General features: G+C 43.0%; 1 protein-coding gene across 2 annotated transcripts; it reads left to right on the forward strand.

The window, feature by feature from the left end:
- Nucleotides 1–10,430: 10,430 nt before the first annotated feature.
- Nucleotides 10,431–93,357, forward strand: si:rp71-46j2.7 (uncharacterized). 2 transcript variants are annotated; one of them, XM_068047181.1, is made up of 16 exons: nt 10,431–10,641; nt 23,439–23,535; nt 28,083–28,299; nt 40,643–40,785; nt 42,069–42,219; nt 42,900–42,955; nt 44,921–45,147; nt 46,611–46,697; nt 53,339–53,467; nt 55,198–55,311; nt 58,119–58,238; nt 62,471–62,801; nt 68,594–68,657; nt 81,474–81,655; nt 87,649–87,740; nt 90,024–93,357. In XM_068047181.1, exons 1-16 carry the CDS (start codon nt 10,444–10,446, stop codon nt 90,132–90,134), a joined length of 2,319 nt encoding a protein of 772 aa, XP_067903282.1. In that variant the 5' UTR covers nt 10,431–10,443; the 3' UTR covers nt 90,135–93,357. The 2 variants fall into 2 exon arrangements, with proteins under 2 accessions (XP_067903282.1, XP_067903283.1); XM_068047182.1 differs by having other exon boundaries at nt 44,924–45,147.
- The last annotated feature ends 41,063 nt before the right edge of the window (nt 93,358–134,420 follow it).

Here is a 134,420-nt window from a genome sequence, read left to right on the forward strand (position 1 = left end):
GGAAATAAGGAGAAATATTTTTATTCAGAGAGCGGTTGGAGTGTGGAACCAGCTAACACAGGAAGTGGTTGAGGCAAAAAAAACGTAAATGCTTTCAAAAGGAAAATAGGTGAATGCCTGAGAGAAAAGGGAATAGAAAAATACGCCAAAAGGAGGTGGATGGAATTGGAGTTTTTTCATTCATTAACAGGACATGGGCATTGCAGGCTAAGCCAGCAATGATTTCCCATCTCTAATTGTCCTTGAGAAGGTAGTTGTGAGCCACCTTGTTCAATATAACTGAGAGACCTTTCCGAGGGTAGCTAAGATTCAACCACATTACTATGGGTCTGGAGTCACATGTAGACCAGGCCAGGAATGGACAGAAGATTTCCTTCCCTCAAGAATATTAGTGAACAAGATGAGTTTTTAATGGCAATCCAGTAGTTTCGTGGTATTTACTGATACGAGCTTTTTAATTCCAGATGTACTTAATTGCTATAACTTCCTCAACTGCTGTGGTGGAATTTGAACTCACATCTCAGGATCATTAGCCCAGGTCTCTGGATTACTAGTCCAGTAACATAACCACGATGTTAACGTACCCACCTGGTAGTACAGACTAGTTGGGCTGAATGTCCTCTTTCTGTGCTGTATATTTTATATAATTCTATGTAATGGGATGTCAATCATCTCAGTCTTTATTTTCTATGTTGATCCTTAAGCTTGCACAGAAAAGATAAGAATTCGAAGGATGAGGCGGAGTGAATTGTCAGTGATTTATTAATAATAATTCAACTGAGGCGGTAAAATGTTATGTAATTTCACTAATTCCTCTTGATAATTAATTGTTCACAACGAGTAACAGATATTGATGGTATGATTGTCGCACCATGGTTTGCTTAAGTTGCTGGAGACTATGTGCCATCAGTCATTCAATTGATTAACCTTTTAAACAACATTGGTGCTCCTTAGTTGATAACAGCACTAAAGTATTCCTAGGCCTAGTTCTGATGAAAGGTCACTGACCTGAAACATTAACTCTGCTTCTCTCTCCACAGATGCTGCCAGACCTGCTGAGTATTTCCAGCATTTCTTGTTTTTATTTCAGATTTCCAGCATCTGCAGTATTTTGCTTTTATTTCTAGGCCTTGCAGGCTTCTTTCTTGTTGTGTTCTTGCCCACTAGCGGTCATATCCCTCCATAGCAGCTGTTTGAGTTGTGAGAGCCTTGCTATGAGGGTGCCACCAGCTGGACACCGACCATCACGGCACCTGTTTTCTGTCAGGGTGGCAGCTTCTCCTCATTGATTATACAGAGCCCTCTTATGGAAGAGATGTTGCTTGCAATTTCTCTCCTGACCTTCCCAAGCGCTTAGCATCAAGCCTACAGCATAGAAACAGTCCTTCAGTCCAACTGGTCAGTGTTGATGCTGCACATGAGCCTCCTCTCACCCCTCTTCATCTAACCTCATCACCATATATCATTCCATTCCTTTCTCCCTCATGTTATCTAGCTTCCCCTGAAATGCATCCATGCTATTTGCCTCAATCACTCCCTGTAGTAGTATGTTTCACATTCTCACCACTCTTCTGGGTAAAGAGGTTTTTCGTGACTCCTCCATTGAATTTATTAGTTAGTCTCATATCTATGACCTCTAGTTTTGGTCTTTCCCACAACTGAAAACCTTTTCTCTCTGTCTACCCTATCAAATCCTTTCCTAATGTTAAAGACCTCTATCTGTGCTCCTCTAGAGAAAAAAACCCAGCCCGTTCAGCCTTTCCTGATTCCATTCCATTTCATTGTTGTTGTTCCTAGTCCTATTCTTTTTTATTTAATCGTAGCCAGAAAATCTCTTACTTCTTCTCATCTACATGTTGCCCCTCAGCGACATCATCAGAAAACATAGCGTTAATTTTCACATGTATGCTGATGACACGTAGCTCCACCTCCACTGTTGCTAAATTATCAGACTGCTTATCCGACATCCAGTATTGGATGAGCGGAAATTTCCTCCAACTAAATATTGGAAAGACTAAAGCCATTGTTTTCAATCCCTGCTCCAAACTCTGTTCCCTAGTTACCGACTACATCCCTCTCCCTGGCAACAGTCTGAGATTAGGCCAGTCTGTTCACAACCTTGGTGTCACATCTGACACTGAGATGAACTTCCGACCTCATATTCGTAGCATCACTAAGACCGCCTATTTCCAGCTCCGTAACATCGTCCGACTTTGCCCCTGTCTCAGCTCATCTATTGCTGAAACTCTCATTCATGCCTCCGTGACCTCTAGACTTGACTATTCTAACGCACTCCTGGCTGGTCTCCCACATTCTACTCTCTGTAAACTTGAAGTCATCCAAAACTCTGCTGCCCGTATCTTAACTTGCACCAAGTCCCATTTCCCTACCACCCCTGTGCTCGCTGACGTACATTGGCACCCAGTCAAGCAACTTTGTGCTTTTAAAATGATCATCCTTGTTTTCAAATCCCTCCATGGCCTCACCCCTCCCTATCTCTGTAATCTCCTCCAGTCCCACAACCCTCCAAGATATCTGTGCTCCTCTAATTCTGGCCTCTTGTACATCCCTGATTTTAATTGTCCACCATCGGTGGCTATGCCTTCAGTTGCCTAGGCCCTAGAATTTTACAATTCCCTACCAACACCTCTCCACCTCTCTACTTCATTTTCCTCCTTTAAGTCAGTCCTTAAAACTTACCTCTGGCCAAGCTTTTGGTCATATGGCCTAAGATTTCCTTTTATGGCTCAGTGTCATACCTTGTTTTCGAATGCTCCTGTGAAGCGCCTTGGGACATCTTATTACTTTAAAGGCGCTATATAAATACAAGTTGCTGTTGTTGTTGATAATTATATCAACTTAGCTCTGGTATCATCCTGGTGAATCTTTTTGCACCTTCTCCACTGCCTCTATATCCTTTTTATAGTATAGAGAACAGAACTGTGCCCAATACTCCAAATGTGGTCTAAGCAAGATCCAGTACAATTTAGTGCTTATTTTGTCTGCTCTGCCACTAATCTCTCTACCACAGCATTCAGGAGTCTTCTTCTTAGGCAGTCCCTCAGGAACGAGGATGACTTTCTTCCACTCCAGGGTTTTGGGTCCTTAGATAACTGACTAGTCCAATTCTGCCACAGGTGGGGCACGTGGTGTTTGGTGAGGTGAGTGAATGGGATGCTCGAAATTCCGAATGCTCCTTCTGCTGTTTGCCCTTAATCGCTGCCTGGGCAAGTTGACGTTGTTCGAACTGGCTAACACCGTCACGGATGCTTCTTCTCCATTTTGAGCAGTCTCGGGCAAGAGATTCCCATGAATCAGTGGAGATGTTGCATTTTTTCGGCGAGGCTTTAAGGACATCCTAGTAACATTTCCTCTGCCTTCCTGGTAGCTTCTAGCTGTGACGGAGCTTGGAGTAGAAAGCTTATTTTGGGAGCCTTGTGTCAGGCATGCAGACAATGTGGCCCGCCCAGCGTAACTGACTCGCCAATACCAGTGTCTCGATATTGGGGATGTTGGCCTGAGAGAGGACACTGATATTGGCGCGCCTCTCCTGCCCGTGAATTTGCAGGATTTTGCAAAGGCACAGCTGGTGCTATCTCTCCAGGGCTTTGAGATGTCTGCTGTACAGTGTCCATGTTTCTCACACATACAGGAGGGCAGATAACATTTGGCCTGTAGACCATGAGCTTGGTGCCAAGTTTGAAGTCTTTGTCGTCAAACATTCTTTTCCTCAGACAACCGAAGGCTGCGCTGACACACTGGAGGCGATGCTGAGTTTCATCGTCGATGTCTGCCCTTGCTGAGAGGAGGATCTCACGTTACGGGATCTTGATAGTCGGGGGGGCAGTGTTGCGCTGCGGGAGTAGGCTGGTAGAGGACCTTTGTCTCATGGATGTTTAGCTTAAGGCTCATTCTTTCATACGTCTCCGTGAATGCATCGACAAGGGTTTGAAGCTCGGCCTCTGAGTGTGCTCAAACGCAAGTGTCATCAGCATACTGCAGCTCGATGACAGAGGTTGGAGTGACCTTGGTTCTGGATTGGAGGCGATGTAGGTGAAATAGTTTCCCCCTCATCCAGTAGATCTACTCTGGTAGGAAGCTTCAAGGAGATGAGGTGGAGTGTTGCAGTGAGGAAGATGGAAAAGAGCGTTGGTGTGATCACACAGCCTTGCTTGACCCTGCTTTGCACTTGGGTTGGGCCAGTGGCAGATCCATTGGTAAGGATTACAGCTTGCTTGTCATCGTGCAGCAGGCGAATTTTTATGGGCAGCCAAATTTGAGGAGGATTTAGGAGTCTAACTGTAAGATGGCAGCAGAGAATAACCTGTGGATTGTGAAATACACTGATTGCCCCAATTAAAGGGGCAGCAAGGTAAATCTGTAGGATAAAAATAAATCCAATAAATCTGCAAAGGTTGGAAATCTGAAATAAAAACAGAAAATGCTGACATGCGCAGCAGGTCCATCAGTGTCTGTAAAGATAAAAGACAAGTTAATGGTTTCTCTCTTCTCCTTTTCTGCAGTGTTGACTGTTCAGGTACATTTCCATTGTCACTGATCACACTCCAGTACTATGCTGAAGTGGCCATTACTCATTCACAGGTTTTACAGCTACTGGATCTGATCCTGTGCTTGCTTAATGGAGACTTCGAGCAGGGGTTGTTCTTCCTCTTTCTAACGCAGAGCTTCCGAGCAGACAATTATCATACCCCTATCACCTCCCCAGTTGAGGACAGCTAAAGCAGCGGACCCCAGATATTGAAGGCCTGCTGGTCCATATGTGTCAGTTGTGGCTCAGTTGGTAGTTCTCGTTGGATCAACAGGTTGTAGGTTCGATTCCCACTCCAGATACCTGAGCTCAAAATCTAGTCTGATACTCCAACGCAGTATTGAGAGAATGCTGCACTGTTGGAGGTGCCACCTTTTGGATGAGACATTAAAGTGAGGCCCCATCTGCCCTCTCAGGTGGGCATAAAAGATCCCTATTTTAAGTTCTCCCTGGTGTCCTGGCCAATATTTATCCCACAGCCAATGAAAGAGAAACATTATCTCATTTCTATTTGTGGGAACTTCTTGTGTGCAATTTGGCTGCAGTGTTTCCTACAGTGACTGCAGTTCAAAAATACTTCATTGGCTGTGAAGTGCTTTGGGACATCCTGAGGTCCTGAAAGGTGCCATATGAATGCAAGTCTTTCTTGCTTTATATGGCTCAACTACTCCCTGGTTATCTCAGTGAACTATTGCGGCAACTGGAAGAATGTAAATGCCGATTTCCATTCGTTGGCCTTCCTCTGCAATCCCGAACATCAGTCTCCACCAAAACCACACACTCTTCCCAAACTTCCGTAACTTTGCACACAACAGTCTTAAAGCAACTCTTTAAGGCACTGAAAACAGCTGTAGCTATTTTCCCTGGGCCAGCTACCAGAAAACAGGTTCCAACTACAGCAGTTTTTTGGAAGAACTACAACTTCCTGCTCGATTCCACACTGCAGACTTGAAATTTGAACATTAATTAATCCTGGTCCTATTTTTCTAACATGACTCTGTGACCAGTGTTTCTAACATGACTCTGTGACCAGTGTTTTAAATTGGTTAGGACCAGTTTTGTCGTCCCAGAACTTTGGAGCTTTCAGTTTCTCTTTCCAGGAAATTACTGTCTCAGAAAAAATACAAGCTTTGAATCTTAAATTCAGGGCACCTAGCAGTACATTCAACAAGTCATCTGTTCAGTTAACAGTCTACGGATGCTCCTGCACCAGTCTCGCACCGCAGACTCCAGCATACTATACATAGACACCCAAATCCCTTTGTTCCTCCACACCCTTAACAATATTCCAATTTATCTTTCTCAGTCGCAAAGTGAATGGCCTCACACTTCCTCACATTGAATTCTATCCTCCACAGTTTTGCCCACTCACTTAATCTGTTTGTGTACCTTTGTAAATTCTTGCTCCCATCTCGACAACTTACTAGACCTCCTAACTTAGTGTATATCAAAGTTTGCAGGTGACAGCTCTCTATTTCTTCATCCAACTGATTAATATATGTGGTGAAAAGCTGTGGTCCCAGTACAGACTCTGGGGGACACCACTTGTCACATTTCAAAGACCAAACTATTAGAAATGTTACAGTTGTCGAGTTGCAAAATTGAATTTCAGTTTCAGTTTCCTGCCATAAACTATTTCTCTTTGTCAATTTCCTCTCGCTCTGCCTGAAAGCACTGATTCTTGTTGGGTTACGGTGCTCGGGGTGCTGGCATCAGCTGGTACTTTTAATGCATACTTTAGGCAGTGAGTGTTGGCAAGCTATGACACCACGGAATATATCACAGGTTTGGTTCGCAGCCAGGATTCACATGTACATTTTCCAGCTAACGTCTTTGGATAGCAATCAGGAATGGGAACTATGGATAACTTTTTTGCCCTTTCCTAGTTCAACAGCACTGAGGAAAGTTGTACTGCCCCAATTGCTGGCCAGGCTGAGATCAGCTAAAGGGGCATTCACACTGTGACTGCAGCCTGAATCTGGAGTCAGAGCCTAACATGTGAAAGATCCTAGAACAATACATTGTGGAACCAATTGGGGAGAAAGCTATTCTAGATCTAGTATTGTGTAATGAGGCATTGTTAATTAATAATCTCTTCGTAAAAGGTCCTCCGGGAAAAAGTAAGAACTTTTTTAAATGGCATGAAACTTTTAAATATTGATGGTCAGAGAGACTTGGGTGTACTCATTCAAGGAACATAAAAAGTTAGCATGCAGGCACAGAAAGCAATTAGAAAGGCAAATGGCATGTTAGCCTTTATTGCAAGGGGACTTGAGTACATGAATAAGGGAGTATTTTTACAATTGTACTGGGCTTTGGTAACTCCACACCTGGAGTACTGCATGCAGATTTGGTATCCATATGAAGGAAGGATATACTTGCCTTGGCTTGCTAATCTTGGATGCAGATCAAGGGTAGCTCGATTTGCATACAAGAAACTCAGCCTGTCCTTGAATGTTTCCAAAACAAAACGCGTTTCAGCCTGTCAGCCAAATATTCCACCTCCCATATATGTTGAAGAAGAGACTCTGGACAATGTCGAGAACTTCCCATACCTTGGCAGTTACCTCTCTCAAAAGGCCACCGTTGACGAGGAGATCCAACACAAGATCAGTTGCGGCAGTTCAGCATTCTACAAACTATGGCAGCGAGTGTTTGACAACTAACTCCACAAATCAACAAAAGTCCTAGTGTACAGAGCAGTTGTCATCTCCTGCAGTGAGACCTGGACTGTGTATCAGTGACACATAAGGGTGCTAGAGAAATTTCATCAGCAATACCTCCGCTGCATCCTCCAGATTAAATGGGAGGATCATCAAACAAACATGAGTGTCCTTCCTGGAGCCAGATCCACAAGCATTCAGGCAAAACTCTTTCAAAATCAAGTCCAATGGACTGGTCACTGTGTTTGCATGGCTGAAAATCGTCTCCCCTGCCAGGTCCTGTTTTCTCCACTCTCAAACGGCCAAAGTTCCAGGGGAGGACAAAGAAAACACTTCAAAGACATTCTGAACCTCTCCTTGAATCCTGGCTGCATTGACCATAATGACTGGGAGGAGCTTGCTGCAAATCTCTCACAATAGTGACACTTGTCCACCAAGCTTCATCGCACTTTGAATCCCAACATCTTAATGATGAGGCAGAATGACGGCAGAGAGGAAAAGCGAGTAAATGCTGCCCTCGGGATGCCACAACCTCATGGGAGTCCTGCCCCAGCTGCCCAAAGATCAATGGGTCGAAAATAGGCCTGCTCAGTCACATGACAGCCCATGGCAGAAACTTGTAACCCTGAGCAGATGTCGTCCTTGAAGCGAGGGACAGCCGATGGCAATACTTGCCTTGGAGGCAGTACAGTGAAGGTTCACTAGATTGGTTCCTGGGATGAGGGGATTGCCTTTGATGAGAGGCTGAGTAAATTAGGCCTGTATTAAGTGGAGTTTAGAAGAATGAGAGGTGATCTCATTGAAACATAGAAGATTCTAAAGGGGTTTAACAGAGTAGACACTGAAAGGTTGTTCCCCCTGGTCGGGGAACCTAGAACACAGGGGCACAGCCTCAGGACAAGCGGTTGATCATTTAGGACTGAAATGAGGAGAAATTTCTTCATTCAGAGGGTTGTGAATCTTTGGAATTCTCTACCCCAGTTCCCAGTTTGTGGATTCTCCATCGTTGAAAATTTCAAGGCTGAGATTGATCGATTTAGTTCTCTCAGGAAATCAAGGGATCTGGGGGAAAGTGGAGTTGAGGTCGAAGATGAGCCATGAACGTACAGAATTGCGGAGCAGGCTTGAGGGGATTTATGGTCTACTCCTGCTCCTATTTCTTATATTCTTATGAAAGGAATGAAGAGGAGTTAGACTTCCTGAAGGAGTTAGACTTTGTGAAGGAGGTAACCTCACAAGCCTTTGCTCCAGAGTCAGGTTGTGCCTCAATACCTCATTTACATGACACAAGTTTAGCATCAATGTGAAGCTGAGCATTGTCTCAAAGCTGAGACAGATTTATAGTGTGAATGCAGTCAGGAAATTTAATCTGTGACCTTCTGGTGTAATATATGGCTAATGCAAACCTGGATCTTTCATTTGGCTTTATTTATGGATTGATACACCAGACAACTGAGGCAGCTCACACTTTCCAGAATTGTGGCCTAATACATAAGAGCCTGTCAAAGGGCACAGATTTGGCAAACTTGTGGTGGAATCTGGTTTTGAAGCGCAAACCAATTCAAAAGAAAGACTTGCATTTATATAGTGGGCTGAAATTTATACTTGCCGCCAAAATCGGCGACGGCAAAAACAATGGCGGCCCACCAGTGCAGACCGCACATCGTGGAGGCGCCGCAATGTTCCGAGCGGCGGCTTATTAAAATAGTTGGGGCAGATTGCCCACCCCCCCACCCCAATGACGCGTCCGTCCCCAGCAATGATGCCAGCTGCCAGGCGCTGATGCCATTTTTAAAGTGCTTCATGCCCTACCCTTCAATTTAAATATTTAGAGAAACAATTAATAAAAAAATTAAATACATTTATTCTAGCCCTCTCCCATCCTCCAATAACAATTAAATTAATTACTTGCCTTCTCCCCCCCCCAAAACACCTTGTCCACCTGACCTTCCCTCCACAAAATACACAACCTTTAAACTATAACCCTTCCTACTCATCCCCGACACCAATGATATTAGTTTGATCACCACCCCCCCCCCCCACCCCCCGCACTGAAAATCTCACCTCCTACCCCCTCCCCACTGGTGTTCCACTTTGGTTCCCCGGAGGGGGATCCGAAAGCACGGAATTGCCGGCCAGCGGCATGAAGACCGCACCGGGACAGACGGCGGGAAAGTAGGTCTCATTAATTCATTGAATTTAATTAATTTAAATATATAAATGGCAGTCCCGTTGCCAAGCCATCGGGAGGGGGGGGGGGAGGGGGAATGGTGCCATAAAGCCTTGCCGCTGCCAGCAATATCGGGCCGGGCCTTCCTGGCATCGGACTGCATGGCGGCCCTCTCGCAGAGGCATTTTCCACCCCCACCCCCACTCCGACCCCAACATCAGGCCGTCTGTAAAATTCAGCCCAGTGTCTTTCATGACCTCAGAATGTCCCAACACACTTTACAGCCAATGAAGTACTCTTGAAGTGTAGTCACTATTGTAAATGTAGGAAACACAGCAGCCAATTTGTGCACAGCAAGCTCCCACAAACAGCAACCAGGTAATGACCAGATAATGTGTGTTTAAGTGATGCTAGTTAAGATAGTGGGGAGAACCCAGCATCTTCTGACATAGAGGTGAGAGTGTTACCCTCTGAGACAAAATGTGAAGAGGTTGAATAAAGCTTAGGTCTGAGAAAGAGTTATGCCCTGAAATGTCTGGACGTTTCCCCCCCACCCCCACAGACACTGAGAGTTGCCAGCAATGTGCCTTCTGTTTTGTTTTTGAATAAAATTGGAGGCCAGGATGTGAATAGATTTTCATGCTCTGGCTGGATGTATTCCTGGAGGTTTTACCACACAACCTCCAGCTTCCGACCTGCAAGACCAGTCCAGCCCAACACATTTTCCTGCATCTCCAGTATTTTTATAACTTGCACAGGTAAGTCTGCGTCCGCCTGTCCTGGGTGGCAGCAGAGGGACTGGAATGTGGAGTGGACACCAGCAATAACATTATGTTTTAATTTTATAAGCTTCTTATTGTTTTAGTTACAATTTGGAGTGTTTTAGTTGCTGCCCCTCTAAAAGGGAGGGGGGGGGCGTTTTAGTTATTTTTTTTTGATGACAACTGTCATTCTAATTGGCATTTTATAAGAGTCAGCCAATGGTGACTGTGGTTTTTCTTTCTGGGAGGAGGTGCCGATCTTTTCTCCTCCTCTTGTTCTCCACCTATTCTCTCGCAGTCATGTCCCTGATACAGCTGCTGTTCGGGATCCTCTTTGTGGCGCCTTTCATCTACTGGAACCCCAGCTTGTTAAATCTGCTGCTCCTGCTCCTTTCCTGGTGGTTCGTTGCTCCGGTGGGCGAGGGATGCAAGGACGAGCGGGACCACAGCCCCGATACCGGTAACCAGCAATTTTCGGAGAGAACAGCGGAGCGGATGGTGAGTCCAGACAGCGGCGGCACATTGCACAACAAGCCGAGCAGAGGAGCAAGCAAGTTTTATACCGAAAAACAACTAGTCCTATTTCCCCCTTCAAAACATGAGAACCGCAAGTCGCCCTCGTGTGGTCCAGCCAGTTTTGAGTAGCTCAGAATTGTCTCTAGTCTGTGCAGGCAGAGCGAATACTGGCCCCATTTAGCATTTAAATTCAAGGGTCAGGGTTAAAACCAGGGGTTCGTGGTTAGAGGGTTGGTGTTAGGATCAAGGCATTAGGGTTAGGAACTGAGAATAAGGATTCTGGTTAGGTTTTTGTGGTTAGGGTTAGAAACCAGTATAAAACCAGCACAGTTTTCCTTGGGGTTTTTTTTTTGTCCTCAATGAAGAGAAAAGGCTGGGATCAGAATTGAAAATTAAAAGCTAAGAGTTGGTATATTTTTTCCAACAAACACTTGCATTTATGTGACTGTACTCACCACCTTCCACCATTCACAAATTTCAGTTAATGCAGAATTCTGTGACTTGAATTCATTCTTGCCCATTCTCAATTCCCTCTGTAGCATCCATTTGCCTGAGTGATCATCTCCAGCTTATATCTCACCTGAGATATTTTTCCTGATCCTCTAACTCTGGATTGCTGATCATCTTCCTTTTCTCCCTCCTTTCACTCGCCCATCTGTAACTCCACTCCTGCTCTTTGGAGCTCCCCTAAATCTACTTCCTTGCCACCATTATCAATTCCTCTTTACAATCTGTCTCCAACCGTTTTCTGTCCCCATCCTTTATTGTTCCCATCTGCCAGTGTTAATGCTTTCCTGTGTTTCAAGCATTATGGGCTGTACTACTATGGGCTGGCTAAGTAAATACAAATTGTTCTAGTTTAAAGGTGTTGTCAATACTAGCCAGAGGTTAAATATTATGTCTGCACATGATTATACCCATCAATTTGTGCATTTTGACTTTTGTTTTCTATTTATGGGAATATTATACATCTGAGTTTGTTGGGAATTCCCATGCCCAAATTGGATTCAGTACTTCCACAATGCAGCTGTTTGTCTGGCAGAAATTTATTAGTTTACCCTATTTCCATAGCAAAATGTTTCTTTTTCTTTCTTTAAATCCTTTCCCTTTTAGTATTTTAAGTCTTTCAGTATGACTCGGTTTTGAGTGGCCAGAGTGGGCAGAAGCAATTGATTTAAACAGAAAATGTCCATGTCGCCAATTTTAATGACTGATGTGGTATGTATTAAGATAGCATTTGAGCTACCCAGCTTTGCTGCAAGCTATTTACACTGAGCAAAAGCCTCTTGCTTTATTTTGTTCCTTTGTCCTAAATAAATCATTTATTTAATCTGTGTTGACAAAATCATCAGCTCTTAGCCATCTAGTCAGCCTAACTCTCTTGATGTTATGAACTGGGTGAGAAAATTGTCAGCATTCTCGAGAGCATGCACAAACTTTGCAAGGGTAACTTCCACATAAGTGGAAAGCAACCAACTGGTTTAAAATAAGCAAAGGCATGAGGCAAGGCTGTGTTTTCCTCCAATATTGTTTAATGCAATTTTGAATGCAATTATCAAAATCTCAATCGATAACACAAGCACTAATTTTAAATAATGTCCTATTGTCAGGATTTAATTTTGAAGCCTTCCAAATTCACCACTTCCATACTGCATTGTTTACCAACTTCAGTGTCTCTAGGAAGTCCCCTCTGTGCTATTTCCTTTCAAGATTGAAAACTCCCAAGTATTTCCAGTCTTTCATTGTAAGTCAGCCCTCTGATATTAGGGATATGTCTTGTGATTTTTCTCTGCATCACCACCACTGTAAGTCTTTCCCTTGTACCTTGGGGGAGAAAAGTTGAACGTACTTCTCAAGATGCAACCTGAACAGAGCAGGACCTCCTCTGACTTGTACTGTCCTAAATTAAAATAAGAAAGGTTTGATTAGATTAGATTAGATTAGAGATACAGCACTGAAACAGGCCCTTCAGCCCACCGATCTCTAATCTAATCTGTGCCGAACATCAACCACCCATTTATACTAATCCTACACTAATCCCATATTCCTACCAAACATCCCCACCTGTCCCTATATTTCCCTACCACCTACCTATACTAGTGACAATTTATAATGGCCAATTTACCTATCAACCTGCAAGTCTTTTGGCTTGTGGGAGGAAACCGGAGCACCCGGAGAAAACCCACGCAGACACAGGGAGAACTTGCAAACTCCACACAGGCAGTACCCGGAATCGAACCCGGGTCCCTGGAGCTGTGAGGCTGCGGTGCTAACCACTGCGCCACTGTGCCGCCCATTTGCCAAGGCCCATTTGATACCCTCCTTCCAGAATACCAACCCCTCACAGCTTTTAACAGTAATGTAGCTGTTTCTCAGTTCAGTACTGGAATGTCAGATTAGCTTATGCACTTCAGCCTTAGTGTCCATTTTGATGTCCTAACCTTCTGATCTGGAGATGAGAGTTTAGCAATTTCGTCCAGCTAGGTCATTCTTCTACTTGCTGTGTGGATTGCTGTTCCACAGTGTCTGGTCATGTTAATAACACTAATAACTAACAACTCTTAGATCTGTTTTGACTTCATACATAATGGTGAAATGTTTGGTCTGAATGGTAGTCAATATGATCCAGTAAAGCAGGGTTATATGACCTGTGGGCCATTTGCAGTTTGTAAGATCTAACAATACCACTCATAAATTCAAGGTGACTCCGTTCAGTTTGCACCTACTACTACAACTTTTGTATGACAAGAAAAGCTTATAATGGGATGTCTAGTTTGGCTATCCATTCGATAGCATCTCAGGAGGCCAAGTGGAGAAATGAGGTGCTTCCCGCAACAGATCAACAGGTTGATGTGATGTGTTCCATGGTCGGAGACTGGCGGCCACTATCACACGTCAGGCTGTCCCTCATCTTCCACTTATGGAGCAAGTGGCGGCATCATCCATGCCCTGTGCAGATTCAGTTGAGCACTGTCCACTGTCTTCGAGTTGTTGGGTCAGTAATGAGTCCTTCATGCTGCTTGTGTCTTGTGAATCTGTCCATCTGGATAGTGGGTTGATATCAGCTGCTTGAGTATTAACTGCTGTTTACCAGACTGGCCCACGTGTGGTCTCCCTGTGTGTGAGTTCGAGAACTTGCCAGTTAATGTCATCAAGAAGACAACCAAACGGGTGAAAGTAGTCTCCTGGTCTGAAAAACATAAAAATATTGAACAATTTGCAGCTGTATTTCTGTTTTCGAAATTCATGTGCCCGGTGGCCTGGAAAAATTTGTTCTTAATTCCTTTAAATCCTTAATCAGAACACCAAACCAATATCTATTAGTATCAGCACCCTGAGATATATACAAAGTGATGGCTATGGGGATTTAGTCTTTCTGTGATCCCTGAGACCGTGTGACATGTGCTAAGTGACCAATGAGGAAAGCACTCTAGGACACCCTTGCCCGAGGACATAAGATGAACAAAGATCGTTAGTGGCAGAAATGGCTTACTAGCGATGCATTGCTAGGAACCACAGAGTTAGAAATTACACACTCCAAAAGGAATTTGGGCTGAGCAAAAATGGTAGTCGACTGAATCGGTTATCCTTCATTATGCTTGTATGTCAGGGGCTTCAAATATGTAAGCCGAGAGATAGATTGTGTTAAGATTGTTGTGGCACCCGTAAGTATAAGCATAAGGAGCAAGACAGACTAAAAATGTTGATTAAATTGTGTTGGGCAAAGTAATTTAACTTAATGGATACAGTACATACCCCATTTGATAGGATTTAGCATAGTTGTATTCATTTTTTTGACCTGGTGTTTAAAGTTTTGCATTTTCTTTTCTGAAGAATGAAAGCAAAATTTAACTTCTGTTATCTTTCCATTGGTTGTAAAATAGTATCCATCAGTTCTCAGGGCCTGTGCTAGCACTTTTGAGTATCAGAATGAGTGGGCATTGTGTAACAGTTGCATAATCTAGTCACTTCTTTTACTCCATGTAATTCCTGTTGAGACTGACAATTTAACGTAACGTATGTCAGTTACCATCATTCTAAGTAGTAATTCTGTGTGCTTTTTCAAAATGGATTTCACAAATGGTATCTTACCGATCAAAAATCTGGCAGCAGCCGAAGCTAGGATAAAGGTGCATAACCCCCTCAAGGGAGAAGCAACATGTTGCACTACAACTAATTCACATTAGGGATGACCTTTATGTACTTTACAATTTGCCCTATTTCTGTCCCTTCACCACAGTTGTACTTGAGTGTTGAGATGCTCCTATAACACTGTATCATACTCTAATTTCTTGACTTTAAATGCAGTGATTTGACTGGATGTTTTACACCATGTTTAATGCATCACATGAAAAGGCCATTGCTGATGGATTTTTAAAATTTATTTTAGAGATACAGCACTGAAACAGGCCCTTCAGCCCACCAAGTCTGTGCCGACCAACAACCACCCATTTATACTAACCCTGCAGTAATCCCATATTCCCTATCACCTACCTACACTAGGGGTAATTTACAACAGCCAATTTACCTGTCAACCTGCAAGTCTTTGGCTGTGGGAGGAAACAGGAGCACCCGGTGAAAACCCACGCGGTCACAGGGAGAACTTGCAAACTCCACACAGGCAGTACCCAGAATTGAACCCGGGTCCCTGGAGCTGTGAGGCTGCGGTGCTAACCACTGCGCCACTCCAATTGCAGAGAGGGGGAGGGGGGGGGGTGCCAAATGCAAACATTCTTGTAAAATATTTTTGAAATTTGTATCAGATCAAGATAGTTGTTGAAAGCCTTACTCGGACAAGATCTTGAGAAATATTAGCCCAGAGTTTGAGGGTAGCAGCCAAGTGACAGTGCTCGCTGCTGTCCTTCAAGAAAGCTGCCTGCAAAGATCTAGTGATCTCTGTGGTGTGGATTTCCCTTTTCCCGACAGTTGTTTAAATTTGGTACCAAGTCAAGGGAACCTCCAGGTGCCCAGCAACAGTGAAGTCAACGAGCAGGGTAAACAACCAATCACATTGAAGTATTCTCACAGACAGCAAACCAGGAAGTAAAATGATTCTTCACTTTTTAAAAAGAAATTTACAAAGAGCAAAATAATTAATTGGGATATACACATGAGATTAAAGTAGAATCGGAAATATAAACAAACTTCAAAAACATTTTGAAAATATGTGGATTTTTAAAATCATGATACATAAACTTGACATTCCACAAATAGAAAATCAGTTTTTCAAGGCCAGACTGGTTTTTCAGCAGTAATTATGAACTTATTACCCCGGTAAGAATGCAAGTATAACTTTTTCAAGGGTTTTTATAGTGTGAAAAGGCAGGTTTTCATCAGTTCAGTAATTGATTGCAGTCAGGGAGGATTTCAACAGTGCACCCCATGAAGAAGCATCGAATCGCTGACAGCAACTTCTGGATTTCTGCGTTTAACTGCATGTGCAGACTCCAGAAGTTGCTGTCAGTTTCAGAGGAGGAATGACAGTGAATGCTAATCTGCATCTTAAATGGACACAACACAGAGCAAAAAAAAAGAGACTGTTTTTCATGCAAATAATGGGGAAGAAGTTTTGGAGGCGGCATTTTGAACACATCTTGAAAATTGGTGGGTAAGCAATATATCTGTGAGATCCTGCATTTTTGTATGATGTCTTTACTTTGTGTCAATCGTGTGAGAGGTTGCATTAGCAAATTTGCTTCAAAAATGTCAAACACTGCACGACAGAAGCTGGGAGCAATGTCACCGGTGTAATACTGAAACATTATGTAATGTTCAGAATGCTGCAAAAATCGGGCAGTCTTCAGCTTTGGCCAGTCCTTGCTGAGAAAGACAGCTGCATAATGTACTTTGCTCTCTTGGTGTTCTTTTCAATTTTATATTAAACCGGAGGCCTTGTCATCAGGAACTGCTATCTCATTTATTCAAATGAAAACAAAAGTTAAGATCAACTTCAACATTCATCTCCTTACTCTGCCTTATCTGCGAAGGGAATGATTTGAGGATAATATGTCCGTGCATGAATGCGATTGAAGCAGCCTGGACTGCTAATGGCAATGCCCCTTGTATATTATTGAGCTCCTGCTGTTGGATCAGTTCAGTTTGGGCTTCACCTTCTGCTGTACCTAACCTGTCCCATTTATATTGTGGCAGGATTTGGAAACTATAGAAAACTGTACATTTGTGCTTGTCACAAAATTGCATATGTGACATTAACACCGCAATTCATATGCACATGCTGTTAGTGGACAATTTGTCTGGCGTATGATGCCTGCTATGGACGGCTAGTTGTTGATTGTTGTTGCTCAGAATCTCATATCCCAATATCAGTCACTGCCCTTGGGGGGGAAAAGTAGGGGTAGGAAACTGGAGGAGCTACAGGAGGAGAAAACCAGACTGCTATTGAATCTCACTTTCTGTACTGCACTGTTTGTTTTGACAATGCATTCTGAGCATTACATAATGTTTCAATATACCACCTGTAACATTGTTCCCAGCTGCTGTAGTGCAGTGTCTGACATTTACTGTTGCTATCTTATAGCAAATTTGCTGATGCAACCTATCACACGATTGACACCAAGTAAAGACCTACACCTAACAATATCTGAAATCCTGCATCTTTTGGTATACTACTTACCTACCAATTTTCAAGATTTGTTAAAAATGCTGAGCCCAACCACCACCTTCCCAGTTATTTACATCAGAAAGTCATTTTTATTGTTCTATGTAGTGTTCACTTAAGATGCAGATTGTTTATTATTCTCCCCCATTCCTCTGCAGAACCATCTTTTTTTTTTCTCAAGTTATTTACATGATGAGAAACTGTTTTCTCTTGCTTTTCTCACTGCAGATTTGTAGTTCTTGTTGAACTGTCAGTATTGCATTACTGGGATTAATGGATCTTTTTCAGATTGGAAAAACATAACAAGTGGAGTGCCGCAAGGATCAGTCCGAGGGCCTCAATTATTTACTATCTATATTAATGACTTGGAGGAGGGGACAGAGTGTAATATATCCAAATTTGCTGATGATACAAAAATAGGTGGGAGGGCATGTTGTGATGAGGACATAGGAATCTGCAAAGGGATATAGATAGTTTGAGTCTTCTTTGGCCTCCTTGTCTCGAGAGACAATGGGTAAGCGCCTGGAGGTGGTCAGTAGTGTGTGGAGCAGCGCCTGGAGTGGCTATAAAGGCCAATTCTAGAGTGACAGACTCTTCCACAGGTGCTGCAGAAAGATTTGTTTGTCGGGGCTGTTTCACAGTTGGCTCTCTCCTTGCGCCTCTGTCTTTTTTCCTGCCAACTGCTAAGTCTCTTCGACTCGCCACACTTTAGCCCCACCTTTATGGCTGCCCTTCAGCTCTGGCGAACGCTGGCAACTGACTCCCACGACTTGTGATCAATGTCACAGGACTTCATGTCGCGTTTGCAGACGTCTTTAAAGCAGAGACATGGACGGCTGGTGGGTCTGATACCAATGGCGAGCTCGCTGTACAATGTGTCTTTGGGGATCCTGCCATCTTCCATGCGGCTCACATGGCCAAGCCATCTCAAGCGCCGCTGACTCAGTAGTGTGTATAAGCTGGGGATGTTGGCCGCCTCGAGGACTTCTGTGTTGGAGATACGGTCCTGCCACCTGATGCCAAGTATTCTCCGGAGGCAGCGAAGATGGAATGAATTGAGACGTCGCTCTTGGCTGACATACGTTGTCCAGGCCTCGCTGCCATAGAGCAAGGTACTGAGGACACAGGCCTGATACACTTGGACTTTTGTGTTCTGTGTCAGTGCGCCATTTTCCCACACTCTCTTGGCCAGTCTGGACATAGCAGTGGAAGCCTTTCCCATGCGCTTGTTGATTTCTGCATCTAGAGACAGGTTACTGGTGATAGTTGAGCCTAGGTAGGTGAACTCTTGAACCACTTCCAGAGCGTGGTCGCCAATATTGATGGATGGAGCATTTCTGACGTCCTGCCCCATGATGTTCGTTTTCTTGAGGCTGATAGTTAGGCCAAATTCATTGCAGGCAGCCGCAAACCTGTCGATGTGACTCTGCAGGCACTCTTCAGTGTGAGATGTTAAAGCAGCATTGTCAGCAAAGAGGAGTTCCCTGATGAGGACTTTCCGTACTTTGGACTTCGCTCTTAGACGGGCAAGGTTGAACAACCTGCTCCCTGATCTTGTGGGGAGGAAAATTCCTTCTTCAGCGGGCTTGAACGCATGTGAAAGCAGTAGGGAGAAGAAAATCCCAAAAAGTGTGGGTGCGAGAACACAGCCCTGTTTCACGCCACTCAGGATAGGAAAGGGGTCTGATGAGGAGCCACCATGTTGAATTGTGCCTTTCATATTGTCATGGAATGAGGTGATGATACTTAGTAGCTTTGGTGGACATCCAATCTTTTCTAGTAGACTGAAGAGACCACGTCTGCTGACGAGGTCAAAGGCTTTGGTGAGATCAATGAAAGCAATGTAGAGGGGCATCTGTTGTTCGCGGCATTTCTCCTGTATCTGACGAAGGGAGAACAGCATGTCGACGGTCGATCTCTCTGCACGAAAGCCACACTGTGCCTCAGGGTAGACGCGCTCGGCCAGCTTCTGGAGCCTGTTTAGAGCGACTCGAGCAAAGACTTCCCCCACTATGCTGAGCAGGGAGATTCCACGGTAGTTGTTGCAGTCACCGCGGTCACCTTTGTTTTTATAGAGGGTGATGATATTGGCATCGCGCATGTCCTGAGGTACTGCTCCCTCGTCCCAGCACAGGCATAGCAGTTCATGTAGTGCTGAGAGTATAGCAGGCTTGGCACTCTTGATTATTTCAGGGGTAATGCTGTCCTTCCCAGGGGCTTTTCCGCTGGCTAGAGAATCAATGGCATCACTGAGTTCCGATTTTGTTGGCTGTACGTCCAGCTCATCCATGACTGGTAGAGGCTGGGCTGCGTTGAGGGCAGTCTCAGTGACAACATTCTCCGTGGAGTACAGTTCTAGGTAGTGCTCAACCCAGCGGTCCATTTGTTTGCGTTGGTCAGTGATTATGTCCCCTGATTTAGATTTGAGCGGGGCGATCTTCTTGATGGTTGGCCCAAGGGCTCTCTTAATGCCATCACACATTCCTCTGATGTTTCCGGTGTCTGAGGCCAGCTGAATATGACTGCATAGGTGTTGCCAGTAGTCGTTTGCGCAGCACCTGGCTGTTCTTTGTGCAGTGCTTCTGGCTGCTTTAAGAGCTACGGATGTTAACTCGCTGGGGGCTTTCTTGTAGTTCAACAGTGCAATGCGCTTCGCGGCTATGACAGGTTCCAGCTTTTCATTATGAGATTGAAACCAGTCTGCATTTCTCTTCGCACTTTTGCCGTAGGTGGTCAAAGCTGACTCATAGATGGCGTCTCTGATGTGGGCCCACTTGGTCTCAGCATCCCCTGTGGGAGTGTTTTGAAGGGCTGTTACAAGTGAATTTAGAAATTTTTGTAACAGCTGTGGGTGAGAAATAGTTTGAGTGAGTGGGCAAAAACTTGGTAAATGGAGTTTAATGTAGGAAAGTGTGAGGTCATGCACTTTGGTAGGAAGAATCAAAAGGCAGACTATTATTTAAATAGAGAGAAACTCCAAAAAAGTGCAGCACAGAGGGATCTGGGTATTCTTGTGCATGAAATAAAAGGTTAGCATGCAAGTGCAGCAAGTAATTAAGAACACAAATGGAATTTTGGCCTTTATTGCCAGGGGGTTGGAGTTTAAAAATAGGGAAGTCTTGTTACAACTGTACATGGTGTTGGTAAGGCCACACCTGGAGTACTGTGTACAGTTTTGGTCCCCGTATTTAAGAAAGGATATACTGGTATTGGAGACAGTTCAAAAGAGATTCACTAGGCTGATTCCTGGGATGAAGAGGTTGACTTATCAAGAATGGCTAAACAGGTTAAGCATTTATTCATTAAAGTTTAGAAGAATGAGAGGTGATCTTATTGAAGCGTACAAGATTCTGATGGGGCTTGATAGGGTAGATGTTGAGAAGATGTTTCCACTAGTGGGGGATTCTCGAACTAGGGGACATAGTTACAGAATAAGGGGACACTCATTTAAAACTGAGATGAGAAGGAATTTCTTCTCTCAGAGGGTAGTGAATGTCTGGAATTCTCTACCCCCAGAGAGTTGTGGAGGCTAGATCACTGAAAGTGTTTAAAGAGGAGGTGGATGGATTTTCGAAATATCGGCGAGTTGAGGATTATGAGGAGCTGGCATGAAAGAGGAGTTGAGGTCTGGGGCTGATCAGCCCTGATCTTATGGAATGGCAGGGCAGGCTTGAGGGGCTGAATGGCCTACTCCTGCTCCTATTTCTTATGTACTGCAGGAGCTCCCCCGCCCCCTCCCGACCAATGACCAGTTTCAAGCACATGATTTGCCATGACCTGCTCTGGTCCAGACTTGCATTAGTACTCCAGCTATTATGTCCAAGGTCAATATGAGGGTGACACAGTGGCGCAGTGGTTAGCACCGCAGCCTCACAGCTCCAGTGACTTGGGTTCAGTTCTGGGTACTGCCTGTGCGGAGTTTGCAAGTTCTCCCTGTGACCGTGTGGGTTTCCGTCGGGTGCTGTGGTTCCCTCCCACAGCCAAAGACTTGCAGGTTGGTAGGTAAATTGGCCATTATAAATTGCCCCTAGTATAGGTAGATGGTAGGAGAATGGTGGGGATGTGGTAGGCAATATGGGATTAATGTAGGATTAGTATAAATGGGTGGTTGTTGGTCGGCACAGACACAATGGGCAGAAGGGCCTGTTTCAGTGCTGTATCTCTCTACGACTATGACTCTAATATCAAAGAACCATGAATGTCCCTCTCTACGACAAAAAACCCCCCCCCAAACACCAGGCAAATTTCCAATCTAGCAAAAGTTCATCGACCTGAGACGTTAACTCTGTTCTCTGCACAGATGCTGCCAGAGCTGCGGAGCATTTCCATCAGATTTTCAGCATCTGCAGTATTTTGCTTTTATCTTAGCATTTTTAATGGTTTAAACAGACTGAAATGTTAAAAAATATATATTTTGTTTGCTGTTGTAGATTTTCTGCCTCTTCGTGTGGCATGGCTTGTCTTAGTATACTCTGACTATAGTACCACAGGGGCTTGGCAAACACTATAAACTCCTCTGATGCAATCACAGAATTTGCCCATTGCTGTTGGAAATCACCAATAACCAAGATCCAGGTGAAATGTTCAACTCCAGCTCCAGGCAGAAGGAGAGGAGGGCATTTTTAATAGTGAATAATGAAGTTTACAGTTAAACTAATTAAGTTTTTTTTCAGGTTGTTGCAGAATTATTTGGTATTTCTAGTTAAAATGAAGAAGTGAAATGGCAACAATTCAGTTAATTTTATGGTACTTGCTGGTTCCTGAATGGTAGCTTTGGGGATAAAAAGACTGAGGAATTTGCTTAGTTTTCTGCTGTTACTCATTCCACCTTTTTGACTTGTTCATATTCAACTAATTGGGTATTTGGTTGACTCATATAAAGTTACCAATCATCCTGGAAGGTGACACTTTGAACCTACTGTCATGGTCCTGTAATTTTTCCCCTGGGGAATATGTGGTGTGTCTTTAAGGCTGGAAAAGGAGCCGTACTGCTTTAAGAACCAGCAAGCCTCAGGAGTTGGAGAAAGTGCATTTTTGGTTGCTGTTGGATACAGCCATTCGGAGACTGCGATTCAAAGAGTGCATTCTCATTACCTTGGATACAGCCACTTGGACTGAGCATCAAATGATACGTTTGTTACAATTCAATTTTGAACTGGCTTTTTAGTTGAAGACAGTCTGTTCTAAAAGAACACAGACAGACAGTTGGTGTTATCACCTGAAAGAAGAGCTCTCAGCCATTTAAACTGAAGGAAGAGAATTTAGTCTGTTTAATTATTAATTCTCAAAATTCTGAAAAGTCAAGCCAAAACAGAGATCTCTGATAATTTAAACTGAAGGAAGGAAAGCATCACTCACTGCTGGAATTAGACTACAGACTGTTATACTGTGGAAGGACCTTTTTTCCCCATCAGACGGCTGTGAGGATGTCAAGCAACATTGGACTGTAAATTTGCAAGGACTCTTTTTTTTCTATTTTAAATGTTGTTTATATCTTCATAGTGTAAGAATTTAGTTTTTCTAATTAAACAGTTAATTTGTTGAATTTTAAAGACACCTGGTTTGGTTAGCCTCATTCGGGGGTGATAGATGGTACAATTTGGCTGGGTTTTTTCTTTAATTTGGAACGTTTAAAATGATATGTTAGGCGATCTGTGGAGGGACGGGATTGAATTAACAGTGCATTTCTCCCACCACAATTAGAATTGTATATTTTAGTTGGGGGGCTTTGAAAGGAACAGTCAGTCGTGACACTACATTTTCAGGTATGCTGCCTTTGAAAGGTGTAGATGAGGCTCAAGACTTTTAAATATACAGATAGATTTATTTTTTAATCTAAAAAGAGATTTTTGGTGAACTTATCACACTTTTCCTATTTAAAATATGCAGTGTCTTTTATTTAAAAGAAAAAGTGAATTAATTTTGGTTCTTAATTTTCCAAAAGGTTATTGGCTGGATACAACAAGCAATTCACAAAATACTGAAATATTTTGGTAGTTAACAGCAGTTCCCAAGTTGCTAAGCCATTTTGGAGTTATTCTTTAAAATTTCTGTGCTTATGCAAAGTATAACTTTTCAAAGTACCCTGCACATGTTAATCACCCCTAATCAAATAACTTGCAATATTAGGATTCTAAACTCATAACAAATCTCTTCCTAGAAAACAAACCAACCTGACAATCATGTGGATGTCACCGATGGAGAAGTGCGGAGTTCAACGGTACTTGATCCGTCCCTTCGTCAGTCCCTAAGGAACGGTAAATATTCAAAGTACCGATTTCATTAGTTACATTCTTGCATGCTTGGTGACTTGCAACACACTGTAGACTTGGATATATATCACCATTCCTTCGCTTGCTGGGTCAAGATCCTGGAACTCCATCCCTAACAGCACCTACACCACACGGACTGCAGCAGGTCAAAAGAAGGCAGCTCACCACTACCTTCTCAAGGGCACTAAGGGATTGACAATAAATACTGGCCTTGCCAGTGATGTCCACATCCCACGAACACATAATAAAAAAAAAAGAAAAACTTCCTTTTATTTATACGATGGGGATTGTGAAAATCAACAGCCCTTGAAGTTTTTGTGCTGTGGTTAAAAGTTTCTTTTCAAAATGACCTATTTGTATACAGTGGAAGACTGCAAAACAACTCACTTGTGGGTTGAGTTTTTTCCATTTCTGTGGCCAGCAGCTTGTGATTTTCTGCCCATGAATGTGAATGGGCAGAAATCAGGAAGTGAAAAATGCAGAAGCGGATGTTTCTGGTGCTGATGTGCAGGATTCTGTAAGTCCAAGGGTGCCAGACACTGGAATGGATTGTGAGCTTATCAATGTCAAAATCTCAATTAGCTGTAATGCATTGCTCAACTTTGTTATTTGTAGACAATCAGATACATCACAAATACTTTTCAAACCAATATGGGGAGGTCTGCTACTTGCAGGTCCCATTTACTGACTACTTTTCTCCAACAGTGCAGCACTGGCAATATATTTAGATTTAAATGCACACAGTATATTTTTTGCAATGTCCAAACTCTTACAACAGATTTTTTTTTTTAATGTCTACTAGTGGCTCTCCCATGCCACTTCTCACACTAAGCCTGGGGATTTGTTGTTTTGTGATATGTCTCTGTCAAGCCCCCATGACAACTCCCTCTCCCTACCAGGAAAGCCTTTGCCACTTTTCAGACAGCAGGAATAGTGATTCTTCTGATGCAGGAATTCCACGAAAATTGCATGTTTAAACTTTAAAGATGGCACTTTATGAAAACTCTCTAGAAATTTGAACCATGAATTAAAAGAGAAGTAGGCAGTTTTCTTTTCTGTTGCTTAGTTCTCATTCTTTAACCAGAATTGACAGAGGCACAGATTGTGTCTTTACAGGCCTTTCCGATTCTGGCTTTGCCAAATTATCTGTTGCCCAAGTTTGTTTTGTATTCACTGCACAGGCTTCATGCATGTACAAGACTCTGCAGGCTTGATTGTACATTAGCAATTCACACTGAGAAATCTTGTGTACGTTTTTAGGTAGCGAGTGGTTAGGATCTGGAATGCACTGCTTGGGTGTGGTGAAGGCTGATTCAATCCTGGCTTTCAAAAAGGAATTGGATTATTATCTGAAGGGAAAAAATTTCAGGGCTACAGGGAAAGGGTGGGGGAGTGGGCCTAGCTGAGTTGTTCTTGCAGACAGTCGGATCTTGCAGAATCGGATAGGCCTGTAAAGATCTGTGCCTCTGTCAAAACAGATCGCTGGTAGTTTAAAAAGAACAAGAGCCAGCATTTTTTTTTAAAAAGATCTTTGACGCTGAATGATTTTTTTTTTAAAGGGATGAGTTAGCTCTTCTAATTATTTAAGCGTATGGCAATCATAGAATCATAGAGTGGTTACAGCACAGGAGGCCATTCGTCTCTTGGTGTCCGTGCCAACTTTCTGCAAGAACAACTCAGCTAGGCCCACTCCCCCGCCCTTTTCCTGTGGCCCTGCAAATTTTTTCCCTTCAGGTAATAATCCCTTTTGAAAGCCAAGATTGAATCTGTCTTCACCACACCCAAGCAGTGCACCAGATCCTAACCAATCGCTACGTAAAAATGTTTTCCTCATGTTGCCTCTGGTTCTTTTGCCATTCACCTTAAATTGGTGTCCCCTGGTTCTTGACCCTTCCACCAATGGGAACAGTTTTGCTCTATCTACTCTGCCTACACACCTCATGATTTTGAACACCTCTATCAAATCTCCTCTCACCCTTCCTTCTCTTCTCTAAGGAGAACAGCCCCAGCTTCTGCAAACAATCCACATAACTGAAGCCCCTCATCCCTGGAACCATTCTCATAAATTTTTTCTGCACCCTCTCTAATGTCTTCACATCCTTCCTAAAGTGTGATGCCCAGAATTGGATACAGTACTCCAATTGAGACTGGACCAGTGTTTTATAAAGGTTCACTATAACTTCCTTGTTCTTGTACTCTATGCCACTATTTTTATAAAGCCCAGGATTCCATATGCTTTATTAACCACTTTCTCGACTTGCCCTGCCACCTTCAACGATTTTTGCACTTACAGCCCCAGGGCCCTCTGCTCCTGCACCCCCTTTAGAATTGTATCCTTTATTTTATATTGCCTTCCCTTATTCTTCCTACCAAAATGTATCACTTCACACATACCTGCATTAAATTTCATCTGTCACGTGTCGACCCATTCCACCAGTCTGTCGATTTCTGCCGATCCTGACAGTTCATCTGCAAATTTTAAAATTGTTCTCTTTACACCCAGATCTAGTTTATTAGTATAGATCAAGAAAAGCAGTGGTCCTCATACCATCCCATGGGGAACCCTACTATATACCTTCCTCCATCCAAAAAACAACCATTCACCACTACTCTGTTTCCTGACACTCAGCCAACTTTGTATTCATACTGCCACTGTCCCTTTTATTCCCTGGGCTTTGACTTTGCTGACAAGCCTGTTATGTAACACTATCAAACACCTTTCGGAAGTCCATGCACATCACATCAACTGCATTACTGTCATCAGCCCTCTCTGTTACTTCATCAAAAAACTCAAGAAAGTTAGTTAAACATGATATGCCTTTTAAAAAATCTGTGCTGGCTAAGTGACTGCTAATTTTATTCCGGATTATCATTTCTAAAAACTTTCCCCTGTATTTGCTGGGCTTATCCTTACAACCTTTTTTGAACATGGTTGTAGGAGTTGCAATTCTCCAGTCCTCTGGCACCATTCCTTTATCTAAGAGGATTGGAAGATTATTGCTCGTGCTTCTGCATTTTCCATCCTTACTTCGCTCTGTAGTACATGCATCTCATCGGGTCCTGGTGACTTATCAACTCTAAGTACAGCCAGACTTTCGAATACCTCCTCTTTTATAAATTTTTAGCCTATCTGGAGTGTCAATTACCTCCTCTTTCATTATGACTTGGCAGTATCACCTTCCTTGGTAAAGACAGATGCAAAATACTGATTTACTACTTCAGCCTCCATGCGTAAATCCCCTTTTTGGTTCTTAATCAGCCCCACCGCTCCTTTTACTATTTATATGCCTAAGAAGACTTCTGGATTCCCTCTTATGTTAGCAGGATCAGCTTTTATATGTTGTTTTACTCAGTAATTTGCCAACCGTTATATTTTTAAAAAGATGAATTGTATGACCATTTCCGCTAATACCATGTCTTAGTGCGGGGGTCAGCAGCCTATGACTCGGGAGCTGCATGCGGCTCTTTAACATCTGTGTCTCCCCACCTTTTCCAGTTGGATCACGTTAACATGAAAAAGCCTTAAAAAATTACGTCAAGAAAAGTAATAGCCATGCATTTTATATGGGGATAAAAAGCTAATCATTATGCTGCACCTTTCAGTTTCAAATGATTATTTTAATAAAAACTATCCTGGTGCTCTAAACAAACTTTGACTGGTGTAGCTACACCATGGTTATAGATAATGCCTTTGGTTCAAGGAACAGCTTTTATGGTTGCAACCATTATTGTTTCTAATATAGCTAACATCATAAATTATTCTGGATGTGTTATTAAAAGCTTTTTTTTGATCATGAGAATCAATAGCTGAAAGAATTGTCTCAATTTTTAAAAATTCTTTCATGGAATGTGGGTGTCACTGGCATGGTCAGCACTTATTACCCTTGACAACAGAGTGGCAGTTAAGAGTCAACCACATTGCTGTGGGTCTGGACCAGGTAAGGACAGCAGATTTCCTTCCCTAAAAGACATTTAATGAACCAGATGGGTTTTTACAACAATCAATGATAGTCTCAGTAATGGTGCCATGAAACTCGCTTTCAGTTCCAGGTTTTTAATTTATTAATTGAATTCTATTAATTAATTGAAGTTAAATTCCACCAGCTGCCATAGCAGGATTTGAACCCATGTCCCCAGGGCATTAGCCTGGGCCTCTAGATTACTAGTTCTGTGACATTACCACTATGCCACCATCTCCCTTGTAATTCTATGCAGCTTAAGTTACAGTTTGTTTTAAAGATGACTTTCCTGACAAGATTATAGTTACAAAAAGTTTTTAAAATAATAATAATTCAGAGTTAGGTCTATTTTGTTTCATTTTTTTTCTCCATTGATGCATAAATTCAATACATGTAATTTATTTATTACGTATTAAACTTATGCATTCTACTAGAAATATTTGGTTTAGAAATGCCAAAATTTCATTTTTTGGCTCCCAATGGTTTTTTTTATTTTCGGCAGATTTTTAAATAAAGGCTCCTCAGGTACAACAATTTTTGACCCTGTCTTAGTGTATTCTTTATGTCTTCTAGTGTTTGATTGCAGTTACTCACAGTTCATCTTGTTGTGGTACAATCCACCTGAGCCCACAGAAAATCAGCCACTATACCAGGTCCTGCTTAATGAGTTTAACGTGGCAGTGGATTATGCCGTCGGGAAAATCAGGCGTCTGGACCTTACCAGAATAGAACTCGGGTTCATTCGAATCCTTACTGACCATTTGCGAACTGCCAAGAAGGGAAAGAAGAGGTATGATATGTTTTTTACGTTTTAAAAAAAAAAAATCCATTGGTTACAAATGGAATTCTAGCTAAAATAAATCCAACATCACCTAGAATTGCATCCCTTCTAACCACTTGCGTTCGAAATCCTGAACTCTGTGTTCTTCAGTGATTGGTGCTTGTTAGGATTCAGATGCTCTCCCAACATTTCTAACTCGTGTTCACAGGAAAATGGTCATTTCCATTGACGCACAGAATGTCCTATGACTTAAAACATGCACCTTCTGTGTGAGGGCTAGAGTGCCACAGAATTAACAATTATCCCCTAATTACAGTATAATGCACTGGAGACTATGTTGGTTACTGATACAAGTTTAGGGTCTTGCTTTCGATATTCTCTTTGGTACAGTGGTCGCATACCCAAGGACCTTCTGTATGGTGAGGTAGCTGGGGCCAGACGATCAGTGGGCGCCCAAAGCTCTGCTTCAAGGATGCTCACAAGTGTGACATGAAGGCCCAAACGTACCTGGGAGTCACTAGCTGGTGAAAGAGAGAAATGGCGACACATTCTGTGGACTGGTGTGCACTACCAGTCACCAGTGACTACAGCAGCTTAGCAACAGGTGCCAAAGCCGAAAAAAAAACAACTCAGTGATACTTGGCAGCTTCACGTGTAGCGCTTGTGGCAGAACCTGCCTCTTAAGGATTGGCTTTCACAACCATCAGCAAAGGTACACCAAGAGAAGACACTCCACCTGAATGGATTGTTTGCTATGTAGCCATCATCTTTTGCAGTTGGAAGGATGCAAACCACCACAGTGGTACTAGGCATTTCTGTAAGCAGTCTGAGAATCTTGTGTATCCAAGCACCCAGTATCTAACCATACATTAACATAAACCAGAGCCGTAGCCCCCTTGTGATCAATACCTGATATCTGTGCCATTCACGTGTCCCTCAAACCTCTCCAGATTCTTTGAAGGTGGACTGAGAAGACACTTAGTAAGATAAGGCCAGATAAGAATCATTAGTCCACTACATTTCACAACAAGTGAAGATATGGACCAATAGTTATGATTGAACTCACTTAATCCAATCAGTACAAATTGTCTTTGTGTAATAATACATGCTACATTTCTCCCACATTCACGGGTCATCGTGCTTGACTAAAATAAACTAATTCCTAATTACTGTTTTGCTTCTGATTACTGGCCTGTATACTCATTCTGAGCCAAAGCATGCCTCCACAGTTTCTGTTTTAAAAACCTGCCCAAGTTACTGTCGCTGTTTTTATCATTCCTATCCTCACAGGCAGAAGGGGAAGTCTTTTCTTGACACTCCTGCCAAGTATGTTACTACGACCGTTGACTTCCCACTCCACTGGGTGTGAGGTGTTTACAGATTACCAAGACACTCTAGCGTATTGCTTATTGTGTAGTCTTAGGGGAAGCAGCATCAAAGCTTAACTTATTAGCATTTTAACTGCCTTTTAAAATGTGTATAAATACACTTTGCTTTAAACCCCGATCATTTAACTGTAATTTTTTTCAAATCCAAATGACCAAACATTCCAAAAGGTTATAATTATCCTTCGTGTTCTTTTGTCGACTCGGGCAGTAAATACTACACTATCGGGTGCTTGCCTTTATTAGCCGAGGCATAGAATGTAAGAGCAGGAAAGTTATGTTGCAGCTGTATAAAACGCTGGTTAGGCCACGGCTGGAGTACTATGTACAGTTCTGGTCACAACACTATAGGAAGGATGTGATTGCACTGGAGAGGGTGCAGAGGAGATTCACCAGGATGTTGCCTGGGCTGGAACATTTCAGCTATGAAGAGAAACTGAAAGGCTAGGGTTGTTTTCCTTGGAGCAGAGAAGATTGAGCGGGGACATGATTGAGATCTACAAAATTATGAGGGGCATTGATAGGTTAGATAGGAAGAAACTTTTTCCATTAGCGGAGGGGTCAATAACTAAGGGGCAGGAGGATTTGAGGAAAAAATTTTTCACCCAGAGGGTGTTTGGAATGTGGAACGCACTGCCTGAAGTGGTGGTAGAGGCAAGAACCCTCAAAACAATTAAGAAGTATTTAGATGAGCACTTGAAACGCCATAGCATACAAGGCTACGGGCCAAGTGTGGGAAAATGGGACTAGAATAGTTAGGTGCTTGATGGCCAGCACAGACACAATGGGCCAAAGGGCCTGTTTCTGTGCTGTATCTATGACTCTATGACATCGACATCGCCACTTTGAGTGAGACCCAGTGAGCTGGAGAAGGGCAGCTCAAGGAACACCATGGCAGCTATACTTACTTTTGGAAGGGAAAATCAGAAGATGAAGACTGAATTCAGGGAGTTGGATTTGCCATCGAGAATGAACTTGTCAACCAACTTTATTACTCCCTCTTGGAAGCAATGAGCGCCTCGTGACTCTTAGGGATGTTTTGGCTCGTTGCCAGTTTGAAACTGTGATCTGTGCACATGCCCCAACTCTAGACGCCGATTACGAAACCAAGAAAGATTTCTACGGTGAAGTTGACCAAGCACTCAGTGGGGTTCCGAAGGAGGACAGACTTATTCTTCTTGGAGACTTCAATGCCAGAGTTGGAAGAGATTCCAATCTCTGGAATGGAATCATTGGCAGGGAAGGTTTTGGAAAAGTTAGCTCCAAAGGCATTCTTCTCTTTACCAAATGTGCAGAACATGGTTTCTTCATCACCAATATCCTGTTCCACCAGAAGAACAAGTACAAAGCGTCATGCCAACACCCATGATCCAAACACTGGCACCTGCTCGATTACATCATCGTCTGTGTCCGGAATCGCAAAGATGTTTACACTACCAGAGCAATGACAGGAGCTGATGACTGCTGAACCGGTCATTAAATCATGTCCATCGAACATTGTGTGCAACAGAAGAGATGTCCACAAAAGATCAACATCCAAGCTCTGAAGGATCCAATCAAAAGAGACCGATTCAACAATGCCTTTGGGGAAAAGTTTCAAACTTCAATCAAGAACAGAAGAAGAGTGTCCACAGCACTTGGGATGTCCTTAAGTCCAATATCATCAATGCCTGCAAATATACACTTGGATTTTCTGTCTCTATCACGAGGGACAAAGTATTTAACAAACTAATGGGACTAAAGGCAGATAAGTTGCCAGGACCTGAAGCCTACATCCAAGGGTTTTAAAAGAAGTGGCTGCAGAGATAATAGAGGCATTGGTCGACATATTCCAGGAGGGTAGCTAATGTAACCCCACTATTTAAAAAGGGAGGTAGAGAGAAAGCAGGGAATTATAGACCAGTCAACCTGACTTCGGTAGTGGGGAAAATTCTAGAGTCCATTATCAAAGATTTTATAGCAGAGCGCTTAGAGAACAGTGGTAGAATCGAGCAGAGTCAGCATGGATTTACGAAAGGGAAATCATGCTTGACAAATCTACTAGAATTCTTCGAGGATGTAACTAGTAGAGTAACTACTGAGGGGTGATCTTATTGAAGCGTACAAGATTCTGACAGGGCTTGATAGGGTAGATGTTGAGAAGATGTTTCCACTAGTGGGGGATTCTCGAACTAGGGGACATAGTTACAGAATAAGGGGACACTCATTTTAAAACTGAGATGCGAAGGAATTTCTTCTCGGAGGGTAGTGAATGTTTGGAATTCTGCACCCCAGAGAGTTGTGGAGGCTACATCACTGAAAGTATTTAAAGAGGAGGTGGATAGATTTTTGAAATATCAGGGAGTTGAGGGCTATGAGGAACTGGCACGAAAGAGGAGTTGAGGTCTGGGGCAGATCAGCCATGATCTTATTGAATGACAGGGCAGGCTTGAGGGGCCAAATGGCCTACTCCTACTCCTGTTTCTAGTGTTCTTATGACTCATTTCACTTGCTGAAGAGCAACTCCCCAAATCTCAATGTGGGTTTAGGCCATTAAGAGGCACTACTGACATGGTTTTCACAGCTCACCAACTACAAAAAAAAATGCCATTAACAACATCAAAACCTCTACATAGCACTTTTTGACTTGACAAAGGCCTTCGACTCTGTAAAATATGAGACACTCTGGAAGATTCTGTCGAAGTATGGATGTCCTCCAAAATTCATCACGATCCTTTGCCTGCTGCATGATAGGCGAGCGATGATCCTCAGCAACGGATCCATTACAGACCCCTTTGAGGTTAAAACAAGAATCGAACAGGGTTGTGTCATCGCCCCAACTCTTTTTTTTTTTTCAATCTTCCGAGTTGCCAGGCTTCGTGTGACTAGAGACAAGCTCCCTGCTGGAGTGCAGCCTATTTATCGAATGGACTGTCAACTATTTAATCTCTCGGCAACTCCAAGCAAAAACTGAGACCACTCCAACTTCAGTCATTGAGCTCCAATACGCTGATGATGCTGCAGTAAGTTCTGTGTCGGAAACGGATCTTCAGAGAATCATCACCATATTCACTGAGGCATATGAGAAGATGGGACTTACACTGACTTCCATCAGCAAGCTCAGAATGCACACTCCCCAGCCCCATTGATTCAGATTCATGACGTGCCTGGAAGATGTGGAACACTTGCATTATCTTGGAAGTTCTCTTTCACAAAAGGCTGATATTGACGAAGAAATCCAGCATTGCCTGAAATCTGCTGGTGCAGCCTTTGGCCACCTGAGGAAGTGAGTGTTTGAAGATCACAACATCAAAACTGAAACCAAGCTCATGATCTACCTTCTGGTCGTGATCCCTACCTTACAGTACGGGGCTGAAACATGGACAATATACAGGAGGCACCTCAAAGCACTGGAGTCATTTCATCAACGCTCCTGTGGAAGATCCTACATATCAAGTGGGAGGACAGGCGCATCAACACCTTTTGGTCAGCTATGTGACCTTGTCCAATCTACACCTTCTCCTTTGTTATCTCTTGCCCCACCCCCACCTCACTTGCTTATAACCTGTGACTTTTCTAATATTTGTCAGTTCCGAAGAAGGGTCACTGACCCGAAACGTTAACTCTGCTTCTCTTTTCACAAATGCTGCCAGACCTGCTGAGTGGTTCCAGCATTTCTTGTTTTTGCATCAGCATCAGTGTCCTCTCAAGTGGCACCACAAGCATCAAGGCTGTGATTATCCATCATCAGCTTCATTGGGTTGGTCATATAGTTCGGATGTCAGATACCAGGCTCCCAAAGCGGGTCATCTTCTCCCAGCTGAGGCAGGGCAGACGCACCAGAGGAGGACAAAAGAAACACTTCAAGGATGTGCTGAAAACCAACATGAAGAAATGCAACATTGACATCAACTCCTGGGAGATCATTGCCCTGGACCAAACCAGACGGAGGCAGAGTCTGTGGGAAGGAGCCCAGCATTTTGAGGCCCAACGACAACAAAATGAGGAGGAAAAGCGAGAGTGGCAACAAGAACAAGCCATGACCCGAACTAGTAATACACGACCAGACATCCCACGTACCATAAAGCCTGTAGTTCCCGAATCGGTCTCATCAGCTATCTTCAGACTCACGGAAGACAATCATTCTTGCCTGCAAGGGATAGCCAATGATAAAATACTATAAAAAGGGATTTAGAGCTGGGAAAGATGCAAAAAAGATTTACAAGGATGATCCCAGAACTGGGAGATTATACCTATGAGGAAAGATTGAACAGACTGGTGCTCTTTTCTCTAGAAAAGAGATGGTTAACTAGTGTACCGATAGAGGTCTTTAAGATTATGACAGGGTTTGATAGGGTAGACGTAGCGAAAATATTTCTGCTTGTGGGGGAGACCAAAACTAGGGGCCATAAATATAAAATAATCCAATGGAGAATTCATGAGGGTTCTCTTTAACCAGATCATGGTTATAATGTAGAACTTGCTACCACTAAGAATAATTGAGGCAAATAGCATAAATGCATTTACAGCGAAGCACAATAAACACATGAGCAAGAAAGCAATCGAAAGTTATGCTGATGGGGATCGATGAAGAGGAGTGGGAGGAGGCTCGTATGGAGCATAAACACCAGCTGGCTAAATGGTCTGTTTCCATGTTGTAAATTCTGTGTAATCTTGTGGAATGCACTGTCTTTGGGGAGTTTACTGAAATGTCTACCTGGAACTGGTTTTATAATGCACTTAATGGTGCACTAGGTCTGCTAGCTCTGATGTGCAAAGTCTTCTGAAACCAGCAGCAAACTCAAGGTAACTTTTTGGATTCATGAATGCTGGTCACTGGGAAGAATTTTTTTTAACCAGATCAGCAATTCCATTGGTGCCCTACCTGTGCTGAAGTGAGCTGCAGTCATGGTGTCCATCCCTAAGACCACTTCCTTCCATCCCGACCTCACTTGCACTGCTATTGAAGCCTCATTCATGTCATTGTTACCTCAAGGTTTGATTTTTTTTCTCCCCCCACTCCCCTCAGTACTGCTACCCTCACCTGCCTCAGTCAGTAGCACTCTTGCCTCTGAGTCAGAAGGTTGTGGGTTCAACTCCCACTCCAGGACTTGAGCACAAAAATCTAGGTTGACACTCCAGTGTAGTACTGAGAGAGTGCTGCACTGTCAGACATGCAGGCTTTTGGATGAGATGTTAAACTGAGGCCCCGTCTGTCTTCTCAGATGGACATGAAAGATTCCATGCACTATTTCAAGGAAGAACATGGGAGTTTTCCCCAGTGCCCTGATCAATATTTATCCTTCAATCAATAAATCAACAAACAGATTATTTGGTCATTGTCACATTGCTGTTTGTGGGAGCTTGCTGTGTGCAAATTGGCTTCTGTGTTTCCTACACTACAACGGTGACTACACTTCAAAAGTACTTCATTGGCTGTAAAGCACTTTGGGATTTCCTGAAATTGTGAATGATGCTATATAAGTGCAAGTCTTTTTATGTAGTAATCCAGCAATTCTTTCTTCTCTATTTACTTTACAGGGTTGCTTCCAATGGTGGAATTAGCATCATAAAGTAAACTGGTGAAGCCAATACTATTGAAAGCACCAAGGCTTCCCTTGGGTGGTGACTTTCCAGGGTACTTCTGATTGCTGTGCACTGTTGGCAATAAATATAAAAATCCATCAGCAGTAGCATGTAGATCATGCTTGTGGATGGACTGAGCATTCAGTTACTATAGACCAATAATGCTGTATATGGGCCTTCCCCTGACTATTGGGATGTGCTGATGAAAGTTCTAAATATGACTTGATCTTGTTTTTATTTCTTTACTTTGTTCTTATCCATGATTTCTCATCCTCCTTCATGCTTGCCAAGCACTGACCACTTGCTTGTTGAGGTATGGGTCCTTGAGTGCCCATTGCCCTTGGTATCTTACCCAGTTGGCAATTATTCATGTGTGAGCAATAAAGGCAAATACCCTTCTGCAGGCTATTTTCCTGCAGGGGGCAACACAACTCACAGGTGTAGTTGTGTAGCACTAGAGGAGGAACCCTGGTTGAATTTCCCTTCCCTTCCTTACCCAAGGGGAATTAAGGCCTGTTTTACTTTGTTCTGTTATAGTATTACAATGACTGCTTTTCCGTCAATGCATTCTGAACCTCAGCAAGTTGTTAGCTCCGGTAGGATACTCATTCTGCAATGAACTTCACCATGTGATTTTTACAAATGACCTATTCCTGTAACGCAACCTGCATTAGTGGGTTAAAATCCACTCTGCTTCCTAGTAAGATCCTCTGATCAACTAAAACTGGCACATTTTCTTTCTGCATTACTTTCCCACTCCATCATCTCTAAGCTCCTTCTGTGTGCATTAACGCCTCAAACCCTAGCTCCCTCCCCCATTTCAATGTTGGGAATTCTTTTAGTATCTTTGGTCTGCATATCTGAAGTGCTGCCAATAGTCATGATGAGATATTTAACCCGAGGTGGTATTTCCTAATCCTGAGAAGTGAAGTGGCTCAAAAAAAGAGATCTAATTGCTTAAGGAACAAAGGCGTTTCACTTCCCTGAGTTCGTACCTTGGCTATTATATAAAGTGCTGCCTTCATGACTACTAATGTAAGTTACCCCTTATTGCCAATGATTTCAAGAACTGAGGTTCTTGCTTTGTTTCCAGCCCAGTTTTACTCCAAGAAATATTGCCTTTTACAAGAGATATATGCAAGTTCTGACTGGACTGAACTGCAATACTCTACAGTTCCACGTTCAGAAATTGGTTTTTATTTCTCCTTATTCATGTACTGTACCACAAAACACCTGAATAGATGAGAAAAGCTGAAAAGAAGTTATAACTTTTCAATTGAAATTGAGCCCAGTTGTATGGATCTCGAATTTCTCGAGCAGAAAGTTGCATGCAGGCAGGAAAGGTACCAACACTCAAGTAACTTGTTCCTCCAGCCCATCTGATTGATAATTCCATTTGTTGCCATTCGGTTCCGTGTGTCCCTGATTGGATCATTTGGTGCTACTGGATCAGTAGGTTGTGAGTGCAAGCCGCGCTCCAGGACTGAAGAATATAATCTGAACTGACATTTCAGTGTGGTACTGAAGAAACGGAGGACTGTCTAAGGTGCCAGTATTTGAATAAGATATTAAACTGAGGCTCCGGTGTGGATGGGTGTTAATAGATCCTTTGGCACTATTTGAAGAAGAGTGGAGAATCCTCCTAATGTTTCTGTCTTCTCATAGAATCATGCAGCACAGAAGTAGGTCATTCGGCCCATCATGTCTGTGCCAGCTCTTTGTATGAGCTATCCATTTAGTCCCACTCACATGCTCTTTCACTGTAGCCTTACAAATGTTTCCTTTTCAGGTTGTGTTCTGGATTACACTGCTTGAAGGGGTGGTGGAAGGGGTTTCATTAGAGACTTTCCAAATGGTAGTGGATATATACTTAAAAAGGAAAGATTTATAGGGCAATGGCGGAAAGAACAGAGGATTGAGAATAATTGGATAGCTCTTTCAAAGAGCCGGCACAGGCACAAATCGTCTCCTTGCGTGCTGTATGATCCTGTAAGTATATATCCAATTCTCTTTTGAAAGTTACTACTGATTCCACTACCCTTCCAGGCAGTGCAATCCAGATCATAACAACTCACTGTGTCTTTAAAAAAAAATTCTCCTCGTCTCCCCCCTTTAGCCACAAAATGACTGCCACATTTGTCTATATCACAGTGTCAACTTTGAATTACCTGGTTACTAGGCAGGGAGCTTTTCCAGTCTCCCTAGTACGTGGAGAGGGGCTTTGTCTCTGATATACTGAATGCACTCACTTGCTTTTTGGAGCTTTTTGAATGACAGCTAAACATAATTTGTAATGCAAAGTATGTATACACAGAGTTTAATTCTCACTCATCTGTGTGTTTTTTGTTGTATAATTCACATCCATACAGAAAGCTGAGAGGAGTTTAGAAAGTGGATGGAGTAAAATCAAAAAGGAAATTAGGAAAGCAAAGAGAGGGCATGAAAGAATATGAGCAAGCAAAATCAAGGTGAACCCAATGATGTTTTAGCAATACATTGTGAGTAAGAGGATAACTAAGGAGAGAGTAGGGCCCATAAAAGACCAAAAAGGTAACCTGTGTGTAGGAGCGAAGATATTGGTATAGTTCTTAATGAATACTTTGTGCCTGTCTTCACAAAAGAGGGGGACCATGCAAATATTATAGTTAAGGAGGAGGAGTATGAAATACTGGATGTGATAAACATAGGGAGAGAGGAAGTATTAATGGGATTCGCCTCCTTCAAAGTTGATAAATCACCAGGGCCAGATGAAATGTATCCTAGGCTGTTAAAAGAAGCAAGAGAGGAAATAGCAGAGGGTCTGACTATCATTTTCCAGTCCTTACTGGATACTGGTGTGGTGCCGGAGGATTGGAGAATTGCTAACGTTGTACTTCTGTTTAAAAAGGGAGCAAAGGATAGACTGAATAATTGCAGACTAGTCAGTCTAACCTCAGTAGTGGGCAGATTATTGGAATCTATTCTGCGAGGCAGGATAAACTGTCACTTAGAATGGCGCAGGTTAATCAAGGATAGTCAGCATGGATTTTTTTTTTAATTCATTCATGGGATGTGGGCGTCGCTGGCCAGGCCAGCATTTATTGCCCATCCCTAATTGCCCTTGAGCTGCCTTCTTGAACTGCTGCGGTCCATGTGGGGTAGGTACACCCACAGTGCTGTTAGGAAGGGAGTTCCAGGATTTTGACCCAGCAACTATGAAGGAACGGCGATATAGTTCCAAGTCAGGATGGTGTGTGACTTAGAGGGGAACTTGCAGGTGGTGGTGTTCCCATGTATTTGCTGCCCTTGCCCTTCTAGTTGGTAGAGGTCGCGGGTTTGGAAGGTGCTGTCTAAGGAGATAAGAGGGAGATCTTGTTTGACCAACTTGATCGAATTTTTTGAAGAAGTAACAAGGAAGGTAGATGAGGGTAGTGCAGTTGATGTGGTCTACATGGATTTTAGCAAGGCTTTTGACAAGGTCCCACATGGCAGGCTGGTTTAAAAAAAAAAAATCCCATGGGATCCAGGGAAATGCAACAAGATGGATACAAAATTGGCTCAATGGCAGGAAACAAAGGGTAATTGTTGATGGCTGTTTAGCGACTGGAGGGCTGTTTCCAGTAGCATTCCGCAGGGCTCAGTACTGGTTCCCCTGCTTTTTGTGGTGTATATTAATGATTTGTACTTAAATGTACGGGGCATGATCAAGAGGTTTGCGGACGACACAAAGATTGCCCGTGTGGTAAATAGCGAGGAGGATAGCTGTAGGCTGCAGGAAGATATTGATGGTCTGGTCAGATGGGCAGAAAGTGACAAATGGAATTCAACTTGGAGAAGTGTGCGGTGATGCATTTGGGGCGGTCAAACAAGGCAAAGGAATACACAATTAATGGGAAAATACTGAAAGGTGTAGAGGAAGTGAGGGATCTTGGAGTGAATGTCCACAGATCCCTGAAGGTAGCAGTAGAGGTCGATAAGGTGGTTAAAAAGGAATATGGAATCCTTTCCTTTATTAGCCGCGGTACAGGATACAAGTGCAGGGAGGTTATGCTGGAACTGTATAACTCATTGGTTAGGCCACAACTTGAGTACTGTGTGTAGTTCTGGTCACCTCATTAAAGAAAGGATGTAACTGCACTAGAGAGGGTACAGAGGAGATTTACGAGGATGTTGCCAGGACTGGAAAAATGCAGCTATGAGGAAAGATTGGGTAGGTTGGGGTTGTTCTCCTTGGAACAGAGAAGGCTGAGGGAGATCTGATTGAAATGTACAAGTTTTTATGGGGCCTGGATAGAGTGGAGGTGAAGGGTCTATTCACCTTAGCAGAGACGTCCGTGACGAGGGGGCATAGATTTAAAGTGATTAGTAGGAAGATTAGAGGGGAGATGAGGAAAAACCTTTTCACCCAGAAGGTGGTGATGGTCTGGAACTCACTGCCTGAAAGGGTAGTTGAGGCAGAAACCCTCAACTAATTCAAAAGGAGTCTGGATATGCACCTCAAGTGCCGTAAACTGCAAGGCTACAGACCAAATGCTGGAAGGTGGGATTAGAATAGGTGGATCATTTTTTGGCCGGCAGAGACATGATGGGCCAAGTGGCCTCTTTCTGTGCCTTAAACGTCCAATGATTCTATTCTATATACAATCCTCATTGCCACCACATACCATGCTTAATCCTAATCATGTATTATGAAAATAAGAAATGCACCATATTTTTCTCCTTCACAACCATCATTAGCTCAGGCTGATCAAAAATCCCATCTTACTATTAAATGGATAACTATGAATGGTTTGTGGCCCATAAATTGATTTTATTATCATCTTTTGCATGAACTAGGCATCAAATGAATGATTTGGTTCATTTTGTCCTAAACTGCCTCAATGCTGCTTGTAAGGTGGAAAGTGGCATCTAGCATGAGTGCAGTTCCACAGGTGGTTGTAGTAACTTGTCCCAGTGGTTATATTTGATTGGTCAGCCGCTCAACAGGCTGTGTGATGGAGAGCCCACACAACCTATCCTCATCCAAAATCAACAGTCCTAGACTTCCAATCGTGTTTGCTGGATAGTTAACTTGAACAGAAGTCCTGGATGACTTTTTTTAAACTACCCACGAGCTCAAGGGCACTGAATCCAATTGAGTTTCTGCCAGCTTGTGGCTGAGAGCAGCTGAGTTAACAGAGGCCAGAGTTGGAAGTGGGAGTTTGTTGGGTTTGTTCAGAGCAATACCACAGAATTTAATGCATCCAGCCACTGAAGCCTCAATGGAGGAATTCTAAGACATGCCGTAGACTGAATGCTAGTTTTTCCTTCAGGTATTAGTTACTTGTAACTCACTAAAGATAAATAATTTTAAAGATCTATTTTGAAATGTTACAAAATAAAACAATTTTTTAAAAAAACCTCTTAAATGTGTGTTGTTGTAGAAAGAAGATTTTCCAGACTCGACAAAAGGAGGTGTGTTTTCTGAGGAGGACCTCCGAAGCCCTGATATGCAATCTACTTCCGGATTCAGTTTGGAAATTAAACTGTTACCAACACTTCCTGAAGGAAGTTGTTGCACTGAAAGGCAAGTACCAGCACTGGCTAAACTAAAGTCTGAAAGAAACTGAAGATCAGGTTATTGTCGGTGTGCTTTGTGAAAATGTACATTGCTGTACTATCTTCTGCTCTCTGTAAACCTCAGCTCATCGAAAGCTCTGTTGTCCATCTCCTAATGCTTGTTTATCCATTATCCATGTGTTCAATGACCTACATTGGTACCTTGGATCTTTTACTACGTTAAAGATGGTAAATCGATGCAAGTTGTTGTTGTCCTTCAACTAAAAATCTGCAATTAAGTCGAAGTCAGAAAACATTACTATAATTGTCAATCACCTTAAATGAAAAGCTCACAAAACTCTTTAGCTGTCACCAGAATGCTGTAAAATTGTAATTGTCCTTTTGGTTTATCCAAAATGAAGTGTTTTTTTTCTATAGCTACTTTTATATTATACTGAATTAACCCTGATGTACTGAATGCAGAACCTGCTGAGTATTTCCAGCATTTTCTGTTTTTCTTTTAGATTTCCAGCATCTGCAGTATTTTGCTTTAGTAAACCTGCCAGTTGGCTGCTTGAAGGACCGTTATTTCAGGCTAGATCTTCTCTGCAGTCAGCCTTTGTGAATGTAGAGGTTGAGTCTGAGGTTGTTGCTGGCTGGAACAGGTCCATGTGTCAGAAGCTGGAGACTTTACCATCCCATTAAGTCCAATGCACTGCCTTTAGTGGAGTGTTATATGCTATAGGATGGAACAGACCAACTATTAATAACCACATTAGCTCATAATGGAAATTGTTATGCATATTTTAACTTGGGGTTTTTTAGCAAAACCCATTTATAATGGGTTGAAGTGTTTGGGAGAGGTGGAGGGGTAAATATTTGCTGATTTCAATTCCCTACCAAGTGAGCTCCCTAACTTGTGCTGTGTGCTTTGTGGTACTATAATGCAACAGGCAAGGAATGTCCTGTGGGAAGAATGCATCAGTAACTGGACACAGAAATGAGGGAAGACTGGGTTTGGTTGTGGGGAGCCTCTATGGTTGAACAGCCAAGCACATTTCACTCTGTAGGCTCCATTGTGCACAACAGGCAAGATAACAGAGGGCAGACAGTTCCATGGAACTACATTCAACCATGAATCAGCCTGCTCGGGACAGGAGGGTGAGGAAAATATTGGTATTAATATTGTATATGAGGCACTATTAATTTTAAAATATATTAATATTGCTACAATACACTCAAAATAGTGAGGTAAGAAACATTCATTGTCAAATCAATTTTTTTTCCTAACGTTTTTCCCGTCTCTGACAGTTTTGGAGGAAGTGATAAATACAGTGTGTGACGCGGACTTTATCAATCAGGCGTTGATCAAATTTTTGGATAAAGACTCGTCCGCAACTAAAGAAGAGGAAATCATTCTAGATGATTTTGCTAAAGCTGAGACGAATGATGAAATCAATATGTGAGTACAGATTTTGCAATAAAACTAAAATTATTTGTTTTTAGTGAGGCTTCATTGAACTCTGACCCCATTTGCGAGGCTCTGTTCCCGCCCAGGGCTTAAAGCCAGACCCCCTGAAAGTCAACAGACTCAACAACTGAGGAAGTCACCACAGCTCAGTCCAAACCTATCTTTACTTGAGGTTACAACACACCCACCCAGCAGAGTTACTGGATAGTAATCAGAAGGAGGGATCCTTGGCAGATTTTTTTTTTCTTCTTCCTTAATTCAGGAGCAGCTAGGCTAGTTGTAGCCAACTGGATCAGACCATTCCCTGCAGACTAGGGATTGAGCCTTATGCATTTGACTCCGATACTCAATAGATAAACTAGATGGAGCTGGATGGTGAAAAGAAAGAACTTACTTTCATATGGTGCCTATCATAACCTCAGGCTTTGCAAAGTGCCTTACAGCCACTTTTGAAGTGTAGTCACTGTTGTAATGTTGTAAACCTGACAGCCAGCTTTTAGTGATGTTGGTTGAAGGATAAATACTGGTCGAGGCACTGGAGAGAACTCCCCTGCTCTTCGAAATAGTGCCATGGGATCTTTGTACGTCTCATGTGAAAGACATATTTGATCATTATTGTGTTGGTGATTATTGTGTTGCAAATTTGAGATTTTATTGTTCTGTTCTTGCAGTAAATGTAATATTCCCAAGGGGCAAGAGAAAAAGAAAAAGAAATCAAACAAAAAAAGTGAGTGATTCTCCTAAGAAACTGCTTTGTGAACTTTGTCCTACTGTGTATCTTGAATGATCTATTTTGGCTTGGTATTTCAATTCTCCACTGCTTTCTGGAGTTATGGAAGTCACTGGTAAAAGCCCAGCACACACGTGACCGCATGTTATAAAATTCTATGCTTCTATTGTTAACTGTCAAATTATCCATTACTTGATGAGGAGAAGAGGTGGTTGTACCCAAGTTCAGCGATCTGTCCACAGAATAGTCAAGCAAAAGCCTTACAAAATCATATGTATCAGCCAACATCCCAGACTCTCCCTTCATCCTCTCTGGGGTTGAGCTTTTCCACTGGCAGGGCAGAGGTGGGATCACAGTAGAATACAATCGAGTGAGAGTGGCCCTGAAAATCCTCAAAATTAATTCCAGACCCAATGGAATTCTCAAGCTCAAACAGGGTCAAGCAAGCCTCCTGCTGATCACCGCCTACTTCTCCCCACCCCACACCCCTCAACAGATGAATGCATGTTGAACATCATTTGGAAAAAGTCAAGGAAGCAAGGGCACAGAATGAGTGTCTAGCACTGACCAAACTGGTTAAATCATGAAGGACATAGCTGCCAGGCTGGTGCTATGTCAGGTGGTGAGGCATCAACACAGAGTAACCTACTTGACCTCATCCATGCCAACCTACCTATTGCAGATATGTCTATCCATGATAGCATTGGGAGAAGTGACCACTGCGCAACCTTGTGAAGACAAAGTTCCATGTCCATCATGAGGATGCCCCCCCCATTGTGTAGTGTGGTACTACCATTGTGCTAAGTGAAACAGCTTAAAGACAGATCTAGCTGCCTAAAACTGGGCATCATGTGGCACTGTGGGCCATCAGCAGCAGCAGAATTATATGCCACCACAATCTGCAGCAGCAACAACAATAACAACAACTTACTTTTGTATGACATCTTGGATATAGACAAAGTCCCAAGGCACTAAAGCAATCGAATCAGGTAAAAGTCAACTCCGAGTCAGAGAAGGAGGGGTGATCAAAAGCCTGGACAAAGAGCTGGTTTTTAAGGAGAGCCTTAAAGGAGGTGGGAAAGCTGGAGAGATGGAAGGGTTTATAGAGGGAATTCCAAGCATGGGGCCTAGACAACTTGAAGACACAGCCACCTGGTAATCTCACTGTCTAGCGCATCTCCCATTCCTTGATCACTGTCAAACAAGGAGAGCAACCTTTTTTCAATGCAGGCATGTCGGAGGCAGCTCCAACTTAGTGAAGCTACTACATAGGTACACCTGCCTGGTAAACACCAAAAGCAGCAGGCCATAGTCAGAGATAGATGGTTCCATAATGAGTGAATCAGAGTAAATCTCTAACCGTATCACATCCCAAGCAACTAACAGAAAGGGGAAGAGACTCCATAAATATCCACACCCTCAACTGTGTTTAAGGCTGAAGCGTTTGCAAGTATTTTCAGCCAAAGGTACCAAGTAGATGATCTTACATGGTCTCCTTCCAAGTTCATATATTCATGGTTATTTAGTTTACACTCACATTGCCCTATGTATGCTAGAGTGGGTTGATCCTCTAACTTTGCCATTAATTCAAGGGTTTTCCTGGTCTCTGTTCTCTCCCACTCTTCTCTACATCAGTGAGCTTCTCTGCTCCTTTTTCAACCCTATACACTCTTTTGCTGATGGTTCCATTGTACATTCATCAATTTCCTTCAAGTTTTATGCTCTCAGTGCGCACCAGCTTTACTTTTCTTACTATATCTTGATCTTCCTCATGCCCTTTGGGACAATGGAAGTCTTGTTTGTTGCAACCCAGTTTTTTTGTGTCTCTTGCGAGTGAATTCAACTCCAGTTGCACTGTACGCTTCTCCTCCGATGATGATGCCAATGTTCTTGTTGTAATGTGGAATTGTTCAGTAGTTTTAATGTTGTTTTATTTTGATTGGAGTATTTGTTCTGTTCAAGTAGCCAAGCTTCAAAACTTTTTTAAAAAGTTCTCCAAGAAATCCAAAAAGGTGTATGTTGAAACTGGTTCAACATTAGACAACATGGATGAAGTTGATGGACAGTTTAGTTCTGAATTTGGAAATTTTGGCCAGAAATTTAGATCACTTGCTTCTTCCAATGGGCTGTATTTGGACAACAGAATTGACGATTCTGCTGAAGAAGAGGATGACAATTCTTCCCATGAGGTCTGTTTCAAATTCCTTTAAAAGTAACTGATAGTTGTAGAGTCAATGTCTATTTTAACATTGGCTGTATACATTTCCTTTGACTAGATTTTTATAGTATTTTTAAATTAACTGTAAAACCTTTGTCTTCCAAGATGTTCCTATTGGGGTATATTTGTGTCAAAAGGTAAATGTATTACAAGGTTATATCCTGTGTTCCTTTGGAAAGAAAGACTCTTTGACCCCTTTTTAGCTCAGATTATTTTATTTTGAGTGACCATTCTTCACATTGCAGTCCAATTGTGTTCCAGTTCTGGGGGGAAATCATTCAAGAAAGCCTAGCTCTATTTTCTACCACCAACAACTTCATTGTTCTACAAAGCTTTAAAGTGATCAGTGATGGAATATTTCAGCCTTTGTTGCATCCAAGGTGCAGAAATCCCACCGATTACTGCTGGACTCAGTACAGTCCTAAAACTGTACAAAACAATGAACATCATGAGATTGGCTTTATCCAATATTAGAGAAGGTGTCAGCCCAATGCTACCATCAAAACAATGGTTGCTGCCACTTATCCTCAATCTATACTAGAAAGACATTGATTTGAAATATGAGCTTCATGCTACTTCCACAGACTTTTCCAGAGAGTGTTGTGATCTGGAACTCTGTCTCTAGGTGCCTGGAAGTTTAAATGCAGAGTTAATTACCAGCTGCATCAAGGTTGTAAAAACATGAATTCATTTATGAGAAATCTCTGATATTCCAAGAGAATTTCCAATTCATTCTGTGATCCTGAGCAACCACCAAGGTGTGGTTCATGAAGCATCTATAGTTATGGTTATATTTGGTTGTATCTTTTTATGTTTTTCAATATCAAAGCAAATTCAGTTTGGCTGCTGGATGAAAGTTTGCTGATGAGTCATGGTGTGTGCTTCACATAATGGCTAGTCCCAATCATTTTATTGGGAGATATTCAGGAAATTCCATTGCTGGTTTTAACATGCCCATGATTCCTAATTAAGATGAATTCTGTTATATTTCTCTGTTTACTCACCAACTACCAACTTTGGCTGAGAGGATAGTCTTTAGCTTTCTGGACTTGCTGAAAGTAACCCAGAAAAACCTATGTGTTCACTGCCTTCCTGTGGTGAGGTGCATGACCTCTGTTCAGTCCTCCTCATGATGGTGTTGCACGGGCCACTAACGGCGGTAGCGAAATTATGTTCAGCAACACTTCGCCAGGCTGTGATTCTAGGTCGTCCACACCTATTTATGGCGAATAGCCCCACCCATGTTACAATGATTACATTTATTTCAGCCACTATCAGTGTGACGAGTTTCCTTCCCATTAATAAAATAGTAACTTTTTTATCTATCTCAGCACAAACCAAAGGATCCCACCATCAATAAATTCAAAAGACAAATACTGCTTATGGTGATATCTTAACATAAATGTTTTACTGTGCTGTATATTTTCATTCCAGATGCTTAAATGGCTGACTGAAAATATTCTTATCCCAATTGAAAATGAAAAGTCATCACTAAGAAATTGTACGATCACTATTTCAGAGGTATGTTGTTAATTGTTTTCTTGAAACACATAGTTCATGAAGACTTTGCCTGTGGTGGTTTGGCAGCCTCATTCTTCCTTGAATGCTCTTTGATGTTCCTGCTGATATTGTAATATTATAGAATCACGGTCATTTTCTAAAGTTCTTTATCCTGACACTGTAGAATAGAGCAATCTCCCACATTAGGCACCTAATATGAGGAACAATTATTGCACAGTCAGATACAGATGCTCTGCTCTTGATAATCCAGACCTCAATGCATTAACTTGTCCCCTACACCATCAGTGCAAATTTTAATATTTCTCTCCTCTGCCATCTTTAAGGCCCATCTCCATGAGATTGTGAATTTGTGATGTTTTGATCCACAGAGTTGTACCTATTAGGAACAAAGAACAAAAGAACAAAGAACAGTACAGCACAGGAACAGGCCATTCGGCCCTCCAAGCCTGCGCCGATCTTGATGCCTGCCTAAACTAAAACCTTCTGCACTTCCAGGGACCGTATCCCTCTATTCCCATCCTATTCATGTATTTGTCAAGATGCCTCTTAAACGTGCTATCGTACCTGCTTCCACTACCTCCCCCGGCAGCAAGTTCCAGGCACTCACCACCCTCTGTGTAAAGGACTTGCCTCGCACATCCCCTCTAAACTTTGCCCCTCGCACCTTAAACCTATGTCCCCTAGTAACTGACTCTTCCACCCTGGGAAAAAACTTCTGACTATCCACTCTGTCCATGCCACTCATAACTTTGTAAACCTCTATCATGTCGCCCCTCCACCTCCATCGTTGCAGTGAAAACAATCCGAGTCTATCCAACCTCTCCTCATAGCTAATGCCCTCCAGACCAGGCAACATCCTGGTAAACCTCTTCTGTACCCTCTCCAAAGCCTCCACGTCCTTCTGGTAGTGTGGCGACCAGAATTGCACGCAATATTCTAAGTGTGGCCTAACTAAGGTTCTGTACAGCTGCAACATGACTTGCCAATTTTTACACTCTATGCCCCGACCGATGAAGGCAAGCATGCCGAATGCCTTCTTGACTACCTTATCCACCTGCGTTGCCACTTTCAGTGACCTGTGGACCTGTACGCCCAGATCTCTCTGCCTGTCAATACTCCTAAGGGTTCTGCCATTTACTGTATACCTCCCACCTGCATTAGACCTTCCAAAATGCATTACCTCACATTTGTCCGGATTAAACTCCATCTGCCATTTCTCCGCCCAAGTCTCCAACCGATCTATATCCTGCTGTATCCTTTGACAATCCTCATCACTATCCGCAACTCCACCAACCTTTGTGTCGTCCACAAACTTACTAATCAGACCAGCCAAGTTGATTGGATTGTCAAAATTCACTTTTTTTACGGAGTAATGTTAAATTAAAGCCTTATAGAGCTAGATTTTTGAATCCCTCCATTTAGGTTTTGATCACTGCCACAATACCGAAACAGCTCTTAACAAAGTCACAAATGATGTCCTATTCACTCCCTCCACCACCAACGCACAGTGGCAACAGTGTGTACCATCTACAAGATTTACCACAGCAACAGCGAGAGCGGCGGCAGTGAGAGCGGGAACAGGCGAGAGGAGCCGGGAGATAAAAGGAGCCGAAGCCAGAGACCAGAAGCAGCAGTGAGAGTGCTCTGTTCCGTTCTGTTCTGTGGACCTGCTTGACCAGCAAAAATTGATGTGTGACGTCACAGGAGAGCTGGTAAGTGATTGGTGGGTATTTCTTTCTTCCATTTGAGCAGCGGGAGCGGTGAGAGCGTGAGCCAGGGGGCAGCCGGGAAGGTAAGTTGTGCAAAAAAGTACTTACCTTGTGATTCGGCGGATGCGGACACGGGGACTGCTGGTTAAGTGAACTTATGTATTCGGGCAGTGGCAAAACCCGAAACACTACACGTGTAGTGTCTCCCACCCATCCTCCTCCTCTAACCAAAAAAAAAGGACTCTTGTGTGGAGGGTTTGGTAAGGTAAGGTTTTCCTTTATTATTTTTTTAAATCTCTGTTGTCAATTTAGAGCAGAGGGGATGGAAGCTAGAGCAGTTGCATGCTCCTCTTGCAGGATGTGGGAGGTAAGGGTCACCACTTGTGTCCCTGCTGACTTCACCTGTGAGAAGTGCACCCAACTCCAGCTCCTCACAGATCGCGTTAGGGAACTGGAGCTGGATGAACTTTGGATCATTCAGGAGGCTGAGGGGGTGATAGAGAGCAGTTATAGGCAAGTAGTGGCACCTAAGTTACAGGATAAAGGTAGCAGGGTAACCGTCAGGGGAGGGAAAGGGAATAGGCGCACAGTGCAGGGATCCCCTGTCGCCGTTCCCCTCAATAATAAGTATACCATTTTGGATACGGTTGGGGGGGGGGACCTACCAGGGGAAAGCCACAGCGGCCAGGTCTCTGGCATTGAGCCTGGCTCTGTGGCTCAGAGGGATAGGGGGGAGAATAGGAGAGTGATAGTGATAGGAGATTCAATGGTTAGAGGAACAGACAGGAGATTCTGTGGTCACGAACGAGACTCCCGGATGGTATGTTGCCTCCCAGGTGCCAGCGTCAGGGATGTCTCGGATCGAGTCTACAGGATTCTTAAGGGGGAGGGGGAGCAGCCAGAAGTCGTGGTACACATCGGTACCAATGACATAGCTAGGAAAAGGGATGAGGACCTGAAAAGCGAATATAGGGAGTTAGGTTGGAAGCTAAAAGGCAGGACGAGCAGAGTAGTAATCTCAGGATTGATACCGGTGCCACGTGTTAGTGAGGCTAGAAATAGAGAGCGAGTGCAGCTGAACACGTGGTTACAGAGCTGGTGTAGGAGGGAGGGCTTCAGATATGTGGATCATTGGGATACCCTCTGGGGAAGGTGGGACCTGTACAAGAAGGACGGGTTGCATCTGAACTGTAGGGGCACCAATATCCTGGGCGGGAGGTTTGCTAGAGCTCTTTGGGAGGGTTTAAACTAGTTTGGAAGGGGGATGGGAACGGGAGCTACGGATCAGTGGATGGGGCAGCTGTTGAACAGGCAGATACAGAGTGCAGAGAGTCTGTGAGGAAGGTGAGACAGTTGACAGGGCAAAGTTGCAGCCAGTATGATGGGTTGAAGTGTGTCTATTTTAACGCAAGAAGTGTCAGGAATAAAGGTGATGAACTTAGAGCATGGATCAGTACTTGGAGCTACGATGTTGTGGCCATTACGGAGACTTGGATATCACAGGGGCAGGAATGGATGTTGGATGTTCCGGGGTTTAGATGTTTCAAAAGGAATAGGGAGGGAGGTAAAAGAGGTGGGGGAGTGGCATTGCTAATCAGGGATAGTATCACAGCTGCAGAAAGGGAGGTCGTCGAGGAGGGTTTGTCTACTGAGTCATTATGGGTGGAAGTCAGAAACAGGAAAGGAGCAGTCACTTTATTGGGAGTTTTCTATAGACCCCCCAATAGCAACAGAGACACGGAGGAACAGATCGGGAGGCAGATTTTGGAAAGGGGCAGAAGTAACAGGGTTGTTGTCATGGGTGACTTCAGCTTCCCTAATATTGATTGGAACCTCCTTAGTGCAAATAGTTTGGATGGAGCAGTTTTTGTCAGGTGTGTCCAGGAAGGTTTCCTGACTCAATATGTAGATAGGCCGACTAGAGGGGAGGCTATGTTGGATTTGGTGCTTGGCAACGAACCAGGCCAGGTGGCAGATCTTTCAGTGGGAGAGCATTTCGGTGATAGTGATCACAACGCCCTGACCTTTACTATACTCATGGAGAGGGATAGGAGCAGACAGGATGGGAAAATATTTAATTGGGGGAGGGGGAATTACAATGCTATTAGGCAGGAACTGGGGAGCTTAAATTGGGAACAGATGTTCTCAGGGAAATGCACGACAGAAATGTGGAGGTTGTTTAGGGAGCACTCACTGCGACTGCTGGATAGGTTTGTCCCGATGAGGCAAGGAAGGGATGGTAGGGTGAAGGAACCTTGGATGACAAGAGATGTGGAACAGCTAGTCAAGAGGAAGAAGGAAGCTTACTTAAGGTTGAGGAAGCAAGGATCAGACAGGGCTCTAGAGGGTTACAAGGTAGCCAGGAAGGAACTGAAGAATGGACTTAGGAGAGCTAGAAGGGGACAGGAAAAAGTCTTGGCGGGTAGGATTAAGGAAAATCCCAAGGCGTTCTACACTTATGTGAGGAACAAGAGGATGGCCAGAGTGAGGGTAGGGCCGATCAGGGATAGTGGAGGCAACTTGTGCCTGGAGTCGGAGGAGGTAGGGGAGGTCCTTAATGAATACTTTGCTTCAGTATTCACTAGTGAGAGGGACCTTGTCGTTTGTGAGGACAGCGTGAAACAGGCTGATATGCTCGAACAGGTTGATGTTAAGAAGGAGGATGTGCTGGAAATTTTGAAAGACATGAGGACAGATAAGTCCCCGGGGCCAGACGGGATATACCCAAGGTTATTACGGGAAGCGAGGGAAGAGATTGCCGTGCCTTTGGCGATGATCTTTGCATCCCCACTGTCCACTGGAGTAATACCAGATGATTGGAGGGTGGCAAATGTTATTCCCTTGTTCAAGAAAGGGAATAGGGATAACCCTGGGAATTACAGACCAGTCAGTCTTACGTCGGTGGTGGGCAAATTATTGGAGAGGATTCTGAGATACAGGATTTATGTTTATTTGGAAAAGCATAGTTTGATTAGAGACAGTCAGCATGGCTTTGTGAGGGGCAGGTCATGCCTCAAGCCTTATTGAATTCTTTGAAGATGTGACAAAACACGTTGGTGAAGGAAGAGCAGTGGATGTGGTGTATATGGATTTTAGCAAGGCGTTTGATAAGGTGTTCCTCATGGTAGGCTCATTCAGAAAGTAAGGAGGCATGGGATACAGGGAAATTTGGCTGTCTGGATACAGAATTGGCTGGCCCATAGAAGACAGAGGGTGGTAGTAGATGGAAAGTATTCAGCCTGGAGCTCGGTAACCAGTGGTGTTCCGCAGGGATCTGTTCTGGGACCTCTGCTCTTTGTGATTTTTATAAATGACTTGGATGAGGAAGTGGAAGGTTGGGTTAGCAAGTTTGCCGATGACACGAAGATTGCTGGAGTTGTGGATAGTGTGGAGGGCTGTTGTAGGTTGCAACGGGACATTGACAGGATGCAGAGCTGAGCTGAGAAGTGGCAGATGGAGTTCAACCTGGAAAAGTGTGAAGTGATTCATTTTGGAAGGTCGAATTTGAATGCAGAATACAGGCTTAAAGACAGGATTCTTGGCAGTGTGGAGGAACAGAGTGATCTTGGGGTCCACGTCCATAGATCCCTCAAAGTTGCCACCCAAGTTGATAGGGTTGTTAAGAAGGCGTATGGTGTGTTGGCTTTCATTAACAGGGGGATTGGGTTTAAGAGCTGCGAGGTTATGCTGCAGCTCTATAAAACCCTGGTTAGACCACACTTGGAATATTGTGTTCAGTTCTGGTCGCCTCATTATAGGAAGGATGTGGAAGCTTTAGAGAGGGTGCAGAGGAGATTTACCAGGATGCTGCCTGGACTGGAGGGCATGTCTTACTAAGAAAGATTGAGGGAGCTAGGGCTTTTCTCATTGGAGCGAAGAAGGATGAGAGGTGACTTGATAGAGGTGTACAAGATGATGAGAGGCATAGATAGAGTGGATAGCCAGAGACTTTTTCCCAGGGTGGAAAGGGCTATTACCAGGGGGCACAATTTTAAGGTGATTGGAGGAAGGTTTAGGGGAGATGTCAGAGGTAGGTTCTTTGCACAGAGAGTGGTGGGTGCGTGGAATGCGCTGCCAGCGGTGGTAGTAGAAGCAGATACATTAGGGACATTTAAGCGACTCTTGGATAGGTACATGGATGATAGTAGAGTGAAGGGTATGTAGGTAGATTGATCTTAGAGTAGGTTAAAGGGTCGGCACAACATCGTGGGCCGAAGGGCCTGTACTGTGCTGTACTGTTCTATGTTCTATATTCTATAACTTGCCACGGTTCCTTCGACAGCACCTTCCAAACCTGCGACCTCTCCCACCTTGAAGGACAAAGGCAGCAGATGCATGGTAACACCATCACCTGTAAGTTCCCCTCCAAGCCACACTCCATCCTGACTTGGAACTATATCACCATTCCTTCACTGTCACTGGGTCAAAATCCTGGAACTCCCTTCCTAGCAACACTGTTGGTGTACCTATACCCCAAGAACTACAGTGGTTCAAGAAAACAGCTCACCACCACCTTCTGAAGAGCAATTAGGGATGGGCAATAAATGCTGTCCTAGCCAGCGATGCCACATCCCCCGAACAAATAAAAAAAAAAATCAATGCAAATTGTTGTTGTATTGAAAATCTGCCTTGGAAGTACTGTATAATTTCACTGCATGACTCCTTACTTTTTAAAGGGCTGCAGGGAAGTGCTGTCTAACACATGTTGGGTAAGGATTTAACAGGTCTCAGTAGCAGTTTGTACTTCACTTAAGTGGTTATTCTTCACATGTGGGCCTAGCCATTGCATATCTGCAGGTTATTTTTTGTGTGGAGATACCTGAGCCAAACCTGTCCTTAACCAATATTCCCATGAAGAGTGGGAGCCCTGGCTGATTTCTTTTTGGCATGGGTGAGGGAATTTTTGAGATGATATTCTTTCACCTTTTGCAGGTATCTTGGGATGAAATAGAGAATCCATCTTGTACAATAGACATAGAAAGCCTTGAAGCGGCAGAGGATTGCTGGTCTGTTCAGAGAAAATACCATGAATTTGTGGACCTTCACAAAGAGCTTTGTAAGGTAACCAGCTTGTTGCATACAAAAGCCAAGGAGATCATTTAATTTTCAGAAAAGTTCTGTGAATGAAAATCAAGTTTAAAAAGTAGAAATTTTGTAATATTGGTAAATAAAGCTTCACAACTCTGCAGCTAGTCTAGAAATTTCAACTCATCCAGGTATTGAATGAGTTGCTTGTTGTTTTGGAGTGGAGAACCAAAGCAGTTTTCAGCTTCACTGTATCCATGTGTTACATTCTCTGATCGTTGCTCTGCTTTTTTTTATTTAATTTTTCCCCCTTCCCCCATTTTTCCCGTTTTCTCCTGAGGGCGCTGATTTCATGCATAGTTACAGGTCCATGAATACTGGTCGTCTCCTCTGATAATCAGCCCATTATGCATGTGCCAGGTCCTTGTTAGAACTATCCAATTAGTCCCACTCCCCTGCTCTTTCCCCATAGCCATATACAATTTTTTCCCCTTCATGTATTCAGTTCCCTTTTGAAAGTTGCTATTGAAGGTGAGGCCTAGTTAGTGTTTTATGTGTAATGATCCAGATGTGGGTAATTGCATTTCTCTTTAGTAAATAAAAAGTGAGTAATGGACACCAATCATCCTTGTGTTTTGCACTCGTGTGCTGGAATCCTTCAGGATAGAAGAGGGGGATCTTCAAGGAACCATTTCCTCCTGTCAGTTGCCTAGCTGTCCACCATTTTTAACTGGCCACGATCAGATTAGAGTTGCCTCCATTCCTTTCGTTTGAGGACCCAACCCAAAACAACACAAGAAAAATTGGGATAGACCTTGCTTGATATACCACTACTATATCCGGGGAAAAAACAATGTGATTTTTCTTTCTCTTTTGTGAAATACTTTGAAATGTTAAATTTAAATTGTTTATCAGTGGAAATTGTTAAATGTTTTCCTGTTGTCCTACTTGTGTGTAATGTTTGAATGGTTAAACTAGAGTGTTCTTTTTTTTAAAAAAAAAAACAGCTTCTTTAGGAATTCAGGAATCATTTGCGATCATTCTGCCCTAAATTGTGGTCTTTCTCCATAATTATAATCTTTGTGCTCATCAATGTGAAGCTTGTTCTAAGGCTCTCCATGCCAGGACAGCATCATAGTCCAGGTGAAGATAGGTGGGTGCATCCACACTACAGTTGGAAAGTGGCTTCAGTAGTTCTCTGGCTATAATGTGACTGTAACCTGAATCTGGTGTTGGGACATGATCTGTCAGTGGAGTGGGATTCCCTGGAGAATGAGGTCTCATCAGTCAGTTTGGCTCAAATTGTCCTCCAACTTCAGTGCCAGTCAACACAGTTCCAGCTTCACCCTGGCATTAAACTGATGGGGATAAACCTTTCTCTTCAGCACATGAGTGATAATTTGGTGGACCTGATTGCCCACACATGTGGAATGGAATGTGGACAGGTCCTATAATGGGCGCTAATCCTTTTGACCAGATTACCGTCTAATATAGTGAATATATAGCCCATGCAGTGCAATTGGAATCCCAATATACTAACATTGTGGTTTGACTCCAGATTCAGAAGAGCTCCCCTGTTGTGGCAGCGTAAATTTACTTACCACACCAGCTCACTCGGAATTCTTAAACTGAATCCTTGGTATTCTTGCAGCTGTCGGAGACTTTCATTTCATCTGTTTCGACTGCAGTTTGAATCCATTTTGCAGAACTGAACAGAAGATGATCTGATCCATTGTCCCACCAAATCCATTGTTCTTACTTTTCAGACATTCAGCTCTTTTGTTGAAACAAATCTCCCACCAGTCAATTGTATGTCATCTGACAAGATCAACAATGAATTCAAGGAAGACGTTAAATGTCAACTGAATGGGTTTTTAAAGGTTAGAGAACAGAATATGTTCAGCGATACTTTAATTCTGTATGACCATATCATTTAAATGAATACCTGATATGAACAGCCTGACTATAAGAATTGTTTTGGAGCACAAATGCGTTTTTTTTATATTATTCACAATTTTCCAGATTGTGTTAGATGGATCATAGTTATCATTACTATCTGAAGCTGAGCTCAGTCATATATAGCTTATTTGATGTAAAAATATATTGAAATAACTGTATGATTAATGTTAGTTGAAGTACAACAGAGTCTAATGTTGTGAGATGTTTTCACATTTTAAATCTTCAGCTGATGCCATTCACAGTCTTTTTTTGCCTCTGGCCTCAGTTAACAATGTAAAGCTGCTTTTATATTGCTGCCATTTTAATTTCGATTCCAGGAAACTGGTGTCGTGAAGTCAGTGCGTTTATCCTGGTGGTAGGCCTGTAGACCCACAACAACTGGGATAACACAACCAGATTCAGTAGTGTGAATGCTGGGCATTTACTAATGGATGGCAGTCTCCGGAATCTGAATTACAACAGTGACGATGTTTAAAAACGGCTTACATTGCTTTTACGTTTGACGCTTCTGTAGTTTTGATCATTGGCATCTGTGTGCTCACTTCTAGTGCATGCATTTCTAAATCAAGCTCCCTTATCTCAAAAGCAGGATCATTGACCTATTAATAGGTGGATTGTTCTCTCCCTGATTGCTTCCCTTTGTTGGTCCTAGCTTCTACCTGCAGGGTGTTGCTTTAAGATGCTCCTTAAAACCTAGCTCTTTGACCAAGCTTTTGATCACCTATCCTAATATTTCCCCTTATGTAGCTCAGTGTCAAAGTTTGTCTGTTTATGCTCCTGTGAAATGCCTTGAGTCATTTTACTCACTATAGGTGCTATATAAGTGCAAGTTGTTCCAGGAGTAGGCAGTCTGTCTGTCTGCTGGGTGCAGTCATTCCTGATCTGGCAATAACTGGAACTCATGAGCATTGCATATTGACAGAGTCCGAGAGTTCACTCCTCCTTAAATGGAATAACAGCTTTGAATGAAGTAGGAGCAGTCTCCCAATGACAAGTTTTCATGGAGTTAGGAAGAGCAGTGCCGAGCATCTCGGGGAGTAGAGTGGCAAAGTCCACAGAGGGGTTTGAAGCCACACACTCAATCACAGAATTGTTACAGTGCAGGAGGAGGCCATTCGGCCCATCCATCCACACTGGCTCTCTGAAAGAGCAACTCCCTCAGTTCCATTCCCCTGCCTTCTCACCGTAACCCTGCACATTCTTCCTTTTCATACAACTGTCTAATTCCCTTTTGAATTCTTCAGTTGAACCTGCCGCCACCACATTCTCAGGCAGTGCATTCCAGACCTTAACCACTCGCTGCGTGAAAATGTTTTTCCTCAGGTCACTTTTGCTTCTTTACCAAATACTTTAAATCTGTGCCCTCTCGTTCTCAATCCTTTCACAAGTGGGAACAGTTTCTCTCTATCTACTCTGTCCAGACCCCTCATGATTTTGAATATCAAATCACCTCTCAGCCTTCTCTTCTCCATGGAAAACAGTCCTAACTTCTCCAATCTATCTTCATAACTGAAATTCCTCATCCCTGGAACCATTCTCGTGAATCTTTTCTGCACTCTCTCCAATGTCCTCACATCTTTCCTAAAGTGCGGCGCACAGAATTGGACGTAGTACTCCTGTTGAGGCCGAACTAGTGTCTTATATAAGTGCAACATAATTTCCTTGCTCTTATACACTATACTCCTATTAATAAAGTCCAGGATACTGTATGCTTTACTAACCTCTCTCTCTGCCTGTCCTGCCACCTTCATTGACTTGTGCACATATGCACCCAAATTCCTCTGCTCCTGCACCCCCTTTAGAATTGTACCGTTTATTTTATATTGTCTCTCCATGTTCTTCCTACCAAAATGAATCCCTTCACATTTCTCTGCATTGAACCTCATCTGCCACCTGTCTGCCCATTCCACCAACTTGTCTATGCCATCTATGAACTATCACAGTTCACAATGCTTCCAAGTTTCGTATCATCTGCAAACTTGAAATTGTGTCCTGTACACCAAGGTGTAGGTCATTAATATAGATCAGGAAAAGCAAGGATTCCAACACTGATCCCTGGGGAACTCCACTACAAACCTTCCTCCAGCCCAAAAAACATTCATTAAGCGTTACTCTTTGTTTCCTGTCACTCAGCCAATTCCGTATCCATGTTGCTACTGTCCCTTTTATTCCATGAGCTACAAGTTTGCTCACAAGTCTGTTATGTGGCATTGTATCAAATGCCTTTTGAAAGTCCATGTACACCACATCAACAGCATTGCCCTCATCAACCCTCTCAATTACCTCCTCAAAAAAACTCCAGCAAGTTAGTTAAACATGACTTTCCCTTAAGAAATCCATGCTGGCTTTCCTTAATTAACTTGTGTTTGTCCACGTGACTGTTGATTTTGTCCCGAATTATTTTTTCTGTAAGTTTCCCACCACCGAAGTTAAACTGACTGTCCTGTAGTTGCTGGGCTTATCTTTTGTGTAATCCTCTGGGTTGGAACTGGACTATGTGGTACAGTTGCCTTATGGCAGCCCAGTAACAGAACTTCTCTTTTTCCTTTTCCTCCTTTGCACATGAATGTTGCCCTTTAGGAACAAGTCAGTTGCAGTATTGTGATCTGCTTCTACATGGCCACTTAAGTTCTACAGTGTGGAAGGCAATCCGTCTTAAGAACCCTCCTACAAATTAAAAAAAAATCTTAAAGTATATGATTAAAACCTGGTGCTTTTTCTGTTGCAGAAGCTGGTGTCTGAAGAGTCTATTTTGTGTAATGAGAGTATACTTAACTTCTTCTCAGCCAATGATCAATTTCGAGACTACTGGGGGCTGTTAACATCTCTGTTCACCGAGGAAGATGAGGTAAGACCATATTTGTTTCAGTTTATGGTCCGAGCCATGTTTTACTATGCAAACAAGCAAAAGATTTTAAAAAACAACTGCAGCTGTAGTTCTTTTTTGTGTGCCGTGAAAATCTATAGACCCGACTTTGTTTATCATCGTCACTGTTACGATCAATGTTTTTTTGCGTGCGAAAACAAAACAGGGCAGTAAGGATACCAATATACCTAGGGAAAGCTTCTATCCCACTCACTGCATTGATAACAGTCTGGCCAAAATTGCAGATAAAGTTGTTTAGCTTACAGCCAGTGTGTTTTCCCTTTTTGTGAGCCTCAACCTTTTCCCGCACTGTTTGACATGGCTGTCCATGCCATCCTCCCCCATTATCTCACCATTGTTGCCTGGCTCTGTGGCAATTCCCTTGTGCTGTGCTATCAATAAAAAGTACTTTATGTTTTAAATTAGTATCAATATAATACCAGCATATCACTGAAGTCTCATGCACTTGCAAGGTAATTACAAGTGAAGAAGGTCATTTGATCCATCTTCATTCATTCATTGAGAAAGACCCTCTAGTCCACTCATTGCAGCATTCAGGTGAATCTTTAATTATCTCAAGTATTTGCCTCTATCACTGTATCCAGAGATCTGTTGTATCTATTGATCGCTTGATTTAAAAAATTTGCATCCTTGTTTTTAAACACTTCCTCCAGCCCTACAACACTCCCCCAAAATCTCCAATTCTGGCCTCTTGGGCATCCCCAATTTCAATCACTCCAAAGTTTGTGGCGGTGCCTTCAGCTGCCGAGTATCTAAGCTCTGGAATTCCCTCCCTAAACTTCGTTTCCACTATGTCATCCTTTACGACATTCCTTAAAGCCTATCTGTGATCAAGCTTTTGATCACCTGTCCTAATATTTCCTTATGCGACATGGAGACAAATTCTGTTTGGCGCTCCTGTGAAGCATTTTGGGATGTTTCACGAAATTGAAGCTATATAAATGAAAGTTGCTTTTGTTGTTGTATGAAGTAAAGCTCCCTGATATTAATCCTAAATTGCTCTTTTACTAGTTTGAAATATTCTACTCCCACAATTATATTAAGTTTCCAGATTAAGTTCTTTTTTAAAAATTCATTCATGGGATGTGGGTGTCGCTGGCCAGGCCAGCATTTATTGCCCATCCCTAATTGCCCTTGAGAAGGTGGCAGTGAGCTGCCAACTGAGTGGCTTGCTAGGCCATTTCAGAGGGTGAGTAAGAGTCAACCACATTGCTGTGGATCTGGAGTCACATGTAGGCCAGCCAGGTAAGGACAGCAGATTTCCTTCCCTAAAGGACATTAGTGAACCAGATGGGCTTTTACAACAATCGACAATGGTTTCATGGCCATCATTAGACTAGCTTTTTAATTCCAGATTTATTAATTGAATTAAAATTCCACCTTCTGTTGTAGTGGGATTTGAACCCATGTCCCCAGAGCAATACCCTGGGTCTCTGGGTTACTAGTCCAGTGACAATACCACTACGCCACCGCCTACCATTGACTATCTTTTTTTTATAGTCAGAGTTATCTGATCATATCTTGGATGCCTTCTAATAAAAATAAAGAGCTTGTTTTTCCAGTCATTCTATATAACAAAGACCTTTGACATTGGCATCCTGCCTTTTGGCTTTTCTCTGCACTGATTCCAGTGCTAGAATACTTTCTATATGTCTCAGTGACCAGAATTGACTCCATTCAGCTTAATCATTTACCCAAATGCAAAACAATATGGCAACTTCAGCATATAAAAGTGCCCCAAAATGGGGTCTGGTAGCACTTATGTTAATGGGCTAGTAATCTAGAGGGTGGGACTAATGATCCAGTAACATGAGTTAAGTCCCACCACAGCAGCTGGGGAATTTAAATTCAATTAATTAAATAAAACTAGAATTAAAAAGCCAGTATCACTGATGAAACTACCAGATTGTTGTAAAATCCCATCTGGTTCACTAATGTCCTTTTTAGGGAAGTAAATCTGGTATTAATCCTAAATTGCTCTTTTACTAGTTTGAAATATCCTACTCCCACAATTATATTAAGTTTCCAGATTAAGTTCTTCCATACCATTGACTATCTTTTTATAGTCAAGAGTTATCTGCTCATATCTTGGATGCCTTCTAGTAAAAATGAAGCTCATAAAAATGGGTTCACACTACCCATGTGTTTAAATGTAGCTCACTGTTCGTGAGATCAGCACATGATGGGTTAAAACAGCTTTCAGTTCTGTTGAACAGGGATGCTTTGTAAAAGGATGAGAAGATGAAAAAAATGGGAAAGTCACTCATCCATGTCTTAAGGGTTTGGGGCACTGTTTATAGTAGTAAAATCATTAAAGTGCTTGGAATAGAATCATTTAAGAGATTGAAAAACATGAGTGTATCTTATTGGCTGTGTGTTATCTGAAGTCTGCATTGTGTGTCTTTTAATGTATTGTAGTTTAGTGTTAGTATGTAGAGATCAAGTAGAATTGCTATAAGTGTTTAGAGCAAATCACTGTTTGCTGTAGTCATGCTGGAAGTTTGGTGTCTGAGTTCTTGCAGTGAATTGTGAACTCAGTAATAAAAAATCATATAAATAGAATTGTGTTGTACGATTTGACTGAGTACTCATGTTGGATTGTGTAACATGAGCTCGTTAAAGCCAAAGATCTGATTCTGCAGTTGTTACTTTAAACAAAGCCATTAGTTGTAACAAAAGGAAATAGAGCAGGAACCAGTCCAACACTTAGCAGTTCTGGCCTATATGTGACTCCAGACGCACAGCAATGTGTTTGAATCTTAATTGCCCTCTAAATGGCCTAGTAAGCCACTCAGTTGTATTCGAGAAGGTGGCTCAACACCACCTTCTCAAGGGTAATGAATGCTGGCCTTGCCAATGACACCCACATCCTGTGAACAGATTATAAAAAGTCAGACAAAAAAGGACACCGAGCCAAAAAAGATTTTAGGAAGCATCTCCAGAAGCTTTGGCAAAGAGTTGGGTCATGGAGAAGGTCATAAAGGAGGGGAGGGAAATGAAGAGGTGGAGGGATTTTGGTAGGGAATTCTAGAGCATGAGGGCCTAGCTGATTGAAGGTACAGCTGCTAATGTTGCGGGAATGCAGAAGAGATCAAAATCAAAGGATCGGAGAGTTTTGGGGATTGGAGAAGGTCATTTTAATATAGTAAAGCAGGTCAGAGACTGGGAATTCTGTGGCAAGTAACACACCTCCTGTCTGCTCAATGCCTGTCCACTATCTACAAGGCACAAGTCAGCAGTGTGATAGAATACTCCCCACTTGCCTGGATGGATGCAGCTCAACAACACTCAAGAAGCTCAACACCATCCAAGACAAAGCAGCCTGCTTGATTGGCACCCCATCTACCACCTTTAACATTCACTCCCTTCATCACCGAAGCACAGTGGCAGCAGTATGTACCATCCACAAGGTGCACTGCAGCAACTCACTGAGGCTCCTTCAACAGCACCTCCCAAACCCGCGACCTCTACCACCTAGAAGGACAAGGGCCACAGATGCATGGGAACACCACCAGCTACAAGTTCCCCTCGAAGCCACACACCATCCTGAATATCGCTGTTCCTTCGTTGTCGCTGGGTCAAAATCCTGGAACTCCCTTCCTAACAGCATTGTGGATGTACCTACAACTCGAGGACTGTAACAGTTCAAGAAGGCAGTTATCTACCACCTTCTCGAGGGCAATTAGGGATGGGCAATAAATGTTGACCTTGCCAGCAACGCCCACATCCCATGAATGAATTTTTTTAAAATCCCAAGGCGCTTCACTTGACATTATCAGATAAAATTTGGCAATGAGCCACATAAGGAGATATTAGGGCAGGGGACCAATAGCTTGGTCAAGGAGGTAGATTTTACAGATTTCCTTAAACAAAGAGAGATTTGGAGAAGTGGAGAGGTTTAATGAGGGAATTCCAGAGTTCGGGGCTTAAGCAGCTGAAGGCACTGCCACCTGTGTTGGAGTGATGAATATTAGGGTGATGCAAGAGGCCAGAATCAGAGGAAAGCAGAGATCTTAGGTGGGTTGTAGGACTGGAGCAAGATAGATAGATAGATAAAATCAAAGTAAAGCCTTTGATGCTGCAGCGCTAGATAGATCTGCTTAATTTACTATTCAAGATTTCTGTAAAAGGAAATGTAAAACCTTCATTGTTCGTGATAATTTCAGATTTTTCACATACTGTATGTGTCATAGGAAACTGATGCAGACAGTGGTACTTCAGAAGGCCCATGTGACACGGTTGTAGGAGAAGTTGAACCTATGGAAATAAATCCAGAAAACAGGGAGACCCAGATCCGGGGCTGTGCAGAATCGCGACCTTCTGAAATATTTTGTGAAAGCTCAGAGTCAGATTTCAGCTTCAGATCTATGTCAGCCATATCTGAAACTAAAGATACAGATGCAGCTGGATTTGGCCGTAGGAAGAGGAAAAAGTGGGCTTTACATAAGATTGAAAGACCTGCAGAACAGCCAGAATGCATCATAAACCAACTTCATGAACTCTTGGAAGAATTATTTTGTACAGGTGAGCTCTTCTTTTTTTTTTCTTTTGTAGCAGAATTGCGCTAATTTTCTAAATAAGACAACTGTTGTCACAATTCAGGGTTTTCTGGGTTTTTTAAATGCCTCTTTTGATGAGCTTCTTAAATAAGGTCTCTGAAGACACATTTTATGTCTTTCTGCAGTTTCTCTAAAATTCAATAGAACTGAATTAACTGAAGACACTGTGGTAATTACATCTGTCTCCGGGAACTCCTTGTACTCTTTTACTCAGTAAGCCAGTTTCTTTTGAAGAAACCTATTTTTTTTTTCTCAATCAATATTATTACTCAGGATGATTGGAAGGGAGGAGACAGCTCCTCTGGCTTTCAGATGTCAATGGTCAGTTGTGGCTCAATGGGTTCCACACTCACCTTTGAGTTAGTAAGTCTGGATTCAAGTCCCACAACAGAAACTTGAACACAAAATCTAGGCTGATGCTTCATTGCAGTAATGCTACGCTGTCAGAGGTGTGGGCTTTTGGTTGAAATGTTAAAGTGAAAGCCCCATCTGCCCTCTTAGGTGCATATAAAAAGAATCCCACAGCACTATATCAAAGAAGAGCAAGGGCAGTCCTGGCCAATATTTAATCCCTCAATCAGCATCAAAAATGGATTCTGTGATCATTATCACATTGCTGCTTGTGGGACCTTGCTGTGCAAAATTGTCTGCCATGTTTTCCTACATTACAACAGTGACTACACTTCGAAAGCTCAAATTGGCTGTAAAGTGCTTTGGAAAATCCTGAGGTCATTAGAGGCGCTGTATAAATTTAATTTATCAGGCTAAAGGTAAATCCCATTAGAAATTTATGTCAGGCTTGCACCTTCCTTTAAGGTCTGTAGCAGTCACAGCCAATTAGCTCATTTCCAACCCACTCTGATTTTTATTTCTGTTCCACCCACAACGGTTCAATGAAAGAACAAAGGTAAACATCAGATAAGGATAGCAATTTAAAAAATACTAGTGCTAAAATTCATATGGAAAAATGTAACACACATTTTAAGATATGGTGTAAGATGGAGCCTGTATCTGTCACAATGGATATCACTGTTACATATTAAGTTTTTAAGTAGGAGAGCTGACCTTTGGATTGACTAAAAATACCGCACTGTTACAGGAATAATATGGTACCTTTTTACTGTTTGGATATTTGGCAATCCATGTGCAATACGAGCAGAAGTTTGTATAGTGAGTTAAAAGGTAGCACTCGTGTGCTTTCAGTATTAAGTCTATAGTCTGGATGACGGTAATATGATGACGTGTAAACCTCTTGGGCCAGTTGGCTGCTGTATCAAAATTAAGTCCTCCTCTGGTGCTCAGGTCCCAGCGTCTGGGTTGTGTCTGCAGAGAGTCACCTCCAGGCTGTGTTCTCCACCTGATAATGTCAGCGGTTGTCTTTCTGTAACATCCAACTAATGCCTTACATATGCTAATGTTCCACTATTAAACTGATTTAGAATATGCATTAACTTGGATTTCCCTGACTATAGAAATGAAGTATTTTTAATTATTGTATAATTATTAAGTTTAGAATACAATACATTGTTTAAACAAGGACTGGACTACTACCTTAACCACATACTTTTACAATTCACCTTAACATTTGAATATACTCAAAACATTATTCACATGTCTAATACACGCCCCAATCATTTATAAATTGGAACAGAACAACCTCCCAATTAAATCCCTCAATTGATGAGGATTAAATCCTGACTTTATGGAGCCTAACCAATCAAATACATTCAATAAAGTTAGCGTTTCATTTAGACCTGTAGAACCTGTCAATTTTATTTATCTGACTAATTCTATCTATGCAGTTTCTACATGTCTGTATTTAATTAAAATTTAACAGAGTGTATCTTGTTGAGAGAGCTTTTCCCTAAGATTTGGATGGTCCTGCTCATTAGGGACCCAGTGAGCATGTGCAAAGATAGGGTTCTTGCTTTCTTCGTTGTTGACCACTCTGTCATTGACTACTTTGTACTGTTGGTATCGTCTTCCGTCAGGTGAGACATTAAACTGAGGCTCCATGTGCCCTCTCAGGTGAATGCAAAAGATTCCATGGCACCATTAGAGGAAGAGTAGGGGAGTTCTCCCTGGTGTGCTGGCCAATATTTAATCCCTTAACTAACATCACTAAAACAGATGATCTGATCATTATCTAATTGCTGTTTTTAGGAGCTTTCTGTATACAAATTGGCTTCCGCGTTTTCAACGTTACAACAGTGACTACACATCAAAGGTAGTTCATTGGCTGTAAGTAACTTTGGAATGTCCTGAGATCGAGAAAGGCACTATATAAATGCAGTTAATAACAGCTATGTAGAGAACAACCTGGAGAAGTTTTAACAAAGGAGCTAATGCCAGGGAATCATATTAGCACAACTATAATAAAAGCAAAATACTGCGGATGCTGGATATTTTAAATAAAAACAAGAAATGCAGGAAATACTCGGCAGGTCTGGCAGCACCTGTGGAGAGAGAAGCAGAGTTAACGTTTCAGGTCAGTGATCCTTCTTCAGAACTGGCAAATATTAGAAATGTAAAAGGTTATAAGCAAGTAAAGTGGAGTGGGGCAAGAGATAACAAAGGAGAAGGTGTAGATAGGACAAGGTCACAGAATAGCTGACCAGAAAGTCATGGAGCAAAGGCAAACAATATGTTAATGGTGTGTTGAAAGACAAAGCATTAGTACAGATAGGGTGTTAACGGACTGAAAATTGAACAGCCGCAAGTACAAACAAGAAAAAAAAACCATGGTTAAGCAAACTGAACAAACTGATTAGGCACACTACAGCTTGCCGGACTGAACATTGAGTTCAATAATTTCAGAGCATGATGGGGCCCCCCCATTTTACTTTTATTTTTAGTAAATGTTTTTCTTTTTTGTGTGTTTATTTTATTTTATTTCATCTTAGTTTGTTCAGTTTGCTTAACCATGGTTTTTTTTCATGTTTGTACTTGCAGCTGTTCAATTTTCAGTCCGTTAACACCCTATCTGTACTAATGCTTTGTCTTTCAACACACCATTAACATATTGTTTGCCTTTGCTCCACAACCTTCTGGTCAGCTATTCTGTGACCTTGTCCTATCTACACCTTCTCCTTTGTTATCTCTTGCCCCACTCCACTTTACTTGCTTATAACCTTTTACATTTCTAATATTTGCCAGTTCTGAAGAAGGGTCACTGACCTGAAACGTTAACTTTGCTTCTGTCTCCACAGGTCCTGCCAGACCTGCTGAGTATTTCCAGCATTTCTTGTTTTTATTTCATATTAGCACAAGTGCCCAACTTTAAAAACTTGTGTATGACCCCATGAATCTTGAGCTAATAACTGGGCCCTATACTTGAAAAACTATTTTTAATGTTTGATTGTAATGGTAAAACTAGCTCTACAACTAGGATGAGGAATCAAAGAATAGCTGTGTTTACATTGTAACATCTCAGTGTTGCAGGTCCTATGCTGAGAGAAAGAAACACGTCCTGCAGTTTGCTCATTGTATGTCTCTGCAACAAAATCTGAGACGAGAACTAGGCAAGTGGCCTTCTTTTCTCTCCCAAAGACAGTGTCTGGAGCTGGAGTGGTTTTTTTTCTCCAAAAATATACTTTATTCATAAAATTTTTCAAAAATACATTAAAAAAACAAGTCAGAACAGTTCAAATTTCACATTCCGGAAAGTACAATAGAGGTCAGATTTCTTCAATATGGAAAAATATGAAGTGCCTCACAATTTTTGCCATTCCATTTTAAATGCAATGTACATTGGCATGACCTGGTGCATACAACCCGAGGGGTTTTACACAGGTTCCAGCCGCTCGGTTCATTATGGTTGGAGGACCTTACACAGTGGCCTTTCCCTATTGAGCCTTTATGGTGGCTGCCCCAAGCTTTAGTGCGTCCCTCAGCAGGTAGTCCTGGACCTTGGAATGTACCAGTCTGCAACACTCAGTCGTGGACAACTCTTTGCACTGGAACGCCAGCAGGTTCCGGGCAGACCAAAGAGCATCTTTCACCGAGTTGATGGACCTCCAGCAGCAGTTGATGTTTATCTGTGTACGTCTCTGGGAACAGACCATAGAGCACTGACTCCAGTGTTACCAAGCTGCTCGGGATGAACCTCGACAAAAACCACTGGTATTCAGGCAGCAGTGACCCTCCTGTATCAAGATGCTGTTCTGCGCATGAGTGGAGATAGTGTGTGTTGACTGTCTTCACAACTGTTAGGGGCTTTATAGCCACACCTGATCCTGCCCTTGTCTGATGCCCACACATGCATTTTCCAGTGGAGATTAATAGTGATCTGGAATTCTCATTTGATCCTTACCAAGGTGTCTTTTCTTAGAGAATTATTCCAGGATAAGGCCCTACCTTGGAGTATCCCAGAATGCCACATTTAGTTGACTGCCATTTTAATCAGCTCTTCTTTACATGTAAATTGCATGTTTATTTATTTAGAGATACAGCACTGAAACAGGCCCTTCGGCCCACTGAGTCTGTGCCGACCAACAACCGCCCACTTATACTAATCCTACATTAACTCCATATTCTCTACCACATCCTCACCATTCTCCAATCACCTACCTACACTAGGGGCAATTTACAATGGCCAATTTACCTATCAACCTGCAAGTTTTTGGCTGTGGGAGGAAACCGGAGCACCCGGCAGAAACCGACACAGACACAGGGAGAACTTGCAAACTCTGCACAGGCAGTACCCAGAACTGAACCCGGTTCGCTGGAGCTGTGAGGCTGCGGTGCTACCCACTGCACCACTGTGCTGCCCTTAATATGTGTTTCTCACATTAAGATTAAAGCAACTGTATCTATGGAGGGCAAACTCTACAGTTTTGTCAATTTGCAATAGTTGGTTTTATCTAGTTAAAGGTATACAAACACATTCTCTTCTCTGTAATGGTCTCACTAGGCTCCTGTAGCTTTGGCTGTGGATGGCTGTTCTCACTCAAGCCCCCTTTGGTGCTATTGTTCAGATAGACAATGTCAGCCACTGATGGCTACTCTTTCTCTGTGGGCCACTCCCACCAACAGCATCTTTTAGATGAAATTGGGAAGTTGACAGTGCAGTTAAACTTAACTGTTACATTTCAGATAGCCAGGTGGTGAAAGATAGAACTGGTGCCTAGACTTTACACACTTATAAGTTTTTATTTACAAAGCCACACAGTATACGTGTGCACCACCAAACCTAACGACCACTGTTTCAGTCTGCTCCTACTTATAGGAGCACAAGTGAATCCCAGTTAATGCCCACTCTCTGAATACAATTAAACACTCAATTAATATACAATTAACATCTTCGATCATGTTGCATTTTGATGCTCTGCTATGGCATGTTTTACATTACATATTGGGGATCCACATGAACCTCCTCCCACCCTACTTCATCTAACCCTAGCAGAAAATCCTGTAATAAAAACAAGTAATGCTGGAAATAATCAGCAGGTCTGGCAGCATCTGTGGAGAGAGAAGCAGAGTTAACGTTACAGGTCAGTGACCCTTCATCAGAACTGGCAGAGGCCAGAAATGTAATAGGTTTTAAGCAAATAGAAACATAGGAAGATAGGAACAGGTGTGGGGGAGTGACTAATTTGATAGCTTTTTCAAAGAGCTAGCACCACTCACTGGGCCAAATGGCCTCCTTCTGTGTTATACAATTCTATAAATAACTGTACTTAATACATCAGCCTATTTGTGATGTTGCATGAAGTTAATCCTCAGTCATTTAGTGATAAGTGTATCTTTTTGTTGCAGAGTGCTTCAGTTCCAACAAAATATATCTACAACTAGCAAAATGTATCCTGCCATTCATAAAGACGTAAGTAGTTTACAATTAATGTATTGAAAAGTTGACCAACAGAATATTCTAAATAATACTGATTCAAACAAAATATCTCAATGCAGACGCCTAGGACTGGATATTCGATCGCCTGTGGGGATGAGGTTGGGTGTGGGGGTGCAAAGAAAGTAGCGCACTTGGATGGCATGTCAGTCTTATGTTTCCGTGACACACTGGGATTTTTAAAGGGAGGGCCAGGTGCCAAAGGGAGCTAACAACCAGCATACCTCCAATTAACTTGCTGTAAAGTCATAGAATTTTACAGCACAGAAACGGGCCCTTTGGCGCATCGTGTCTGTGCCGGCCATCAAGCACCTATCTATTCTAATCCCATTTTCAGCACTTGGCCCATAGCCTTGTATGCTATGGCGTTTCAAGTGCTCATCTAAATACTTCTTAAATGTTGTGAGGTTCCTGCCTCTACCACCCCTTCAGATTCCAACCACCCTCTGGATGAAAAAGATTTTCCTCACATCTCCTCTAAACCTCCTGCTCCTTACCTTAAATCTATGGTTGGTACCTGGGATCCTGATGTTGTGGCCATTTCAGAGACATGGGTAGAGCAGGGGCAGGAATGGATGTTGCAGGTTCCGGGATTTAGATGTTTCAGTAAGAACAGAGAAGAGGGTAAAAGAGGGGGGGGTGTGGCATTGTTAATCAAGGAAAGTATTACAGCGGCAGAAAGGACGTTTGAGGACTCGTCTACTGAGGTAGTATGGGCCGAGGTTAGAAACAGGAGAGGAGAGGTCACCCTGTTGGGAGTTTTCTATAGACCTCCGAATAGTTCCAGAGATGTAGAGGAAAGGATAGCGAAGATGATTCTCGACAGGAGCGAGAGTAACAGGGTAGTGGTTATGGGGGACTTTAACTTTCCAAATATTGACTGGAAATACTATAGTTCGAGTACTTTAGATGGGTCTGTTTTTGTCCAGTGTGTGCAGGAGGGTTTTCTGACACAGTATGTGGACAGGCCAACCAGGGGCGAGGCCACATTGGATTTGGTACTGGGTAATGAACCCGGCCAGGTGTTCGATTTAGATGTAGGTGAGCACTTTGGCGATAGTGATCACAATTCGGTTAGGTTTACCTTAGCGATGGGCAGGGACAGGTATATACCGCAGGGCAAGAATTATAGCTGGGGGAAAGGAAATTATGACGCGATTAGGCAAGATTTAGGATGTGTAGGATGGGGAAGGAAACTGCAGGGGATGGGAACAATCGAAATGTGGAGCTTATTCAAGGAGCAGCTAATGCGTGTCCTTGATAAGTATGTACCTGTCAGGCAGGGAGGAAGTTGTCGAGCGAGGGAGCCGTGGTTTACTCAAGAAGTTGAAGCGCTTGTCAAGAGGAAGAGGGCGGCTTATGTTAGGATGAGACGTGAAGGCTCAGTTAGGGCGCTTGAGAGTTACAAGCTAGCCAGGAAGGATCTAAAGGGAGGGCTAAGAAGAGCAAGGAGAGGACACGAGAAGTCATTGGCGGATAGGATCAAAGAAAACCCTAAGGCTTTCTATAGGTATATCAGGAATAAAAGAATGATAAGAGTTAGAACAGGGCCAATCAAGGATAGTAGTGGGAAGTTGTGTGCGGAATCAGAGGAGATAGGGGAAGCGTTAAATGAATATTTTTCGTCAGTATTTACAGTAGAAAAAGAAAATGTTGCCGAGGAGATTACTGAGATACAGCCTACTAGGCTAGATGGGATTGAGATTCACAAGGAGGAGGTGTTAGCAATTTTGGAAAGAGTGAAAATAGATAAGTCCCCTGGGCCAGATGGGATTTATCCTAGGATTCTCTGGGAAGCCAGGGAGGAGATTGCAGAGCCGTTGTTGTTGATCTTTATGTCGTCATTGTCGACAGGAGTAGTGCCGGAGGACTGGAGGATAGCAAATGTTGTCCCCTTGTTCAAGAAGGGGAGTAGAGACAGCCCTGGTAATTATAGACCTGTGAGCCTTACTTCGGTTGTGGGTAAAATGTTGGAAAAGGTTATAAGAGACAGGATTTATAATCATCTTGAAAAGAATAAGTTCATTTGCGATAGTCAGCACGGTTTTGTGAAAGGTAGGTCGTGCCTCACAAACCTTATTGAGTTTTTCGAGAAGGTGACCAAACAGGTGGATGAGGGTAAAGCCGTGGATGTGGTGTATATGGATTTCAGTAAGGTGTTTGATAAGGTTCCCCACGGTAGGCTATTGCAGAAAATACGGAAGTATGGGGTTGAAGGTGATTTAGAGCTTTGGATCAGAAATTGGCTAGCTGAAAGAAGACAGAGGGTGGTGGTTGATGGCAAATGTTCATCCTGGAGTTTAGTTACTAGTGGTGTACCGCAAGGTTCTGTTTTGGGGCCACTGCTGTTTGTCATTTTTATAAACGACCTGGATGAGGGTGTAGAAGGGTGGGTTAGTAAATTTGCGGATGACACGAAGGTCGGTGGAGTTGTGGATAGTGTCGAAGGGTGTTGTAGGGTACAGAGGGACATAGATAGGCTGCAGAGCTGGGCTGAGAGATGGCAAATGGAGTTTAATGCGGAGAAGTGTGAGGTGATTCACTTTGGAAGGAGTAACAGCTATGCAGAGTACTGGGCTAATGGGAAGATTCTTGGTAGTGTAGATGAGCAGAGAGATCTTGGTATCCAGGTACATAAATCCCTGAAAGTTGCTACCCAGGTTAATAGGGCTGTTAAGAAGGCATATGGTGTGTTAGCTTTTATTAGTAGGGGGATCGAGTTTCGGAGCCACGAGGTCATGATGCAGCTGTACAAAACTCTGGTGAGGCCGCACCTTGAGTATTGCGTGCAGTTCTGGTCACCACATTATAGGAAGGATGTGGAAGCTTTGGAAAGGGTGCAGAGGAGATTTACTAGGATGTTGCCTGGTATGGAAGGAAGGTCTTACGAGGAAAGGCTGAGGGACTTGGGGTTGTTTTCGTTAGAGAGAAGGAGGAGGAGAGGTGACTTAATAGAGACATACAAGATAATCAGACGGTTAGATAGGGTGGATAGTGAGAGTCTTTTTCCTCGGATGAGGATGGCAAACACGAGGGGACATAGCTTTAAGTTGAGGGGTGAAAGATATAGGACAGATATCAGAGGTAGTTTCTTTACGCAGAGAGTAGTAGGGGCGTGGAACGCCCTGCCTGCAACAGTAGTAGACTCGCCAACTTTAAGGGCATTTAAGTGGTCATTGGATAGACATATGGATGTAAATGGAATAGTGTAGGTCAGATGATCGGCGCAACATCGAGGGCCGAAGGGCCTGTACTGCGCTGTAATATTCTAATTCTAATATACCCCCTGGTTATTGACACCTCTGCTAAGGGAAAAAGTTTCTTTGTTTCTAATCTATCAATGCCCCTCATAATTTTGTATACCTCAATCAGGTCCCCCCTCAGCCTTCTCTACTCTAAGGAAAACAACCCTAGCCTATCCAGTCTCTCTTCATAGCTGAAATGCTCCAGTCCAGGCAACATTCTGGTGAATAAAAGCAAAATACTGCAGATGCTGGAAATCTGAAATAAAAACAAGAAATGCTGGAAATACTCAGCATGTCTGGCAGCATCAGTGGCCCTTCTTCAGAACATTCTGGTGAATCTCCTCTGTACCCTTTCCAGTGCAATCACATCCTTCCTATAGTGTGGTGACCAGAACTGTGCACAGTACTTCAGCTGTGGCCTAACTAGTGGCCACATCTCCATCATAACCTCCCTGCTCTTACATTCTATGCCTCGGCTAATAAAGGCAAATATCCCATATGCCATCCTAACCACCTTATCTACCTGTGCTGCTGCCTTCAGTGATCTATGGACAAGTACACCAAGGTCCCTCTGACCCTCTGTACTTCCTAAGGTCCTACCATCCCTTGCCTTGTTAGTCCTCCAAAAATAACAGGATATTTAGAAAGTCAAAACGCAATCCATCAGAGTCAGCATGGTTTTATGAAGGGTAAATCATGTTTGACTAATTTGCTGGAGTTCTTTGAAGATGTAACAAGTAAAGTAGATAATGGGGATCCTGTAGATGTAGTATATCTGGACTTCCAGAAAGCATTTGATAAGGTGCCACACAAAAGGTTAATACACAAGGTAAGATCACATGGGGTTAGGGGCAATTTATTAGCTTGGAGGATTGGCTAACCAACAGAAAACAGAGAGTCGGGATAAATGGGTCTTTTTCTGGCTGGCAAGTTGTAACTAGTGGGGTGTCACAGGGTTCGGTCCTCGGGCCCCAACTATTTACAATCTATATTAATGACTTGGATGCAGGGATAGAAGGTACTATAGCCATATTTGCAGATGACACTAAAATAGGTGGGATAGTAAGTTGCAATAAAGAAATAAGAAATTTACAAATGGATATGGATAGGTTAGGTGAATGGGCCAAAATTTGGCAGATGGAGTTTAACGTGGATAAGTGTGAGGTTATCCATTTTGGTCAGAAGAATAGAAAGGCAAATTATTATCTAAATGGAGAGAAACTTCAGAGTGCGTCAGTGCAGAGGGATCTGGGTGTCCTTGTGCATGAATCGCAGAAAACTAGTATGCAGGTACAGCAGGTAATAAGGAAGGCAAATGGAATTTTGGCCTTTATTGCTAAAGGAATAGAGTATAAAAGTAGGGATGTGTTGCTACAACTGTACAAGGCATTAGTGAGACCGCACCTGGCCTATTGTATACAGTTTTGGTCCCCTTACTTGAGGAGGGATGGTAGTTGCATTGGAGGCAGTTGGAGGTTTGCTAGATTGATTCCAGTGATGAGGGGTTTGTCTTATGAAGAGAGATTGAGCAGCTTATGCCTTTACTCTCTAGAGTTTAGAAGAATGAGAGGAAATCTAATTGAGGTATATAAGATGATTAAGGGGGTTGACAAAGTAGACATAGAGAGGATGTTTCCTCTGGTGGGGTAATCTAGAACAAGAAATCATAGTTTTAGATAAGGGGTAGCAGATTTAAAACAGAGATGAGGAGAAATCACTTCTCTCAAAGGGTTGTGAGTCTGTGGAATTCACTACCCCAGAGTGCGGTGGATGCCGGGACATTGAGTAAATTTAAGGAGGAGATAGACAGATTTTTAATTAGTAAAGGGTTGAAGGGTTATGGAGAACAGGCAGTAAAGTGGAGTTGAGGCCAAGATGAGATCAGCCATGATCGTATTGAATGGCGGAGCAGGCTCGAGGAGCTGAATTGCCTACTCTTGCTCCTAGTTCCTATGTTCTTATGTTTTAATGCATCACCTCAAATTTCTCAGGATTAAATTCCATTTGCCACTGCTCCGTCCATCTTACCAGCCCAACTATATTGTCCTGTAATCTAAGGCTTTCCTCCTCACTATTTACAACATCACCAATTTTCATCATCTGCAAACTTACTTATCATACCTCCTATATTCACGTCTAAATCATTAATGTACGCTACAAACAGCAAGGGTCCCAGCACCGATCCCTGCGGTACACCACTGGTCACAGGCTTCCACTCGCAAAAACAACCCTCGACCATCACCCTCTGCCTCCTACCACTAAGCCAGTTTTGGGTCCAATTTTCCACATTGCCCTGGATCCCATGGGCTCTTACCTTCTTAACCAATCTCCCATACGGGACCTTATCAAAAGCCTTACTGAAGTCCATGTAGACTACATCAACTGCTTTGCCCTCATCTACACATCTATTCACCTCCTCGAAAAATTTCAATCAAATTTGATAGATACAATCTCCCCCTGACAAAGCCATGCTGACTATCCCTGATTAATCTCTGCCTCCCCAAGTGGAGATTAATCCTGTCCCTCAGAATTTTTTCTAGTAGTTTCCCTACCACTGATGTTAGACTCACTGGCCTGTAATTACCTGGTTTATCCCTGCTACCCTTCATGAATAATGTTACCACATTCGCTGTCCTCCAGTCCTCTGGTACCTCTCCTGTGGCCAGAGAGGATTTGAAAATTTATGTCAGAGCCCCTGCAATCTCCTCCCTTGCCTCATATAACAGCCTGGGATACATCTCATCTGGGCCTGGAGATTTATCCACTTTTAAGCCTGCTAAAACAGCTAATACTTCCTCCCTTTCAATGCTAATTTGTTCAAGTATATCACAGTCCCCCTCCCTGATCTCTGCATCTACATCATCCTACTCCATAGTGAACACAGATGAAAAGTAATCATTTAAAACTTCACCTATGTCCTCTGGCTCCACACACATATTGCCACTTTGGTCCCTAATGGGCCCTACTGTTTCCCTGGTTTATCCTCTTGCCCTTAATATAATTATAAAATGCCTTGGGATTTTCCTTTATCTTGCCTGCCAGTGTCCCCTCTTCGCTCTCCTAATTACTTTTTTAAGTACCCCCCTACACTTTCTATACTCCTCTAGGGCCTCCGCTGTTTTCAGAGCTTTGAATCTGCCATAAGCCTCCTTTTTTTTCCCCTTATCCAATCCTCTTTATCCCTTGACATTCAGGGTTCCCTGGACTTGTTGGTCCTACCCTTCACCTTTACAGTAACATGTTGGCCCTGAACTCTCTCTCTCTTTCCTTTTTGAATGACTCCCACTGGTCTGATGTGGACTTTACTATAAGTAGCTGCTACCAGTCCACTTTGGCCAGATCCTTTTTTATCATATTGAAATCGGCCTTCCCCCAATTCAGTACTTTTATTTCTGGTCCCTCTTTGTCCTTTTCCATATCTACCTTAAATCTTAGAGTTATGGTTACTATCCCCGAAATGCTCCCCCACTGACACTTCTACCACTTGTCTGGCTTCATTCCCTAGGATTAGGTCCAGTACTGCCCCTTCTCTCCTAGGACTTTCTACGTACTGGCTCAAAAAGCTCTCCTGTATGCATTTTAAGAATTCTGCCCCCTTTAAGCTTTTTGCACTAAGACGATCCCAGTTGATATTGGGGAAGTTGAAATCCCCTACTATTATTATCCAATTATTTTTTTTACACCTCTCTGAGATTTGCTACACATCTGCTCCTCTATCTCTCCCTGACTGTTTTTTTGGAGGCCTGTAGTACACTCCCAGCAAAGTGATTGTCCCCTTTTTGTTTTTAAGTTCTAGCCATATGGCCTCATTTGAGGAACCTTCTAAGATATCATCCTCCTTACTGCAGTAATTGACTCCTCGATCAACAGTGCAATGCCACCTCTTCTTTTACACCCTCCCCTGTCTCGCCTGAAGATTCTGTACCCTGGAATATTGAGCTGCCAGTCCTGCCCCTCCCTGAACCATGTCTCTGTGATAGCAATAATATCATATTCCCATGTTTTAATCAATGCCCTCAATTCATCTGCCTTACTAGTAAGACTCCTTGTGATAAAATATGTGCAATCCAGCCTTGCATTATTCGCTTGTGCCTTAAAGATCTATATTTGCTCTGCCTTCCAGACTGACTCAGTTTCTCTTCTATATTTGGTTATGCCTCACCCCCTACTGTACCTCCACTCTGTATCCCATCCCCCTGCCAAATTAATTTAAACCCCCCACCAACAGCACAAGCAAACCTCCCAGCAAGGATGTTGGTCCCGTTCCGGTTCAGCTGCAACCCGTCCAACTTGTACAGATCCCACCTTCACCAGAAACAGACCCAGTGATCCAGAAAACTAAAGCCCTGCCTCCTGCACCATCTCTTCAGCCACGCATTCATCTGCTCTATCCTCCTATTCCTATACTCACTAGCATATGGCACCGTGAGTAATCCAGAGATTACAACCTTTGAGGTCCTGCTTTTTAATCTGCTACCTAGCTCCCTAAATTCTTGTTGCAGGACCTCATCCCTCTTTCCAACTATGTCGTTGGTACCAGTGTGTACCACGACCTCTGACTGTTCATCCTCCCCTTCAGAATGTCCTGCAGCTGCTCCGTGATATCCTTTACCCTAGCACCAGAGAGGCAACATAACATCCTGGAGTCAAGTTTGCAGCCACAGAAATGCCTATCTGTACCCCTTATGATAGAATTTCCTATCACTATCCACAACTCTTTTTTTTTTCCTGCCCTCCGGTGCAGCTGAGCCACCCATGGTGCCACAGACTTGGCTCTTGCTGCATTCCCCTGAGAAGCTATCTCCCCCAACAGTATCCAAAACTCATTGATGAGCTTGTTAACAGGCTGGAGAGGGACAGAATCAAATTTTCAAAAGTAATAATGGGAATAACAAATGGTCTGGGATATGTTATGGCACAGTTGGGGAGCAGTTATTAACTGTGGCTGCTGATTGACTATCCTTTTTTATACAAGATTTCTCATACTGAGGTGCTGATGCAGTGGCACAAAGTTGCCATTGCTTGAGCAGAGCGGCTTGAGGAGTGAGCGTTTGGGCACTTTTGTGGACCGTGAGTCAGCGAGCCCCCTGCCTTCCTGCCTGCTCCATTCCTCCAGGCAACGGCAAGCCCAGTAATGACTGCATTTTAATAGTGCCATCCAGAATTAGTTGCCACCACCTCCCTGTGCCAGGGGCACTGAATAAGCTTCCGTGGCCTTTCCCTTTCAAAATCACGTCATGTCACTGAAACTGATGGCAGTGTGGGGTCGGGACCCAGAAATAATCCAGCCATCGGGTCCTAACCCTGGATTGAAAATACAGTCCCCTCGTTCACTGAGTTCTGGTGCACAGAGTAGTCTTAACTTGAAAACAGCTTATCCCTACTTTCCATTAATTGTTGAGTAATTTATTTGCTTCACCAAGTTTACCATTCCTCATCAGTGGCACTACTTTGGGTTCTCTTTTAACTAGGGGGAGGAGGGAGTGGATGGTGGAGAATGTCTAAGATTAATTCAGGCTAGACTTTCCACCTACTGAGCTGGTATTGAGAGAAAGCCACATTATAGCCAGTAGCAATGATGAGCTACATTATAACTGGCGCTAAGGGTGAGCCCAAGTATAACTGATAGGGTTAGATGAAGAGGGCTGGGAAGAGATGCATGTGGAGCATAAACATCTGCATGGACTAGGTGGGCCGAATGGCCTGTTACTGTGCTGTACATTCTATGTAAAATCTAGCGTCTTAGTGGGCCTCTATGTTTTCTGACTCAGTGACTCACTGGCTGGTATTTTATTTGGGCAATGGGGGTTTCGGCATCTGCCAAAAGCAATGCCGAGAACCCCGTGTGACATCTTCTGTGGGAGGCCTGCTGAATCAAATGCCAATTAGGCATTTAACTGGGCAGCAGCGGGCCTTCCACGGGATCAAGCACCCCGGCGATGGAAGTCCTGCCCTCAGAGCTGCCAGCCAATCAGAGGTTGGCAGCTCTTTAACTGAGCAGTGCCACCGCAAAGGCAGTGGCTGCTGCCAGTGGATCACCCACCTGAGGCCCAGGAGCAGCACTGGACCCAGGCCACAGGTAGGTCAGGGCGGGGTGGAGGGGGGGGGGGGTGTGTTGGGGGGGGTCTGCAGAAAGGGCAGGGGTGTGGCTGTCAGTAGGTACCCCGCTTCCTGATTCTGAGTCCCTCATTCAGGCACTAAGTAAGTGCCTTTTAACAAGGGACCCGCCCCCCTGAAGCCATGCTTCCCAACTGGTGATGGGGCCGCCCGCCAATCGACTAATTGCAGTGGCAGTGAGATGAGGCCCAATTGGGCTCTAATTGCCCAATTAAGGGCCTCAATTGTTGGAGGAGCGAGAAGGCCGTTCACAGGCCTCCCCACCCCGGACTTAATTTTGGTGGTGGCGGGGACCTCCGCCCACGCCACCATCCCACCTGATTATATGCTGTCCCCACCTCCAAACCCGCCGCGGGAGAGAGCATAAAATTCCCCCCACTGTGTCAAAGCTCCAATGTGTAGTGCCAGATATAGGGCCATAATTTGCTGTAGCAGGGCAATGAACAGCATCTGCCATTAGTTACATTTTCCCCTTGCCTGTCTAGTTGCAATGATATTTTATGCTGCAAGTTGCTGCAAGTGCTCGCTGATATTGTCACAGTGAGGGAAACAGGAAATCTGAGACCTGAGTGAACAGGGCAAGTAGCTGTCTCTTTAATCAGTCAGATTGTAAGATTGTGAAATTAACTGCAGGGACTGAGTAGGAAATGTAAATTAGAGTGGGTGAATTCAATGTCATATCAGGTACAGAAGAGAAATAGAGAGAGGGAAAGAAAGAATGAGAAGGGAAACAGAAAAGGTTTTAATTTTTTTTTTTAATTTAAAATTTTACATTTTTAAAATCTCTAATAATTGAAACCTAAAGGAATGAGTCTCCACGCTTGTAATCGTTAATTTTCAGGAGGTTCATTGGCAGTAATCAGCATTTAGCACCTCATTAGAAGAATTTCTGACAGCTAATCCAGGCATAATAAATACACTTGGCCCTTAAAAAGCTCCGAGACAGGCTATTTGCATCACTTCAGACCAGCTGTAACTTTCTGCGATGAGTTTCGTTTGCACAAATACAGTAACTTCATATCGCTTAATGGACCTCAATGGGGAGGCAGACAGCGAGATGCTGTTTTCTCAAAGCTAATGGTGGAATATTGCATCATGGCCACCAACTTTTGGACTTCTCCGTTTAACTGCACATCTGCCTATGCCTGAAGTTACTGTAGCATTTGCACATAAATAACAGCGAGTGCCATTAGCCTCACTGTTATTTTGACAGCAAATTATGGCCCGTAAGGACTGTGCTTGCAAATATTGTGTGTCCACTGTCAGTCACAGGAGGCTTCCTAACAGAAGGAGAAAGGAATATCAAAAGGCCATTCACTAACTCATTCTCCACATACCTTGCAGGCGGATAAAATGAAAACGTTCTTCGAAAATGCAAAAAAGGTGTCTGACTTCAAAATACAATACAACTATTTAATTCTATTATCAAATGCAATTTCACGGTGGAAGTAGATTGTACGATAAAATGAAATTGATGATTTGAATTCAGTGTTCCAATAACTGGAATAGAGGTTGGAACAGTGAAATTGAAATTCTACTCTAGTTTTCGTGGTCTATATTTAATTAAATGTGGCATTCTAACATAACTTTAGTATTCTTGTCAATTTCTTCACAACAAAAATCTGAAATAATCAAGCTTAATATTTTCACTTAGTTCAAAGTAAAAATAAAAATAAAAACCTGCATGTTTAGTTTACAAAACCCACTTCTGTTATGTAGCTTTAAATACAAGTCGGAAATTAATTTTGGAGGGTTCTTGAATTAAACAAATAAAACTCTAATTGTGGGTGGTGCATTTTAACAGTGAATGCTAGGTTTGATGATGATAGTTATACTAGTTGTACAAAATTAACTATTCCATAATTAGTGGAAGCTAATTGAAGGCTTTCAAAATATAGCTAATTAAAACTCTGTATCCTAAATAAAATTACATGTTGAGGGAAAAGTTAACTAAAATGTTCAAAGTGTGCAAACTCCTGTTTGTTTAGGAAAACTGAAATGATGTGCTATACACAACAGACTGGATGTTCAGCCCCGGCCAGGGCCTGGAATTTAGGGGAGGCGGTGGCGTAGTGGTAATGTCACTGGACTAGTAATCCAGCACCTAGGTTAATGCTCTGGGGACATGGGTTCAATCCCACCATGGCAGATGTTGAAACTTGAATTCAATTAATAAATCTGGAATTGAAAAACTAGTCTAATGATGACCATGAAACCATTGTTGAATGTTGTAAAAACCCATCTGGTTTGCTAATATCCTTTAGGGAAGGAAATCTGCCATCCTTACCTGGTCTGGCCTACATGTGATGCCAGACTCACAGCAATGTGGTTGACTCTTTAAAAAAAAAAAATGGCCTCTGAAATGGCCTAGCAAGGGCAATTAGGGATGAGCAGTAAATGCTGACCTAGCCAGAGATGCCCACATCCCACAAAAACAAATTTTTAAAAAAACGGAGGCATTTAGGAGCTTAAAAATAGTCCCGCCAGCCTGGGTGCCAGTTCCCCAGCTCCAACATGCCATCAGGCCATTTTCCTGGAGTGGAATAGGGGCCTGCCTGGGTGTAGCAGCTGCAGGCCGCCATGTCGAGGGGATTTCCCCCCCACACCCACTCCACAGTGGTGGCCTGCCTGCAAAAGCCATATTTTATTTAAACTTTAAAAATGTTGGAGCGAGGGCATGTCCATTTTGATGCGCTCCCTCCCATACTTTCTGTTACAGCCTGTTGCTGCTTTCAAGCTGGAAAGCCTCTGATTGGCCCTCCAGTTTTGAGAGCACACCCACTGTCCCTAATTGGATGGCAAACCTGCCCTCTGGCCATTAATTGACTGCTCCAGGGAAATCACATCGACTCTTTCCCACAACACGCAGTCTTCTAACCCCCATTTGAGCCTGAAGGCAGAGTTCAGTGGCCCACAGGGAAAATCCTGCCCAATGTATCTGTAATGTCGACTTAATGGCACAGTTTAAAGAGTGTGCAGGAATAGAGGGATCTGGGGGTGCATGGGCATTGATCTTTGAAGGTGGCAGGACATACTGAAAGAGTGGTTAGTAAAGCATGTGGGATCTTGGACTTCATAAACAGCGGTATAGAGTACAAAAGCAGGGAGGTTATGCCAAACCTTTGTAAAGCTCTGGTTAGCCCTCAACTAGTGTATTGCGTCCAGTTCTGGTCACCACACTTTAGAAAGGATATGAGGGTCTGGAAGTAGAAACTTGTGAAATGGCTTCAGGGGTCTGATGGAGGGCTGCGGCAGGGTCTGCACCCCACCCCCCTACCTTCTGACTCGCCGCCAGGACCCCTGTTGCCAGAACAAAATACGGCCCTATGATTCTTTCGTTGATTGAACTATAGTGGTGATGTATTCTTTTATCTCTAACTCCTTGTGGGTGAGTTATTGTTTGAAGCATCGAATTATATTTCTTTCATAGACGCCTTCAGAAAAAACTAGACCAGTTCTTCAGTAAAGAACAGATGACTGTGTACATAGACTGTCTAAGGGAGACTTTGTGGCCCAATGGGAAACCTGCAGAACCACCTCCTGAAAGATCAAACAAAGAAAAAGCCTTTGCTAAAGAAAGAGCTGAAGAGTTACTACAGGAAAAAGTTGCAGGTAAAGGTTTGTGATCCAGACGTTTATTTTTTTTTTCTTTGCCCCTCCTCTCCTCTTCCCATACTGCACCTCTTCCTTGGCCAAGCAAGCAGGCCCATGACTTTCTCCCAAGACTCAACCAATCTTCATGTTCAATCAAATCACAACATTATATCCTCTTGTTATTTCTGGTTAATGTGATCTCTTGGACTGGTTTTGAACAACTGGGGAGGGTGAGTTGAAGAGGAATTTTCCAAGATATTTATTCCTGTATTGGCCTGAGATATTTCAGTGTGTTTTTTTTACCTCTTCCAGGCAATGACACAGCCCGCTGAAGTGAGATGGAGTAGATAGTGTCTACTCATTAGGCTGCAGCCATCATGAGTGTGGAGCAATCTTGATGGACCAGCTGGCCTTTTCCTGCATGTCATTTTCATATGATCCTATGATTGAATGCAAAAAAAAAAGCTACAGCTTTTCTTAATCTGATTATTTGTCACTTTCCTTCTGAACGTTAGGAGCTGGATACATTATTTAAACAATAAGCATTGAAGAGAGTCAATATAAGATCACTGGTCTTCGAGTCAGTAATTCTTGCTTCATGCACCAAGGACACGATCAGAATATGGGCCAGTTTCCATTTGATCAAAATTGTCTCTTTATACTGCGGGGCTGATTTATTAGTGTTGGAAATTGAATCATTGCTGCAACTTTACAAACCTGCCAGGGAGCTTTCAATGTCGGGGGAAGGGGTCAATAACAGCAGTTGCAAAATTGAATCACTGGCTTGTACCGACAGGCTGAGAGATCAAAGCAGCCACAGTCAGATGCATACCAAGTGTTGTTAGTGCATACTGATTATATTTGAAACCACGAGTAATTTCCATCAGAGGTAGCAAGTAAAATTGCCATTCCTGGAAGAAGGTGAGCATGTGTCTGACCAGAAAAGATCATTGCAGTCCATCTAATTGGTTTTACTGTCTAGGGAATATCATGTCCCACAACACCTCTCAAACCTATCTATCAAATTTTCACCAGGTTGCCACTAGCTTCAAGATCTGCATGTCAAGGGCACTAGGGCGGCACTTAACTTACCTATAAAAGCAGCAATTTAAGTGGTGAAGTGCTGTATTGTAACGGGAAAGCTCAGATCTGATGGATTGTAGAATGTCACGGCCTCCAGAGAAGAGCAGTTGGAAGTTGGACCTGCAGTTGCCCATATAAGCAGCAATTAATGACTACATGTAATATAGCCCCAATGACTTGGAAGCTCACATCCTAATCCTTTTTCTATACATTGGTCTCCATTGATTGCAGACAGTCCAGTAAAGTGGACAGACTTCATCCACCTGGAATAACCACGTCGCCATATGGTGACTTGTTCCTCTGATTAGAGAGGATTATCATTTAGTTTGGAAAGGCTGTCCTAGTGCAAAGCTGCCTAGGGCCTACTTCTAACTTCTTTTCTCTGGAGGCCGTGATATTCTGCAATCGATCAGATCAGATTTTTCCCCATAACAAAGCCCTATTTTTTAATCTTAGCCATTTAAATTATACTTCACACTCTAAGCTTCAGCAGCTTAAATTGAATCACTAGTAATTTCCCCACAGTTTCTCATTAATTCGCCCTAAATGTAAATCTGGAAATATGGCCATTTACGCTGTTAGTCCAGGATTTCTACTGAAGTTACCAAAGGAAAGTGGGGAATCCCCACAGAAATTCTACCCCATTTGTCCCCTCAGATGGACATAACAGATCCAATGGCACAATTTGAAGAAGAGCGGTGAATTCTTCCTGGTGTCCTGGCCAATATTTGCCCTTCAACCAGCATCACTGAAACCGATTATGTGGTCATTTATTTTATTGCTGTTTGTGGGAGTTTGCTGTACACCAGTTGCCTGCCACATTGCAACAGTGACTACACTTCAAAAAAAGTACTTCATTGGCTCCAAAGTGCTTTATGATGTCCTGAGTTCATGAAAGACTCTATATAAATGCAGGTCTTTCCAGTTTTCAATCAAGGATAAGAGAACTGTCAGCTTGCCCCAGTTGCCTTTGCATTAGAATCACTATCTAGGCTGACACTGCAATGCAATACTGAGGAAGTGCTACACTGCCCTCCATTGACTGAAATATTAGACACAGTTTGCCTCTGATTATGTGTTCTTCACCTTCGCAACTCCATAATCATTCTGCTGAAGTTGTTTGCTTTTCCCCATGTTGTCAGCCAAATTCAAAATGGGCTTTTTCTGAATGCTAGGGTAAAAATGTATGAACAGTGAATGCAGCTGTACTGAGAAAATGGATCTCGAGTTCTATGCAGGCGTACAAAAATGGGACATATCTTTCAATTCCGCAAAAAAATTGAACGCTGAATCATGAATCTGCGCATTCCTTTTATCAATATTAAATGCAAAGTCAATATCCGATAGCACACAAAACAATGGCTCAATTTTAAAATTCTTATCCTTGTTTTTAAATTATTCCATGACCTCATCCCCTCATTATCTCTGTAACCTTCTCCAGCCATATAAAACTCTCAGGTCTCTGCACTCCTCCAATTCTGGCCTCATGTGCAGCCCCAATTTTTATTTGCTTCATCATTGGTGGCCATGCCTTCAGTGGACGAGGCCCTAAGCTCTGGAATTCCCTCCCTAAACATTTCTAGTTCTCTTTCCTCCTTTTAGATGCTCCTTAATACCTACCTGTTTGACCAAGCTTTTGGTTATCTGCCCTAATATCCCTTTATGTGGCTCAGTGTCAACATTTGTTTGATAACGCTCCTGTGAGATGCTTGGAATGTTTTGCAACTTTAAAGGTGGTTGTTGTTATTGTTGTTTTGCAACATGATATCTGTGGTGATATGCTCTAATTAGCATCTTGGACTGCCTAAGGCATTTTTCCTTAAGTATAACACTTTGTGAAAGCAACCTATTTGCTCTCTGTACTCATGGCTTTTCCCTAGAGCAATATGCTGTGTGACCTTGGGTTTTACACCCTCGCATTCTGTTTGCAGCAATTCCAGAGCAAAGAAGTGAAAAACTCAGCATGGCACATTCGTGACACATGCTTGCTGACTTAACCTACTACACCGTTGGTGCAGTCCCAATAGTAGCTTCTAGTTCTGATGAATGGTCACAGACCTGAAACGTTAACTCTGCTTCTCTCTATAGATGCTGCCAGACCTGCTGAGCATTTCCAGCATTTTCTGTTTTTATTATAGCAGTTTTTAGTGTAGCTGCACAACTGATTCATTTTAACTGTTAAAATTCTTAAATCATTGGCGCAGCACAGTGGCGCCTGATTGTTAGATGGATCCGTTGCGTTGCTGAGTGGTAGGATTCAAATTCTTCCCTCAGTCTTCTCCATATTGCTCTCTCTGTCTAGGAAGAATTGAAGGTATAGGGACAGTCGAGCATTGACAGAAGGCTGAGAACTGCTCTTCAGTGAGTTATTGTAAGGTTGATCAGTTTACCACCTCCCTGTCTTTTTGGACCTGGAATTAATGTGTTGCCTGGATGGCCTGCATGGGTGTAATTAAAAGTCTCAGTGCTGCTATGTTTTTATTCGACTAATCCTGGGAAGTAAATGGCAGAGAACACTGGCTTATCACTTCTGCAGCCTCGGTTCAAATCTAGCCCAGACAAATTAGACAGAAGTCTCTTGACTGTAAGGGATTGAAAGTGTAATGAGTTCCTAGTTAGTTCTGGGCTGTGAGCCCACACCATCTGTGCATTTACAGCACAGAAACAGGCCATTCGGCCCGACTGGTCTGTGTTGGTCATTAATGGGTGCAGAAGTTGCAGTCTCATTTGGAATGGTCAGGGTTACATTCTCCTGAAGATTGGAGCTGAGACACATTAGTCAGGGCGGTGTGAAGGAAACTTTTACTGTACAGTTGGCCTACCCGACCAGAGAGGATTGGATGCTGTGGAAGAGGAATATTCTATAACATCGGACAAAATTCCCAACCACTCCCCACCACAAGCTCAACCCCCCCCCCAAAAAAATTACCCATTATTATGACACCTTTGAGATCACGGATTTACATAAAATACGATGAAGATGGCACTGTGTGACACAAATCTGGAAGAGAGAATATTCTTGGAGAGTTAAATTATTCCTGAATATTTCAAGTGAAGCATCATTGTCAGAGAGACTGGGCTAAATCCTGATGGGAGCGGGTAACTTGTGGTGGGGTGGGTGGAGTTTGTGTGATTCCTTCAGGAAACATGGAAGTTCGGATTGTGACTCCGCAGCATCTGTAGTTCTGCTTTGACAGATTTCCTACCCAGAGGTCAGCCTGATTGACAGGATTGGCTTCCAGCTGGGCAGGGAGCACCTTGGAGGGGGCCATACCCCAGGTAAAAGTCACCTGCTGCTGATAGTGGGAGGATGGGGAGGGGGGGGGTGGCGGTGCGGGGGAGTCCAATCCCTGACTCATGGAGACTTCCTGTGTAAACTGAGTTCTTTACAGCTTGTGCTTGTGTTTTTGAGGTGGTCCCTGATTTGAGGCTAGGAGGCTTCCCGATTCTGGGAATCAAGCCCAGGTTAGACAAACAAACAGTCCTGTGATTGAGAACAAACAAGCAGGACATGACTAGATGTTTTAGTTTCACTTTTGTCAAAAAAAACTCAACAGAGTGTTAAGCCAGCTAAAAGGCTGTGTGTGGTTTGTAAAAAGATGATTTTTTAGGAAATTGTGAAGGACTCCACAGTGAATTGTTTTAAAGAGACAGACTGAGAGCTGCATGTTTCTGGGCTTCCAGTGAATCAGATTACAAATCAGCTGGTTGAAACAATTTGACTGCTGGCAAAGAAGCTGGACTGAGGGCTGACCATTGGTAAATGGCTTATAGTAGTTGTCTTCGGTGACTGAAAAGGTATCAGTGATACCATGCATTCAGGACAGTAGTGGGCAAGGCCGAGGTGGTTCGAGAGGTGACAAGACTGCACGGTTGAAAGGAAGATTCCATTGCTCACTATCAAAGGAACCTCATTACTTCCGTATTTTCATCCTGGAGGACAGAACTTGAAGAAATACCTGAGGAAGATCCTGATTTTGTTGTACCTTGGGACTGTTTAGCACCACCTTGTTGATGAGACTATTCTGAAGACCTGTAAAGACTACCTCCGTTGCTTCTGCAAATTAACGTGTAACATTTACGATATATAAATCAAGTGGCATTTAACTGTTAGTTCATATTTAATTTATGTTAGTTTTGGTTTGAGTGTTACAGTAAAATTAATAAGTGAAATTTTGTCCATTTTGGTTTATGGTTTTCTAAATTGGGGTTAGTCAGTGGATTCCATTCTTTTCAGTTGTTGGTGGTCTCCATTGGAATTATAACACCAACACAGGAGGATTTCAAGATCCCTGATCCGAGGTGGTGGGAATTGAATTTATGTGGGGATCTTGTGGGGCTAGAGGAAAGCATTTACCTAGACCCCGAAGCTGTCTTTGCCTTCCTTCAGCTGCTGGGTTTCCTCAGGCCTGGGCAAGCTCACCAGCCAGGGTTACATCTGCAAAGCAGGTTAAATCAGAGGCTACCAGTCTCATTAAAATAATTAATTGGCCAACCAGTTCCCTGGGAGTGGGTTGGTTGCCCACTCCATGTCCCGCCTGCGTAAACCCAGAAGTGGGTGGGTTGGAGGCAGTTTGAGGTCGGGTTTGGGATTTTTAAAGTTTTAGCATCTCACCTAATCTATTTTTTTAGGGGTTAAGATTCAGCCCACTCTTTCAATTTACAGTGATCATTACTGTGGGCTCAATCTGTTTACTATTCTTCTTATTAGTGCTCTGTCTCTCTCTCTCTCTCTCTCTTTCAGAAATGGTCTTGTTGAATGGCCTTATTTGGTCTACCACATTGCTAAAGTGTGTTTTTTTTTTTAAAAAATGCTCAGTTAATTCTGCATTATCTTAATCAAAATGAAAATTTGATGCAGTTGTGACTTTTTTCTGACTGAGTTTAGAATAATGGGTAGAAATTGACCATGTTTTGTTTTATTTCAGCTATATACCATTTTCTTTTATGTGGTAAGGAAATTGTCCAAATTTTGTTAACCGTATTTCAAGATGCAGAAACCAATAAGAGACTTGTATATGTAAGTATCACAAAATGTTCTATAGTTTCTTTTAAAACACACCAGTTTCTGACTGGACAGTTTCAAAATGTTATTCCACACAAAATTTGATTCTCCGCTGTGGCTCATTTGAGGGTTTAAGCCCTACTCCAGAGACAGAATAATTCTAGGCTGACACTTCAGTGCGGCACTGAAGGAGTGCTGCACTGTCAAAGGTGCCGTCCTTTGGATGAAACCCTCAGGTGGATGTAAAAGTAGCTAAGGTGCTGTTTCAAAGAAATGCAGGAGCGTTCTCCTTGGTGCCCTGGCCAATGTTTGTCATTCAGCCAACATCACTTAAACAGGTTATCTGGTTATTATCTCATTGCTGTTTGTCGGATCTTGCTTTGTACAAATTAGCTGCTGCATTTTGTCAACAATGATTAGATTTCTAAAGTAATAAATGAATTGGCTGTGAAGCGCTTTCAGACATTTTCGTCATGAAATGTGCATAAGAATGCACGCCCTTCCTTCAAATGACACCATCTAATGCATTCTCCTTTGTGATCATTTTTTTTCTTTCCATTCAAAAACCTGCTGCAATCTTGAATTGAAAATCAATACCCCAGTGATATGGGGAATATTGTAAAGTATAAGCAGAGATTAATTCAGCAATCTCTCAGTCCTTTACAACATAGCTCAAATAAAGAGTGATGTAGGTTGAAAGGAGCGACAAGTGCTGCTTAGGTGGGGGAGGAGATTGGGAATACTGTAAGGAACACAGTAGCCCAAAGCTGAAATGTAGAGTGTAAGGATGGATGAGTGTTGCTTAAGTTTAACATGATTACCTGTGTGGATTGGGAGGTACTTGTACAGAACTTTCTCTCAGGAGATTAATGGCTGACTGCTATCTGTAACAATGCGGACTGGTTATGGTCTTCAGAATTGAACATTTAAAATTTCTTTTGTTCATATAAAAATGTTGAGAAACCAAAGACTGTTGGATCCCCACATATCTATCCTGTTCTCAACCCTCACCCTATCCCTCAAATGTTCCAACCACAGGAAGCCATCTGTCGAATAGGAGAAGATTTTTATCTTTAATTTTTTTTCACTCAGTTGAGATTCCAGGAAAGTTTATTTTATGTTAATCTGCTGTCTCCCTGTTGATTCTCGTTTAACTATTGGGTTTCATCGGCTATCAGCTCCCCGAGATGGATTCATTTATAGCATCGCACTAACATTTATTTCCTTGAAAACAAATCTTATAAAATTGCTTTATTAAAAGTGCTATTGATCAGTCTCGGGGAACAGTCTCCGTTAACTTGCTTTAATTAGGACATTCCAATAAAATAAAGCGACATTCATTCCTTTGTATTTCTATTGTTATGACCAGGTGAGAGAGATTTCTAAGGTCGCCTTTCAGCCTTCACCGGTCTTACTGTAACAGGGTTTAATTTTAAACACACCGTGGTTTTAGCTCCCCCTTGGTGAATCCTTGTTCACCGCTTTCCAATTATAAGGCAAAGAAACCTGCACAAACAGGCTTTCTTAGGTTTAAAGAAGAAAAGTTGAAATTTATTAAACTTAAACTCTAATTTGGTTAATACCTATGGATACGCAACGCGCCCTACGCTAGCATGCATTCGCAATACACGTGCAAATAGAGACAGAAAAGAGCAGAAGAAAAATAAAGTGGAAAAGTTTGAGGCAATATTTGAAGAGTTTTTATTACGGTTCTTTGAGCTCACTGTAGAGTCCTTGATTGTAGGTAGATCTTGCTTTTTGTTGGGGCCCAGTATTCTACTTAAACCTTGTTCGCTGTAGGAGACTTTTCTCTCTCGGGGTTCATGTGTCTTCAGTGGATTCAGAGGCTTGTGCGAAAGAGATGGGAGCAGGCAGGAGAGATCTTCTCAGTCCAGGAGCAAACCGCTTTCTGCCCAAAACTGTTTGTACAAATTTTAAAAACTCAGGTTGCCCAGCAGGTTAGTCATGTGACTAGCTGGTTTGACCATGTCTGTTTGTGTATTCGGCCATCTTAGCAGTCAACCTGGAATGCGAGCTCCCCCACCTTCAACGTCTGGTGATCAAAAACCCATTGTGGGTTGAATGTCAGGGAAGGGCTGCTTTGTCCTTCCAAACACGGTCTATTAATATGCAAATGACTTTTCCAGCCATGGCTGATCTGTTTAACAAGTCCTTTCCTCACTTCAGTAACAGTTTAAAATCAACGTGCCTCATTCTTGGCAGGTGGGGGCCTAGCATGACACTATTCTGCTGTAAAGATGGAAGTTAATCTGATTTTTTTTGTGTGTTTTTCTGCAGAATGTGCTGGTGTTTCTGTTGTTTGAAATCATCCCTGGGATAAAGGATTCTTGGAGCGCCGATACAATGCCTTGTTTGGATGTTGATGAGTTAAACGATAAACCATTATGAGAACAAAGGAATTGGAAAAACACCTGATCAAATGATATTCATAAACAATGGCAAAAATTAGGACTGTCCTTGGCACGTGAACTGCAGCGGTTCAAGAAGGCAGCTCGCCACCACCTTCTTGAGGGCGATTAGGGATGGGCAATAAATGGTGGCATAGCCAGCAATGCCCACATCCCAGGAATGAATAATTAGTAATAATAAGAAGAAAGCTAGTCTGCAGACTGCGAAATTTCCCCCTGGCCCATCTCCCCATCTGACCACTAAATGACGAAGAAGGTGAAATTCATCTCCGGCTTGTGGGAGCAGCAGTGATTATTGTAGACCTTAACCATCAATGAAACGACTTCTGTGACATTGCCAGATATTGATTGTTGAACCTTGTATCTCAGAGGTCTGTTATATTTCAGGATTACCTGCGTCTTGCTCCTGTTTCACTGACATTGGCAGACTATCCACAAATGCTTTAAAGTTAGTGTTTACACAAGGGTTTACACAGTTATTGCAGTAGGACAAGGCAGTGAACTTGCCTCATCCACTCATCTCCACCATGTAGATAGAGAATACTGTGTGCCTCTGATTTTTGCTCTGTGTGGAATTGCTTGGTGGATTGAAAATGATCTCTTCCTGGAGACTCGTGTCTGGTCAGATGTTGCAGTGCCTCGGATGGAATGTAATTCCCATTGATTTGCTTCCTGTTTTTAAAATATGCTATTCTTGCACTCCTGAAAGCACTTGGGATGTTTTACTACTTTCAAGGTACTATATCAATGCAAGTTTTTGTTGTTAACAGATTCCTAATGCTCAACAGCACTTGATTATTTTTTTAAATTCTCATTATGTATTTCGAGGATAATACTTGATGCCTAGTAGTACGACCGACCACTCCAGTCAAAGCCCCCAATCAAAATATACGATTCTGATTGTGGTGGGAGAAATGTACTGTTAATTCAATCCCGTCCCTCAACAGATTGCCTCACATATCATTTTAAACTTTCCAAATTAAAGAAAGACCCAGCCAAATTGTACCATCTATTAACCCCCGAATGAGGCTAACCAAACCAGGTGTCTTTAAATCAACAAATTAACTGTTTAATTAGGAAAACTAAATTCTTAAACACTACTAAGATATAAACAACATTTAAAATAGAAAAAATTAGAGTCCTTGCAGATTTACGCTTCTGCCGGATGTGGAATAGTCCAAGGTTGCTTGAAGTCCTCACAGCCCTCCGATGGGGAAAAAAAAAAGGTTCCTCAACAGTAAAACAGTCCGTAGTCTAATTCAGAAGTTGAAATTGTTGCTTTTTCTCCAACGATGAATTTCAACAATTAACAACTTGCAAATACTTTTTATTGGATCAATTTGGCTTTTGAATTTTTGAGGGATAAAAGATTGTCACAGTCTAACTTCCCTTCCTTCAGTTTAATTTATCAGTGATCTCTGTTTTGGCTTGACTTTTTAGAATTTTGAGAGAATAATAAACAGACTAAATTCTCTTCCTTCAGTTTAAATGGTCCGACAGTACTCCTTTCAGGTGCTAATACACAGCTGTCTCTGTTTCTCTGAGTTACAACCGTCTGTTTCCACAATAAGCCAGTTCAAAATTAAATTGTAACAATGTATCTTTCGATCTCTGGTCCTGAATGGTTGCATCCCGAGCAACGAGAATGCACTGTATGACTCTCAGTCTCTGACTGGCTGTATCCTGGGCAACAAGAATGCATTCTTTGACTCAGTCTTTGGAGTTTGCTGCCTAAAAGCAGTACTGCTCCCTTTCCAGCCTTAAAGGCACCAAGCATTCTTCCCGAAAAAAAAACTTTAGGGTCATAACACTAGAGATGATGTATGAAGAGCTCCATGTTTAAGTTAGTAGAAATGGTGTATTTCAAGTGAATTGACATTTAGAAGAGATTTGAAGTATTTGTCAAACATACTGGCCTGAATACGGCTCATTTAAATTGCCAGGGCAGACTTCCCTCCCCCCACCACTGATGTCGTGGAGGGGGCAGGTGCTCCGTCCCTGGCAACAGTGTCTGGCGCCACTGCGTAGGCGCCAGCACCATTTTTACAGGCTTTAGAGCCCTTACTGACACTGTAAATTTTTAAAGAATCAGTGCATTTTAAACTATTCAATAATTGGAGAAATTTTTATGGCCCCTCTCTTCCAACAGCCCCCCCACCCCTCCTAAAATACTTACCTTGAGTATCTGACCTTCCCCCAACCCCACCAAAATTCAGAAACTTTTACCTTTACCCCTTCCCATCACCCCCTCAACCAATCAGGTAATTTTTTTCCCTCCTCCCCCACCCCCCACCCCCAACAACACTGAAATACTTACCTGCTCCCCACTCTTCACCACTGTCCTGCATTGGATCTCCAGTCAGAGATCAGAAGGTGCAGGAGTGCTGGCCACCGGCTGTAATATGGGAGCGGGACGGCTGGCGTGACGAGGATAAGTAATAATTCCTTGATTTTAATAAATTAACATATGGAAATGATGGTGCTGTCACTGAGGGGTGGGTGGGGTGGGAGGGCACCACCACAAGGCCTCGCTGCCACCGGTAATATGGGGCAGGGCCTTCCTGGCGACGAGGCCCGTGACTGGCTTCTCCCAGAGGCATTTTCTGGGCCCCCCACTGTCTCTTCTAGCTAATTTAAATTTCAATTTGGTTCACTGGTTAGGTCTCTTGCCTCTGAGTCCAAAGGCTGTGGGTTCAAACCCCACTCCAGAGACTTGAGCACATAAATCTATGTTGACACAACTGCAGTACTGAGGGAGTGCTGCAGTGTCAGAGGTGCTGTCTTTCAGGTGAGATGTTGAAGCAAGGCCCTGTCTGCTCTCTTGGTGGATGTAAAAGATCTCATGGCACTTTTTGAAGAAGAATAGGGAAGGTGTACTGACCAATAATTATCCTTCAACCAACAACACTAAAAACAGCTTACTAAACCTTATTGCTGTGCACAAATTGACTGCCACATTTTCCTATGATAGCCATTACACTTCAAAAGTAATTAACTGGCTGTAAAGTGCATGAGGATGTGCTGAGGTTATGAAAGGTGCTATGTAAATACAAGTTCTTTCTTTCAATTTGTGACTGTTAACTTGTGCTGAGTTATTAATTTTTAACGTGATATATAGGGATAATAAATGTCATCTTTCGGTTATTGCATTGTTGCATCCACCGAATATATAAATAAAATGACCAAAAAACTGTTGCAAATCATACTCTTGATGAAAATGTTAATTTCGATTAATTGAAGAGGAATTACTTAAAAATAAGTTGTCGCTGTATCCTACTAGTTAATCTCACTGTGCACTGGAGTGGTGGTATCATTTAAAAGAAAAGGCCTGTTGTCATTAAACACAAGTCTCAGTAAACCCAGTAAAATTTAGGTTTTGGCTTTAATGTCTGTATAATTTGCTAGCTTACTGATACTGGTACTCTCTGTCCAGGCTTATATATGGAATGGTCAGCTAGGTGGGGTACTGGAATGTTGTTGTGGCCTATGACACTCCACACCGGCACGTCCCAACCCTAAGCTTCTCAAGAAAGGGAACAAAAGCTATTGGCATGGACATTGTGGTCAGTGGTGAATGATCAGTGCTTACCATTCATTACACTTATGCTTGCCCACAGACGTTCTGTGAGATTTTGCACTGCAACTTGTGATTAGAGAGCCTTTTTGGTACAGCAGACCTGAGACCTGTGTGAACTGGACAAGCAATGACATGTTTCCTAAACCAATCAGTTGAAGAATTCTTAACTGAGCAGGGCAGAGCCTAAACCAGGAAGTGTAGTTTAGAATGTTTAATCCAACATAGAATCGTGTACAGAAAACAAGATGAGATAAAGGGAGAGAGATAAAAGAAACAAAGATAAAAAAATTATTGACATTTTTAAAAATCTCCAACAATAATTAAAATGTGAAGCAATGAGACGGTACACTTTTAAAAATACATTTTCAGCACCAGAGAGGTTGTTTGGCAGTCCATTAAGTCTTACAAGGCTATTTTTTAAAAAATCACTTTCACTTGAATGGACAAACCCCAACTTTTTCTAGCATGTTTAGTGGGTTTAGAAGGGCTTCACACCCTTCATGTGTGTGAATGTTGAGTCTGTTAGCAAGGTACCAGTGTAGCGAAGCACAGCAACCTATGGATTTCACCGCACGTGCGGACACCAGAAGTTGCTGTCCGAGTTACTCCATAACAACGGTGAGTACTGATAACCTCACTGTTATTTTTAATGCAAAATTCAGGCCAATAGCTCACTTTCATATGTATACTTTTTAAATGAAGTAAAACGAAGCTTAAAGCCCAATGTCCTTGGTAGCCTTATCTGGCCGGGACTCCATACGCATGCCAACGTGGTTGACTCTCATGGCAACTAGGGATGGGCAATAAATATTGGCTTTGCTGGCAATGCCACATCCAGAGAATTATTTTTTAAGAAGTATCACTATTTTGGGATTTGTGCTACACTGATTGTTTTGTAAAGCTGATCTCCAAACTGCAGTACTGGGGTCCTGGTGTCATTTTGACATTTTTTGACTGTGTTGGCATAAAAGGTTACTCAAAACTGGTGGTTTTTAAATTTAAACTTCACATTAGCTGCATTCTAACTGCAGTCAGTGCTCATAGGATGTCACGACATAAATGAATGTGTTTAACTGGCAGGATATATACTATGATAGAACATCTTTGATATCACACCACTGATGCAATCTCTGGACGCAGGTGCTTTTCTAATCCGAGAACCTGTGCAACAATGCACACATTCTGTCAAGCCTTCAGATGGCAACGGAAGTGGACTGTGGAATGAGGCAGGAAACTTTCACATTGGTTACCAGCAGAAAGCTGGTGGTTGTGGATCATTAGACATTCCACCCAATTTTCTGTTCCATGGACTTCAATGGGCTTGGGTTTATAACAACAGTCGATTCAGCATTGCTAGTGTTTTGCCACCAAAATCATCCCCCACCTCCTTTGGTCAATACACTCCACTTTCCCCATCAGCACCTCCCCAGTTTATATCGGTTTGGATTTTGGATGACACTTACTGGCTAGTTAGACTATGTAGAGCTTCCGGATTTTGAAGCGGTTTCTTGTGATTCACAACCTCTTGAAGCCTTACTCCAGAATGCTGGTGAAAGGACTTGTGTCTAAATCTGTACCTGGAGAGATGATGTACATGGTGTTTGGAATTCTAACTTCACCAATTAAACTCCACATGAGCGGATAAAAATACAGAAAATTCATAGCACAGAATGAGGCCATTCTTCCTATCGTGTCTGTGTCAGCCATAAAAGAGCTACTCAGCCTAATCTGACTTTCTAGCTCTTGGTCTGTAGCCTTGTAGGTTACGGCACTTCAAATGCATATCCAAATATTTTAAAATGCGATGAAGGTTTCTGGCTCTACCACCCTTTCAGCCAGATCCTCACCACCCCCTGGGTGAAAAAGTTTCTTTTCAACTCTCTTCTAATCTTTCTACCAATTCCTTTAAATCTATACCCTCTAGTTATTGACCTCTCTGCTAATGGAAATAGGCCTATCCTATCCACTCTATCTAGACCCTTCATAATTTTTTCCACGTCACAACACAGTTCTCAATATACAAAAATTCGATTTTAATATAGTTGTCATTTTCTTTCTGCATTTCTGGGATCAGAAAACACTCTTAGGCAGGGATTTTGTTTGGCCCCCTGAGGCAGGGTCAGAGGTGGGGGGAGGCAGGGTGTATCATGACGGGGAGGCAGGGTGGCAGAGGGCCCATTGCCCAGCAATCTTCCTGGGATCGGGATAGGCAGACGATGGACTTCCAGCCCACAGGCCAATTTGAGGTCCTTACGTGGCCTATTAACAGCCAATTAAGGCCTATTCCTGCAGCCAGGATCTTACCAGAGGCAGTGGGTGGGGGGGGGGGGTGCCTCTGCAGTGCGGAGAAGATACCTAGTAACACGAGGCAACCTCCCTGCAGGCTTGTGGGGGTGGGGGGAGGGTCTCTCCTTCATGGGCAATTTGTGGTCCATGGAGGACCCCCATCAGGAAACAGTTCACCCCATGGGACTCCCCTCCCGCTGGACTGACCACCTCCCAGCCCCCCTTCGTCATGGCCTTCCAGACTGGCCCCGGCGACACTGCCTCACCTACCTCACGTCCGGGATTCCAGTGCTGGGCCGAGGTCCGAGGCCTCTGCAGTACCGGCAGGGGCCACCACTCCCGGTAACGCTGCCACTACTGCTGAGCTGCCAGCTGTCTGATTGGCTGGCAAATTCTGGAGGCGGGATCCTTGTCTTTAAAGAGACTGGGATTCTGGCTCGTAAAACTTTGAAAAAGGCCGGAGGGTCTCTCCAAGGATAGAGTGGGTGTTTTAAAAGGCCGAGGCAGGGTTCTGCCTGTATTTTTGGCCTGGCGTCACGAGCCCTGGCTCCAGCCCTTAGATTTTCTAACATAGGTGGCTTTTGCAGATAATAGTGGACATAAAGTTAATCCTTGTCGCTTGTCAATTCTTTGCCCCACTCCCACTCTGATCTCTCTGTCCTTGACCTCCTACATGATTCTAATGAAGCTCGAGGAACAGAACCTCATCTTTGCAGTCATCTCAAGACAACATTGAGTTCAGCAGTTTCAGCTCATAACCGTTGCTCCCATTTTTTCTGACAGCAGCTGTGTTGGTAATGATTCTGCTGTTGCCATTTACTCCTCCTCATCTGTTTATATGTTTTCTTTCTTACCTTATGCCATTACCATCTCTTTTTGCTTTACACCATTGTCCCTTTTGTTATTTAATTTCTCCTGTCCTTTACCCAACAAAGAGCTTCCCTTTTGTTCTTTCCTCCCCTCTTCTTTCCATGCTTCTGCATTTGCTTTAAACCTGTTCCAGCTCTAATTTTTTTCAAGCAACAACCTGAAATGTTAATTTTGTTTCTCGCGGCACAGATGCTGCCTGACCTGATGAGTATTTCCAGTGTTTTCTATTTTCATATAGTTAATTTTTGCTTGAATAATGTAAATGAAATGTTAACTTTTAGACAAGTTACTTCTCATGCATTACTCCAAATCCAATTCTTAAAAGCATTAAGAAATAAATAAATAATGAACAAATGAGAGGAACTTCTGTTAATATTAAAGGGGGAATGTTTTTATGAAAAAGCTGTGTAGAAATTCTCCCCCCTTTGCACAGTAGAAGGGTTGTGTGCTACTTTCTCAGTGTTCCCATATGAGTCTTAACAGATTTTTTTTTCTTATTTATTGATCTTAATGTGAGTGGCATTAGCACTGTCAGCATTTATTGCTCATCCCAAGTTGCCCTGAGAAGGTGGTAGTGGGACTTGTTCGTGAGGCGCTCGTGGCAGTTTTGATACAACTGAGTGGCTTGCTTGGCCATTTCAGAGTCAACCACATTACTGTGGAACTGGCTCATGTAGAACAGACTGGGCAAGGAAGGAGGATTTCCTTTCCTAAAGAATATTAGTGAATCTAGTACAAAAAACAGAAAATGCTGGAAATATTTAGCAGGTCTGGCAATATCGGTGGAGAGAGAGAGAAACAGAGTTACGTTTCAGGTTGATGATCTGTCATCAGAACTAGGGCCAGTTTTGACAAAACGTCATCGACCTGAAACTTTGGCCAGAATTTTAACAGCCCTTTGGAGATGGGCCAGGAGGTGGGGGGTGGTATAATGGTAGCAGAAGGCATTGGGAAAGAAGCCTGATGTGCTCCCCCTGTCGGCGATATTCCCAGCAGCAGGAATGGCAGCGACTCGGCTGCCCACTCACCAGAGGCGGGCAGCCATTTAATTGAACTACTGATGGCTATTGTACCACCCTGCCAGCATTTTACTGGTGTCAGAACAGCACCCCCCCCTCCCTCCCCCACCCCCGATAATGAGGAGTCTGCCAGCTTCATCTAGGTGGCTTCCCAGGGTTGGTGGATGGGGGTGGGGGGTCCTTCCTTTCCCAAAGCTCCATGGCCCACGGAGGGTCCCACTGGTGGCAATGGCCACCTCTGCAGCCCCGACACTGTCACTGGAGAGTTCACCCCTCCAATCAGCCAGGCCTGCCGATATGGCACTGGTGCATCAATATTTTTATGCTGGCCCCTATCTTTCCCCTTGCAGCCTCAGCAGCGCCACTTCTATGGGTGCAGCCAAGGCTCCAGAACTGTCCCCCCCCCTTTGATTGGGTTGGCAGCTTGGAGAGGCAGGCCATCACCCTTAGTGGGACGGTTCCATTGACCACAGCTGCGGTTACAGGCCGCCCTGTGGAAGGGTTCCCCCTCCATGATATCAGCCTGGTAGCTGTGGCTTCTTTCTATTTTTAAAGTGTTCAAAGGGCACCTCAAGATGGAGGTGCCTTCTCTCTCTCCTATATACATTGACACCTCCCACCTCGAGCAGTGGAGCTGCCAATGTGTCATTGCTGGAGAGCCTCCTATTGGTCTTCCAGCCTCAGGAGCCTTAATTGCACGTTGAGCACACCTTCTGACCATTAATCAGCCTGCACTGAAAAATCACATTTGGATTCTACTTCTGACCCAGTGCGGGGCTGGGACCCGCAAGTTCTCCCAACATCAGATTCCTGAGCCCAGTCGGAAAATCCAGCCCATATTCTATGAATTATTAGTCCAGTTAACAACACTATACCACCATAACCCATTACATTGTTCTATTGTGTGTTTGACAAACCCACTCCCACTCCCACTCTCCCACAACATTAGGGTCTCTTTTAATGAAGAGAAGTCTGTCCTCCAATAGTTGGAGTCACCAGACCCAATTTTAATTAATATGTGCAGGAGTTTTGACTGTTATGGATCCAGAGAGTCTTTGCAGTGATCACAAGGCAAAAATAATGGATTTCTGTTTTTAACCTTCATCTTTCCTGTTCAAAATCAACTGAATGTAATCTTATTAAAGGTCTGCAGCCACCAGCAATATACAAGAGCACAGGCCCGCCCCAGACAGATCAGGTAACCTAGATTTGTGTCATGATCTTATACAGGAGTACTGTGCCCTCTTTGGGGGCAGGGGGCAACATTCATTCAACTTGTCCCAATTTTTGCAACATCAGAAATCAGTTGTGAGTCATGTTTGCAGGGGGGGGGGCAAAGGGGGTCCTTTTTTAAGGGCTGTTTGGTATGAAGCACATCCATGTGCAATATCAGAATCCTGATGTGCCCAGATTTCTGATTATAATTCTAGTATCAGAAATGCAACTGGATCTCCAACTATTTATTGCATTACTTTTATAGGTGCATCACTGGCACAGCTTTAACACAGCTTTCTTTAAGGTTCTTGCCATACAGCAGCAGTCATGTTTATGCCTTAATTGTGTGAAATGGTCTTGTGTGTAAAAATAAATAAATGAGCTATTCAAGATATTCAAATACAGTGCTTATTTTTTAAAACAATACTTAATTAACTTTGTGTTGTTTAAAATGAGAAACCTCAGTATCTGGAGGAAACGAAATTGCTCGCTTTCAATATCTAATCATTTATCTAAATATTATATTTATCTGGTTTGGTATCAGGCGGTATGGTAGGACTGTGGTTATGTTACAGGACTAGTAATCCAGTGACATGAGTTCAAATCCCACCATGACAAATGAGAATTTAAATTCAGTTAATTAAATAAATCGGAATAAAAAGCTAGCATCAGTAATGGTGACCATGAAAATACCAAATTGTCATTAAATGCCATTCCCTTTAGGGAAACAAATCTGCTGTCCTTACCCAGTCTGGTCTGTATGCAACTCCAGGCCCACAGTAATGTGGTTGACTCTTAACTGCCCTCTGAAATGGCCTAACAAGCTACTCAGTTGCATTCAAGAAGGTGGTTCATTACCACCTTCTCAAGGGCAATTAGGGATGGGCAATAAATGTCGGCCTTGCCAGTGATGCCACATCATGGTGAATGAATAAAAAAAAGGTCCAGCATCCGCATCAATCACTCCTATGTCAGTTGTAATGTGAGTTAGATTCAGGGGGTACTTCCAGTACTCTGCCCCAGTAATGCACAATAATCCAAATCTCCTACTGCCCAAGTTTACACAATAATCAAGAAAGTCTAAAGGATTGTTAGCTTTTATAACAAGAAGACTGGAGTATAAAGAGGAGGAGGTTTTGCTACAGCTATACAGAGCCCTGGTTAGACCATGTCAGGAAAACTGTGACTTGCAGGGAAGTCTAGGACAAGGGGACATTAAAAACCTTAAAATCATAGCCAGGCCATTCAGGAAAGAAGTTCAGAAACACTTTTCCATGCAAAGGGTGGTAGAAGTGTGGAACTGTCTGCCACAATAGGCAGTAGCCACTAGCTCAGTTAATAATTTTAATTTTTTTTTCTAGACAAAGGTATAAAAAGATACGGAACTGAGGCAGGTAGATGGAGTTAAGATATAGATCAGCCATCATTTGATTAAATAGCAGAACAGAGTTGAGGGGCTGAATGGCCTCCTCCTGTTCCTATGTTTAGTGTAGTGAACTGATATCCATTAGCAGTTGGATCGTGTTTTACATGGGAGGCTTGGGAGTGAGGAGGGAGGCTGCTATCCCATCAATCAGGCCCCAGAGGTGAAGGTACAGTGTCTAATTTAATGTACCCATCTCATGACCAATGGAGCAATTTATCCAACAGATGGTTCAATAATTTGTACATAAAATGGGATTCAGGATAATAGTAAAGCATTGAACACACAAGAACACAAGAAATGGGAGCAGGAGTAGACCATATGGCCCATCGAGCCTGCTCCGCCATTCAATATGATCATGGCTGACCTTGGGCCTCAACTCCACCTCCCCGCCCGCTCGCTATATCCCTTGACTCCCTGAGAGACCAAAAATCTCTCTATCCCAGCCTTAAATGTATTTGACAATGGAGCATCCACAACCCTCTGGGATAGAGAATTCCAAAGATTCACAACACTTTGAGTGGAATAATTTTTCCTCATCTCAGTCCTAAATGATTGGCTCCTTATCCTGAGACTGTGCCCCAAGTTTTAGATTCCCTGACCAGTGGAAATAATCTCTGTGTCTATCCCACCCAGCCCCTTTAGAATCGTATATGTTTCAATGAGATCATCTCTCATTCTTCTAAACTCCAGAAAATACAGGCCCAATTTACTTAGCCTCTCATCATAGGACAACTCAGGGACCAATTTAGTGAACCTTAATTGTACCGCCTCCAGTGCAAGTATATCCTTTCTTAAATGCGGAGACCAAAACTGCACACAGTACTCCAGATGTGGTCTCACCAAAACTCTGTACAATTGTAGCAAGACTTCCTTATTCCTGTACTCCATACCCTTGCAATAATGGCCAGCATGCGATTTGCCTTCCTAATTGCTTGCTGTACCTGCATGTTAACTTTCTGCGTTCCTTGTACAAGCACACCCAGGTCTCTTTGTACATTAACAATTACAAGTTTCACACCTTTTAAAAAATATTCTGCTTTTCTATTCATACAACCAAAGTGCATAACTTCACACTTCCCCACATTATACTCCATCTGCCAACTTGTTGCCCGCTCACTTACCCTGTCTATATCTCTTTGCAGCCTCTCTGTGTCCTCCCCACAGCTTACCTTTCAACCTACCTTGTATCATCAGCAAACTTAGATACATTACTCTCGGTCTTTTCATCTAAGTCATTAATAGAGATTGTAAATAATTGAGGCCCCAGCACTGATCCTTGCGGCACTCCACTATTTACTGCCTGCCAACTTGAAAATTCTCAGTTTATGCCCACTCGTTACTTCCTGCCTGTTAACCATTCATCTATCCATGCTAATATATTACCCCCAACTCTATGAGCCCTTATCATGGCACCTTATTGAATGCCTTTTGGAAATCCACTTTCTGGTTCTCCTTTATCTACCCGACTAATTACATCTTCAAAAAACTCTAAGAAATTTGTCAAACAGGATTTTCCTTTAGTAAAACCATGTTGACTTGTTCTAATCATACTGTGCTTTTCTAAGTGCATTGTTAAGACTTCCTTAATAATAGATTCTAGCATTTTCCCAATGACGGATGATAGGCTAACTGGCCTGTCGTTCCCTGTTTTCTTTCTCCCTCCTTTCTTGAAAAGTGGTGTAAAATTTGCCAACTTCCAATCTGATAGGACTGTCCTCAATCTAAGGAATTCTGGAAAATCATAGCTAGCGTATCCACTATCTCTGCAGCTATCCCTTTTAGAAGCCTAGGATGCAGGCCATCAAGTCCTGGAGATCTGTTAGATTTCAGTCCCTTAAGTTTCTCCAATATTTTTTTTCTGCTGATAAGAATTTCCTTAACTTCCTCACTCTTTTTAGCCCCTAGGTTACTGCCTATTTCTGGTATGGAACTTGTGTCTGCTGCTGTGGAAACAGACACAGAATATTTGTTCAATGTCTCTGCCATTTCTTCATTCCCCATGATAATTTCTCCTGTCTCTGCTTCTAAGGGACCAACATTTACTTTAGCTACTCTCTTCCTTTTTATATAGCTATAAAAACTCTTACAATCTGTTTTTATATTGCTGGCTAGTTTACTCTCATTATTTTTTAAATTTTTTATCAACTTTTTGGTGGCCCTATGATAGTTTCTAAAACACTCCCAATCTTCTGTCATGCTACTCTTTTTAGCGTCATTGTAAGCCTTTTCTTTTAATCTAATACTATCCTTTATTTCCTGAGTGAGCCATGGATGGGCCTTTCTTGCTGAGTTTTGTTTTTCAAAGGAATGTATTTTCGTTGAACATTTTGAATTGTTTCTTTAAAAATTTGCCACTGTTCATTTACCACCATACTTTTTAGTCTATTTACCCAATTTACTTTAGCCAGTTCTCCCCTCATGCCTATGTAATAGGCTTTGTTTAAGTTTAAGATTCTTGTTTGTGATTGGAGCATGTCACTTTCAAACTTAGCATGGAATGTAATGATATTATGATCAATGTTTCGCAGTGGATCTTTTACTGTGACATTGCTAATTAACCCTGCTTCATTACACAATACTAGATCTAAGATAGCTTTATCCCTAGTTGGCTCCACAACCTATTGCTCCAAGAAAGTGTCCCAAAAATATTCTTCAAACTCATCTTCTCGAACAGTCCTGCCAAGTTCATTGTCCCACTCTATACGAAGATTAAAGCCTCCCACAATTATTACATTGCCTTTGCTACAAACTCCAATAATTTCTTGTTTAATGCTCTGTCCAACAGTATAACTAATGTTAGGAGGCCTATAAACTACTCCCATCAGTGTTTTCTGATGCTTGCTATTCCTCATCTCCACCCATACTGATTCTACTTCGTGATCTTCTGAGGTCAGATCCTTTCTCACTAATGCCCTTATGTCATCCTTTACCATCAGTGCTACCTCTCCTCCTTTGTTATTCTGTCTGTCTTTCCAAAATATTGTGTACCCTGGAATATTTATTTCCCAACCTTGATCACCATGTAACCATGTCTCTGTAATGGCAATTAGATCTACATCATGTACCTCTATTTGTGCCATTAGTTCATCTATCTTATTGCAGATGCTTTGTACATTCAGATATAAAACCTTTCATTTCATTTTTTTGCCTCTATTCCATTCAATTATCTTATTTACTGATGTACAATTTCTGTTAAACTCTCTGTCCTTTCCTGTCCCATTCTGCTTATCTGTACCCATAACGCTATACTCTTCAGATGCTTTGGCCTTTCTTTGAATTTCTAAATCTCACCACTCCCGAACCCTCCCCCCACTCTGTTAGTTCACAACCTTGAGTCTTATCTGCTGGCTCACTCTTGAGCTTGTACGCACAGTCCCTTCCTGCCCTGATTATCATTATCCTTATTGCTATCTTGCACTCTTACCTTCTCCTCTTTCTTCAACTTGTCACATCTTCCATCACTTGATCTCTCACCCCCACTATTTAGTTTAAAACCCTCTCTACTGCCCTAGCTATACTGTCTCCTACTACCACTACATTCCTATTTACTCCCCCCATTTGAATGGCTTTCTGTTACATGGTGCCGTGGTCAGTTTACTCATCAACCCCGCCCTCGCTCTCATCCATACAAGCTGAAAGAACCTCAAACCTGTTGGACAATTGCAAGGGCTGAGCCTCCTCCATTTCTGCCTGCTCAATCCCCTTACATGCCTCAGTCACACCCCCCTGTCCCTGTCCACTGCTCAAGGTAATTTGAGGTAGACTCAAAATTTGAGCAACAGGTAAAGCTAGCTGTTTCACTCTGCTACTATGCAGTAGCAACACGTGTGATGTTCACCGCTAACAGGATGCTGCCGTCAAGCCAAAAAGACGTCCTCCTTTCACACAAATGAGTAATGTGATATATGAATTTCAATGCCAGTGTGATGCTATGTATATAGGCCGTACGTTCCAAAGACTGGCGGATCGTATCAAACAACATGTCCCTTCTGCTGTTTGCAATGGGCAAGGTACAGGCCATACCCAACCAGCTCGTGCTTGCAAAACTCAAAACACAGTGTCCAACATTAGATGTGATTCCACGATTGGACAACATTTGCTAAATAATCTTCAGTGCACTAAGAATTACACTGACAACCAATTTAAGATTGTCAGTAGTGCTCTCAGTGTGGCACATTTGCGCATACTGGAAGCTACATATATTAATACACAGGGCCCTGTTCTTTGCAGGCAGAATGATTATGTACAAACATTGTGCCTGTTTCAGCTGAACAAAATAAGTGACAGCCATTCGCTGGTTCATTCCTCAGGGCAATGCCTTGATCAATCAGAGTCAAGCTGCTTGGTTTAAATTTTAAACAAAGCTTGGCAGTTAACTGTCAGTCATCGTAAACTGGTGCATTTGCTATGGCAATGCCTCTACCAATCAGAGTCCACTTGCCAACCAATCAGCACTCTCTTCTCATACAGTATAAGTTGCAGTTTTCCCTTACATTGGTTATTCTTGCGATTGTGCTGATGAGTGCAAGACGAAAAGCTTCGACAACATGTCTCTATTTTCAGCAATACTCAAGTTCTGTACTACTAAACGACTATTTGTATACCTGAGACAGAATTACTTAATTAACAGGAAATATTCACCAGCTAACCTATTAAGCTTTACTACTATTAATAAATAAAACCTTACAATTACTTAAAAATTACCCTAGATTTGAAAGATAAATGAGAAAAAACTAACCAACCAATCAAATACCTGGTTTCCTGTGACTTCACACTTGGATTTTTGTTTTCTCAGAACGTGGTCAGTCTGCTCCAATTGCCTGGGCTGGTTAGGATAGCGCTTTTAAACTGCTCACTGCTCCCACTCTCTCTGTCTCAATTGGTATTTCATGAACATGGAATGTGACATTTATTCCACATGCATGAGACAAACTGACCAGAATCACATTCTCCATTAGAATATGCAAATAGCACAAAGAAAAAACAAACCTTTCTACTAAGGGAAAGTCCTAATGATGGCCTCTTTCTAGCTCACTGCCGAGTCTCTAAGTGTTAATTGTATATCAATTGTGTTTAATTTAATTGGTAATTAACAAGGTAGCAGAGGATGGTTGCCACGTCAGAAAGTGATCACGTATTGTAGTAAGAGCCTCCTATAGTACAAGACATCTTACAGTAGTAGTGCTGAAAGACATCAAAGTGCAAGTAGAGGCCATAGTTTGAATAAATAACATAATGAAATGAGGTCTATAGAACAGTCTCACAATAGAACTAAAAGCAGACGTCCTCATGACCATGAAGTTTCAGTGGATGCCAATAAACTTGAGGATGAATTAATAAGAGAAGCAAAACAAAAGGAATTAGATATTTGAAGAGAGTTTGGTGTTTATTCTGAGGTACCAGATAAGGGACAGCCAGCCTTGTCACATAGATGGATTTGTACTGAAAAAGTCCTTGCAAATAGGACCTATAAATCTAAAGCAAGGCTAGTTGCTAGGAGCTATGAAGGGCAACTGAGTGATGCAGATTTTAGAATAAAAATTATCTTGAAATTTTTTTTAGCTCTTTTGACCACATATTCATGGGAGCGTAGATCAATCGATATAAAAGCAGCATTTCTGCAGGGTGATATTTTTCAGAGAAGTGTTTCTGAAATTGCCCAAAGAGACAGCAGATACAGAAGAAAAACTATGGAAATTAAACAAATGTGTCTATGGCCTGAATTATGCTTCCAGGGTGTGGAATTTTTCGGTGAGATTTGTTTTGCTGAAAATAGGTTGTGTTCAACTAAAAGCAGATCCTGCCATGTTTTATCGGTATTATAAAGGGAAACTTTCCGACACCTTCATAATGCTCATTAATGATTTCTTATGGGTTGGTACAATGGAATTTGAGAAATGTGTTATTAATAAGATTAGAGTAGAATTTAAGATTGGGAGTCAAGCTTGTGGGTCTTTTAAATATATTGGTTTAGATATGAAGCAGAGTAGGTCTGGAATAACTTTACATCAACAATCCTATTTAGAGAGTGTTACTCCCATCCTGATTAATTGTGCTCAATCGTCGCAGAAAGAGGATGATATATCCAAAACAGAGTCTGAGCAATTGCAAAGCTTGATTGGTCAATTGAACCGGTTGTGCACTCAGCCTTGACCTGATGCTAGTTTTGATGTGTTGGAGTTAAGTACTACGATGAAACATCTGAAAGTTGAGAATGTTTTAAGGGCAAATAAAACAGTTAAAAAAATTAAATCTAGAGAAATGCTTACTTAAGTTCCCATTCTTAGGTGACCCAAGAATATGAAACTAGTCATTTTTAGTGATGCTTCACATGCTTATCTTGCTGATGGGTATGCAAGTGCAACTGGTTTCATAGTATTTCTGATGGGTGTAAATGGAAATGTTGTCCTATTGCTTGGGAAGCTAAGAAAATAAAAAAGGATTGTTAAAAATACTTTAGTTGCAGAAACACTGGCTCTTGTGGAGGCAGTGGATTTTGGTTATATTTGTCAAATATTGTAGGTGAGAATCTATACAAGGGGCATACTAAAGTTAGGATACTGTTACGGCCGACCGCTCCAGTCAAAGCCCCCAATCAAAATATACGATTCTGATTGTGGTGGGAGAAATGCACTGTTAATTCAATCCCATCCCTCCACAGATTTCCTAACATATCATTTTAAACTTTCCAAATTAAAGAAAGACCTAACCAAATTGTACCATCTATTAACCCCTAAATGAGGCTAACCAAACCAGGTGTCTTTAAATCAACAAATTAACTGTTTAATTAGAAAAACTAATTTCTTAAACACTAAGACATAAACAACATTTAAAATAGAAAAAATTAGAGTCCTTGCAAATTTACAGCCCAATGCTGCTTGAAGTTCTCACAGCCGTCCGATGGGAAAAAAAGGTTCTTCCACAGTAGAACAGTCCGTAGTCTAATTCCAGCAGTAAGTGATGCTTTCCTTTTCCAGCAATGATCACAGTAGATCAACAATTAACAACGTGCAAACACTTTCAATAGAATCAATCTGGCTTTTTAATTTTTGAGGGATAAAAGTTTGTCACAGTCTAACTTCCCTTCCTTCAGTTTAAATTATCAGAGATCTCTGTTTTGGCTTGATCTTTTTAGAATTTTGAGAGAGAATAATAAATAAACAGACTAAATTCTCTTCATTCAGTTGAAATGGGTTGAAAGCTCTTCCTTCAGGTGTTAACACACAGCTGTCTGTCTGTGTCCTCTGTTAGAACAGTCTGTTTGCACTATAAGCCAGTTCAAAATTAAATTGTAACAAATGTTTCTCTCAATGCTCAATCCGAGTGGCTGTATCCAAGGCAATGAGAATGCACCTTCTCAGTAACTCCTGAGGCCTGCTTGTTTTAACGCAGTACTGCTCCTTTGCTGTCTTAAAGACACACCATATATTGCCCCCCAAAAAACTACAGGATCATAACAATAGCCATTGAATGTAATGTAGATAATCGTTCTATGTGGGATAATGTAAACTCTACAAAACGTGTGCGTAAGAAAAACTTACGGATTGACCTTGCTGGCTTGAAACAAATGCTGGCGAGAAAGAAAATCTCCAAAATTAAACAGTCATCAACTATCTGATTGTTTTACAAAAAGAAATGCTTGTACAAAGAAATTGTTAGGGGTCCTGGAGGAAGGGTGTCTCACAGTGTAATGCTTTGTACAGAATATGGAATTTATTTTGATTTGTTTTGAAATGTTGCTTGTGCATATTAAACTCTGAGTTTCATTTAAAGAGAAGGGAATCTGTTTATGATATATCAATCCTATTTAATTATAGACCAGTGGAGGGTGTTAATTAGGGTCTTACTTGAGCACATATAAGGAGACACTTATTGAAACTGAGTGGAGGTTGAGTTAGGAGATATACTGCTTGTAATGTTTCATTCTGAAAATAAATATAAGATTGAGTAAAGATTGGCTCCAGTATCATTCTTCACCAATGGGCTCTTTGGAGATTAACACTCGGTACCAATTGACTGCCACCTTTTAAGCTGTCTACGCTTACAACATTTCACTCTGCACTATGTACAACTCATTAATCTCTGCCCCCTGAAAAAAAATCCATTTGTGGCAGATAAGTTTTCTAATGATGAATTGGATCATACAAGTCCCACATGTACGTCTATGGAAATGAATGCTGCATATAAAATTGGTGAATGCCTTATTGGTGATTGGACTCATTGGGTAAACATATATCCTGTACAGTCTCCACTAGTAGAATAAACACTTCAAATGCAGTATCATATACTTGTGGTAAGGTATACTAGTTATGGCAAGTATGTGATAACATTGTGACCAGAGTTACACTGTTACTGGTTTTCATGCTTTCTCTTAAACTAGCTCTGTATTGTTGTAGGGGCTGATAAGAATAAGATAAGTCTCTGAGTGCTGACATAAGCAGGAATCAGCACCGGACTGTGGGAAGATGTAAGAAAGGAATTTTAATGAGCAGGAATGCTGCCAGCTCGTCTGGGTGTAGAAGGGATGAATGGTGCACTCTGTAATAAGTAGTAAAGGGAGATAGGTAAGTGAAGGCCATGACTGACAGCGATGGTCACTCAAGTAGAGAAAACAATGACAAAAGAATAGTTTTCTCCATGTGCGTTTGGGGGAAAGGGAACAGTAAAATCACTTGGCATAGTGGCGTATCAGGCAAACCTACCCACATACTAACTGCATGTAGGAATATAGGAATGGGAGTGGGCCATTTAGCCCCTCGAGCTGTTCCACCATTCAATGAGATTATGTCTGATCTGTGACCTAACTCCATACACCCGCCTTTGCTCCATATCCCTTAATACCTTTTTCTAACAAAAATCTATCAATCTCAGATTTAAAATTCACAATTGTTGTGGCATTAATTGCCATTTGCAGATGAGGAAGTGTTTCTTTATTTCACGCCTGAAACATCTGGCTCTGATTTTTAGACTATGCCCCCTAGTCCTGACTCCTCAACCAGTACAAATAGTTTCTCTGTATCAACCCTATCTGTTCCCCTTAATATCTTAAAAACTTAGATCAAATCACCTCCTCAATTCTAGTGAAAACAATGCCAGATTATTTAATCTCTCCTTGTAATATGAACCTTGGAGTTCAGGTACCATTCTGGTAAATCTGTGTTGCACTTCCTTCAAGGTCAATATATCCTTCCTAAGATGTGATGTCCAGAACTGTGCACAGTACTCCAGGGTTTTGTATAACTGTAGCATAACTTCTACCCCCTTGTATTCTAGTCCTCGAGATATAAAGGCCAGCATTCCATTAACTTTTTTGATTACTTTCTGTACTTATTCATGACATTTTAATGATCTATGTACCTGGATCCCTGAGTCTCTTTGGACCTCCACTGTTTCACCATGTTCCCCATTTAGAAAGTGCCCTGTTCTTTCCTTTTATTAAGTCAAAAGTGTTTGATCTCACATTTATTTACATTGAAACCCATTTGCCACAGTTTTGCCCAGTCACTTATCTATCAATATCTCTTCGTATGTTTACGCTTTCATCTACACTGTTTGCAATGCCGTCTATCTTCTTGTCATCAGAAATCATGGATACATGGCTTTCCATCCCACCACCTAAGTCATTAGTAAATACGATGAATAGTTGAGGCCCCAACACAAGTCCCTGTGAGATGCCACTAGTCATATCCTGTCAATTAGAGTTCCCGTCCATTGTCCTTCCTACCTAATTTCCCAACCAGATCGATAATTTGCCTTCAATTCCACAAGCTTCAGCTTTAACCCACAGACCCTTATTGAGGGATTTTATTGAATGTCTTCAGGAAGTCCATATAACCGGCAATGATAGACATTCATACAAAAGCAAAATACTGCAGTTGCTGGAAATCCAAAATAAAAACGGAAAATTTATTTATTTTAGAGATACAGCACTGAAACAGGCCCTTCGGCCCACCGAGGCTGTGCCGACCAAGAACCACCCATTTATACTAACCCTACAGTAATCCCATATTCCCTACCACCTATCTACAATAGGGGCAATTTACAATGGCTAATTTACCTATCACCTGCAAGTCTTTGGCGGTGGGAGGAAACCGGAGCACCCAGCGAAAACCCACGCGGTCATAAGGAGAACTTGCAAACTCCTCACAGGCAGTACCCAGAATCGAACCCGGGTCCTTGGAGCTGTGAGGCTGCGGTGCTAACCACTGCGCCACTGTGCTGGAATGCAGGAAATGCAGGAAATACTTAACAGGTCTGGCAGCACGTGTAGAGAGAGGAGCAGTTAAAAGGTCATCGACCTGAAATATTATCAGAATTTATGAACTCTCAAGTTTGTGTAGTAATGTAATGTTAGCAAGATGTAATTAACCCTATAAAGATACAATTCACCAGAGCCCCATACGAATTTTTGCCTAGTCTTGCTTAGGCCTGTATGATCAGTTAAGATGACATGCTTATGGGTGTCCTTTATCGATGAGTAATACTCGGTACTAATCTCATGAACACTGCATTTAATGGGTTATATGAATATGATCAATAAAGGTTATTAATCAGATGTCTCAGTATTTCCCGGTTCTCAACAATTTTCAAAAGCCTTTTTTCCAGCTGCCGTACATGTATTTTGTTTTTTTTTAGCGCTGTCATGTTGCTTCTCAAAAGAACAACCATCTGTACCCCTCTCTGTCCTGCTTCCATGTTGGGGCCTCTGGTGCAACTAGCTATACACTGCTGCCATTAGACAATGACGAGGTGACACTAGAAAGGACTAAGGGAAACACTGCTATAGACCTTATGAAGACCACTCTGTGCTGCAGCTGCCCCATGTAAATTTAAAATAAAGGACAAAGGTAAGCAATATGAGATCATTGAATATATTTTGCAATTTAATAACTCACACTAAATTCTTCCTTTTCAGATTCTACCTTTTTATGACATTGAATCACCAGATTAAAAGTCACATTCAATGTGTCTGGGATACGTATTCTATGTATAAACTATTACAAAGAACAAACAAAGAACAGTACAGCACAGGAACAGGCCATTCGGCCCACCAAGCCTGCGCCAATCTTGATGCCTGCCGAAACTAACACCTTCTGCACTTCCGGGGCCCATATCCCTCTATTCCCTTCCTATTCATATATTTGTCAAGATGTCTCTTAAACGTCGCTATCGTATCTACTTCCACCACCTCCCCTGGCAGCAAGTTCCAGGCACTCACCACCCTCTGTGTAAAAAACTTGCCTCGCACATCCCCTCTAAACTTTGCCCCTCACACCTTAAACCTATGTCCCCTAGTAACTGACTCGTCCACCCTGGGAAAAAGCTTCTGACTATCCACTCTGTCCATGCCACTCATAACTTTGTAAACCTCTATCATGTCGCCCCTCCACCTCCGTCGTTCCAGTGAAAACAATCCGAGTTTTTTCAACCTCTCCTCATAGCTAATGCCCTCCAGACCAGGCAACATCCTGGTAAACCTCCTCTGTACCCTCTCCAAAGCCTCCACATCCTTCTGGTAGTGTGGCGACCAGAATTGCACGCAATATTCTAAGTGTGGCCTAACTAAGGTTCTGTACAGCTGCAACATGACTTGCCAATTTTTATACTCTATGCCCCGACCGATGAAGGCAAGCATGCCGAATACCTTCTTGACTACCTTATCCACCTGCGTTGCCACTTTCAGTGACCTGTGCACCTGTACGCCCAGATCTCTCTGCCTGTCAATACTCCTAAGGGTTCTGCCACTTACTGTATACCTCCCACCTGCATTAGACCTTCCAAAATGCATTACCTCACATTTGTCCGGATTAAACTCCATCTGCCATTTCTCTGCCCAAGTCTCCAACCGATCTATATCCTGCTGTATCCTCTGACAATCCTCATCATTATCTGCAACTCCACCAACCTTTGTGTCGTCCGCAAACTTACTAATCAGACCAGCTACATTTTCCTCCAAATCATTTATATATACTACAAACAGCAAAGGTCCCAGCACTGATCCCTGCGGAACACCACTAGTCACATCCCTCCATTCAGAAAAATACCCATCCACTGTTACCCTCTGTCTTCTGTGAGCGAGCCAGTTCTGTATCCATCTTGCCAGCTCACCTCTGCTCCCGTGTGACTTCACCTTTTGCACCAGTCTGCCATGTGGGACCTTGTCAAAGGCTTTACTAAAGTCCATATAGACAATTATTTAACAAAGACATCCAATCTGAATCTAACATTAGCCTGCTGTTAGTTAGTTAGTAAGTAAACCAATTTAATGTGTCTAAAATCCAGCATTGTTTTGAGGAGAGATTGAGTCGGTGAGGATTATATTCGCTGGAGTTCAGAAGAGTGAGGGGGGATCTTATAGAAACCTATAAAATTCTAACAGGACTTGACAGGGTGGATGCAGGAAGGATGTTCCCGATGGTGGAGGAGTCCAGAACCAGGGGTCATAGTCTAAAGATACGGGGTAAACCTTTCAGGACTGAGATGAGGAGAAATTTCTTCACCCAGAGAATGGTGAGCCTGTGGAATTTGCTGCCACAGAAAGCAGTTGAGGCCAAAACATTGAATGTTTTCAAAAAGGATTTTGATCTTGCTCTTGGGTCTAAAGGGATCAAAGGGGATGGGGGGAAAGCAGGAACACGCTACTGAGTTGGATGATCAGCCATGATCATAATGAATGGCGGAGCAGGCTCGAAGGGCCAAATGGCCTACTCCTGCTCCTATTTTCTATGTTTCTATGTTTTTTTCTCCTTTGCAATGAAGCTCTCCATTGTCACCCACTGCTCCACCTAGTGGTTCGGACAAAAATAATTCTGACCTCACCTGTGGGCCCCGATTTTGTGGTAGTAGTGACAGTGAAACAGTCAGCAACTTCTGGAGTTCACACATGTCCAGAAGTTGCTATTAGTGATTCTATGCTTTGCGTTGTTGGAAGTCCCCACAGCTTGCAATAAATTAGAAATCACTGAACTGATGAGAACCTGCTCTTTTACACTGTTGAGACCCCTTGAAAAGTTGCATCTTGTCGAGTGAGGTGCAACTGGATTTTTAACAGCAAACTAATTCAGAATTAATGTTGAACAGCTTCATTGGCCCTAATAAACTAATTTTATATTTGTAGAATGTGAAAATTCTCCCTTATGATAAAAACGATCCACATATTTTAATTTTTTTTAAAGTTTGTTTTCTATATTTCAGCTTCTAGCTTAATCCCATGTATTTGTCCCAATCACTCTCTGGCCTTCACTTTTAATTAAATTTGACAATCAGTGCAATTTACTTCCTGGTTTGCTATCTGTGAGTATACTTCAATGTGATTGCCTGCTCACCCTGCTCGATGACATCACTGTTGCTGGACGCCTGGTGATCCCCTTGACTTGGCGACAGATTCAAACGAACATCAGGAAGGGGGAAACCCACAGAGATCAATCGATTTTTGTGGGCAGATTTCTTCGAGTCAGTGATGAGCATTGTCACTTCACCTCTGACCAAGAAATCTGGGCCATTGAAGACAGAGATGCTTAAACAAATGAGCCCAGAGCTGCCACTTTGTGGTGCATTCAGTAATCCAGGTACAAATTGCACTCAAAACTCTACTGGTTTTAATAAGTGTTTGCATAGAAACTTATTTGCAAAACTCCAAACATAAAATCTTCCATGAACCAGCGCAATTGGCAACATTTTAGAACTTAATTTTTTAAAAGAAAATTTTGCATTAAAAAATATTTCTTGATATTTTTAAGAGTGTAAACCTGGGGCAGTTTTATTAATACATCTGACAATGCGTTTATCACAAGAATTAAGCATTTTAATCAGTCCGCCTGCCACCTGTGAGTAACCCGATTTTCAATAACTGAAAATGGCATTAAAAAAAAACTATACACCACTGTAATGAGTAAATGGTTCTGGAAAGTGTTCAGTTTCTTGGTAAATTAGAAAGAAAGTATTTAAAAGCTTTTAAAACTTGCCTATTTGTGTCCTTGCGTCGGGAAGCACAGCTTAATTTTTAGAACCTTGTTGAAGGATTGCAAACGGGTGCAATTAGCAGAAACTCCCCATGGCAATTAATTCAGTCTGGGGGTGTGTGGCCAGTTTTGTGTGCCTGGTCAGTTATAGAGTCATACAGCACAGAAACAGGCCCTTTGGCCCATCATGTCTGTGTCGGCCATCAAGCACCTATCTATTCTAATCCCATTTTCCAGCACTTGGCCTGTAGCTTTGTATGCTATGGCATTTCAAATGCTCATCTAAATACTTCTTAAATGTTGTTCCTGCCTCTACCACCCCTTCAGGCAGTTTGTTCCAGATTCCAACCGCCCTCTGGGTGAAAGATTTTTTCCTTAAATCCCCTATAAACCTCCTGCTCCTTACCTTAAATCTATGCCCCCTGGTTATTGACCCCTCCACTAAGGGAAAAAGTTTCTTCCTATCTATCCTATCAATGCAAGGTGTAATTTTGTATACCTCAATCAGGTCCCCCCTCAGCCTTCTCTGCTCTAAGGAAAACAACCCAGCCTATCCAGTCTCTCTTCATAGCTGAAATGCTCGTGTTTGGTGTGATGTTTCCTAAACAAGCATTTAAGATTGCAGAAGCTCAATTTGCGCTGGACATAATTTTCACTTGAAATTGTTTGATCTTTTGCACTGGTTTGGTCGATTTCGGGTGAATTGCAATGAAAGAACACGTGTAACTGGGTGGAAATGTCTGCGCATCATGTCGATTCAAACATCACAACAGTCTGGGAGACTGACACTCTACAGTGGCAGTACTGCGTTGCCTGGCTGTGTATTTGAATTTCTATTCTTGTTCAACATCCAGGATCTGATTTCATTCGTCAGGAAACTGGGTCATGTCCTTGTCCCATTTTCAGTAATTCCTGTTATCTCCATAGTCATAGTTTCGTACGGTTCCTTGTGTGATTTTACAGACAGGAGTAGCTGTTGTGCCTAATACATTTTGGGTTTAAATGATTAGAAAAGCAACATTCAATTTCTTATGAGCATTTGTAACCCATTTTTACAAAATTATTATAATAGGATGAGAACATGCACTCAGTAAGGATGTGTTTGTCCAAATTGAGATTTCTAAAATAAATACATGATGAAATCGGAATAAATCCAATCCAGGAAATTCTTGTGACAGAACAGGTGCCCACCCCATGGATGTACTTCTCGTTCAGCCCCGCATCCTAGAGTCGGGAGCGTTGGCATACTTTGGGTACAGCTGGGGTTGTCCCAATGGGGGAGCGGCAAGTGTGGGATATTACTATGGCAATTTACCACAGTATAAGTGGGCAAGTAGTTATTCAGGCCGAATAGCTTGAAAAGCAACAACAATAAAAATTCGAAACTCTAATTTCAATTTCGCACTTTCCCAAATGATTGTAGTAAGGAAGCCAGCCTTGAAATGACAACAAGACACAACCTCCATCAGGGTCAAGTCCAGGCACACTGCTTCAATGCAGACATATTAATCTGAGGTGTAACTAGCAGAAATTTCAGTGGTTAACATTATCCCGTCAGCCCTGCCTCTTCCTGTGACATCTGCACAGAAGGAAATGGACACAAGAGCCTGGATTTTAGCCTGAAGGCGAGTTCAGGGATTGGGGCGGGGGGCGGGGTGGGGGGGGGGTGCGGGTGGTTGGTGGTGTTGTGAGGTCAGGTTTCCCAAAAGACCTGCAGAAGGGTTCCTGCCCACTGGCAACCTTATTGACAGGCAGAGGCCTTTTGGGCAAGAAGCCTGATTCACAAGGCCAAAGACTACAGGAGCAGCTATTGGTGGAATGAGAAAATATCGCTGAGTGCGTCCCAATTGCGGGTGGTGTCAAGATCCTGGGGGGTCCTGATCACAGTGGTGTGGGGTCCAGACCATGGGGATTGGGGGGTGGTTCCGGATCTGCAGTGTTGGGGGGGGGCGCGGGGTGTGCTGAATCATGGGGGTCAACTGATGGTTGAGATGGGGGGAGCAAACAAATCACAGTGGGCGGCAGGTGTGAGTCGGCAGTGATTTACTGGGTAGTTTAATTGCCCACCAGCAGTGCTGTAAAGGTACCAACCTCATGGATTCAGCCTTATCAACTCCTCTAAGCTGCCATTTTTCCAGAGGCCTGGCAAATCCAGCCGCCTGTGGTTAAAAGTAGAATGACTGTGAGCAGATTGGTGGCCCACCTATCGACCCCCCTCCGTTAAAACTGGAAGTGGGTCGGACGATAGGAGGGTTCGCTTCATTTCAGATATTTTTGTATTTTACCACAACCCCAACCCCAACGCACCCGTTTTTGGGAGTCAGACCAAGAATTGTCCATGTCTGGTGAACTTGAAAATTTCAAAGACCCCACGCGACCATGTCCCACTTCAAATTCCTCCCTCTGTCATCCCAATTCTGCAATTATCTTTCCCCCAGGACAGAGGAATTTTAGGTTCCACCTTCCAATGAACAAGGAGAACCAGATATTAATATATCATGATTATTTGGACATGCACCAAAGCTCCTAATGTGGCTGAGCAGTTAGAGGCATCCTGCCCAGTGATCTTGTACATTCAGAACTTGCAGATGACTTGCATTGCAAAGCCTGCATTGGATTCTCAAGGCAGTACTCTGACTTGCTAGCCATTCTTTGAAAATGTACGTTACAAAGCAGTAGGTCACTGAGTGTAACGCAGCAATGAATCTTATTCACGCTGCATGGCAAATCACGGTTAAAATTAGCTTGTGCGTTTGTGCAAGGCAGGAAAATAATCAGACAGGCTGCCTGCTCTTGATTGTTATCCTGTGACCTTTGCTCCAAAGTGTATTTGTGGGGAGGTTGACTGAAAACAGGGTCAGGCCGACCAGCACAAAAAGAGAAAAAAGGCACGGGTGAATTTCCGCAGCAGCTCTCCTGCTGTAGATATGGCAGATGAGCCAAGGAAACGCCAAGGAAACTCTGGCAAAATGGTGTTCACATCCTTTTCCAGGACTATTCCACCAAAGTTACAGAGAATAGTGGGAGAACACATGAGGATGTTCAATGGAACAGTACAAAGCCATTCAGCCTTTGAACCTATTCTGTCATTCAATCAGATCCTGGGTGATCTATATCCCAACCCCATTTATCTGTATTAGATGCATATCCTTGGATATCCTCATTTATCAAATATCTATTGATCTCAGTCTTAAAAATTTCAATCGACTCCAAGTATCCACAGTCTTTTGGGGGAGAGAGTTTCAGATTTCCTTTACCCCTTGACTGATTGTGGGAGAACACTGACAAAAATGGGGAAAAATGCTGAAAAGGCTGATGACATAGTCAAGGAGTGCCAGAAACCGAAGAATAAAAGAAGTTATTTATTCACACTTTAATATTTGACCATAGACAAGACTAAGGCTACTAACCTTAAATATAGAAACATAGAAAATAGGAGCAGGAGTAGGCCATTCGGCCCTTCGAGCCTGCTCCGCCATTCATTATGATCATGGCTGATCATCCAACTCAGTAGCCTGTTCCCGCTTTCGCCCCATACTCTTTGATCCCTTTAGATCCAAGAGCTATATCTAACTCCTTCTTGAAAACATTCAATGTTTTGGCCTCAACTGCTTTCTGTGGTAGCGAATTCCACAGGCTCACCACTCTCTGGGTGAAGAAATTTCTCCTCATCTCAGTCCTGAAAGGTTTACCCCGTATCCTTAGACTATGACCCCTGGTTCAAGACTCCCCCACCACTGAGAACATCCTTCCTGCATCTACCCTGTCAAGTTCTGTTAGAATTTTATAGGTTTCTATGAGATCCCCCCCTCACTCATCTGAACTCCAGCGAATATAATCCTAACTGACTAAATCTCTCCTCATATGTCAGTCCCGCCATCCCAGGAATCAGTCTGGTAAACCTTCGCTGCACTCCCTCTATGGCAAGAACATCCTTCCTCAGATAAGGAGACCAAAACTGCACGCAATATTCCAGGTGTGGCCTCACCAAGGTCCTGTATAATTGCAGCAAGACATCCCTGCTTCTGTACTCGAATCCTCTCACTATGAAGGCCAACATACCATTTGCCTTTTTTACCACCTGTTGCACCTGCATGCTTATCTTCAGCAACAGGTGTACGAGAACACCCAGGTCTCATTGCATATTCCCCTCTCTCAGTTTATAGCCCTTCAGATAATAATCTGCCTTCCTGTTTTTGCTACCAAAGTGGATAACCTCACATTTATCCACATTATACTGCATCTGCCATGCATTAGCCCACTCACTCAACTTGTCCAAATCACCCTGAAGCCTCTCTGCATCCTCCTCACAACTCACCCTCCCACCCAGTTTTGTGCAAGCTGCAAATTTGCAGATATTACATTTAGTTCCCTCATCTAAATCATTAATGTATATTGTGAATAGCTGGGGTCCTAGCACTGATCCCTGCAGTACCCCACTAGTCACTGCCTGCCATTCGGAAAAAGACCCATTTATCCCTACTCTTTGTTTCCTGTCCGCCAACCAATTTTCTATCCATCGCAATACACTACCCCCAATCCCATGCACCTTATCTTTACACGCTAATCTCTTATGTGGGACTTTGTTGAAAGCCTTCTGAAAGTCCAAGTAAACCACATCCACTGACTCCCCCTCATCAACTCTACTAGTTACATCCTCGAAGAATTCTAGTAGATTTGTCAAGCATGATTTCCCTTTTGTAAATCCATGCTGACTCTACCTGATTCTACCACTGTTCTCTAAGTGCTCTGCTATAAAATCTTTTATAATGGACTCTAAAATTTTCCCCACTACAGACGTTAGTCTGACTGGTCTATAATTCCCTGCTTTCTCTCTACCTTCTTTTTTAAATAGTGGGGTTACATTAGCTACCCTCCAATCTGTAGGAACTGCTCCAGAGTCTATAGAATCTTGGAAGATGACCACCAATGTATCCACTATTTCTAGGGCCACATCCTTTAGTACTCTGGGATGCATACCATCAAGCCCTGGGGATTTATCAGCCTTCAATCCCAGCAATTTCCCCAACACCATTTCTCTACTAATACTGATTTCTTTCAATTCCTCTCTTTCACTAAGCTCTGTGTTCCCCAATATTTCTGGTATGATATTTGTGTCCTCCTTTGTGAAGACAGAACCAAAGTATGCATTTAGTTGGTCAGCCATTTCTTTATTCCCCATAATAAATTCCCCTGTTTCTGACTGAAAGGGACCTACATTTGTCTTCACCAATCTTTTTCTCTTTACATACCTATAGAAACGTTAGAGAAACATATAGAAACCTAAAGAAAGTACATATGAGGCAATGGCAAAAACCAAACTATCAGCTTTTAATAGAAGTAACAGGCTAAATATGGTTTGCATCCTTCCATCTACAAATGATGATGGACATGCACCAAACAATCCATTTAGGTGGGATGTCTTCGCTTGGTGCACCTTTGCTGATGGTTATGAAGGCCAATCCTTGAGAGGAAGGTTCTGCTACAAGTGCTGCACCTGAAGCTGCCAAGTGATGTTGTGAGTTATTCTTTTTGACGTTGGCACCTGTTGCCAAGCTGCTGTAGTGCACACCAGTCTGCAGGATGTGTCGCCATTTCCCTCTTTTGCCAGCTTGTGACTCCCAGGTGCGATAGTCGACATTTAGGGCCTTCATGCCATGCTAGCAAGCATTCTTGAAGCGGAGCTTTGGGTGCCCCACTGGCCCCGGCTACCTCACCATACAGAAGGTCCTTGGGTATGTGACCATCTTCCATCCTGTGGACGTGCCTGATCCACCGAAGCCACCTCTTTTTGATTAGTGCCAACACAGTTGGGGGCTCCGCCTTTGAGAGGACTGCAGCATTTGTGATTTTGTTCTGCCAGGATATCCCCATAATTCACCGCAGACATCAAAGATGGAAATTATTGAGCTTCTTTGCTTCTTTTCCTGGTAGCTGCAAGTCACCCATGTTTCACAGACATGCAGCAAGATGCTGAGAACCATCAGCTTGGTCCTAAGGGTCAGCTTGGTGTTATCCATTGCACATTTGCAAGTCGGCCAAAGGTGGTAGCTGCTTTCCCTGTGTTTGTATTGAGCTTTGCATCAAGGGACAGATTGTCTGTCACAGTGGATTCGAGTTAGAATTTGCTAAACACTTCCACTGGGGTATTATTTAGTGTGATCATGGGCAGAGATGTAACACCTTGTCCCGTAACTACAGTTTTCTTGATGCTTAGAGTCAGGTAGAACAAGTTACTGCCATGGGAGAGACAGCCCATGAATCTTTGTAGCTGAGTTTCTGTGTGAGCGACTAGTGCAGCATCATCAGTGTAGAGGAGTTCTCTGGTCAGGATGTGAGGTGTTTTTGTCTTCGCTTTCAGTCTTGATAGATTGTAGAGCTTGCCGTCTGACCTAGTGTGCAAGTAGACTCCTTCCATATCTGCAGGGAAGGCGAAGGAGTATGGAGAAGAAGACGCCAAACAGAGTGGAGGCTAGAACGCAACACTGTTTCATTCCATTCTTCACTCCGAAACTGTCGGAAATGGAACCATCAAACTGGACTGTGCTGTGTATGTTGTCATGGAAGGAGCGGATGAGAATGAGGAGCTTGGGTGGGCAGCCAATTTTTCCCAAAATCTTGTACAACCCTGCTCTGCTGATGGTGTTGAATACCTTAGTGAGATCTACGAACGTAAGGTAAAGGGGTATACTCTGTTCCCTACACCTCTCTTGTGGCTGGTGTATGGAGAAGATCATGTCCATAGTAGATCTCTGTGCCAGAGGCTAAATATACAAAACTGAGCAATAGAACTAAAAGAAAACTAGAATAATAGTTACAACACAGAAGGAGGCCATTCGGCCCATTGTGTCTGTGCCAGCTCTCTGCAAGAGTAACTCATCTGGTGCCACTCCTCTGCCTTTGCATGCAAGGAGACAGGCTTTCATCAAGGCTAAGGACTCGGAGAAAATTCAGAGACCCAAAGTCTGAAACATTAACTCTGCTTCTCTCTCCACAGATGCTGCTGAGTATTTTCAGCATTTTCTGTTTTTATTTCAGATTTCCAGTATTTCTGCAATATTGTGCTTTTGAATTCTTTGTGCAGACTTGGTATTGGAACCAATTCTACATAACCAAGCAAACCGGTACCCAAACAGCTAGGGCTGCTTTAGCTGGACAAACATTGGGAATCTAACCAGTGCTCTGTGCTTGGTGTACTACATTGATTTAGCTGGTTAAATTCCAGCTGTACGTTTGTGCCCAATTGGGGCCCCTTTTACCAATGGCTGCGTTTGCTGACAACGCTACCGCTAGGTGGCGCTGCAGTGGCACATGCACAAATGCAGCATGTGCCACGAAAACGTCACAGTCTGCGACTTCAGGCAGCTGCCAGGACTAAAGATGGCGCTGCTCAAATAATCACACGAAGGCAACCTAACCTAAACACATGGCAGCACGCAATGGCGGGAGGGAGAGCGCGAGCTGGCTGGGGGTGGGGGGTGGCAGGGAGTGGAGAGGGCCGGGGACGGGGTGGGGTGGTGGGTAGCAGAGCAGGCTGGGGAGGGGGCAAGCGAGCGGGCCGGAGACAGGGGCGGGGTGGTGAGACGGAGCGGCCGGAAAGAGCGGAGCAGCCAGGGAGAGCAGCGAGGGGGGAGTGGAGCGGCCAGGGAGAGCAGCGAGGGGGGAGCGGAGCTTGACGCGTGGGTGAATACCCGTTAGCGTTGCATTGCTGTACGCGTAAAGTGCATGCGCGGAGGCCGACCAGGCACATTGCCCGAAGATGCACACGTAATGCGATGACGTCATCGGCGCATGCGCTAACCAGTCCTGGCAGGTCAGGACGCAGCGCACGCGCAGAGAGCAGGAGCCCGTCTGCGCATGTGCGCACCTTGGCGCAGCCTGTTGACGTCAGTGGCCGGCTGCGTTGTCAGGAATCACTTTGTTTACCAATCTGCCCATGGGGAGAGAGTGTGCACTCCAGACTGAGCAAACAGAAAATATACCGACATGGATTTTAGCTTAGTTTGGAAACTCTTAAACACAGGATCGTCTCTGTGTATTTGGGTAGATTTAGACACCTGGCAAGCCAGAAAACGTTGCGCAATTTCCATCCAAAAGGAGAGGAGGAGGAAAAGCTGCAATTTTTGAAGCTCTACTGTTGGTGATGGTAGCGTAATGGAAGTGTTACAAGACCAGTAATCCAGAAGCCTGGACTAATGTTCCAGAGATATGAGTTCAAATCCTAACATGGGGGAAATTAAATTCAATCAATAAATCTGGAACAAAATACTGGTCTCATTATTAATCATCGTACTGTGTTGCTGTAAAAACCCATCTGGTTCACTAATGCCCTTCAGTCAGAAAGTCTGCAATCTTTACCTGGTCTGGCTGGGTTTTCAACCTGGTGATTCACAATTCAGGGACAGCTGTGGGGAGTCCACATCAGCAGGGACACAATGCTCTCCAAGCTCTACTCATCTGGACGCTGATGCTGAACCCTGGGGACTCCAGTGGAGAAGGAGGATGATAGAGGTACAGGAGCAACTTTCTGAGGTAACCAATAGACATGGATCATGCACTCTCCACAATAGCAGAGAGGATGGAGGAGTCCATCTCAAACAGTAGTGGAGATGTCTAACAGATTAAACAGGATGACAGAAACCTTATCTGTGGCCTTACAACACATCAGTGATCTTTACTAAGCTGTTTTCCAGCAGAGCAATAGGGGTACTATGCTGCTGACCCAGGAGAGGGATGATGGAGAAAGGGGACATGGAAGTGGGGATTCCACTCAAACTTCTTACCCGTTGTTCTCCCCCCACGTACCCAACATGCTGCCTCGACTCCCAGTGGCCAAGTCTGTCCCTGCACATGTGAAGTCTTTGGTGGAGCCTGTACAGGCTCCAAAATCCACAGGTAATAGGCCAAAAGCATCAGAGCACGGACCTAAGCAGCCTGCCTCTACCTTTGCTGAAACCTCATGGGACACACCACGTAGAAGTAGTAGGAAGCAGAAGTTAAAGTCATTGTAATTCACCAAGGGTATGCACATGGGTGGATGACAAAATGTTATGTTGTTGAGTTTTCTTTTTTTAATTATGCCGCATAAAATTGGCACCACTTCCACATCTTGCATTCTGACTGCCAAATCAGCCTTTCACTTGCATCGTGATGAATATCAATACATGATGGGACCCATTTGGCGAATGTGTAAAGGGTGTAGACATGATTGAAAGACTATGAGGACATCCCAGGAAGCAATGTATGTGGTTGGTCTAGCAATGATTGCCTCATCTTTATATCATTTCTCCTCATCCTGTTCCTCTTCCATGTTCTCCTCCTCTTCAGAAGATGCTTGATGAGCGCCTTGGTCATCCTCCCCTAATCTTCTCTGCTGTGCTATGTTGTGCAGGATGCCTCATGTCACTATCATTCTGGACACCCTCAGTAGCAAATTCTGACGGGCACCTCCAGACCAATCTAGACACCTGGAATGTATCAGCTGATGGCTTGTTCAATGTCACCTGTTGGCCGTGTGACTCTCTGTAGCACTCCTGTGCCTTATTGGTAGGGTTCCACACAGGTGTCATGAGCCAAGTTTGAAGGGGTTATCATGTCCTACAAGCCAGCCTTTAAGTCTGTTTCCCGAAATGTTGGACTGCTCCACTATTGCACATCATGACAGCTCCCAGGGAATCTAGTGAGACCAGCATGAACCTCTCCCTATGGTTGCACACCAGCTGCACAATGATTAAATCACATGCCTTGCAGTTGACCAAAATCTTCTACTTGATCCAGTGGCCCTCAGATTGCCAAGTGTATGTATGAATGACACCCTGGATTTGTGCGAAGGCAGCAGGCGAGGCGAATGCAACTAGTCACTCATTCTGGCTATTGTCATCTCAGGGAAATTGGCATAAGTCAACGCCCTGGCAAATGATCCATCCCTGACATGCCGTATCATTTATGTGCAGCCAACTGAGAAAAACTCAAGATATCTTCGGTGACGCACTAGAAGGAACCAAAGGCAAAGGAATTGAGGGCAGTGGTGATTTTTACAGCAATGGGCAATGCGTGGCCACTAGATCCAGCAAGGAGCAGTTCTTCCTGAAGGAGGATGCAGCAGTCTGCAACCACATCAATGTGAGCCTGCAGAAGCACTGCTCTTCAGATAGGTTAAGGAGGCTGAACCTCTCACACGGGTAGTGCTTCCTGCAAGCTCAACCCCTCAGCAGCGTTCCGCCCTGCTGCTCTCCACACTGCTCTTGTGCACCGACAGATCCCACCACATCGCTGCTGTTTACTGTGATTGTCTTCCTCATCCGATGTCTTCTTGAAAAAATCCATGACACTCCATCCTGCTATTGTCCATTTGAAAGCCTCCAAACTACTCAAAAGACACTATGCCAACAAGAACTCGCTGCAAAATGTTTTCCAGAGGAAACATACAAAACTACTTACGAGCATACGAATTAGGAGCAGGAGCAGGCCACTCGGCCCCTCAAGCCTGTTCCGCCATTCAACAAGATTGTGGCTGATCTGATTGTAACCTCAACTCCACGTTTCCGCCTGCCCCGATAACCTTTCACCCCCCTTGCTTATCAAGAATCTATCTACCTCTGGCTTAAAAATATTCAAAGACTGCTACCGCTGCCTTTTGAGGAAGAGAGTTCCAAAGACTCATGACCCTCGGAGAGAAAAGATTTCTCCTCATCTCTGCCTTAAATGGGCGACCCCTTATTTTTAAACAGTGATCCCCAGTTCTAGATTCTCCCACAAGGGGAAACATCCTTTCCACATCCACCCTGTAAAGACCCCTCAGGATCTTATATGTTTCACTCAGGTCACGTCTTACTCTTCTAAAGTCTAGCCGATACAAGCCTAGCCTGTCCAACCTTTCCTCTTAAGTCAACCTATTAGTCTAGTAAACCTTCTCTGAACTGATTCCAACGCATTTACATCCTTCCTTAAATAAGGAGACCAATCTTCTTCTCCTTTGGCCTCCTTGTCTCGTGAGACAATGGGTAAGCGCCTAGAGGTGGTCAGTGGTTTGTGAAGCAGCGCCTGGAGTGGCTATAAAGGCCAATTCTAGAGTGGCAGACTCTTCCACAGGTGCTGCAGATAAAATTGGTTGTTGGGGCTGTTACACAGTTGGCTCTCCCCTTGCGCTTCTGTCTTTTTTCCTGCCAACTGCTAAGTCTCTTCGACTCGCCACGCTTTAGCCCCGCCTTTATGGTTGCCCGCCAGCTCTGGCAATCGCTGGCAACAGACTCGCATGACTTGTGATCAATGTCACAGGACTTCATGTCGCGTTTGCAGACGTCTTTAAAACGGAGACATGGACGGCCGGTGGGTCTGGTACCAGTGACGAGCTCGCTGTACAATGTGTCCTTGGGGATCCTGCCATCTTCCATGCGACTCACATGGCCAAGCCATCTCAGGCGCCGCTGGCTCAGTAGTGTGTATATGCTGGGGATGTTGGCCGCCTCAAGGACTTCAGTGTTGGAGATACGGTCCTGCCACCTGATGCCAAGGATTCTCCGGAGGCAGCGAAGATGGATTGAATTGAGACGTCACTCTTGGCTGACGTACGTTGTCCAGGCCTCACTGCCATAGAGCAAGGTACTGAGGACACAGTTTTGATACACTTGGACTTTTGTGTTCTGTGTCAGTGTGCCATTCTCCCACACTCTCTTGGCCAGACTGGACATAGCAGAGGAAGCCTTTCGCACGCGCTTGTTTAATTCTGCATCGAGAGACAGGTTACTGGTGATAGTTGAGCCTAGGTAGGTGAACTCTTGAACCACTTCCAGAGTGTGGTTGCCGATATTGATGGATGGGGCGTTTCTGATGTCCTGTCCAATGATGTTCATTTTCTTGAGGCTGATGGTTAGGCCAAATTCATTGCAGGCAGCCGCAAACCTGTCGATGAGTCTCTGCAGCCACTCTTCAGTGTGAGATGTTAATGCAGCATCGTCAGCAAAGAGGAGTTCCCTGATGAGGACTTTCCGTACTATGGTCTTCGCTTTTAGACGGGCGAGGTTGAACAACCTGCCCCCTGATCTTGTGTGGAGGAAAATTCCTTCTTAGGACTTGAACGCGTGTGAAAGCAGCAGGGAGAAGAAAATCCCAAAAAGTGTAGGTGCGAGAACATAGCCCTGTTTCACGCCACTCAGGATAGGAATGGGGTCTGATGATGCACCGCTATGCTGAATTGTGCCTTTCATATTGTCATGGAATGAGGTGATGATACTTAGTAGCTTTGGTGGGCATCCGATCTTTGCTAGTAGTCTGAAGAGACCACGTCTGCTGATGAGGTCAAAGACTTTGGTGAGATCAATGAAATCAATGTCGAGGGGCATCTGTTGTTCATGCCATTTCTCCTGTAGCTGGCGAAGGGGGAACAGCATGTCAATGGTGGATCTCTTTGCTCAAAAGCCACACTGTGCCTCAGGGTAGACCCGCTCAGCCAGCTTCTGGAGCCAGTTTAAAGCGACACGAGCGAAGACTTTCCCCACTATGCTGAGCAGGGAGATTCCACGGTAGTTGTTGCACTCACCGCGGTCACCCTTGTTCTTATAGAGGGTGATGATATTGGCATCGCGCATGTCCTGTGATACTGCTCCCTCATTCCAGCACAGGCAAAGCAGTTTGTACAGTGCTGAAAGTATAGCAGGCTTGGCACTCTTGATGATTTCAGGGGTAATGCCGTCCTTCCCAGGGGCTTTTCCGCTGGCTAGAGAATCAATGGCATCACTGAGTTCCGATTTTGTTGGCTGTACGTCCAGCTCATCCATGACTGGCAGAGACAGGGTTGCATTGAGGGCAGTCTCAGTGACAACATTTTCCCTGGAGTACAGTTCTAGGTAGTGTTCCACCCAGTGGTCCATTTGCTTGCGTTGGTCAGTGATTGTGTCCCCTGATTTAGATTTGAGGGGGCAATCTTCTTGACGGTTGGCTCAAATGCTCTCTTAATGCCATCATACATCCCTCTGATATTTCCTGTGTCAGAGGCCAGCTGAATATGACTGCATAGGTGTTGCCAGTAGTCATTTGTGCAGTGCCTGGCTGTTCTTTGTGCAGCGCTTCTGGCAGCTTTAAGTGCTACGGATGTTAACTCGCTGGGGGCTTTCTTGTAGTTCAGCAGTGCAATGCGCTTCGGGGCTATGACAGGTTCCAGCTCTTCAATGTGAGATTGAAACCAATCTGCATTCCACTTCACACGATTGCCATAGGTGGTCATTGCTGAGTCATAGATGGCATCTCTGATGTGGGCCCACTTGGTCCCAGCATCCCCTGTGGGAGTGTTTTGGAGGGCTTTTTCAACTGAATTTAGAAACTTACGTAACACAACTTACTGTACACAATACTCCAGATGTGGTCTCACCAATGCCCTGTATAACTGAAATATAACCTCCCTACCTTTGTAGTCAATTTCCCTCGCAATAAAAGATAACATTCTATTAGCTTTCCTAATCACGTGCTGTACCTGCACTAACCTTTTGCGATTCATGTACTAGGACACCCAGGTCCCTCTGCATCTTAGAGTTCTGCAATCTCTCACTACTTAGATAATATGCTTCTTTTTTATCCTTCCTGCCAAAATGGACAATTTCACATTTTTCCACATTATGCTCCATATGCCAGGTCTTTGCCCACTCACTTAACCTATCTATATCCCTTTGTACCCTCCTTATGTCCTCTTCACAACTTATTTTCCTACCTATCTTTGTGTAGTCAGCAAATTTAGCAACCATATCTTTGGTCCCTACATCCCAGTCACTTATATAAATTGTAAAAGGTTGAGGTCCCAGCACTGATCCCTGTGGCACCTTGCCAACCAGAAAATTACCCATTTATGCCTCCGCTCTGTTGCCTATTAGCTAGCCACTATGTTAGCCCCTACACCATGAGCTTTTATTTTCCACAATAACCTTTGATGTGGCACCTATTAAATGCCATCTGGAAATTTAAGTACAGTACATCTACCAGTTCCCTTTTATCCACAGCACATGTTACTTCTTCAAAGAACTCCAATAAATTGGTTAAACATGATTTCCCTTTCACAAAACCATGTTGACTCTGCCTGATTACCTTGAATTTTTTTAAGTGCCTTGCTATAATGTCTTTACTAATAGCTTCGAATATTTTCCCTAAGACAGATGTTAAGCTAACTGGCCTGTAGTTTCTGCTTTCTATCTCACTCCCTTTTTGAATAAAAGAGTTACCTTTGCTATTTTCAATCTAATGTATCCTTCCCTGAATCTAGGGAATTTTGGAAAATTAAAACCAACGCATCAGCTAACCACTTCCTTTAAGACCCTAGGATGAAGTTCATCAGGACCTGGGGACTTGTCAGCCCGCAGCTCCAACATGAGCAGAGCAGAATTGGTGGGGGACAAAGAATGCCTGCATCTCCTGAGCCATGTAGAGGAGATGGTTCTCTGCATCATGTTTGTTGCATCCAGTGCCACTGAAAACATTGAGGATGATGGAATGTTCCAGCGTTATGCCACTTCTCAACTCCCACCTCTCCCTCACCCTGCTATCTGACATGATATGCAAGCTGCCAATGGTGTGGACCTCTTGCTTTCCATTAAAAATAATAATAATAAAATAATGATAATCATCCTATTCCTTGTCTGATCTCCTGCAGTTATTTTTCTACCTGCCCTTGTCAATACACCTCCAATGTGCTCTAAGATTCTGTCCTTGGCTGCTTTCTATTCCATATTTACATACTGCCTCTCTGACATTCACAAGTATTGGGTCAGTTTCTACATGTATGCCAGTGACACCAAACTTTGCCTCTCTGTCATCACTCTGACTTCATTACTATTATGCTGTCTGCCTATCAGACACAAGCCACAAACCATTGATTTCTCCTTGACCCCAATCTCAAGCTGAACCTGGAGTCTGATTTAATCTTGAGCTGAACTTCAGACCTCATTTCCACGTATCAGTAAGGCCTGTTTCCACCTCTAAAACATTACTTCCTGCATCTGTACCTCATCCCACTATTACTAAAACCCTCAACAAACTTTCCATATCAAGGCTTGACTTTTCCGGCTTTTCCTAACAGTCTTTCCAAACTCCAACTGAACCAGAAAAACTGTCCAAATCATATAATGCACCAAGGTCTTAGAACATAGAACATAGAACATTACAGCGCAGTACAGGCCCTTCGGCCCTCGATGTTGTGCCGACCTGTGAAACCATCTGACCTACACTATTCCATTTCATCCATATGTCTATCCAATGACCACTTAAATGCCCTTAAAGTTGGCGAGTCTACTACTGTTGCAGGCAGGGCGTTCCACGCCCCTACTACTCTCTGAGTAAAGAAACTACCTCAGACATCTGTCCTATATCTATCACCCCTCAACTTAAAGCTATGTCCCCTCGTGTTTGCCATCACCATCCGAGGAAAAAGACGCTCACTATCCACCCTATCTAACCCTCTGATTATCTTATATGTCTCTATTAAGTCACCTCTCCTCCTCCTTCTCTCTAACGAAAACAACCTCAAGTCCCTCAGCCTTTCCTCGTAAGACCTTCCCTCCATACCAGGCAACATCCTAGTAAATCTCCTCTGCACCCTTTCCAAAGCTTCCACATCCTTCCTATAATGCGGTGACCAGAACTGCACGCAATACTCCAGGTGCGGCCGCACCAGAGTTTTGTACAGCTGCAGCATGACCTCGTGGCTCCAAAACTCGATCCCCCTACTAATAAAAGCTAACACACCATATGCCTTCTTAACAGCCCTATTAACCTGGGTGGCAACTTTCAGGGATTTATGTACCTGGACACCAAGATCTCTCTGTTCATCTACACTACCAAGAATCTTCCCATTAGCCCAGTACTCTGCATTCCTGTTACTCCTTCCAAAGTGAATCACCTCACACTTTTCCGCATTAAACTCCATTTGCCATCTCTCAGCCCAGCTCTGCAGCCTATCTAGTTATCTAGTTATCAACTCTTCAGTCATTGGAAACAGTTTCTCTTTATTTACTCCAAGTCCTTCATGAGTTTAAGCACCTCTGTCAAATCTCATGAATGGCATGTTTCTGTGGGGGTCACAACCTGTCTTCTCAAATATCTTAGCCATACTCAGTTGGAAGTACTCTCACCTCTAAGTCACTAGGTTCCAGGTTCAAGTCCCACTCCAGGACTTGGAAACAAAAATCAAGGCTGACGCTCCAACGCAGTACTGAGGGAGTGCTGCACTGTCGGAGGTGCCGTCTTTCAGATGAGACATTCAACCATGGCCCTGTCTGCCCTCCTGGCTGGATGTAAATGATCCCATAGCACTATTCAAAGAGGAGCAGGGGAATTATCCCCAGTGTCCTGGCCAATGTTTAACCCTCATTCATCCTCTCTAAAGCAGGCTATATGGTCATTATCTCATTGCCATCTTTGGGAGCTTGCTGTGCACAAATTGGCTGCCAAGTTTCCTACATTACAACAATGACTTCAAAAGTAATTTGGCTGTAAAGCACTTTGTCCGGTGGTCATGAAAATTGTGATCTAAATGCAAATATTTATTTCATTACCACTATTGGTTCCCCATTTTTCAGCACATTGGGCAGCACAGTGGCGCAGTGGCTAGCAGCGCAGCCTCACAGCTCCAGCGACCTGGGTTCGGTTCTGGGTACTGCCTGTGCGGAGTTTGTAAGTTCTCCCTGTGACCGCGTGGGTTTCCACCGGGTGCTGCGATTTCCTCCCACAGCCAAAGACTTGCAGGTTGATAGGTAAATTGGCCATTGTAAATTGCCCCTAGTGTAGGTAGGAGCATTGAGGGAAGGTGGGGATGTGTAGGGAATATGGGATTAATGTAGGATTAGTATAATATGGGTGGTTGATGGTTGGCACAGACTCGGTGGGCCAAAGAGCCTGTTTCAGTGCTGTATCTCTCTATGACTATGTAACTCTTAGAAAAATTAACTGAAATGGTGAGAGATTGCAGAGCTTTGACATGCAATGGGATCTGAGTGTCCTAGTGCATGAATCACAAAAGGTTAGTATGCAGGTACATTGATATATGGCAATCTGAGGGCAACCAGATTTAACAGTGGGAGAATCTAGAACTAGGGGTCACTGTTTGAAAATAAGGGATCGCCCATTTAAGACAGAGATGAGGAGAAATTTTTTCTCTCAGAGGGTGGTGAATCTTTGCAATTCTCTTCCTCAAAAGGCAGTGGAAGTAGTGTCTATGAATATTTTTAAGGCAGAGGTAGATAGATTCTTGATAAGCAAGGGGGTGAAAGGTTATTGGCAGTGGGCGGGAATGTGGAGCTGAGGTTATAATCAGAGCAGCCATGATCTTGTTGAATGGCGGAGCAGGCTTGAGGGACCGAGTGACCTAATCCTGCTCCTAATTTGTATGTTCGTATGGCAGTTATGGGTGACATTGTCTTGTAAGAGAGAGGGAAGAATGTCAGTGGTTCTGTTGCATTGTGCTTGGATGATATGCCTGCCACAGCTGAATAGTTGGAGGCATGGGGAAGCAGTTGGGGCTGGGTGTGAGGCTGGCAGCATTGGAATGTGTGTGGGGATGTGGTAGAGTATCTGGCTATTAGGAGTGAGTACTGAGTGCCAGGGACTGCTGCTGGGTGAGTGATGGGGATGGGTGCATTGAGCAGCATGAGGGATTGGTGAAGGCCTGGGTAGGAGATGTCATGTGGAGTTGAATTCACTGACCTTGACCACCCGTATGAGGTCGTTAGACTTCTTGTGATACTTCTGCCAGGTCCTTGAGACCAGAGTCTGGGAATTGATCTCCCTGGCCATCTGCTCCAAGTTCCTTTGGAGGGTGGTCCTAGAGGGCCTCCAGTGCCATATGTGAACCCGGGAGGCCTCTCTTTACCCTGATGCTCCATTTCCCTTCTTCAGAGTTGCAGCTATAGCATGCAGCAGCAGCCTCTTGTGATTCAGTACAGCTTCTCTTTAAGAGGGACTCTCTGCCTTTAAGAGGAGCAGGCTGGCTGCACCACATGTTATTAGCACATGCTGCTTAGCTCCCAGCTGAGCGCTCAAGCAGTCAACAGTGTAAGCTGTGCTCAGACCAATACAAAATGAGAAGGTAACACCGAATTTGTGTGCTGCCTACCTCATCAGCAACGAGCAGGTCATAAATTGTGATCCCCGCATGCAAAACTAGGTGCAGACAAATTCTTAGCACTCAATTTTAGGATGGTAAACTTTAGTGCAATGAGGATGCAGTAATTGGAAGGGAACTGGAATAGGTTGTTAGAGGGGTAAAATTTGGTGTAGAAGTGATATATTTCTCCGTGCACAATCCATGAATTAGAAAGTCAGTTTATACCATTGATTAAGAAGCATAACAGGAAACTTATATGGCAGCAAAATAAGTCATGTAAAGAATAATGACAAAAAGGGGACTTCCTCAAATATTAATCTTCAGGTTCAATGGTAGACCAATAAGAGTATTAGGATCAGAGGAAGATGGTTTTAAAAATGCTAAGCAGGGAAGAAATGGAGATTAGGGTTCCAGGGAACATAAATATAATATAAAAAGCTTCTACAAGTACAGACAGAGTAACAGTTAGGGAAGAAGTGGCAACTTTGAAAGGCAGCATTAGAAATGTAGTATCAGAAGATTGAGAAACAGCAAATATACCAAAGAATTTCTTTGTCTCAGAGTTCATAGAAAAAGGTAGTAACTCTCCTGGCTGTAAGGGTTGATTTTTCTGGGAGATGAAGAGGATATTTTCAGGATAATAATAATTACTGATAAGGAGATGATGCCAAAGTTGTAGCCTCTGAGTGAGGATAATGCCCTGGTTTCGGATGTACCTAAGGAACTGGCCGAAGCAATTGATCACACTCTGATGGGGAACTTTAAGAAATGTAGAAGGATTGGAGGAGGATTGGAGGAGGATTGGAGAATTGCTAACGTTGTACCTCTGTTTAAAAAGGGAGCAAAGGATAGACTGAATAATTACAGGCCAGTCAGTTTAACCCCAGTAGTAAGCAAATTATTGGAATCTATTCTGAGAGACAGGATAAGCTGTCACTTAGAAAGGCACATGTTAATCAAGGATAGTCAGCATGGATTTGATAAGGGAAGATCTTGTTTGACCAACTTGATTGAATTTTTTGAAGAAGTAACAAGGAAGATAGATGAGGGTAGTGCAATTGATGTGGTCTACATTGATTTTAGCAAGGCTTTTGACAAGGTCCCACATGGGAGACTGGTTAAAAAAATAAAATCCCATGGGATCCAGCGAAATACAGCAAGGTGGATACAAAATTGGCGATTTGGATGTAAATGGAGGGGGCATGATCAAGACGACACAAAGATTGGTCATGTGGTAGATAGCGAGGAGGATAGCTGTAGGCTGCAGGAAGATATTGATGGTCTGGTCAGATGGGCAGAAAAGTGGCAAATGGAATTCAACTTGGAGAAGTGTGAGGTGATGCATTTGGGGAGGTCAAACAAGGCAAAGGAATATATGATTAATGGAAAAATACTGAGGGGTGTAGACGAAGTAAGGGAACTTGGAGTGAATGTCAACAGATCCCTGAAGGTAGCAGGACAGGTCGATAAGCTGGTTAAGAAGACATGTGGAATCCTTTCCTTTATTAGACGAGATATAGAATACAAGAGCAGGGAGGTTATGCTGGAACTGTATAACTCATTGGTTAGGCCACAACTTGAGTACTGTGTGTAGTTCTGGTCACCTCATTAAAGAAAGGATGTAACTGCACTAGAGAGGGTACAGAGGAGATTTCCGAGGATGTTGCCAGGACTGGAAAAATGCAGCAATGAGAAAAGATTGGATAGGTTGGGGTTGTTCTCCTTGGAACAGAGAAGGCTAAGGGGCAATCTGATTGAAATGTACAAGTTTTTGAGGGGCCTGGATAGAGTGGAGGTGAAGGGTCTATTCACCTTAGCACAGCAATCAGA

Source organism: Heterodontus francisci, chromosome 15 (genome assembly GCF_036365525.1).
Source record: "Heterodontus francisci isolate sHetFra1 chromosome 15, sHetFra1.hap1, whole genome shotgun sequence".
NCBI lineage: Eukaryota > Metazoa > Chordata > Chondrichthyes > Heterodontiformes > Heterodontidae > Heterodontus > Heterodontus francisci.

Coding starts and splice junctions, on each gene's coding strand:
- si:rp71-46j2.7 (XM_068047181.1), top strand. CDS start 10,444: ATGTCCCTGATACAGCTGCTGTTCGGGATCCTCTTTGTGGCGCCTTTC. Junction 10,642..23,438: donor AGAGAACAGCGGAGCGGATG/GTGAGTCCAGAC, acceptor ATCTCTTCCTAG/AAAACAAACCAACCTGACAA. Junction 62,802..68,593: donor GGAAGAATTATTTTGTACAG/GTGAGCTCTTCT, acceptor TTTTTGTTGCAG/AGTGCTTCAGTTCCAACAAA.